This window comes from Gossypium hirsutum, chromosome A04, assembly GCF_007990345.1.
Source record: "Gossypium hirsutum isolate 1008001.06 chromosome A04, Gossypium_hirsutum_v2.1, whole genome shotgun sequence".
Classification (NCBI taxonomy): domain Eukaryota; kingdom Viridiplantae; phylum Streptophyta; class Magnoliopsida; order Malvales; family Malvaceae; genus Gossypium; species Gossypium hirsutum.
Window position 1 is genome coordinate 75408966 of NC_053427.1, and position 144179 is coordinate 75553144.

At 33.8% G+C, this 144179-nt stretch overlaps 12 protein-coding genes, 1 long non-coding RNA gene, 3 other non-coding genes and 1 pseudogene across 22 annotated transcripts in view; 7 read left to right on the plus strand and 10 right to left on the minus strand.

The window, feature by feature from the left end:
* Positions 1–2168, minus strand: part of LOC107948853 (uncharacterized) — a 2837-nt gene extending 669 nt beyond the window's left edge. Inside the window, exons 1-4 of the mRNA XM_016883501.2 lie at positions 1879–2168; positions 1526–1787; positions 857–1057; positions 92–779 (exon numbers count right to left, since the gene is read on the minus strand). Coding sequence (XP_016738990.1) covers positions 92–779; positions 857–1057; positions 1526–1787; positions 1879–2052 — 1325 coding nt within the window. The 5' untranslated portion in view covers positions 2053–2168. The remainder of the gene's footprint in view (positions 1–91; positions 780–856; positions 1058–1525; positions 1788–1878) is intronic.
* A 19143-nt stretch (positions 2169–21311) lies between these two features.
* Positions 21312–24284, plus strand: LOC107948855 (uncharacterized; annotated as a pseudogene).
* A 3679-nt stretch (positions 24285–27963) lies between these two features.
* Positions 27964–29601, plus strand: LOC107948856 (L-type lectin-domain containing receptor kinase VIII.2). The gene has a single exon (XM_016883503.2). The coding sequence runs from the start codon at positions 28313–28315 to the stop codon at positions 29390–29392; it is 1080 nt and encodes a 359-aa protein (XP_016738992.1). The 5' UTR covers positions 27964–28312; the 3' UTR covers positions 29393–29601.
* A 2899-nt stretch (positions 29602–32500) lies between these two features.
* On the minus strand, positions 32501–32592 carry LOC121228319 (small nucleolar RNA snoR27). The gene has a single exon (XR_005925895.1). It is a non-coding gene; the product is annotated as a small nucleolar RNA snoR27 (small nucleolar RNA).
* Positions 32593–32695: 103 nt separating this feature from the next.
* LOC121228320 (small nucleolar RNA snoR27) lies at positions 32696–32795 on the minus strand. Its single transcript, XR_005925896.1, has one exon. It is a non-coding gene; the product is annotated as a small nucleolar RNA snoR27 (small nucleolar RNA).
* Positions 32796–32830: 35 nt separating this feature from the next.
* Positions 32831–32924, minus strand: LOC121228821 (small nucleolar RNA snoR26). Its single transcript, XR_005926397.1, has one exon. It is a non-coding gene; the product is annotated as a small nucleolar RNA snoR26 (small nucleolar RNA).
* A 1287-nt stretch (positions 32925–34211) lies between these two features.
* LOC107948857 (heme-binding-like protein At3g10130, chloroplastic) lies at positions 34212–35045 on the plus strand. The gene has a single exon (XM_016883504.2). It carries the CDS (start codon positions 34212–34214, stop codon positions 34815–34817), a length of 606 nt encoding a protein of 201 aa, XP_016738993.1. The 3' UTR covers positions 34818–35045.
* On the minus strand, positions 34815–36057 carry LOC107948858 (protein transport protein yos1). Its single transcript, XM_016883505.2, has 2 exons — positions 35687–36057; positions 34815–35267 (listed from the first exon to the last, which is right to left on the minus strand). Exon 2 carries the CDS (start codon positions 35262–35264, stop codon positions 35031–35033), a length of 234 nt encoding a protein of 77 aa, XP_016738994.1. The 5' UTR covers positions 35265–35267; positions 35687–36057; the 3' UTR covers positions 34815–35030.
* An 830-nt stretch (positions 36058–36887) lies between these two features.
* On the minus strand, positions 36888–40425 carry LOC107948859 (O-fucosyltransferase 19). The gene is made up of 8 exons (XM_016883506.2): positions 39598–40425; positions 39098–39170; positions 38941–39011; positions 38758–38846; positions 38537–38669; positions 38209–38441; positions 37655–38131; positions 36888–37572 (listed from the first exon to the last, which is right to left on the minus strand). Exons 1-8 carry the CDS (start codon positions 40171–40173, stop codon positions 37323–37325), a joined length of 1902 nt encoding a protein of 633 aa, XP_016738995.1. The 5' UTR covers positions 40174–40425; the 3' UTR covers positions 36888–37322.
* A 5095-nt stretch (positions 40426–45520) lies between these two features.
* Positions 45521–48371, plus strand: LOC107948860 (uncharacterized). Of its 2 annotated transcripts, XR_005925680.1 has the most exons (4): positions 45521–45796; positions 46030–47272; positions 47450–47515; positions 48034–48371. It is a non-coding gene; the product is annotated as an uncharacterized lncRNA (long non-coding RNA). The 2 variants fall into 2 exon arrangements; XR_001697578.2 differs by lacking the exon at positions 45521–45796 and having other exon boundaries at positions 45835–47272.
* Positions 48372–51189: 2818 nt separating this feature from the next.
* On the minus strand, positions 51190–54212 carry LOC107948861 (protein SSUH2 homolog). 4 transcript variants are annotated; one of them, XM_016883508.2, is made up of 7 exons: positions 54005–54212; positions 53700–53903; positions 53389–53455; positions 52773–53104; positions 52396–52537; positions 51931–52056; positions 51190–51721 (listed from the first exon to the last, which is right to left on the minus strand). In XM_016883508.2, the coding sequence occupies exons 1-7, from the start codon at positions 54024–54026 to the stop codon at positions 51337–51339; spliced, it is 1278 nt and encodes a 425-aa protein (XP_016738997.1). In that variant the 5' UTR covers positions 54027–54212; the 3' UTR covers positions 51190–51336. The 4 variants fall into 4 exon arrangements, with proteins under 4 accessions (XP_016738997.1, XP_016738999.1, XP_040967316.1 ...); XM_016883510.2 differs by having other exon boundaries at positions 52396–52528; positions 54005–54159; XM_041111382.1 differs by having other exon boundaries at positions 52396–52528; positions 53700–53900; positions 54005–54156.
* Positions 54213–60813: 6601 nt separating this feature from the next.
* Positions 60814–63938, plus strand: LOC107948862 (mitochondrial uncoupling protein 1). Its single transcript, XM_016883511.2, has 10 exons — positions 60814–60897; positions 60982–61103; positions 61615–61833; positions 61936–62014; positions 62106–62239; positions 62335–62433; positions 62521–62625; positions 63098–63172; positions 63381–63467; positions 63611–63938. Exons 2-10 carry the CDS (start codon positions 61020–61022, stop codon positions 63644–63646), a joined length of 918 nt encoding a protein of 305 aa, XP_016739000.1. The 5' UTR covers positions 60814–60897; positions 60982–61019; the 3' UTR covers positions 63647–63938.
* Positions 63939–90495: 26557 nt separating this feature from the next.
* LOC107948863 (E3 ubiquitin-protein ligase HAKAI homolog) lies at positions 90496–92864 on the plus strand. Its single transcript, XM_016883512.2, has 3 exons — positions 90496–90939; positions 91322–91380; positions 91719–92864. The coding sequence occupies exons 1-3, from the start codon at positions 90685–90687 to the stop codon at positions 92497–92499; spliced, it is 1095 nt and encodes a 364-aa protein (XP_016739001.1). The 5' UTR covers positions 90496–90684; the 3' UTR covers positions 92500–92864.
* A 266-nt stretch (positions 92865–93130) lies between these two features.
* On the minus strand, positions 93131–95370 carry LOC107948864 (reticulon-like protein B12). Of its 2 annotated transcripts, none has more exons than XM_016883513.2 (4): positions 95086–95349; positions 94484–94664; positions 93705–93916; positions 93131–93603 (listed from the first exon to the last, which is right to left on the minus strand). In XM_016883513.2, exons 1-4 carry the CDS (start codon positions 95177–95179, stop codon positions 93434–93436), a joined length of 657 nt encoding a protein of 218 aa, XP_016739002.1. In that variant the 5' UTR covers positions 95180–95349; the 3' UTR covers positions 93131–93433. The 2 variants fall into 2 exon arrangements, with proteins under 2 accessions (XP_016739002.1, XP_016739003.1); XM_016883514.2 differs by having other exon boundaries at positions 93193–93603; positions 94885–95370.
* Positions 95371–113019: 17649 nt separating this feature from the next.
* Positions 113020–117195, minus strand: LOC107948865 (ataxin-3 homolog). 2 transcript variants are annotated; one of them, XM_041111383.1, is made up of 3 exons: positions 116393–117195; positions 115717–115768; positions 113020–114535 (listed from the first exon to the last, which is right to left on the minus strand). In XM_041111383.1, exons 1-3 carry the CDS (start codon positions 116613–116615, stop codon positions 114517–114519), a joined length of 294 nt encoding a protein of 97 aa, XP_040967317.1. In that variant the 5' UTR covers positions 116616–117195; the 3' UTR covers positions 113020–114516. The 2 variants fall into 2 exon arrangements, with proteins under 2 accessions (XP_040967317.1, XP_016739005.1); XM_016883516.2 differs by having other exon boundaries at positions 116342–117194.
* Positions 117196–118621: 1426 nt separating this feature from the next.
* LOC107948866 (acetyl-coenzyme A carboxylase carboxyl transferase subunit alpha, chloroplastic-like) lies at positions 118622–123980 on the plus strand. The gene is made up of 12 exons (NM_001327550.2): positions 118622–118694; positions 119174–119529; positions 119616–119690; positions 120239–120346; positions 120473–120633; positions 120723–120837; positions 120922–121076; positions 121291–121342; positions 121433–121501; positions 121823–121900; positions 121971–123114; positions 123492–123980. Coding segments are annotated over exons 2-12 (2286 nt in total). The 5' UTR covers positions 118622–118694; positions 119174–119202; the 3' UTR covers positions 123494–123980.
* Positions 123981–125003: 1023 nt separating this feature from the next.
* Positions 125004–125991, minus strand: LOC107948867 (steroid 5-alpha-reductase DET2). Its single transcript, NM_001327551.2, has one exon. The coding sequence runs from the start codon at positions 125879–125881 to the stop codon at positions 125105–125107; it is 777 nt and encodes a 258-aa protein (NP_001314480.1). The 5' UTR covers positions 125882–125991; the 3' UTR covers positions 125004–125104.
* Positions 125992–144179: the final 18188 nt, after the last annotated feature.

Here is a 144179-nt window from a genome sequence, read left to right on the forward strand (position 1 = left end):
AGAGAAAAATGACTACACGGAAATTAATGAAGAAATGAGTAGAGAAACTAATGGTCAAAAAATGTAATTTGATTGAAGTTAGAATCAATACCCTGAAAGAGCAGATCCAGAAGTACCCAACGTTGGTTGGGAAGGGTAGCCAATTGCATCAGGTCCAAGATCAAGATCCACTAATAGTTCCGAGAAGGAGAAATTTTCACCAAAAGCATCTAAATTTGGCAAATCCAGGTCAAAGAGATCTGCATCTATTTCAGACTCAGACGTGGAGGTCTCGTTCATTATTGGCTTGTACACATCAACTGTTGCATCAGAACCATCAAAGTCCAGCCTGCTCTTTACATGATCCCTCTTGCCAAGCCTCGTTAAGCCTGTCTTAACTGGTGAACAAGAAGAAATGCAACGATTCCTCTCAATGGTGTAGCACGTCATTTGTTTTAATGGACTAACCGTGACTCTCTCGGTTGAAATTATAGTGCAGTTAGCAGGAGTGATCTCTTGAGGAGTATTGCTGTGACCGCGGTTAGCAGTTGAAGAACCACCAAAAGGAGTCATTAATTTATCACTCTGAGGAGAAACTGCTTGCGGGGGTGTCTTAGGACCTGAAGAATTAGTTGGAGGGGACAGCTGTGGCCGATTGAACAAACACTTTGCAACACCAGATGCGTGCATTGTCGATTCATTGAGTGTGCAGCTGGCGGGTGTTGATTGATTTAAAGAACGTAACGGACCATCTACTTGTCTATTCATTACATTATCAGACTCTGGCAGCTTCTCTTTTCCTGCAACAAACATGTCAGGGATGTTATGGATGTATCAAGCCATGAAATGATGGGGCATAAGAATGAAGAAAGCATACCTTGGGTTGCTAACTTCGTAGAAGTTGATCTGCTACGAGTTTTCTTTGCAGGTGTTGAGGCTTCAGCAACAACTTCCGAGCTCCTTTTATTTCTTGTTAATGGCTGCCTTGGAACTGGCGAAGAGTAATTGTTTCTCTCCATTCTGGAATTAAAAGGACCAGATACTGGAATAACAGTTGGTGTACTATACACAGGAGGGCCTATAAAGCAAGAGCATCGACAAAATACAGGAATTGCTTAGCAAAAAGAACACAAGAAATACGCATATCAATTTTTTGATCATATACCATGATTTGAAATTATTATCATGAAATAATTCTCAAATAGAAATAGAACAACTTAGACATCTCCAGAGTACTCTAAAACCCAATTGCATCAATTGAAAACTCAAAATACTTATCAAAAACAAATTGCCACTAGTCATCAATTCCAAATATTCCATTTAGCACAACAAAATATTCAGAATTTATTACTACCATACTAACTATACAAACATCTAATCAAACAATAATTTTGAGCTAAAACGATGACACATATATTTGATAAACGTTTCAGTCTTCAAAGGCTCAAAATCTTCCAATGCTATCATCAACAGCTCAACCTAAAGTAAGATCTACATGGCCAATTCTAATACAACTAAGTAACCACCCAAAGCTCAGCATTTGTACCTGGAGGAGATCCGGCACGTGGATCTGATTGAGGAACCACGGCTACTGTTTTAGTTGCATCAGCATGAGGAATCATAGGCACTGATGCAGTGGCACTTGCATTGTAAGCGTTCATTACGCTTTGCATTCCCTGCAAAAGGGACTGAACCCTGCATTTTTCTTGCTCCAAACGAGCTTTTTCCTGCTCTACTATCACCTTTTGCTCTTTCAAACAAATATACTCGTCCAACATCGCCCCTAAACTCAGCAAACTCTTCGGCGCCTATAGCAGAAAACAAGAAATAATTCAAAATAATAATAATAATAAAGAATGGAGATAACAGATTAACGAATCCAGTCAATTAGGGACCTACCTCTCGAACAGGGGATTTTGAAATGAGAGAAGAAGCTTCGTTTCTGAAAATGGAACGAGTTTCGGTGTAGTTGTTATCGGAAAGGTAACGATCGACGATGAATGCAACTTGGACCGGAGTGACTTTTCCTTTGCCCAGATTCTCCGGTTTCTTAGACCTGCTTTGCTTCCCCATTTTCCTTTGGAAAGTGAAAAGAAAGATAGAGGGAAAGGAATAGTGAGGGAATTCCAGATTGGACTAAAGATATATGATTGTGAGTTAAGAGAGGGAAAGTGTGAAATGGCGCCATGGCTGAGGTGAAATGAAAAACGCGGCAGAGTTTGAAAATTTTTGGAGGAAAATAGAACGGGAAAACCCCCTTTTTTCTAATCTTCTTTCCGCTTCCCGGGAAAATCACATGCCAATGGCTTTTGGAATAATAAACTTAATCAATATGGGTAAAATATATTTGTGGGTATCTATATCTTGACTTTTTTTTCAAATTGGTTCCTATGTTTGGTTTCCATTTACACAAAAGGATACTTACTACAAATAATGTTAACTTTTTTATATGGCCCAATGAGCATGGTGATAATGACATAATTGTGATGTTAATATTTGAAATTTTAAAATTATTATTTTTTATATAATTTATATTTTTTTTATTTTTTATGAAAATTATAACAAAATTACATGACCCAAAGAGAATATTTCGTGTTTTTTATTTATTTTTAGAAATTTATAAAAAAATCTATTTGATTTTTATTATAATTTATATAATGTTAAATTTAACTCTCAATATTTAATTTTCTGACAATTGGCTTTTGTTCTTTTTATTTTAGCTATATTTAGCTATTAACCTTTCAAAATGAGTCATTTGCTTTTCTTTAATAGCATATTGACTAAAACATTAATTTTTTAATGATATTGGTGTGGCAACCCACGTGGTAGTTCACGTGCATTTCATACTAACATGGCACTATTGTCTTATATGCTATATCGACAAATAATTTAAAATTTATAAATAAATTTAAATAAACTCAAATTCAATATATATATATATAAATTTCATAAAAGTTAAAAAAAAAAAGGAGCATTAGATATATGTGGATTGTCATGAAAACTTTCATGTTTAAAAGCTTAGCATTTTAGTTGTTATTTTCATTGAAAAAATATTAATTTGACTTTTTTTTAAAAGGTTGATGATCAAATTTGACTTTTTTAAAAAAGTTAAAAATTAAATTTAACTTCAAAAAGAAAATAAGGGTCAGTTTAACAAAAAATATAAACTTTAAACATTAAATTTGATTTTATGCCGTTGTAATTTTTATATATAAAAATTATCATTTTTATAATACATTATGGAATTTATAAAGAAAATTATTCTTTTTATTTTTACAAAACATTATATATATGTATTGTTAATGAATTTTGTTATACTTTTACTTTTTAAAAATTTTCATAATTTTAAATGATTACACCATCGTGACATCCTCATTGCCACATGAGAAATATTCTTTATCCCAGGCAAGTGTGAAATTGTACAACATAAACCAAGCATAAGTACCATGTTGAATTAAAAGAAAACATAAGCACCAAAATCAACATCAAAACCAAAAACATATAAATGGTAAGATAAATTATTCATTCCAAGACAGTGAAACTTTTAATTTCATAACTGCATTACTGTAATGATAGTGTTTATTAAAATATAAATGGCAAAGTTTTATATTTTATGATGAAGCTTCTCTTTATTTTCAAATAGCTCCTTAAATTGTATATTTTGTCACCATATTCTATTCCTTGTTTGAACAATTATCTTGACATATCTTTGGGATAGATAAATACATAATAAAGTTGACATTTTTTACTTTGATCTTCATGGTGTATTACACTATTAGCAAATGATCCTCAGAGCATATAGAACGAGAGAAGATCGGCAAGTCCATGTTAAGCCTTATGATTATCCCTTACTTGGAAACCAAACTAACTATTTTACTTGGATGATGAATGAATTTATGGGATAGTTATTGAAGATATTTCAAGAGATATATTCAACCTTTTACTAAAAAGTTTTATGCTTGTCAAAAGCTGTTGAAGAAACTCTTGTATCAGCGTATAAATAGGTTATTGATTGACTTCTTCTTTAATCATTCAGGGGTGTATTTAGACACTCATTGTTTAAGGATTTTTATGGAGATGTATCTAATTTGAGGTATTCGGGGAGAGCGATTTGTAACAATTTGATTTGACTTTGGAGCTACAACTATCCATTGGGAAAGGCTAGATTGGGCTTTAGCCAATAGTTGTATTGGATGAATTTTAATTAAAATCATTCTCTGAGCAAGACTCCACAAAATAGGATTAGGGAATCTAAACTGCATTAAGAAATATTGTGTCTTGATTCTCTCTCTACTTATCTTTTTTACTCGTGTTATGGATTTATGTTTATTTCTATCATTGATTTGCTTCTTGCACTAATATACTGCTTGCATTCTACTAAAACATCTGTCTAAACACCTGTCTGAACGTTGAATTGAACTGAGAGTAAATTGAGGTTCTTACATTTATTAAAATGATTTTATCTCATGTAAGTATTTTAAATATTTAGATTAAACTCCACTTTCCTGAGTTTGGGTTTCTCGAATTTGTTGAAGGTAATAACATTTTGTTTATTTAGAAAAGTGTTCATGCTACCAAGACTTTGGAATTTATCAGAGTCTTGGCACAAGGCATAATATTAGAGTATTCATGGATCCATGGATTCCAAATGAAACAAATTTCCATGTGGATTCTATTCCTTTAATAGACATGAAGGATTTGCTAGTGAGTGATCTTTTTAGTCCCAATGGTGACCTATGAAACGTTTAACTAGTAGAGGGCGTATTGGCTCTATTAGAATTAAGTGACCCGAATCCTTATTTAAATAAAATACAGTGGTAAAATAAAATAAAAGTAAAATCCATATAGAACTACACTTCTTTTATTTTATTTTAGAATAAGGTTTTTAAACCTTATTAAACTCCATCTATTTTATATTAATTAGAATAAGGTGTTTCAATCTTACTACACTCCTATTAGAATATGGCTTTACAAGCCTATAAATAGACAGTTTATTCTTCTTGTATTTATTCAAATTCGACATAGTGAATTTTCTTCTCTTCTGCCATTGTTTTTTCCCGAAAGGGTTTCCACATAAAAAAATCTGTGTTCTTTATTTTTATTTCTCTTTTCTTTATGATATATTGTCATTACCGACATTCTATTTATTTTACAAATTGGTATTAGAGCTTCCAGATTTTTCATCTCAATCACAGTAATGGCGTATTTGAAGTATGAAATTTCGTTGTTGGATCGCAACACCAGATTTGCATTGTGGCAGATAAAGATGCATACAATTCTTACACAGATGGACTCAGAGAAATCCCTGCTACAGGTAGATAAGATGCATTCGACATTGACAGAGGAAGAGAAGAAGCGTAAGGATCGAAAGGCGTTAACACAGTTACAACTGCATTTGTTTAACAAAATTTTACAGGATGTGATAAAGGAGAAGACCGCTGCTGGATTATGGAAGAGGCTGGAACAAATATGTATGTCGAAAACTCTAACAAGCAAGCTACATATAATACAGTGTCTTTATCTCATCGTTTGAAGGAAGATGCATCTGTGAATGAACATTTAACAATGTTTAAAGAAATTCTCTCAAACTTGGAGGACATGGAGGTTTAGTATGATAAGGAAGATTTAGGGTTGATTCTATTTTGTTCGTTGCCCCCTTCTTATTCAACCTTTAGAGACACAATTTTATATAGCTGCAAGTCTCTCATAGTTGATGAGGTTTATGATTCTTTGACCGCGTATGATAAGATGAAACATCTTATGGTTAAAATTTACTTTCAGGGTGATGGTCTCATTGTTCGTGAGAGACAAGATCGAAATACTGATGATGATCGTGGAAAGACACAAGAACGGAATCCTCACGGTAAATATAAGGGTAGATCGAAGTCTTCAAACAAAGGTAAAACTTGTAACTTCTGCAAAAAGAAAGGGAACATTAAATCTAAGTGCTATAAGCTACAGGATAAAATCAAAAGGGAGGCTGCAAATCAAAAGGAAAAACAACCAGAAAATTCTGGTAAAGCTGATGTTGTAGAAGACTACAGCAACGGTGAACTTCTAGTCTCTTCTGTCAACAATTCTAAAGTGAGCGTTGAATAGATCCTTGATTGAGGCTGTACCTTCCACATGAGTCCCAATCGGGATTGGTTTACAGCTTATGAAATAGTGCCTGAAGGTGTTGTTTTGATGGGAAATAATGCTTCATGTAAAATTGCAGGTGTTGGAACGATTAAAATTAAGATGTTTGATGGAGTTGCCAGAATACTCAGTGACGTGCGACATGTTCTAGAATTGAAGAGAAATTTAATTTCATTGAGTACTCTTGATTCAAAAGGGTATAGATACACAGCTGAAAGTGGGGTTTTGAAGATTTCCAAAAGTTTCCTCGTTGTGATGAAAGGGCAGAGAAAGACTGCCAAGTTATATGTTTTGCAGGGTTCTACTGTTATTAGTGATGCAGCTGCCGCTTCCTCTTCATTGTCAGATGATGATATTATTAAACTTTGACATATGTACCTAATGTTACGGGTCAGAGTTCAAAACCCGTGACCATCAAACCAAATGCATCAGATGGAGGTCTATTGTTTAAATGATGATCATTTGGCCCACGAGAGCTGGCCCGATTCAAAGAACTGTTGGAGAAGCCTGTCAGATTGAAACCTGGTTGGCCCGATAGCGAAGATATCACAACTTAGGCAATTATGGTAACTAATCTTAACAGATAGAAGGAATCATATCTTGTAAAGATTAGATATGATTTGATATGGCATATCTTGTAAATCCCTTAAATCATGGGATATGGTTAATCTCATTCGTCGATGTAAATATATCTTGTCCGTCGATTTTGGGGAGCTCAACTATAAATAGAGAGCTTTCCCCTCATTTGTACTCACTCTATTACATTGTTTTATTATTCTTTGTGAATAAGAGAATAGAGAGCATTTAATCAAACACTTTACGAGCGTCCTTTTCTGTTGTTCTTTTGGTTACTTCTTTTGGCATAAATCGCTTCCGTTATACAATTGGTGCTTTGAAGGAGTTCTTAAGGAATTCTTACTTGAGTAAAGGCTGACTTAGGCGAGTTTGGACGAACGAATCACCTAAGACCGTACGGATTGTAAGATAAAAAGTCTAGCCCGTGACAGGTGGTATCAGAGCTATTGGTTCAAAGGCACTGGTGATATATCGAGAGAAGAGTTTGAATAAAAGTGGGCGAGAAAGTCTTTGAGGGAGATGCTGTCGGCAGTAGAGGTACGTGTCGGTAAACTTGAAGAGTCCGTGGAGGACGCAAGAGAGTCAAACAATGCACTTGGGGAAATCATTGAAGACTTGAAGGAGCAGTCCAGGGACTTTGTGACCATGTGTCTCACTTTCCAAAGGGATAGCATGCAAGATCTTCTAGATTCCCAAAAGAAGAAGCTGACAGAGAGGAACAATGCTCTCAAAGTCATGGTGAAGGCTTTGAACGAGGAAACAATGGCCACGACGTTGGCTTTGAGCACAAGAATAAAGGAGCTCGAGGGAGATTTGGCCTTGTGTCGAGTAGCGGTGGGGGAAGGAGTGTCAAGTGCAGCACTCAATAACGAGTATGTCCTGAAGCTAAAAGAGTTTGTGGGGACAAGGTTTACATGCGATGTGGACAATTTCTTATAGAGGATGGAAAACTACTTCCGTGCCAAAGGCATCATGGATAATGCGGGTAAGGTAAATACTGCTTCATTATTTCTTACTGATATTGCGCTTTTATGGTGGCGAGGTAGGACCACAGATAAAACGCAATGTGAGATTAGAACGTGGCAAGAGTTCCAATATGAGTTGAAGGGACAGTTTTACCCAGAGTTTAACGAGAAAGAAGCTCAGGCAAAGTTACAAGGGATAACGCAACAGGGCACAGTGGGGGAGTATGTTCGAGAGTTCAAGGAACTCATACTCCAAGTTTCAGATATCACCGAGAAAGAAGCATTTCTTACTTTTCAAGAGGGATTGAAGTCGTGGGTCAGATAAGAAGTAGAACAAATAGGTGTCCAAAAGTTTTCGAAAGCCATGGCGGTAGCGAAATCCGTAGTTAAGCTTGGTCTAGAGAAAGACAAGCTTGGATCTTCCAAGTCCGAGGAAAGGGGCGTATGTGAAGGGAATCACAATGAAGACAAAGATGATGACAATGGCAATGGTAAAAATGGTGGTAATGGGAAACCACGAATTGGGAAGAAGAAACCCAAGAGGAAAAGGGACAAGCTGAAATACTTTCTCTGCTACGGTCCACACATGTTGAAGAAATGTCCGAAGACATTTGCACTTAAGAAGAAGCCAGTGGATAAGGCCTTGGGACTTAGTTCAAGCGTAAGGATGTCGAAGCCAAGGAGGCTGAAAGAGATAAGAAGCTAGTGAAGTGCTTCTTGTGTCATGGTCTGTACAGGTTGCGGAAGTGTCCAAGAAAATCTATCATCGAAAGGAATGATGGAGTAGACAATGAGCTCAAGAAGCTTGGTTCGAGCAAGGGAAAAGCCGAAGCTAAGAGGGTAAAGAGGAAGAAGTCTGTCATCGAAGGGAACGATAGAATAGACAAAGAGCCTAAGAAGCTTAGTTCGAGCAAGGGAAAAGCCGAAGCCAAGAGGGCAAAAAGGAGCAAAAAAAGTGAGTAAAGTGCTTCTTGTGTCGTGGTCCGCATGAGTTACAGAACTGTCCAAAGCAAATCGTAATCAAAGGAAATGCAACATACGAGCTTGATGAGTCGTCGAAGGGGATTCCACCAAAGGAAGATGAGAGTTTGTCATCAAACTCAAAGGAAGAAGTTGTGATGAAAACAGTGAAGTTGAGACCAATGAGGCTCAAGTCGAGTGAAACGTCGGAGTTGGCCGTGTCATCGACAAGGCTTTCATCTATGGGAGAGGTGGGTGGTGCATTGGACTTCAAGGAAAAAAAGTGATGCATGTGGGACAGTTGACCCGAGTAAATGTAAAGGTACATTCCGAACACTCTTATAGTGTGTTACATTCTAACTTGTTGACTTCGCAAGAACGTAAGGGCCTTTTTGAAGTTCTTAAGCAATGAGGCCGAGAGACTGTGGGCAAACGAAGCCAAGTATTGTAAATCACGAGAATTTTGTTCGAGGAGAGTTAGAATGTGGGCAAGGGAGTGACATAACTCCTTGTCATCAATATGTACAAACGAGTAAGACAGCTTGAGTTAAGAAGTGATAGAAGCCGATGCAGAAGTCCCGAAAGAAGAGAAAAGCTAAGGTGTCAAGATGAGATTAAGACGAATCAAGTCAGTGCCATTCGAAAGTCGTAACGAGGGCATTGCAAGAATGGATGGGGGAAAATGTCACTGGTTAAAGTTCAAAGCCCGTGACCATCAAACCAAATGCATCTGATGGAGGTCTATTGTTTAGACGAGGATCATTTGGCCCACGAAAGCTGGCCCGATTCAAATAACTGTTGGAGAAGCCTGATTGGCCCGATAGCGAAGATATGACAACTTAGGCAATTATGGTAACTAATCTTAAAAGATAGATGGAATCATATTTTGTAAAGATTAGATAGGATTTGATATGGCATATCTTGTAAATCCCTTAAATCATGGGATATGGCTAATCTCTTCCATCGATGTAAATGTATCTTGTCCATTATGTTTTTGGGGAGCTTAACTATAAATAGAGAGCCTCCCCCTCATTTGTACTCACTCCATTATATTGTTTCATTATTCTTTGTGAATAAAAGAATAAAGAGCATTTACTCAAACACTTTACGAGCGTCCATTTCTGTTGTTCTTTTGGTTACTTCTTTTGGCATAAATCACTTCCGCTATACAATTGGTGCCTTGGAGGAGTTCTTAAGGAATCCTCACTTGATTAAAGGCTGACTTAGGCTAGTTTAGAAGAGCGAATCACCTAAGGCCTCACGGATTGCGAGACGAAAGGTCTAGCCCCATGACACTAGGGCATATAAGTGAGAATGATATAGAAAAATTGAGCAAAAGAGAACTTTTTAATGGGTAAGGAATTTGCAAACTAAATTTTTATGACCACTGTATTTTTGGAAAGTAAAAGAGAGTTTGATTCACTAGAAGAATCCATAACACGAAAGGAATGTTGGAGTATATTCATTCTGATCTGTGGAGGCCATCCAGAGTGCCTTCGAGAGGTGGAGCTAATTATATGCTAACTTTTATTGATGATTTTTCCAGAAAAGTTTATGCGTTCTTCCTGAAGCAAAAAAGTGATGTGTTTTCAGAATTTAAGTATTAGAAAACTATGATTGAAAAATAGACGGGAAAACAAATAAAATACCTCTGCACAAATAATGTCTTAGAGTTTTGTTCTAATAAGTTTAATAAACTGTGCAAGTCAGAAGAGATTGTGAGACACTTGACAGTTCATCATACTCCACAGCAAAATGGCATTGCAGAACAAATAAACAGAACGATCATGGAGAATGTTCGATGTATATTGTCAAATGCCAATTTACCAAAATCATTTTGGGCCAAAGCAGCCTCTACTGCATGTTTTTTGATCAATCAATCTCTATCTGTTGCCATTAAGAAAAAGGCTCCACAAGAGGTATGGTCTGGTAATCCTATTAATTATTCTGATTTAAAGATCATTGGGTGTCTTGTGTATGCTAATGTTGATAATGGAAAATTAGAATCGAGATCCATTAAATGTGTTTTTCTTAGTTATAAAGCTAGTGTAAAAGGGTATAAGTTATGGTATCCTGAAAATAGAAAAGTTATGATTAACAGAAATATTGTTTTTTATGAAACTGCTATGCTACCTTATCTCTTAAAGATTCTTCCAATAAAGAAAATCAAAAGTAGGTGGAGCATCAGTTTAATACATAATCTACAACAGAGTCGACTCCTCAAGTCAGTACAAAAATTGAGAATAGAGTTGCTTTTTCACCACAATACTCTATCGCCAAAAACAGAACTAAAAAAGAAATTAAACCTCGAAAGAAGTATGATAAGGCTAATTTAGTTGCTTATGCTTTAAATGTGGCTGAAGATATAGATGCGAACCAAGAGCCATCTAATTATTCTGAGGCAGTTAGTTGTGAATATTCAGAAAAGTGGATGTTTGCTATACAAGAGGAGATGAGATCACTCCACAAAAATAGAACATGGGATCTTATGAAACTTCGTAAAGGTAAAAAAGGTTGTTCATTGTAAATGTGTGTTTAAAAAGAAATAAATGAATTCAGGAGTTAAATAACCCAGATATAAAGTAAGGCTTGTTGTAAAGGGTTACAGTTAAATTCCAAAAGTAGACTTCACAGATGTGTTCTCCCTAGTTGTGAAGCATAGTTTGATTCAAGATTTGCTTGGTATTGTGGCCACGCATGATTTGGAGCTTGAGCAATTAGATGTAAAAACTGTATTTTTGCATGGAGAACTTGAGGAGGATATTTACATGCAACAACCAGAGGGTTTTACAATCTCAAAAAAAGAAAACTATGTTTGCTTGCTGAAAAAGTCTCTTTACGATTTGAAACAGTTACCAAAACAGTGGTACAAGAAGTTTGATTCCTTTATAACTTCTCATGATTTCAAAAGAAGTAGTTTTAACAGTTATGTTTACTTTAAGAAAAACAGTGATGACTCTTTTGTGTATCTACTTTTTTATATTGATGACATGTTGATAGTAACAAAAGATAAATGAGAGATAAGAAAGGTCAAAACCCAACTAAGAGAAGAATTTGAGATGAAAGATTTGGGACTAGCAAAGAATATACTTGGTATGGAGATTTTCAAAGATAGAAAAGCAAGTAAATTGTACCTAAGTCAGAAGGGGTACATTGAGAAAGTTCTTTACAGGTTTAATATGCAGAGTACTAAGCCTGTTGTACTCTTTTAGCAGTCCATTTTAGACTTTCTTCGGCTTTGTCTCCATGATCAGATGATGAGATTGAGTACATGTCATTTGTTCCACACTCTAGTGCAGTGGGATCTCTCATACATACTATGGTTTGTTCACGTCCAGATTTATCATATGCAGTCAGTGCAGTTAGCAGATACATGGCGAATCTCAGTAAAAAACATTAAAAAGTAGTTCAGTGGATTTTAAGACACTTACGAGGTACTACTGATGTTTGCTTACAGTTTGTAAGAATTAGAGATGGAGTCATTGAGTATGTTGCTGCTGATTTTGCTGGAGACCTTGATAGAAGAAAATCTCCACAGGTTATTTATTTACAATCGGAGGTTGTGCAATCAGTTGGAAAGCCACTTTGCAAACTACAGTCGCTTTGTCTACCACTGAAATTGAGTACATGGCGATTACTGAAGCTTGTAAAGAAGCTATTTGGTTGAAGTGACTATTTAGTGAACTCAGTGAATACCTTAAAATCAATACAGTATTTTGAGACAATCAGAGTGCAATCTTCCTTACAAAAGATCAAATGTTTCATGAGAGAACAAAACACATTGATGTTCGGTATCATTTTGTTCATGATATTATTGCCGTGGTGATATTGTTGTGAGCAAAATTAGTACTCATGAAAATCCTGCAGATATGATGACTAAGTCATTTCCTATAGCCAAGTTTGAGCGTTGCTTAGACTTGGTTGGTGTTCATTGTTAAAGTTAAACCCTTAAGGGGTTTTATGGAATAGGTGGAGAACTTGTTCGTTAAGAGTTCGCATTGAATAACTTGTTCATTGAGAATTCGTGTCAAGGTGAAGATTGTTAGAATTAAGTGACCCGAATCCTTATTTAAATAAAATACAGTGGTAAAATAAAATAAAAGTAAAATCCATATAAAACTACACTATTTTATTTTATTTTAGAATAAGGTTTTTTAAACCTTATTAAACTCCATCTATTTTATATTGATTAGAATAAGGTGTTTCAATCTTACTACACTCCTATTAAAATATGGCTTTACAAGCCTATAAACAGACATAGCCTATTTCTCTTGTATTTATTCAAATTCGACATAGTGAATTTTTTTCTCTGCCATTGGTTTTTTCCTAAAAGAGTTTCCACGTAAAAAAATATGTGTGTTCTTTATTTTTATTTATCTTTTCTTTGAAATATATTATCATTACCGACATTCTATTTATTTTACAAGCTCCATATGGCGCTGAATGTATTTTGAAGATATCTATTGCACGTACTAAGCCAAATGCTAGAGTTATTTGGCATTTCACTTGTACAATGGTGTATGAAGCTAAACTAGGTTATGCACTAGCAATAAACTATTTGTCCAACATTATGAACTTGGTAGTAAATAGTCATTGGTCTTCTCTATGGAATTTGGATGTCCCTCTAAAGTTAAGGACTTCTTGTGGTGTTGTGTGCATCGTTTTCTTTCTTATAAGGGATGATTGGCTAAAAGGGGTTACCCCATAAACCCTACACGCTCTCAACATGGCTTGGTTGATAGCAGAGAACATATTTTGCTTGAACATCCTATAGCATTAGATGTATGGTGAAACTTTAGGCTTGTTGTGGATTCTTTATCTATTATGCTTTTCTTCATTTTATACTATCAATGAACAATGCCTTTACTAAGCATTATGTGATTGCAACTGCTTGAATCTTATGGTAACATAGAAATCTTTTTGTTTGGAAAAGTATTAATTAATGCCTTGTATCTCACTATCATTTTTGTGGAAGATAGGTTTTTGCAATATTGGATGGAAGCTCGCTGCATCATTGACTATGTGCAAATAGCCCACTACTATAAGAACGACTAGTAATGGTCATTAGAGTAGACCAGATCAGAACTGCTTCAAATGCAATGTTGATACAGTGGTGCACGCTTCACAAGATGCTTCCTAATTTGTTGTTGTTATTGGGGATCACTCAATAGCTTTCATTCGAGGTTTTTTTTTAATGCACAAAGAGTGTCTCATGGAGGTCAATCGATTAAACGAGGCTCATTCGACCCACTTGAACTAGCACAATCTGTGGAACATGTGGAGAAGCTCTTCTACTTGAAGCCTTGGTGGCCAAGTGAAGCACTTATGGAAAATTAGGACTACATTGGTAAATATGGAAAGTAATATTAGAAGATTTGATTTTGTAATCTTAAAGGATTGAGTCAATCCCTTAAGATTCTCAATTGTAGACAGGCTTTAATATCGATCATTGATGTAATTAAATCTGTACAGTTGGTTGTGGGCGAGCTCAACTATAAATAGAGGTATTTCCTCTCATTTCTAATATCTCATTCTTTGTAATCTTTCTAAAGGAATAGAATATTTTGATAGCATTTACTCAAATACTTAGCTTGCTTTGCTTTGCTTTATTGTGGCATTTTTTGTTTTTCGTTGCTTTTTTGCTTTGAGTTGCTTCCACTTTATTTTTTGTGCATTGGAGAATTTCTATCGAGAATTTGAACCTCAAAAAATCACCTAATGCCTCACAGATTACGAGATGAAAGTTCTAGTCCCATAATATTTTACTAAGCATCATATGGTGACAGCTGCTTGAAGCTTATGGTTACATAGAAATTTTTTTGTTTGGAAAAGTATTAATGCCTCGTATCACACTATCATTTTGGTCGAGGATAGGTTCTTGCAAGATTGGACAGAGGCTCGTTGTATCATTGATTATGTTCAACAGTCCACTACTGTAAGAATGACCAGTAATGGTCGTTGGATTAGACCAAATCAAGATTGCTTCAAATGCAATGTTGATGCAATGATGCACGCTACGTAAGATGGTTTCTCATTTGTTTCTATTCTTTAGGATCATTCAAGGGCCTTCATCCAAGGCTTTTCATATTTGTTTCCTTTTACTTTAGATCCATGTATGGCCGAACTTCTAGCTATTCAAGAGATTCTTTTGTGGCTTAAGGATGAACATTTTGATAATGTGCTTATCGAATTGTATTGTAAGTATGCAATTGCAGCTCTTTGTTTGTCAACATTGAATTTTTCTGAGTTTGGTGTGATTCTACAAGATTGCGTTATGTTAAAATCATTCTTTCAACTTTTGCCTTACACTGGACATGACGAACTGCTAATAAGGCAAATCACGAGTTTGCTCGAGTAGCCTTATTTTATACTGATTGTTGACATTGGACGATCTTCCCTATCCTCTTTTCTCTATCTTAGATATGGATCGCTCTTTGTCTTTTTCCAATAACATTGAGAGACATAGGTTCGGGTGTACGGAGTAAGCTTAGCAACTTGAGATTTAGGTGTTCATCGGTTTTTGGTTTGCTCTTGTATTGTTCACTCAATTTTACTTAGAAAAACTATTACTTTTTAAATTTAATGCTAAAATATTAATATTTAGTCCGATTTAAATAATTATCGTTAAAAGAAATCATAATTATATTTAAAACACAGTCGGTTAAACGTTGAGAATATGTACGAATGTTTAAAAAATGTAATAAATTAAATGCAAATTAAAAAAATTAAATTCCTAAAAATAATTAAAAATATATTAAAATAAAATAAAAATATTAAATTTTTTTAAAATAAGTTAAATAAAATTCAATTTAAAAGTATGTAATAACAAAATTACAAAAAATATTTAAATTTCCTCAATATTAATATTCTTCTTTTAAGCTATCATACTTGTCACTATCTTCTATCCTCATTTGTCAACTTATTTAACTTTTAATACAATTAATTATCTTTTGATGCCCATTCTTTCATTTCACTTTACATAAAAAATATTTATTGCCGTCTAATCAAACTCTTTATATAACAAGCATTAACAATTAAATTGCATTATCAATTAAAATAATCTTTCGTCTCTTTTCGAATGCTATTTTCATGACTTAATATTTCATTTTCAAATAATATTGACTTTATTCTTTTTTAGATATATCTAACTTATCAATGTTGTTGGATGTTAATGTATTTATTTATAGTGTTAAATCTTAATTTTGATTGATATATATTAGTAGTACTAAGAGTGAATGTTCGATCAAATTGAGTAAAAAAAATTCTATTTTATTATTCTAACTCAATCTGAAATTTTTTTGAATTGAATCGAGTAAAATTGTTCGAGTTAAATTGAAAAAAATTAAACATGTCAAATAAAAATATTGTTACAGTGTGACTAATTCTATGTTAGAGCACTTAAATTTGAAAACCCTATATATATTTTTAAAAACTCAAAGCAAAATAATAAAAAAGTAATATACTTGAGTATGATAAATTTGAATAATTAATTAGATCCCAAAATTATTATTTTAGAAAATTTTTAAAATTTTTATTTTTTCTATATATATTTTTAGAATTTTTATACTTTTTTAAAATATAAAATATAAAATATTTATAAATATTTTGAATTTTAAAAATTATTTTGACCTTTTTTTGAAATTTTTGTTGAGGGAAACCAATTTGCTTATTCTCAAAGTTGACAGGGACCAGAAGGGTATCTATACCAATCTGTTATTTGAGTTTTTCGAGTTATATGATTTGTAAAATTCAACTCGCCTCAAACTTGAAACTCAATTCGAGTTGACTTGAAAAATTCGAATAACTCAATTTGATTAACTCGAAATTTAAATTTTTATTTTATTTTATTGAATTAAATCGAGTTTTGCTCATTCATAAGTAGCGCTGAATAAATGATAAATAATATAAAATAGTAATTGTAAATAAATATGAATACAAAATATTACTTTAATATTAGTATTATTTCATATTGATTAATTAATTTAAAATAGTAAGTAATTCTACAAAGTTTAATTCAATATTATTATGACTTCATTTAAAAAAATAATATGATCAAACTGCGATGGGGGGACAAATGAAGTTGCATTTGTGCAACTGGAACAAATTACATACACCTATCCAAGAAGGGAGGCATTAGATAGACTAAACTTATGAATGAAGCTTTGCTCGCAAACAAGCACGAATAATTATGACAAACCCAAATGAACTGATAACATAATTATTGAAAGCCATATAATGTAGATTGTCCTTTCAAATATGTCAAAGCCAAACCATCCCATTTTTGGATGTGAAAAGGCATTTTGGAAGGAAGAGATGTTTGCAATACAGGCAAAGATGTTCAAATATGTTGCGGGAAGAATTGTTGAATTGCCACTTCTTACCATGTTTTAGACCGTTTGGTAATGCAAAGTAAGAAATCCCAGATTAGTTGAAGAAAGACTTTTAAGAAGGTTTAAATACAGTATTGTCTTTCATTTTTATTGAGAAATTAGAGGCTAAAGGCTTAACATATGTGTGTCATCATTGTTGATTGATTAAATTTATGTTCGTGACACTTATTTTTTTGTTTTTAGACTATTTTTTCAGTTTCAGGAAATCGTAGTTATTTTTAAAAACTAACACTGCTATTTTATTATTTTGTCCCTTCAAAAAAAAGTATTCTCAATTTTCATAACAACACGCAAACAACAATCTCTTCTTTGCCTTTTCTTAGCTCATCTGTTTTTTGTTCAGAAAATGTTTCGACCAAGTTTTCATTTTTAATTTCTAGTCTACTTTTTTGAATACTTTTGATAAAAGCAATATCAATTGTATTTCACTTTCTTTATTCGGATGTACGATTATTGAAGTATTGTGTTAACTTTGAGAGATAACGTTCACTACACAATTACACCGATCAAGGCGGATTTGCTTCTAAAGCAGTGATTATTTCACGACACAATGATTATTTTATTTATTTATACTCAATTTATATATCGTGTCAGTGCTAACTATTTCGTTTTGCAATAATATATTTTTAACATAGACTGTATATGGTGAGGTTTAATAACTCACTTACCCTGGTTAACAATTAGAGAGTCAACTATAGTAAGTGTTGGGATGTGAATAGAGTTACTAATCAACCTGGTCATCAAGAGAGCTTGAGGGATCTCTTTAGTAGATCCTTATATTTGTATGGAAAAAAGATGACACGGGCAATGTCTTTTCAATTAAGGAGCTTTCAATATTCTTTGGAAAACTTATAATGGTTGTAAGAGGCCAATTCTACTCAACCCACTAAAAAAAAACCAACAAAAAAAAATCCGTTAAAATCCAAAGTCCATTTACAAGACCTGAAAGCCCAAAATTTACAAACTCAAATAATACAAAACTTTAAAGCCCAAATGGCCCGCAACTTAAACTATTTTCAGTAAAACTAAAAATTTTAGCCGCCGTTCCTCTCGCGCCGCCCGAGGCACTTCGTCCCGAGGCCTGACGCCACTGGCGCCATTGCACCAAAACGACAAAGGCAACCCTTCTCTCATCTCTGTTGACCACGCACGGTACCTGATAAAAGAACGAAAAAGGACAAAACAACAAAGAAATAACGCAACAGAAACAATAGAAACATTGAAAATATATAGAAAAATCAAGATCTAATGTATTATTCGGCTATAAAAGCCAGGTCCACCATGTATTCTTTTACACACACGAAAAGCAATAAAAAACAACAGAATAGAAAATTTTAAAGGTGATTTTTTTTCTATTTTCTTAAGAATTTATTTTTATAAATAAAACATAAAATAAAAAGGAAAAGTTTAAAAACCGCACCTGACGGTTTGCATTCCGTTGTCGTGAATGGCCGAGGTTGTCGTCTCTGATGAAAGGTGACTCCCTTCCAAAGACCCTAAAATCGAAGGGTTCTTCTTTTCTTTTTTTTTGCGATTTTAACGTTTAAAAAAAATAACTCCAAATCGGGGTTTGGAGAGTCAAAAAGCAAAAAAAAATGGGCCCTTTTGCTTTTTTGGCCACCATGGACGGCGGCGCTGTCATCGGTGATCGGTGGCCGCCACGGTGTCTGATGGGCGGAGCCAAGGCCGGACCTAGGGACTGAGAGAGAAAAAGGAGAGCTTTTTGAGAGTTTTTTTTGTGTGAATAATTTGGTTTAAATAGACCCTTAAAACGACGTAGTTTTAGGGCTGGCTTTAGTAGCCCTAAAACGACGTCGTTTTGTCCCTTGACCTGAGATCCAACCCAAGACTCCCCAGGATCCGCGTGTTTTCAACAAAAGGTATATTTGAGAGATTAGTCCTTTGCGCGTTTCAATTTAATCCTATTTCGTTTTTTTCTTTTCTTTTTTAATTTTACCGTACAATTTTATTTTACTTCATTTTAGTCCCCTGGGGAACGATGTCGTTTTGAGGACAGGGAATAATTTTCCAGTTAGTCCTTCCTCTTTTACATGCATTTTATTTCAGCCTTTCATTCTCCCCTTTCCTTTTTTTAGTTTTTACAATCTATCCCTTAATTTTGTCTAAATTACATTTTAACCGTTATTTATTTATCTTCAACCCTTTATAGATTTCATATATATTATTTTATTTATTCATTTATCTATTAATTATTTTTTATCCTTTTTATACATTTAAAGATTATAATGTTTACATTTTCTTTATTTATGCACTTGTTGCCCGTATTATTTTTATTCTTATCATCATTCTTATTACTATTATTTATTTGTTTATCCATTTATTTATTTACTTGCTTATTTTTTATATATTTAAAAACAAGATTATTACATTTTTCTATTTGTACATTTTTATTCATTTATTATTATGATTGTTATGATATTATTTTTATCTTATTTTTACTATTTTGTCATTTCTTTTATTATTCTCACATTATTTATGTTTGTAATCGTCATAAGGCATCTTGCATTTTTTTATTTTTATTACTTTATTTATTTTATATCATGGATTAATATTCTTACTATTGCTATAGTTATATTGATATTATCATAGCATTTCCTTATTCACTTTTTATATATCATTCTAATATTCTACCCGTATAGCCATTTTATAATCACTACATCATGCATTATGTTTAAATGTAATTGGCCGCTTTTATATTATACCCCAAAATAAGATAAATACCCATCGTTTTAAATATTACACTTGTTGTTATTCAAAATTTTTTTTTTGTAAAAATAAGGCAATGTTCCGTATTTAGAGATTTGAGAAGTCGTGCCCTAACTTAAGGGGTTCCGACTTTCTTGTTGAACCTAGATGACCGAATATCCTTTTAAAATTAAAATATGTGAGATTTAATATAAAAAAGTAAAAGGCAAACTATTTTCGAGACGACATCGTGTCCTAACTTACGGGATACGACTTTTTGTTACCTTGAGATAAGAAAGCCTTTTACATACGTTTCGATCTATTTAAGGGATTTAACTAAAAATATATACATTAATACAAAGAGAGATCGTGCTTTAACTCCTTTCAAATTTTTAATTTTCGACACTAAAGACATCAAATAATTAATTAGGTACCAATTTTGGGCGTAACGAGGGTGCTAACTCTTTCTCGTGCGTAACCGACTCCTGAACCCGTTTTCTAAACTTTGTAGACCAAAAATCGTTGTTTTAAATCAAACATCTCATTAAAACGATCAAATTACGAGGTGATCTGATCACACTTCATAAAAATGATTGATAGCGACTCTATTTTTGTTTTTTTTTAACTAAAAAGTTGGTTTTGAGAAAAAAATGATTTCAACAATGGTAATAGAGAAAACCAACCAAGATCCAACTGTAGTTGAAAGGTATTTTGAAACATGCAACAACTGTTTGCCAACAAAGGAGTAATTAGTAAAGAGAAACATAACTTCAAATGGTACCTCCACTTTGTGTGGAATGAAGCTCGAAACCCTTAAACATCTGTTTGTGCAATGTCAGTTTGCAAGAGCTGCATGGTTTGAAAGCTCACTTACAATAACGATTAATTGATTTTGCCTCAACTCAATTTTAGATTTGATCCATCAATGGACATTGAGAGTTTAAAGGCGAGGAGCTTTTAAAAGGTTTCTACGTGTATGCTTTGGGCAACATGGAAGGCTAGGAATGATGTTTATTTTAACAAGTCCACCCCAACCCCGTAAGGTGTTTAACAAATGGTAGGCCTAAATCATGTCTTTCTTTTATTCTTTAATGATGGAATCGATAAAGATATATAAGTTAATTGCAGTCCATTCAAGTGATTAAAAATAATATTGATTGGAATCTCTCTCTCTCTCTATATATATATGCAATCAAAAGAGATTTCGAAGGAGTAGAAATTGTTTAAGAAAAACTGTGATGGAATTTTTTTATCATTTATAAAATTATAAACTATAATTCAGATTCTTTAAATTGTTAAAAAATAAGAGATTAAATTTTACATATTGATAAATTTAAAAAAATATCACGTCATTGAATTGAAAATCATTTTTGACATGTGATAGACAAATATTAATACATCCTTTTACTTATCTTTGATCTCGTACTCCAAACATTTTTTTTTCAATTCTCGTCATTATTGTTAATGTAAAATACATTGATACATATTGCTTAATTAAAGTGCAAAAGAATAAAATTTTACATAGAAAGGATTGGACCATGTCGGCCCATCTCGAGGCAATACAAAATGGCCCAAAAACAACAATTTCTGCGCCAACGCTATCGAGTTCGAGTAAGCACCAACTTCCACATTATCCCGGGGTCGAAGAAATCTTCAAGAGAAAAAAAATGAAGCAGGGCCTTCTTCTATGGAGTCCTTGCTATCTATCTCCACCATCTTTCCACTCAATTTCCCTCAAAATTCCATCAACCAAACACACTCCGCGACTCGCACCAATCTCTGCTTCTCTTGATTCGACTGACACCCAAGTCCAACTGCAGCAGCAGCTATCAGCCAGGGAGAGAAGGCAGCTAAGAAACGAAAGAAGAGAGAGCAAATCAGGGTACAACTGGAGAGAAGAAGTTGAAGAGAGGCTCATTAAAAAACCCAAGAAGAGATACACTTCTTGGACTGAGGAACTGAATCTTGATAACTTGGCTCACTTGGGTCCTCAATGGTGGGTGGTTCGAGTCCCGGGTTAGAGGTCTCGAGACAGCTGAGGTCACGGCTCGCGTGCTGGCTAGGAACTTCCCGAACATCGAATTTAAGGTAAACAGAGCCAGTATAGTTTGTTGCTATTTCTATTTATTGGCTGGTAGAACATAAGATGCATTTTGTTGTTCGTGTAGCCTTTTATATTTATGCTGGGACTTATTTGAGGGTTGAACTGAAACGTTATTGAGATTTGAGAGAAAAATATGAAAATGTTTGTTTGTGCTAACTGTTGCTAAGAGGGCTAGACATAGCGGCTAGCCTTGGAATTGGTGTAACCATTGTTATCTCCTCCATTAAGCTTCTTTATATGTACAATCGAAAAGTTGTCTAGGCATTTTAGGCGTTATTGTTTAAGATAGAGAAAAAGGTTAAGAATTTGATGCATATATAATATGATTACAGTTACTAGTTCCTTTTTTTTCCTTCAGATATATACTCCAGCTGTTCAGGAGAAGAAGAGATTAAAAAATGGTTCCATATCAGTTAAACCGAAGCCCTTATTTCCTGGTTGTGTTTTCTTAAGATGTGTATTGAACAAAGAGATTCATGACTTCATAAGGGAGTGTGACGGAGTTGGAGGTTTCGTTGGTTCAAAGGTTGGGAATACGTGAGTGTTGCTTTTTTCCTGATTGAAAATTTCTAAATTCTCTAGAACCATGGCTTTCAATCATAAGTTAATTTGTTATCTGTTTGCAGTATGAAGATGGCATTGTTTCATACGTCATTTTGAGTTTCGAAAAATATAAGATTTCTAATGAACCTTTGGAGAGAGCTTTACTATATGATGTTGTTGATTTAAAAATTACCCAATCTAAATAAAACTGTTGGTTTCATGATTCTTTCGTATCTTGTTTCAAGTTATGTTAGGATTTCGAAGATGTTTAAACTATAAAGACAACGCACTAAGACCTGAACAAACCCAAGGACACTTGTATACATTTTTTATGAAAATAATGCTGAATTCAGAGTATTTTTATGTTTTTCAGTTTTTTGGGTCAGTATAGTTAAGTGCTCGTGCATGGTTTGCAGAAAAAGACAAATAAACAAACCTAGGCCTCTTTTCGTTGATGACATGGAGGCAATCTTCAGGCAGGCAAAGGTGGAACAAGAAAAAGCTGATCAAGCATTTCAGGAGGAACAGCAAGGAGAAAATGCTCTCATGTCTGATAAGATGAATATAGAATATAATGTAGATTCCAATGGTGTAACAAGCTCCGTTTTGGACACCAAGCCAAAACGAAAAACTAAAAAGAAGTCTGATACTGTAGCAAATGGAGCAAAGTATTCTAAGCAACTAGTCCCAGGTTCAAAGGTTCGCGTATTGTCTGGGAACTTTGCTGAATTTATTGGCAGCCTTAAGAAATTGAACCGAAAAACTGGAAAGGTATGACATTTACAGTGTGAACAAGTGAAGTTACTAAATCAAACATAGGCCTGTGCTTGCATACTTTTTGGTGTGAAACGAGAAACATTTATAGCCCTTAATAACCTAAAACATCCTTTCTTGTAATGACGGTGGATACTTGTGCATTTAAGTATCAAGTTAAAATGACTTTTTAAAATGAAAACATGTTTCTTGCAGGCAACTGTGGGATTTACGCTATTCGGGAAAGAAACCTTAGTAGATCTAGATGTCAAGGATGTTGTACTGGAAACAAAGTGACATGAATATGCTCTCCTGATATATCATTACAATTGAAGGGTAAGATCATTGAGCTAATGTCCTTTTGCTGTGAGCATCTTTTCGCCCACATTGTATGTATATCATGGCACGGAAGTCGTAACATACACCTCATCATTGCTTGCAAACTTTTGTAGATGATTCTCTTAGTTGCTTCCTGTGTCAATTGTATCTTACCATCAGGTAATAGGAAATTTTCTGAATTTGTCTAATCTGTTTCAAGTCATTACCTTTGATATATCACATTCATATTTACCCTGCAGGATGTATACATTTTTGTGTACATACAATCCTAATTTGCCTAGTCATTTTAAGAACATTTTTCGCTTTATAAATATGCTTTACAAAGTTTACATTGCAGCTGTATCAAACACTTTGTAGATTAATAGAACATATTTCTTGAAGAGGCATCTGGATAAAACTTGAGATTCATGATGTTACTTGTCTGTTTTATATAAAACCATGTGCTTTCATATGCATGTGTCTGAAGGTGATGCTCTGCCTATTTTTGTTTCCTTTCTGATAGTGGATTTGCTCAGGCTGATGCTTGGCTACTGTAAGCTTTCGTTCAGATGGAGTTATGATATTCACTCGTTAATCCTCAGAAAACTGGTTTACATTCCAAGTTGTCCCCTTGCTCCTTTTGTTGACGATATCCTAATTTGGGATATGCCAATTAAGTAGTTAAGGCTTAATGGACAGGCACCTTCGGAAGTTGGAGCTTGCAGTTATTATGGAGTTAATTGATTACTATCATTGAATATGAATTGCATAATAGCAATAATGACGTCTCATCATTTTTGTTAAAGTCAGTTGATTACTTCTTTTTTAAATATCAAAGCCCGGGGTTTAATATTTGGTTGTGGATAGCCTCTTTTCTGTTTCTTAGATTGGGTCTTGAGCTGCAACCGAAGGGTAGCTGTACTCCACCTCTTAACTGTTCCTTCCATTATATCTTCCATGGTTCTGGTTTGCTGGGTACGGCACTGTGTTGTACTGTTAAGTGGAACTTGCTTCTTCTTGTTTCCTTCTATTTATTTATATACTTCTTGGGAGAGCTAAGAGGAACTTCCTTTAAAAGAAAACAATATATATATTTAACTTGTGGAGCAGTTTGGTTTACATCTAGTGCCCCGTGATATTAAAGCTTGGTTAACCAAAGGTACATTGATAGTAGTTGCATTAATTATTTAGTTTGTAGTCTAGTGTTTATTAAGATATTGATTACCTTACATCCTCATGGTTTTAGCTTTTAGCTTCTTTCTTCCTCTCGTTATCATAGTTTCTTAAAATTGATAGTATATACCCAATTTATACATTATTCTTGAACTGGCAATCACATGAACCCTATAAATAAGAGAAAGTTTTAATGGGATCCAATTGTAGAAGCCATCAATGTCGTAAATAGCTAAGAGCCCAACCTTGGAATTAGCTTTTGCTTCTTCACTATTTTCAAGAGTTACTTTAGGGCTTTGGAGACTTGGCTTTAGCTACCTCACGAAATAATCTAATCCCACTAAGACTAAATTGTCTGGATTTAGGTTATGTCATGACCCGTCTAACTAGTTGAGCTTTGCTGTGAATGCATAATCCAGCATTGTCCTCTTTGGGTACCCACAAGTCCTCAAGGTTTTTCCACCAACACCATAGATTTGAACTTGGAACATAACACACAAATGTGTGTCCACAAGTCCTCAAGGCTTTTGCACCCTAATGTGCAATTCATTAGATTTGAACTTGGAACATAACACACATACGAGTTTACTTTACAGAATGGATACCAATTGATCAAATCGGGTTCGAATATGTGGAGGCACACTTAAGACCTTGAAGGTCCTATGGGTGCCCAAAGAAGACGGTTCCGGATTATGCTGAGCGACATGGTCCAAAGGACTGGGTTAGGTCATGACACAGATTACATGGTCTGTCTTGGGCTTAATAGTGGTCCTCCGGTGCTCCACATTTAGAAATGTGAAGGTTTTAACCAAACTAGATATGCCAGCTTCTTCGAAATAATCTGTCCTCCTATCTAGACAAGGAAACAATGCTACCTTTTTACACAGTAGTTGTTATGCTATTTATGTCCATCTTTAATTACTTTAGCTGATAAGTAGCTATCTTCATTCAGCCTGCTTCTTTGTCTCTCTCTATCTCTCTGGTGGATTGCCAGACCACTATCAAGCCCCACTGCAACCTCAATTAACTACTATCCTCTCAGCAGTGATAAAACCTAAGCTCTTTCTTGGAGATGTTATTACTATTAGGTTGTCACTGTTTTCATGCATAAACTATGCATATTACTGCGGATGATAACCCTTTTTTTTTGCTTAATCTAGGAAACAGGTGTTGGCTTGAAAGATGGTAACTAGGTCCATGTGGGTGTTGTGTCTTTAATCCATTTGTTGATTTCTTGATCCTATTGCCAACCCAAGAAAGAGGGTAAAGATCTCAGCATAACCAACCAAACCTGATAGGGTTTGAGGCTTTAGAAAAAAATCAATCAAAGAGGCCAAAAGGCAGTGGTCACAAGAATCGCACCTCAAAAGCTAGTGGTCCCCCTCCCTACCCATGTTTCAAATTTAATGCACAAAACAAGTGCCAGTGCTTTGTGGTTCTAAACTTTGTTCCGAAAGGGTTTTGTTCCACCCAAAGTTCATATCCTACCCGGCACCTGTCTTTGTAACCTTAAGCATTATATGCCATGTGCTTTGTAAATAATAGAATAGACCATTAAACCAAACATTTTCTATTGGTAAGTTAGGCAATGTTATTCGGATTCAAAGTTTGGTCCACATGAATATATTTAGTGTAGGTAATGAATGCAAAGGTCTGTTGTCACTCAGATTTAACTACGCCTGACGGCCTTAACCTACTAAAAAAAATTCGGTAGATTCATTCTTCCTTTGCAACCTCACGAATCATGGCAAGCTGAAGTAAATAGGTATAAAAAGAAAAAGCAGGGTTCGTTGTTGCAACAACTGACTACATTTAAGATAACCAACTCTTGCTCATACACTCAACGGTTAGTTGAGTCAATTTCAAGTTTCAATACTTAAAACCTTACTTGTGTGTTATTTTGCCGTTCAAGTTGTACGGTTAGAATTTTTGTGGCCAGTATTTCCAGAGGTGAATATAAGATTACGTTGCCTTAAAAGTCTTTCCTCGCCGCAAAGAAAAAAAATAAAATAAAATAAAATAAACACTCAATTTCAAAAGAATTACAAAATAATCATTAAATTATTTAAAATTTTTTTCACTTCCCTTTCTCTTCATATTTCATTTTTTTTCTATAAAACAACTTTGAACGTTATAAATTTGTAAATCAAAATTTAAATAGCTTTTTTTTCTTATCTTTGACATTTATTGTCAAATTAATTTGGTTAGAAGGTATGTTCTACTTGTCAATGAGTACTGATCCATTATATTGATCGTCAAATTATCACTTGGAATTTGCTAGCTAGACTTAAAAAAAATTTAACAACTCAGTCACTTAAATAAAAATATTCGAATAGTTCGATGAATCAATTATTTTTTCTTTCTTTCTTCTTTTTACTTTTATATTTTAATATTTTTCACGAAAATCTTTTAAGGGTAACTAATTAATTTACATAAATATAGTTTAATGAATTCAATGTGAAATATAAATTTAAATACTTATATATATATTTTACTAAAAAAAGTCAAATATATTTAATTTTATGGTAGTTTAATATGTAATTAAATTTTTATTAGTTTGTAATTAAAAATAAATAAGTAATTATTTTTAATTTAAAATTTATTTAGTAAATACAAATGAAAGAATGGTTAAAGATGAAGATAAGGAGTGGGTGTTTTAATAAGTTGGCAAGAGAAAATAGTGTAGTAATTTATGAGGAATTATACGTTGGGTGAGCGTGAAGATAAGAGCACGCTTACATTAGGTTTTAGGTGAAGTTGGCTGTAAAGTGAGGCAGGCACGTTGCACAACCATCTTAGCTTTGCTTGGGTTGGGTGAGTTTATCGACGACCGATCCTGCAAGTAAAAAATTGAAAAGGATCTCATCCCTTTCTTCAATGCAATTTAATCCCTTTTTCCTTTTTCTTTTTTATGCATTTCCTCTTTCTTATAAAACTAAAGGCAAATTAAAAAGGGAAGAGATGGTGGGAATCATACACTCGCATCCGTCGTAGACTCAAATATACAAACATGCTATAACTACGTCCGTCCAGCCTGAGATCACATTTATTTACCCAACGCATCTCCTAGCTTTTTCTCTTTTCTCCTAGCTAACAAGTTTGCTTTCATAACTGTAAGTCTTGTTCCAATAATTTCCAAACAGCCATTAAAAAAAATTACTTATCTAGTTGTTAATGAGCCCTTAACAACTCACATTACTAAGTACCAATTTGGTTCATATATTTGTACTTAAATAAATTTGACATTTTTATTACAAGTAATTTTTCCAGGCTCAAAGTCACAAACCTTTTCTTCCCTTTATTGGGAGTTTAATTAATGAAACAAATTAAGAGAAAGTACTATGGATGGAAATGGAAATACACAAAGATATTGAGTAGACTTGAGAGATTAGAAAAAAGTACAAGGGTGCAAAATTGAAAATTCTCCATTATAATATTCCCTCAGCCAGCAACCACCGAGATAGAGAGAGAGAGAGAGAGTCATAAAGACATTGCAGAAACGAGTATACGTATTTAATTTTCACACGCTCCAACCCAACCTTCATATTCTTTACTTTCTTTCCTCTGGTTCTTCACCCACAAGCCTTAAAAAATTAAGGGAAAGGCAACCAGCTTGTGTTGTAAAATGGAATCATCACCTGGCACATCTTTGTAGACCAACAAAAAAGAACCAAACTCAGATTTCAGCTCTCTAACACACAGCTGCGATGGCCATTTTCTTCTTTTCCAACTACCTCACAGCCCTCATTTGTCTTGTTTTCTTCTCCAAAATCTTAGCTGCAGAGCACAGTTCTTCCTTTTCTTTCAAAAGTTTTGGTAAAGATCCAAAATTTGAGTCCAATATTGCTTTATATGGGGATGCACATGTTGGTAATGATGGGTCTTGGGTTCAACTTACTAACTCAGTGAGTTGGAGTGCTGGGGCAGTTATGTACAAGAAACCCATCAAGCTTGTTCAAGGTAAAGTAAGGAAACTTGCTTCTTTTTCAACCTACTTTTCCTTCTCCATGTCTCATAAAAATGGTGATGGTTTGGCTTTTATTATGGTTCCTAGTAGTTTTAAAGTTGATGTATTGGGAAATAGTACGTTTGGGATTTCTCTTGGATTGGAAAAAAACAACAAAAGCGGTATTGTTGCTGTAGAATTTGATACCTTCAGAGATGCCAAGCATGGTGATCTGAATGAAAACCATGTGGCCATTGATGTGGGTAGCCTTGCATCAGTTAAAGCTAGAAATTTATCCTCTCTCAATTTGGTACTAAGCAATGGAGAAAAATTACATTCGTGGATTGATTATGAAGCAAGTTCTAAGAGACTAGAGATTAGGTTGAGTCAATCTAGTAGTACCAGGCCAGATGATCCCTTGCTTTCATACTCAATCGACTTGTCAAAACTATGGAATGATGAACAAGTGTTTGTGGGTTTAAGTTCTTCAAATGGAAACTCTTCGCAGACATGCTGTATTCACTTATGGAGTTTTAAGCTAAGGCAGGTTCCCAATTGGATGCATTCCCAACCACTTGATCCTGAAGCTATTACAAAAAACCCCAAACCTCTTACAACACCGCACAAGAGTAGCAAATGTTTTTGGAAAGTGCTTGTTGTGTTTGTCTTCGGCGGTGCTTGTGGAGCCTTGACAGCTTCTTGCGTGCTATACCTATGGAACATGTTTGGTGATAGGCGACCTGTGGTGCCTGAAGAGTGTGGTGCAGAAGGTGTGGATTTCGAGTACAAGAAGGTCAAAGTAGTAGTAGTAGACAACGCTGTCAAAGATGGCAAGGAGTAAATCTTAGAGTTGGTTTTTTTTTTTTTGGTCTGATTGATGTTTTATTATGTTGTAAATTGATGATCTTTTGTAATTGTAGTTGCAGGTTTTGTGTGTGCTTGTAGTTAATGACCAATTGTGAAAAATGTATGCTCTTGGTTACACAGTGTTTTAACGATGGAATCATTGAGGTTTTACCTTATAATATAAACTGAATGTTGCTTGCCTTATTCCTGAGCAAGCTCTTTAGTGTTTTATTTGAAATTTTTTTCGTTTCCCCTAAGTTTCCATGATGAACATATGCGTTCAACATAAATTCGGACTTTGTATTAGATATGATGTTCCAGATATATGAAAGAATCGAGTATATTAGTATTAGAAATGCATCTGAAGTCCAAATAATGGATGCTTTAATTTCACGTTAGATATATGCTGTGAAGTTGCTTGTCTAACATCAATTAAAAATGCAGAAACTCCTGAACAACTTCTTTATCTAAGAAATCCATTTTGTGACCTGAATATCGTTTGCCGGGAACCGGTAACAGCCCCACTCCGTAAATATGTAGTATAGGCCATTGCCCTTGCTGTATTAGGCTGCCTCAGGTTTCATGCTGTGACTCGGTGTAATTAACGGAACTAAAGATTTTTATAGCTTTTTTGCACTAAAAATCGATAAAGACTTATGACAGTGAATTTGTCAGGCTTAACAGTGACAGTGATTTGAGGGGTAAATTTGATATATATATATAGTTTTTAGGAAATAATTAGAGTTTTAGATTGATTTTTTTTAGTTATACAGGGAAATAGATCGATTTTGGAGAGAGAAATAGAGAACAGCCCATAGTAATAACAAAGAATGTGTGAAACTATTAGCAGGGGTAGAAACTGCGGCGGTTAAGAAATTGCAGCCTTCCAAATAGGAGCTGGCCAATCCATGAGTATACCACGAAGTCACAAAGGTTGTACCTATAAACCAGCCCCCTAGAGCGAAATAGGCACAAGAAAAGAGCAATAGGCTGGACCAACCTACAAAAACGAAACGGTCGTGTCCTATTGAACGTGCTTTCCTGCCAAGTTAGATAAAACGCATCTTGTTGGTTCAACCAAGGTAAAAAAAATCCAACGACAATTTTTTCCGACAACTAAAATGGCTAATTTATTTGTTATATAAATCTAAGTCATTTTCTTTCTTTTGCATTCAAATTTCATCCTCCTAGTTCTCTCAGTTCTCTCAACTTTTTAATTCTCAAATTTTCATTCAATTTCTCTCAAAATCTTGTTGTTTTAATTTTATATTTCTTATTTCTTATTTTTTTTGTTTTTAATTGATTTTTATTTGTTTTAATGATAAGCACATTTCTAACATCCAATTGTAAATGGTAAGAAATATTATTTTTTAAAAATTTTAATTAAGTTTATTTTGAGTTGTTAACACTATTAATTTTATAAATTTTTTTTATGTTTATATAATCAAACCGAAGATCGAATTTTAAATATGTTAAGTGTGAGATTCACTTATTAGCGCTTTGGTGAAAATATGAAGACCTGAAACCCACACATTCCATCTTTCATACGATGAGTGTACAATTACACTTAAGGACGTAGCTTTACAACTTGATTTACCGGTGGATGGGTCAGCCGTTACGGGGGCAATGATCATTGATGATTAGAGCGCAATTTTAGAGCAACTATTAGCCAACGTGCCAGAAAAGTTTTTTGGTAGCCAAATAGAGATGAAGTGGTTGGAAGAAAATTTCAATTATAACGACAACTCCGTAAGTGCTGTTGAAAGAGAACAATACGTCCAACATTCATCTTGAAGTTAGTTGGAGTTCTTCTACTACCTGATAAATGTCAAATTTTAGTACAGTTAAGGTGGCTACTACAACTTGTCGACTTAAAAGAAATGAGACGACTCAATTGGAGATCAACTATGTTGGTGACATTGTATCGAGAGATGTACAGTACAACGCAACCACAAAAAAATAAAATCGATAATTGCATACTCCTTCAACAATTATGGTTATAGTACCGACTACTAACTTTACGCTCCCAATATCAATAACACTAAACAATTTGATCTCCAATTGTTAATAAAAGCTATCTCTGAACTTTACCGAGAGATAACAGTCGCTGGATTTTGTGACCACATTCAACGCCGAGAGATACCATTTGCTGGATTTTGTGGCTACATTCAACAATGACAATATGCATGGAAGGCTGGAAAAATATAGCATTTCAAGCTCGAAGGTATAAAGAATTGAAATTGAATTATCAATATATTTAACATTCATACAGGCATACAAGCTTTCCAGATTAATTCTTTCTGGAATTTGTACTCTTCTAGCATTGTTTTACATTCTATAATAACATCCTAGAATCAAAGCATTGATTACGCAGTTGTTCAGAATCCATTCCACGATGTAGGATGAATTCTTGTCCGGGACGGATCACCTTCCTTTGTGCTCATTTAGCCTCTGAACATAGCATACACCATAAGCTACCTTCAACCACGCATAACAGCAACACACATCTTGCTCTTGGCATCCAAATTTGGTTGGGTGAGCTCAAGCACAGTTAAGACTCAATATTTGCTTGGATCCACGAGAGGTAAAAAGCAGGAAACTGATCACTAAGAAGTGAAGCCTTAGGGAAAAGAATGTCACTCACAGCCAACTTCCTAAGAAGAAAGTTTAACCGACCAGGAAACCTCAAAACAAAATGTTACTAAAGACATTGTAGCAGATTTTACAAGGCTCGAATCTTAAACAGGATAGCATTCAGACACATTACATCCTATTAAATCAACTGGAGTTCTAGGTTCAACAGAATAAGCCCTAAACACATCCCCCCTAAGTTAAATTCTCAAAATCTTGTCATCTAATGAAGGTATCTATGAACGACCAACAGTTCAAGATTGATGTAATTGTAAGCAAAAACAAAAACAAAAAGGGTAAATTCATGTGAAAACCAAAGGAGTAAACTACTCAATCCTAAGTTATCCATTAAGATTATAGATATGTTAACCCTATTCTTGTAAATGTATTAAGAACCATAGGTGTTAAATTCCAACGATAAGACACCTGAATGAACCAACACAGGCAATGAACATGTTACTAAAACAGCAGCAGTGGATCTCAGCATGGAAAAATGTCTTCAATCCTTATAAAAGGAAGTTCAGAGAGATAACGCAGTTTGTAAAGTAGCATCATAGACCCAATGAAAGCATATCCACAAACTCATTCAGCATCGATTAACAACTCAAGCAAGGGATTCAATTTAACCAAACAATGTAGTAACATAGAAAAAAAAATTCAAGGTTAAACAGGATCTCAGTATGTGATTAGTGTTATCTTCATTTCCTTTTAAAGAAAGGGCTATCAGATAGATAACGCAGAATAAAATTTAACATCTTTGATCCATAAAACCAAAACCCAGAAAGGGAAAGGGTTGAAAACGAAGCATCTCAGATACAAAAAATTGCCCACTTTGTTTCTTCACTGACAATCGAAGTGCAAGGATAACAATTTAATTATCTCCTCATCGATATGAAAAAAATAGGTGCAGCAAATAAAAACATATAAACCATCTGGAAACAGAAATTCAGATTGTTGTGTTAAAAAGACCAGTTTTGTTTCAGAAAAAGTACCTTGAAACACTGGTAACCCTAGGTATGCCCCTTATATATTGATTAGAATTTAGAGCAAAACCCTAAGATATTGAACCAAGGTGGCCTTAATAGTGAATGAAAGCCTTTTCTATAAAAGCCCCATATATTTTATGGGTTTCTGGACCTATTTTCTATGTTATTTGAAACGTATTATGGAACTCAACAATTCCGAAGTTTTCGGGTCTTGGGCTATTGGCTGTAATCCAGTACTGATGCTGCTCTTGTATTGTTTTCAAGAATAAAAAATGCTTTGATTTAGCAGATTATTGGGTGTAATTTATGTCATTCTGAGCCCATCCATGGCTGAAGGCAATTCTGCAGTACAGTGCAAGTTTATACAACATTGAAATCAAACCTGTCACTACTTTCGTTTATGTATTTTTGGATAAACTACTCTAATTTTAAATTTTAGTCACTTAATTTTAAAAAGTTACGAAATGATCATTAAATAATTTAGAAATTTTTATTTAAGTCATTGAGTTATTAAAATTATTGTATATGGCATTCTCTGTTTGCATTATCTGCATTAATTGAAAGCTCTCATTACTCTTCTATTTTACAATTCAATTTTTTTTATAAGACAATTTTGAACATCATAAATCTACGAATCAAAATCTAATTAGCTTTTCCAATTTTCGACATTGATTGTTAGATCGATTTGGGTCTAAGATATGTTATTCTAGTTGTTGATGGATTTTACCATATCAATCATTAAATCGTCGCTTAAAGCTTGTTAACTGGACTTTTAAAAAAATCTCAGTAACTTAAATAAAAATTTTAAATAGTTTAATGATTATTTTATAAATTTTTGAAGTTAAGTAATTAAAACTTAAATTTATTAATAATTTGGTGAATTTTTTTACATGAGATGAAGATTGATGGTATACTCTATAATTTTTATCAAGGCTTAGCTTGAGAAACCGTAAGCCCATAGTCTCTCCACTGATTGAGGTCGTGGATAAAAGAAGTCCACTAGTTCATCTCCAAATTCGTACCACAAAATCAAGGACAACTGTATATGGAGTCTTTACCCCTTCCCCTAGTAATGGCATTATTTGGATTGAACAATCTAGATTTCAGTGGCCTTCGTCTGGTTATAAAAGATTGTGGCTTGAATCCTCAAGTTCAATCCAAAAAAAGTCTTTTCTAAATCCAACTTGTTTCACCAACATGGGTATGGTTTTTGGTAAGATCACAGTGGAAACACCAAAGTATGAAGTGGTTCAATCCTCGGCTGACTATGAAATCCGAAAATACCCACCAGCAGTTGCAGCTGAAGTCACATACGATCCATCTCAGTTCAAGGGGAATAAAGATGGTGGCTTTTCGTTGTTGGCAAATTACATCGGTGCTTTAGGCAATCCCCAAAACGCAAAACCTGAAAAGATAGCAATGACAGCTCCAGTGATAACTAGATCACCTGGAAATGAAAGTGAAAAGATTCCCATGACTGCTACTGTGGTGACAAAGGGTGACAACAATAACATGGTGACCATGCAATTCCTATTGCCGGCGACGTATAAGACAGCGGAGGAAGCACCGAAGCCTTTGGATGAGAGGGTGGTGATAAAGGAAGAAGGGGAGAGGAAATATGGGGTGGTGAAGTTTGGAGGAGTGGCGACGGATAAGGTGGTGGAAGAGAAGGTGGAGAATCTGAAGAAAAGCTTGGAGAGAGATGGGTACAAGGTGATTGGCCAGTTCTTGTTGGCTAGGTATAATCCTCCATGGACTTTACCTGCTTTCAGGACTAATGAAGTCATGTTACCAGTCGAGTGAATGCAAAACTGTATGTTTGTTTAGCTCTTCTTTTCTCCCAAGTTTGGATTGCACAGGCTACAAAAAGAAATGGTCTTACCAGCATATGAGCCATTCTCTTATTCTATCATTTCGAGTATTGTACACACACAGGTGGGCAAAAACAGCTTATTAACATATCATCAGAGTATGTATGGATTAATTCATTCATGTCCCAAGCCATGAATTTATTCTTCATGTTGATCTCAACCAGAGACTAACTTTGATGATATTGAAAAGGATAAGTGGTAGTCTGAGGAATTGACATGCATGTATGAGCCCAACTATCTGCCCCTTGAGAGTGTTTCTTCTTCCTCCTCGAAATTCTGCTAAAGTCCATCTTCTTGGACCAAGGAACCTATCTTCATTCAGTATTGCTAATGCATTGGCAAATAGCAGCAATCCTTCTACCAATGTCCAGAACCCCATTTTCTGCACAAAATTCAGGCACGCAAGTTCAGGCCATGTAATAAACCAAGAAATTCATCTCAAAATTTACCGTAAAGTGTCAACAACAACCAAGGCTGCTCAATAACTCTCAATACATATAAAATATAGCCTCAAAATCCAATCTTAGCATGTACAACAAAAGTTGATCCTTTGATTAAAAAACTAATGATTCTGATGAACAAGCAACATGATTGATTTTACAATTAAAAAAAAAAGATTTAGTTGATATGAGGTTTATGATCATGGAATTCAAGTAAAACATACTATTCGCATAAAAAAATCTAGAATTTATTCCTGAAATTAGCTCTCTTGCTGAGAAATTCAGATTTGAGAACACAATCAGTCAAAACAGAGCATTTCCATGGAAACAGAGAAGAGAAAAAGATTGGAATTTTTCTCACTTGTGACAGGAAGCAACCCAGGAAGAAATTTTTTCAACTAGAATGCCGTACTCTTTCGTGAGATTACTAATTGATTTCATCGACCAGAAGCAGAAGATCAAAGGAGGATGGAACCAAAGCCATTTTGAAGAACAAGAGACGACTAGTAGTAAAAACAACAGGCGGTCTCAGCTTGTTGGGCCACGTATGATTCAGGGAAGCTTTTCATCTAACGGATAAGATCATCCTTGCTCACGTATTCTTTGAGCTGCTAGGCGTTGGATTTCTCCTTTCTTTTCTTACCTGACCCGAAAATTAAGGCCCATAAAACACGACCCGACAAAATTTATCAGACAGCTCAAAGGACAAGCGAAAAATGGAAGCAGTCTCCAACAACATTTGACATAGAATAATAGCATCGTGTTTAACTGTCCGCATCAATCTATAAGGCATTATTATCCACTTTTAACTGAGTACTGAGAATTAGATTGTGATTTTCCCCTTTACTCAATAAATAGATAAGTTAATCATTATATATTAGATTAAAAAGTAAATTGATTTTTTTTATTAAAAATTTTATTCTTTTTTACCATTAAAAACTTGCATTAAAGATAAAATAATCAAACAGTTACTCGTGGCAGCGTGTCACATGCATCTTACTCTGACATACAATGTTTTAATAGTAAAAATAAATGAAATTTTAAGTAATAACTAGTTTGCTGTTTGATTTAATATATAAGAACTAATTTATTCAATTTTTTTTATATAAAGAGGGGAAAAGACAATTATAGACTTCCACTATACTTGATTTTGTTCAATCACAACAAGAACCTGACAATAGTGTGAATCCTTATATCTCAAGATTCGTGAGGAAATCTCTTCATTATGGCAATGATGGACTAATTTCTGTTTGTAACCGATGGAACACGGTGTGGTAGTTGGAAGAGGTTTATGTACCGTACCTTCAATGTAGTAATTGGAATCCAGAAAGCATGGTATCTGAATTTGTTTCTGATGAATATAGATAAGAATTTATGGAGGAGGAAACGTCTGGGATTAAATGTACATATGTCTGAATATTGCTTAATTTCTGTTCATTTCATCTGGAGTGATTCTCAGTAGGCAAAGCAAGTTTCCAAATTGGGACAGCTCAAATGCATTTTAACAATAATCTTTTAAGAGAAAACGTATGGAAACGAAACTAAGAAGAAACAATAAAATCTGCTGCGGACAATTGGGAAACGATTTCCATTATGTTTTAAGATATTACATTCAAGTCTGTAAGAGGCTAATTTGGCAAACATCCCTTTTTACAACCAAGTTATTGAAAGAATAATGAATAAATCAATGCTGTGATTCCCCACTGTGACATATACATATATGCGTGTGTGTTTTATATAACTAACTTGATTTGCCTCAGAATCCTCAGAATAACACATTTTCTCTGTGGTTTTTTTTACCTATGTTACTGGTTTGGTCTTTCTAACAAAACTGAAACCAGAACCATATAATTCAGCTGACATCTGTAGGAGGCTGCTTGCATGTCTCCCTCCCAGCGGAAAGCACCTTACCTTAATTCAAAAATCCCCCCTATCAGCCTTCCTCCTGCATAGGGCAGTGTATATAATTCAACCAACTTAACCCACTAACAAAAATCCTATCTTTGAACTGAACTCAAGGTCTGGTCGAACTTCGGGCCGCTGATTTTCTGCACTTGACTTGTTTTACAGATGCACCCAGGAAGGGGATTTGCATAAAAGTTCTCCTCTAATCTTGGTGACTCTCCTGTCTGTCTCATGTATGGAGCTCCCAGCCTGTCAGAGTGTAAACTCTTTACTTCTGAAGAAAACATTTCCCACGTTATTACACCTTCATCCAGCTGATCAATGAGTTTCACAAAATTTTGTCTGAAAATCAAACAGGTTATGTCATTACAATACTCTTTAATAATCATGCTTCATGAAAGCAAAATTCTGCATGTATACAGACCTGTCAGGGTTGATGGTCTTTCGAAATCCTTCGAACCTTCGATGGCCCTGTACTGCTTTAGCCATATTCCCATCATGAGTATAAACAAACACATCACTTTCAAGCGCAACAATATAATCCAACGCAGCGAGGCGGTTTTGATATGGCTTGAACAATTCCAACTCTTCTTCAGTTGCCAAGGTCGAATGAGAGTAGACATTTGGGAACTCAGAACGGAAGGCAGCCATGCTATTGCTGCCATAAATCTCTCCTGCAACAATGTAGATAGGTGTACTGGAAGGGTAACCCATTGCCTTGAGGAACACGGCTGCTTCTCTAGGGGTCATTGGACAACCCCCCTGCCTTCGCCGTTCTTCGCTATCTATCTCTTTCTCCTTCCAATGCCTAACATTGTATCTCATAACCGTGAGTTCATTGCCCTCTTCTACAGTCAGATTATGGATGCAGCCTGTGAATGCAAGCATATCTTTCTCATACCTGAAGCAATCAAGATTATTAGGCTCAGAGACTTTGTTGAGAGAAATACTACCAGAAACCAAAGAATGACCGTGTACCTCAAGTGTAAAGCAATATATGGGTCATTATTGCTCTTTAGTCTATCAACTAAAGTCCTTCCGAGATCCTCTATCTCTTTCGCATACCGGAGAGCTTCGTAATTTGCTCGGCACCTTAGTCTTTGAATGGAGTTTGGAAGGTTATTATTAGCAAGCCTTGAATCTGTATGTGTGAACTTGATCACCTTGTGTCGCTTTAGTAAAGGGAGCACTTCCCTCCTGTAGTAATTAGCCTGCAAATGAAGCCATCTAAGACACCTTTCCAAAAACAATAAACCAAATGGTACATCACCATACATTTAACACCAAATTTCGATCCTTTCAATACCTTAGACCAGGAAACAGGTGCCTTTACCAGGGGTTTTATTGTTGAGTACTTAACGGGAAGATACTCAACAATATCAATATCATCTTTCAGTACATTAATGAAGTGCCTCCAGTCAAAAATATCCTTGAAATCACTGTGCACAACGTATTGAAAACGTTAACAATTTGAGGCTTTACAAAGACAAAAGTGATATCAAATGAGGAATAGCGATTAATTTTTACCTTGGGTCAGTCCAAAACGACTCATGGTCAAGAGAAGGAAGAACCAAGGTGGCATTCATTATCTTAGCAACAGCGACCATATCACATATCTAAAAATCAATAGAGCCAAGCCAATAGATTAGCTTGTGAAAAAGAAATAAGAAAATGAGAGGTCCAGTCCAAGTCTAGGGAAAACTAACTTACTCCTGTCCTCATCTGATTCAATCCACCATTGGCATGAACAATAATATAGCCATTAGACTTCGATCTTGTCCCTAGAGTCGGTTCAGATTATTTAATAATAAAAATCAGATAAAAGAAAACCCTTTTTTAAATAAGTTGAGAAAGGAACATGACATACTTATTTGATTCTGAGGTCGGGATATACATTGATGATAATTGTCGCTGTTTGGTTTCATCCAAATTTCTGGGGTCTGCAGGAAAGTAAGATTTATACGTCTCATTGTAAGGAGGGAAAAACATGAACCAATAAATAAAAAAGGCAACGTTGTTAACTTTTAAATTTACTATTACACCAACCAACAAAAAAAGGTAAGATATGGAATTGTGGAATTCCATATATGAAAAGTCATGTGAATGGAAAAGGAAAACTGGAAAGCCATTAAAGAACATAACAGGCCATCGGCCAACTTTAATGACTCGTGATAAATGGAACCCTGAAAATAGTTGAAATTCGGTGTTTGGTCAGAGCCACCACCCTCGAAATCATTTTCAATGAAAAATAAAAGGAAACACCCATTTTCGTCAACCGTTCAAAAATTCATAAATAAAAAGAAGAAAAATTTCTTTTTCTTGACCAGAACTGAAGAATTAGAAGAGGAAGAAGAAGACGAAACTTACGGAGATCCTCTCGAGAACGCGCTTGGGCATGGAGCGTTCAGTCTCGCTGACAACGCGTTGCGCCATGGCCCAATCCTCTTTGAACGTCTGCAAGATGAGCAGTCCGTTTTCTTTCTTCCATTTACCGTTAACATCAACGTGGGTACTAAAAAGCGAGACTTTGATGAAAACGGAAACGACCGCCATTAACAAGAGGAGCCCGAGGATCTTACGGCCCATGTTCCGGCCGGATCTCAAACTATGACCCATATTAACCGTCCAATGACACAGGTTGTCAATCCAAATGAACCACCTATCGGGCACCCACGAGAACAAAAGCTTCCTGCGAAGTTGCAGGTACCTCATCACGTGGTGGTGGTGCAAACAATGGGACCCGCAAACCGAAGAAGAGACGGAAAGAATGTAACCGTTGGGGTTGTCGGATTCTTCGTCGTTAGATGCATCCGTAATGGAAGATGGATTATTGCTGTCGGACTCAGCTGTTATCGGAGAGTCCGCCACGCGTCGTCTTGTAGTGGTGGGCCCACCTTGCATAGGGCTCCCGTTTGCCGAGCTGTTCGCAGCCCCCGACGACATTGTATCGCCGGATAAACACCAAACAAGACGAAAAAAAACAGTTGACAGGAAAGGAAAAGGAAAAAGGGGAAAAAAAAAGAAGGGAAGAAATAAATGGAAGGAGAGCGGGTTCCCGCAATGCAAGGCAAAAGCAAAGGTCCGAAATTTGTTACGCTCTCTTTATAAAGCACGACAATTGACTATCAGAGAATGTGGACCTGTTTTTTATGGTTTTTACTTTTATTTTTTTCATCCAAGGCATGGCATGGCATTACAAGGCCAGCTCTGTTGTTCGTTTTTATTTATTTATTATTTTTTCAATGATTGTTTCATATTTAAATTTAATATTAAAGTTGAACTTACCGAAATGTCCTCCTTTTTTTTATTTTTAGAAATATCATGTCGTTTTAATGTCCGAAATTTAAGAAGAAAAAAAAGTTAAAATATTTCAAAATTAAGGCGCAAACTATTCTCTAAAAAGAAAAACTCTGAAAAATAATAGATTCTTCAAAAGTCATGAAAATTGCTTTCACAACAAATTAAGCATCATCACTTTTGTAAAGGTAGATTGTAGTGAACTTTGAGTTTGTGAAACAAAGTGTAATATTTTACCTTCATAATTAAATGAATAAAAATGTTTGCATATTCATCTTTTATCTTTTCGAAAATAGGAAACATTCAAAATCCTTTTTTTTTCTGAAAATATGGGAAGCAAAAAAATTATTTTGAAAAGTTAAAAATAAATTATTTTAAAAAAATAAATTTAATTGACAATTTGGCTCTGATGCAAAAGTATTTATTTTTAACAATTTTAAAATAATAAATCCTCAGATCGATATAAATTTAGTAGCTTTTTTTTTATTTTATTACAGGAGAATAAGCATCATGCATATTTCCCTATTTTTTTAAAATCCAAAATAAAATAATATAAATCAAACATTATATAGCTTTAAAAAATGAAAATATATTGATGCTTGTTTTTCACACCATGTGCTTGATATCATTTATTACTGTCACAACCTTGTTATAAATCATAGAAATGCACTTTACCTGTCAAATTATCATCACAGAATCAATTAAAAATGTATATTCTTGTAAGATTAAAACCTTTCTAATTTGATTCTCATTTGTATTAAAATAAAATTATTTACATTATCTATTTCATTTTTTTTTTCCTTTTTTTGCAATTCAATAAACTAAAGGTATGTTTAGTATTACTTTTAAAAAGTATTTCTTAAACAAAAGTATTCCTAAACAATCTACTTTGTAAGGGAAAAAATGTTTCTCCACAGTCAAAATTTAGCCCAAAAATATTTTTTTTAGAAGCTAAAAATTTTAATTTCTCCCCCAAAATATTTTTTTGAGAATTATTATCAAACTAAGCCTAAATTTGAGAAACCTCAATTCCTGCACGCCCAGGCTACCCATTTTAGGTCCCTAATCAAATAAACTTTTAATTGTAACCCTTATTAAAAGAATTTTTTCATAAAATATTTCGATATTCAATAATTATATTATATATAATTAAATTTAAAGTTGAACTAGTTAAATATTTAATTAAAAATAAAATTTTTATTTTTCATTCATAATACTTGAATTCGAAACTTATTTAAATAATTGATCGATAATTTAAAGAAATAATCTTGATCAACAAGAATCAATATACATTTTCCGTTCGAAAACAGGAAAAAAAAAAGAAAAAAGAAAAGAAAAGAAAGATGGTGAGAGGGGATTTGGTTGGTAACTTTATTGGGTTTTAACAAATCAAGCCAAGAGTTTACCATATCAATGGGGATTTTTTTTGGTTAATTCCCCCATTTAGAACATATAATTCTGGTTTAGTAAGTGTTATGATTCAAATAGAAATTGGGAAAATAAAATACCTTTTAAAGTATTTTGGGATATTTGAAAGTTTAATTTTGTTGATGTTAGATTTTTTCAAAATTTGAGTTGTTTGCAATGCCAATATTTATAGTAAACTATCTCTTAATTTAAAATTATATATACTTACAACTTTTATTGTAATATTGTTATAATATGATGACATGGCACTAATAGTTAATAATATGATAACATGTATAAATTTCATACTATGGCACATGATGTATAAAGATATTTCATATTTATAATGAATTTGAACAAATGTTTGTCTATATATTTAAAAAAACCTAGACAATCATTCTAAATGTAATTCTTTTAGTAATTTTATTTTTTAATTTTAATTTTATAATAAACACTTGTAGAAAAATTCTTAGAAAATTCTTGTTTATATGTTTTTCTTATTTGTTTTTCTTCATTAATTGTGGAGCTTGTTTGAGGAAAAAAATTCGTTCCAACATGTTTTCATCTTTCTTTTTAAGGTTTTAGTGATTTTTATTGAAAGAATTTATTGATTTTAATCCATCATAATGAGATTTGGGAGAAATATTCAAGAAAATCCTTTTATTCGTAATTACTTATATATTATTATGTCATGATTTCTTTAATTCATTGAAATTTTGTAAACTATTATCTATTAGTATTTGATTTTATATATATATAATTATTTTTAAAAAAAATTAAAATATATAAAATTATTAAAAAAACACCTTCAAAATGAATATGAATAAATTAACATCCGAATTTATCTAAATCTAGACATTCCATATTCATTTTAGACATGAGATAATTTTTATAATTTTTTTATACATTTATATATTTTAAATTTATTTATTTATTTTTATTAATGTTTGCTTTGTGTCCTATTAGTTGCAAATGCCACATTATGACATTCGAACAATATTACCATAAAAATATTAAAGTGTGTGACCAAATTTAGATACTAATTAGATAAAAAAAAGTACTAACTAAATAAAAGTGACCTTTAAAATCTTATACCTAAATCTAATTAAGAGGTGGCTTTCTAAAATAATTGTTAACTGAAGATTTATTTTTAGTTTATATAAAATTAAATTATATTTTAATTCAAGTAAAAATCAAAATATTTTAAATTTATATTTAATTAAATTATATTTTAATTCAAGTAAAACTCAAAATATTTTAAATTTATATTTAATTTATTTATATATTATATCTTTGTTATGAATATATCACATTATTTATATTTAAAATAAATCATATATATTATATTATAAGGTTTAAGGTCCTAGGTGATATGAAAGTTTAATTTATTGACACGTGGCATACGTTTTATGATGACGGATGACAATTTTGCTATTTACCTCTATTTTTTTGTTATTTTTAAATATAGAATAATAATTTTAAATTTACAATACATTAATTGACTAATATAAATAATTTATAAATTTAAATATTTAAAATACTTTAATGACGTTCTATAAAATTGATAAATTTTTAATAATTAAAAAAATCAAAAATTAATTTTATAAAACTATTAAATATTTGAATTTTTTAAAATTAATATTATTTCAAAGATATATATAGTATTTATAAATTTAAAATAATTAATTTTATTATTAATTGAAATTATGTAGCTGAAGATATGAATAACAAAAATTGTTACTTAAGTATAAAATTAAAACTAAATTTTAAATAAAAATTAAAATCAAATTGTAATTAATGCATATTCTCATCGTTACATGATTGTTTTCTTAATTTAATGGTTATATATAAATTATTTATTTTAATCACAATCATTGCATTTACTTATTTAAGTGAACAAATTCGTTTCTAACTTTTAGTCAATTTAAATTAATAATTTAAAAAAAAGAAAAAAAAGTATTCCTCAATTCAATTAGAATAATAAATAGTATATAAAATGAACTTTTAAGGTAATAAAATAGAGATTTATAGCTTTCGGGAATGGTTAAATTCCTTTTTAAACCTATCTATGTTTTGCTAAATTATTTAAAGGTGTTCAACATTCTTAAATCACAATTTGAGTCCTTATTGTTTCCAACCTTTTAAAAATTAAGAAATTCTTTTATTAAAATTACAAAATTAGACCTATCATTTTTTATTTGTTCTAAAAAATCACCTTTCAAATCAAATGAATTATGTAAGTAATTATAAATTTTATTCTGTTGAAAATAACTATCAAAGAAAAGTAAATTTATTATTTTTATGTTCTAAGATCCGATTTTATAAATAAATATGATTGCATAAAATATAATTTTAATTTTTACAATATTAGCAAAAAGTTTTATATACATTATAATTTTTTATAAAAATTAGAGAATACACACAAAAAATCCATGTACCAAACGAGAAAGAAAACTAGTTAATTATTATTTAAATGGTTTTACTGATAAGTAAATCAATTGAAAATTAGAAGCATAGGAAAAAAAAATATAATTATTATCTTATTGGAATTAAACTTGCATGGTTTTATCTCTTTGGATAAATACTAACGTTAAATTTTACTTTAATTATTAAAATAATTTATTTTATTTATTCAATTTTCATTATATTTAATTAAATTTTTATATATTTTAGTTTAACTATTTTAAATGATTTATTTAATTAACTAAATATAACTTTAAAATAGTTAACGTGTAACATTGATTAAAAATATTTAAAATATATTTACATTAGAATATAATATAATATAATATAATATAATATAATATAATATAATTTAAAACAAATTATCTTTTCATTATTTTGTAAGTAGAAAAGAATTTTGGATAAAAAATAATAAAATCAACAAAAAAAATTGTTAGCTTTGATTAATCAAATTTTTTATATAAAAATATTTAAGATTAATTTTTTATTTTTTCTTTTAAGTCATTTATTCACATAAAAATATTTGAAATTTTTTTATATCAAATGTGTATGTATATACCATTTTTAAGTAATGAAATTCTTGACAAAAGAAATTGTCACCGGTTTTTTTTTATACTTTTTTAGAGATATTTAAAATTAAAAGAAAAAAGATATTGAAAAGATCTGAATTGATTTATTTAAAAAAATCGAAAAATAATATTCAGAGGACAATTTTGGAATTGAAATTTCGAAGTATAAAAAATTTCAACAAAAACAAAAGGGAAATTGGAACGATTCTCGATAGTTGCGTTGTGAATTTTCTAAAATTTATTTATTTATACTAAAATCTAAAAAGCCCATCACTTTTTTTCGTCTCGGAGTCTGACCTCCTTCTTGGTTTTACACTGCATTTTATTCTACAAAATCCACTTTTCAAACTGGAAAATGACACGTGTCGCCTTTTTTTCCAATTCTTTACGTCTCTCATGATACAATCTCGTCGCCTCACTCATTGCTTTTTTTCCAACCGTTGGATTTTTCTAATAAAGAGCTATGATTAGATGCTTTAAGCCAATCCCACAAATGACGGCTTTTCTTTCCTTATAATGCAATAATCAAGACGTTGATTTTGAAGGTACCAACGGTTGCTTGGCAAAACAGTATAATAGGTTGTAATGTAGGTGATATCAGCCCTATAGCGGGTGGCAATTGGTAATCGAGCGCGAGAAAGACCAAGGCTCCCTTTGGATGCAACTGCATCTCAGTGCGTTGGCTGTTTTAGGCTAAAAAAAAATTGCAACTGAAACGTTAGTAAACGTAAGGCTGTTTGGAAAGCATTCTTCAGTGCGTTGAGAATGCATTTCACCTCTCACCGGAGGCTTAATTTCAGACTGGAGCCTTTTGTTCCAGTGAAAATTGGGTAACTTCAATTGCTTTTTTTTCCTCTTTTACCCATATATTCTTCCGTTGCATTCTTCTTCAGGCTTTTCTGATGTTTGGTTACCCTTCTTCTCCCATTTCCCCTTCCCCTTGGGTTGCAAATCAGTGTTCTTGGATTTTCTGTGTTTCTCCTTTTTTCTAATTGAAATTTTCATTTTTTTTCCTTATTTGGTTTTGCATTTTTTTTAAAACTCTGTGTTCTTGGATTGACAGGAGCAAAAGTTCTTGATCGGAAGTTCAATAATAAAACTGTCTTGCTTCATTTCCATTATTTATTGCTTGGTTAACATTCTGTAAGGCCTTTGTAATTATGCTTCAATATCGTGTTTCAATTTTTTTTTTGTTGATTATTTTCTAATCTTGAGTTTCCCCTGTTCTGCATCAGATATGCATGTACTATGAGTCCATAATCCATATTATTTCAGTGATAACATGGGGGGTGTACTGAGGACATTGTTATTTGATCCCTCTTTTTTCTTTTTCTCTTATTTAAGGGACTTACATTTGTTATGCTCAGGTGTAAACCTTGATGGAATCTGTTTTCACTTTTCTTTCTCAGAGAGTTTTTACATAGCTTTATGGCTCTGTAATGATGGTCATTGGAGTATATCCGTCCTGTGGATTTTTGATCTAGCATTCTCGTCTCCCAAAAATATTTTAAGTTTTACATTTTTCCTTTTATTTTCACTGGGCTTTGGGAGAGGTTGTTAAAACTTTTGCAAAACCAGTGAACTTTTGTGGTATCTACCAGATTGGTTCAATGCCATTTGCTTATTTTCTTGGCATATGGTGGAAGTCGTGACTCGTGAAAAGCATTAAAAATAGCTCGTTTTAGTATGTATAACCTAAGTTGTCGGATTTTGGATCAATTAATATCCAGAATCAAAGAATCACTGCAAACGTGATATATTGTTCTTATAGTTCCTTGCTATTCTGTAGAATCGGTGAGTTTATTTGCTATTCTATAGAATCGGAGTTGTTCTTATGATCAATGTTGCAAACTTTTGCTTCTAAAGATGCTTGCAGTGAGAATTTTTATTGTTAGACTCCTGTGACTTCTTTTATGACTCTTCAATAGTCTGATCAATAAAGTCTTTGTTTTGAATGGTTTTCTTTTGTTGCAAAGGATGGTGCGCAGGATGAATTCAGTTTTATGCTGTATTTTAAAATGCTATGCTGTCTGTATGCTGATCTGCATTTTATTCTCTTGTGTTCTTTGTCTGGTGATGTTCAAATTGTTAGGGAGCTTGTTACAAATTTGTTAACGGTTTTGTTTATTAATGTTTTCTCTGTTCATTATCTTGGCTTTTCTAATCTATTCATCCTTATTCTGCAGCATATTGAAGACTTGACTTAGGAAAAGTTTTCACTGCAACGAGCTCTTGAGGCCTCACGTACATTAGCAGAATCTTTGGCTGCTGAAAATTCATCTTTGACTGATAGTTATAACCAACAGGTTTGTTTCCAAATATTAGATTAGCAGCATTACCGGCTGTCATGGTCATGATATGTTTTTTTATCAGTTCATCGTGCTTCTCCATTGCAGCACTTTCTGTCATTTCATTATCCTAATTTGTATTCTCAATCCTTCTTAAAAATCTCTTAATTATCTTACATTTACTTTTCTCCCCAGAGAAGCATTGTCAACCGGCTAAAATCTGACATGAAGAGCTTACAAGAAGAAATCAAGGCCCAACTGGTTAGTATTTACTATATTTAGGTACTGGTAGTCACTTCAAATTGTTAGAAATAATTGAATCTCATATAACTACATACCACTTTATGTCATATGGTTAATGCAATGGTGTTTGTATGGCATGTGTCATGTGTGCACATATGCACATTGGTTTAGACTTGTTTGCGCTTAGATAAAGTTCTATCTAAAAATTGAGATACCTACTGCTGTCTATTGCATCTCTGGTGGTACCCATTAACCAAAAAATGCAGTACAAGGAACCCTCTTGAGGTTGTCCATGTCTATGCCCTTTGATCTACACTTGAAGGGGCCTTAAGTAGTGCTATCCCAAAGTTATTAAATATTGGGTTTGTTTCGGTTTTATATTCAGGTTGGGCCTCTCAACCTATTGCCTATTGGTTTTAGGTTAGATGCTTAATAACTTTTTATCTATAAAAATGATCCTAAGGCTGGAGCTTGTCCATTTTTCCTGGATTCAATCAATAAGTCTTTGTTTTGAATGGTTTTCTTTTGTTGCAAAGGATGGTGCACAGGATGTTCTTGAACTTTGGCCTGCAATGCAATAGGAAACCAACAGCAAACCAGCGTGCAGACCGGCATCCAAGCTGAACCAGATAAGCAGCAGCATTTTGTTTATTTTGTTCATTTGTAACTTGATTTAGTTGCAATGTAATTTATACTTAAAGTTAGTAGGAGTAGTTGTTGATTTATGTTTGATGTTATAGCTGGTATGTCAGCTACATTTTGTTTGTAATTCTATCTAGGCTTTAGTCATGTATCTTATACTTGACTCGTTCAAGCTTTTGATGGTTTTTGAACCATGAACAATAAGAAATGAATCAGATATGTTGATGAAGAATTGAACATGTGGTTTCTATTGGATTCTTCTGAAATTAAGAAATGAATCATTTTTCATTCATCATTGCATTGCTTCATCTTTAGCTCAAATGTGAATCATTTTGCATTTTCTCTTCTGATGAATATTCCAATCTATTGGACAAATACACTAGTGAGATGTTGGAAACAACATGGATCTAGATTTGAATTGTATGCCTTGGGTTTCAATATAAATGAAGCAGAAATTATATATTTAAATTTGATTTATTATATAAATAGTAAGAATGAAATGAAAAGTATAAAAATATTTTGAAAATATGAATGTTACATTTTTAAAAATATTTTATCCAATTTCTGTTGAAATAATGTTTTGATTGATTGTAGGCTAAACAGGGATTTAACAATGCTAATGTTATAAAGTCATATTTTGACGTCTTTAATCTTATATTATAACTCCAATGTTAAACTAAATCAAACTTAAAGTTTAAGTTAATTTTTATCACCCCCAATGTCTTATAATATTGTATTAGTAAAACATTTTAAAGGATTTGGTACGTAGGCAAAATTTCATACAAACATAGATAACGAAATTAGTTCAATTGAGTAACACTGTTAAACCTTCTTGTTAAACTGAGCTGTTCAGTAACTTATGTGCTAGGAATTAGTAAAAACCAGCAGTAGCATATTTATGTAATTGTAATAATTCATTTTTAATTATTTATTATTGAAAATAAATATAATTGTAATAATTTTTAATCATTTATTAATTTTATAATTGTTAAATAATTTTAAAAATTTCTATTATATACCATTTTTAATCTAATGTCCTTAAAAGTCATTTTCTATTTTCACCTCACCGCTACAGCTGCGTTTGAATCCAAACACACACTCCACTGCTGTTTCTAATCTCATTGCTACAATACCCAATCTCACCGCTACAGTAACTAATCTCACCGTCACCGCTATTTTTAACCTCACCGGAATTAAACACACCGCCCATCCAAACTAAGCCCAAAACTCCAAATAATTTTCAACGCGGCGAGAATCCACTGGCTGCTTGGGAATGCTCGCACGTTGTCTCAAATCATGCCTGTCCATTTTAGAGTTTAAATATAAATTTATGAGATTTAATTTATGGTATTTAAGTTTATTTATTTAATAAAATAAATAAATTCTCATACTTAAACCCAAAAAATTGGGTTAAAAATCCCTAAACCCAGCAAAGAAGTATTTAGTTAGGCTGGCATTATAAAATTCAAAAGTAAACACTTAAAAATCTGAAGGAAACTAAAATCTTACTAAGATAAGTCATATCTCGTAGCATGAGTTAAAAAAAGAATACGTCAATGGTCCTTTCAAAAGGAGTTGGGTTGAGCTTTGATCCGAGGCAGAATGCTTCTCCGCCATTAAAAGTCATTGAGTCCACTGGAAAATGAAAATTGAAAATAGGCATTTTAATTGGCTAATCAAACAATTCCAGAGTGATGTTGTAGCGGTGACGAAGAAATGTTGGAAGGCAGTGAAGGGTCCACACGCATTTCAACAACTGTTAAAAAGCGAGGGTCAGTCTCAGATGTAAAGTTGTCTAAAGCAACCCTTTTTAATTGGAAATCCTTTCCAAAAGGAATCCCAGTTCCTCCTTTGACCATAAATGTACCTAAATACACCCACCATTCTTGATGATGATGGAGATAAAAGGGAGTCTTAAATAATGTACATACATTTTTGTTTCTACTGATAGAGTTATGATACAATTGCAAGATAAATATATATAAAAAGACTTCAAATTATTAACAAATAAGATTCAAAAGGAAGGGTTTGAAGAACACTCTTCGTTTATGGTAAATCTAAACCACAAACTATACACTGAAAGTTTGGGGTAGTGTCTGTGTGATCGTGCGTTCCGCCTCATTTCACTATCTAATCCATGAATTTGAATGAGGTTAAAAACATACACTGTTTTAAATAAATGCATTTTGGCTCAATTTCATTCAACTTATTTCATAAAAATGTATTATTTTAATTATAATCTACAAATCCTAATATAAAATTTTAATATATTGTTATTTTTAATTAGTAAAATGAATTACCAAAATAATTTATGAGATAATTTTATTATTTAAGATATGAGATGATTTTTTTTTGTTTTTTTTACGATAAATTTTGTTTGTAAAGTTTATTTATTATATTGAACTCTTATTTTAGAGTTCAAATAATGTTCAAATTCGTTAATATTATGATATTTTAGTAAAAATATAAAATAAATTAATTTATTGTAACTAATTATACTAAACATAAATTTAAATATTTTTGAGCAATTAATAATAATTATTTATAAAATTTAATTTGAATATATAAACTAAATTATAAGTATATTTTTGTGCAATGATATTCAAACCTGTCCAAAGGACCTCAACTTAGATTAATTAAATATTAAAATATAAGCCTCATAAATATAATGCTGTATATATCAAATAAAGAAACCCAAACAAAATATTACATAAAAGATATTATATTATAAAGAAGGGCCTTTTTAAATTATAATATTTACGTTTAAACTCAAAAGCCCTTTATTTATGCAAAGAAAAGAAACAGAAAGAAATTATGGAATTAGGTATAGATTCAAAATTGATCAATGCATGTGTACCGGCTAAAGGGCAATGGGAGGGGGCCACGCCATTTATGAATGTCTGGTTTTATTTCATTTCCACCGACCACCGTCTTCCCCACCCAAATCTTAACGTATCAAACATTCTGCTTTCTCATTCTAACTAATATTTTTATAATAAGTCCTAATAAAGGAATTAAGAAATTAATAAACTTATATCAACAACACCAACTGTCATAATGCAAAAATAATTATGATGATCACATGGAAATTACACTCTATGGTGTCTTTCAAACGCAAGAAATGAAGTTAATTATTTTAAGTCACACCCAAAATTCATACAAGTATAGGCAGCATAAATAGTTTGAGACGTGATGTTTTACACCTTCAACCATTCCAGGCAAGGGCACAATCCCCAGCAAAACCTAGCCGGATAGTAATCCTTCAGGTACACCTCCCGGCTGTATCCAACTATGTAGAAGCTGAAAGATTGATGACGATGACGCATGGTGACACGGGTCACTGGGACCACTGAGATTGTATGTCTCTCACATATGACCCTGGCAGTTGGAGGTACAGATGCCCTGTCTGCAATAACATCCGAAGAAAATGTGTTGAGGAAGAAAGAGTCGGCAAAATAGGCAGGGGTGCACTGGTATGCCTGAGTGTTGCATAACTGAACCCCTTTGGCCCTATGGAAAATCTCATCCGGAACCGATGCTGCTCCACTCGTCGCACTCACTTTTCGAGTTGAAAGTGTCTTCCTATCAAACAATTCAAGGGTCTATTTATAGAAAGAAAATGCAATTCATCTACATACATCCTGGTTTCACAGATCATAACACTAAAATTTCCCTCCAGATTGAGTCTCACTGATCATCTAAATCAGACTCAGTTGACAGAAAATATTTCCAACAATAGTATCTTAGAAGTAGTGCCGGAGTATAAACTATACTGCCAACAGCATGCTTACCATTTAACAACGGCAATTTTGCGAGTCAAAAGAGAACCGCTTCCATTGCATGTCTTGCATTTAAGTAAGCCACGAGATCCACAAGTTGCACAAGGTATCTTTCCCTTTCCATCACATTTTGTACATCTGCAGAGATATAATCAATCATCGGTGAAAAAAATGGATCATGTAAAGAACTCATACCTCAACAATATATGTTCGGAAGAAAAGAAATTAACAAGAAACCAAATATCAAACTAATGTTTACAAAGTTCCATATGGGGATCATTAGGCAAAAGTTTCAAACTTAGAACACCCAGATAGCAAATTAGGAAGGATAATTACACGCAAATATGGTTCCTTGAAAGAATGCATAGTTGTGAAGTACTAGCTCAACCATATTAGTCATATGGTGGAACCAGTAACCAACTATCTTGGATAATAAATATAGGTTTTGTAGAATTAAATAAAGTAGAAACTGCTCACATGGTGTCTGATCCGTCTCTGTGAGCAATTAATCCCCTTCCATAGCAAGCAGGGCACTGGGACATCTGATTTTCCTTGTAAAATCCAGGTTCTTGGTCTGCATTGCATGTAGGACATGGAATATCTCCTCGTCCTGCACAATCTGCAGATTTTTCTTAATACATTATATCAAAGCTAAGCACTACTGACCGTGAAGGCAGGAATCATATAGGAAATGTGTCACTAATAAAGCACAAAGCATTAATATAACAGGAAAGAGACATATGAAGGAACTAAAGGATCATCAAAGTGGCAAATAACTTTGTGTTTATAAAAATTTAAGATTTTAAATCCTTCAGTTTTAACCCCATAGACACCAAATGTTTAAGCAGTATTACCTGAACATTTCTCAGTGGTCTCACTATTAGGAATCTTGACTCGGGTTTCTTTGTATGGCACAAAGAGAACAGGGAATTGTGATCTTAAATCCAATTCCCAAATGCCAAGTTCAGGAGTATTATCCTTTCCATCAATTTTACCACCAAGGTAAGGTTCTGTTTCTCTTATCACTTCCCTTTCTTCTAAGAAAGTTTCAAGAGTTCCCACATAAACATTGCAATCCTCAACAGCATGAATCTTCCAGGTACGAGCAGGGCGACTCCCCCAACAACATCGATGACCGATATGATCAATGAGCAACTCTCTTATCTCTACCTCATCCAATAATTGCCTACACTTAGATGACACATTTTAATCAATACACGCTAATACCTGATTCTTAATAATTCACATTGATAATTCACACTTAGAGGACACATTCTAATCTGTTCGAAAATAGGTCAGACCGAGATTTAGAGATACTTTATATTACTAGTATAAAATGCTGCTGCTATATATTTGTCCTAGTGTCATGGGTTCCGCAAATCTAAGTCCGTGACACTAGCTCCTAATTCAAGCACATATGACAACACCGCAAATTAACGCAAGGGAGTCCCGACTTTCATCGAGCCATACCTCTGAAAGTCATTGGAGTATGGGCCATAATCTGCTGCGTAAGGACTTTGGTTAGGAATAGCTGGCTCTGAGACATACAATAGAACCGGTCAACAGTAAGAGTTCATAACTTAAAATCTACATTGGAAACTCAATTTCAATGCTTAATTATGGAATTAATTTTCTTGCATCCACTAAAAAGACCAATATTGACAATTTAAAGCCACTCAAAAAACTCCCAACTATAAACCTAAAAAGTTAAACCATTTAACGAAGGAGACTGAGACACTAAATAACCATGTACCAAAAGAAGTGGCTTGTATTGGAGATACCATTAGGAAGGGGCTCAGGGGAGCTGATCAAAGGAGCATGAATGGATGGCGGGTAAGGAGTAGAAAAAGAAGTGGCTGATCGAATCTCTTCGATGCTAACATCCATACCCGCCAACGAAGCAGTTGGAATCACCGACCCTGTTCTGCCAACATACTGATACGAGCTCAGCCTCTCGTTCTCATCAATTTCACTTCTTTTCTCTTCTAAAACCCAAGATTAATTCAAGACGACTCGGTTACGATCATCATTGAAAATATCTAAAAATATGAAAATGGAAATAAAAGGGAAGTGGGAAATGGGGTACCTGAGAGAAGAGGCTGTTCCATAGTTTTTCTTTGGCAATTGCAAAGCGGGAATGGTGTGGATAAGTGGAGATAAATTGGAGCAATTTCCTTAGCAAGGAAGGAAGTTGAAGAAGACCATCGGACTAAAGTCAAAATGTGTACTTGTCATCGAAGAGTATTTGTTTGCTTCCGATTTTGATGGGTTTGGGTCCAAAACTACTAGTGAATGAATTTTGAGTAAGGTTTGTGCCCAATAATACGGTAGCCCAATTTTGTTTTATCTTTTCAGGGTTAATTCACTAAACATCTCCAGAGTATCGTCAAGATTTTAATTTGGTCTTTAAATTTCAAAATATTTTAATTGAGTCCCCAAAGTATCAACATTATATTAGTCTATTCCTTTCATTAGCCAAAAATGTCAATTTAGGCATTAAATACAAATGCAGATTTGACATGAAGCATATTTAAAGCATATGTATAAAATTGTAAACATGTATATCTACCGCATAGATAATTTAGATCTCATGTGTTTGAAAAAAATATACATTGTCAATAAAATTTAGGGGACTATTTTTTTAACATACTAGATCTAAGCTATCTATTTAGTAGTTATGTAACTGTTTATAATTTCATCCACATATTTTACATATGCTTTATGTTGGATAGGCTCATGGGACCTGATTACTATGATACAACTATTTTAAGGACTCAATTAGAAGTCTCTAAAGTTTAAGGATCAATTTAAAATTTAAGTTATAGTTTGAGGTTATCTTGTGAAGTTAACCTTTTTTACTAGAATTTTCTTTTTGAAATTTTTTTATTGGAAAGTTCATTAATTATAAATGAGATACAAAGTCAAGTTAAACAATGACAACTATTTAAAAAAAAAGTATTTTGAAAAGTTTAGTTTAAAATTTAAGTATTTTATATTATTGTAAAAAAATTATTTTGAGAAATAAAATATTTATTTTAAATATGTTACTATAAAGAAAGTATAAATTTAAATTAGGTTAAAGTTGATTAATATTATGATATTTCAATAAAATAGAAGAAAATAATATTATTAATATTTTGATACATGAAATATAATTATTAAAAAGATTTAAGTAATTAATATGAATTGTTTAAAAATTTTAATTTGAATATATAAATTATATACTAAATATTAAAAATATTTTTTATAAAATAAATTTCAACATAAAAATAATTGTATACTTAATATAAATATTAAATAAGATACAGTGGAGTATAAATGATGGTTAAAAATATCATTTGACTTTAACAGTGCTTTTCCCAAATTCTAACTTTTGCGTTTGCATTGAAAAAACACTTTTTTAAAAGCATTTAGTTCTTTATTGTTTATAGTGCCAAAAATGTTTTTGGTTTTAAAAGTTCTTTTAAAATTGTCCCCTCACCGAGATAGTCATAGTTAATGGTTCTTGGAACCTTGATTTCTTTCACATTTATTGTTCTAATGATATCATTGTAAAGATTGTAGGAATACCACCACCACACCCATTTGTCGGGCTCGATAGAATCACTTGGGGGTGTACTGCGATGGGCTCTTTCTTTCTGAAAAGTGCATATAGTAAGTTAAGAGAGGAAACATGGAATTCGAAAGAGGTTGTTTGGAAACTGTCTTGGAAGTTTCAAAGACCACAATGAGTCTGAACCTTCATTTGGCTTGTTTTTAAACACCGATTACTCATGAAAGTGGAAAGGGTAAGAAGGGGCATGGGAAGCGATAGCTCTTGTAAGCTCTATGGTCATGAGTGTAACACCCTTAACCCGTATCCGACGCTGAAACAGGGTTATGGAGCATTTCCGGACTTATAACTTATACCATCAAACATTTCATAATCAATTACCATTCAAATCAAAAACAATTCATAAACATTCATATGGTCCATAATACGAGCCCTTGAGGCCCAAAATAAACATTTAAAGTGGTTCGGGACCAAATCGAGTACTTAAAGAATTTTTAGGAAAACATGGAAAATTTTCAAACTGCAGGGGGCACACGCCTGTGTGGCCAGGCCGTGTGAGACAAGGGACACGCCCATGTCTCAGGCCTTGTGGGCATTCAAAATGGGATCACATGGCCAGACCACACACCGGTGTGCCAGGCTATGTACCCCTCGAAATGGCCTCACATGCCCGTGTGCCAGACCGTGTGAAAACTGGAATGAATACTAACTTGCACCACATGGCCAAGCCACATGCCCATGTGTTACGCCGTGTGAAGCTATTGACTTGTAACCATTAGAAAATTTAGGGGACACACGATCGTGTCACCTGGCCATGGGTCACACACGGCTGAGACACACATCCGTGCCTTTGCCCGTGTGGACAAAAATAGGTAATTTCCAAGCCATATTTCTCACCCAAAATGATGCCAAACTAAGCTCAACAATGCACATACAACCATGGCATAAATAGGCATAAGCACTTAAAACCAACCAATATCAAGCCTATATCATGTACTATCCACACATACAACATGATATACATAAGCACATACCAATGATCACTTTACAACATACCAAATATACCTCCAAAGTATACCTAAATGGTCAAACTCACTTATTAGACTTTGTGCCTAATTCAACATGCATACCACATCTCAAATTCAATCATTTGGTACTCAAACTACCAATACACAACCAAGGCATTCACCAAACAACTATACACCACATACCAAAAGATCATTTATACATATTTACATAACTAAGTATACCAAAATAAGCCAAATCACATGGCTAAATACATAACCAAAACAACATGAGACAAATAAGCCACATTAGCCAACACATTTATACATGGCATTTAACCCAAAATGTAAAGTCCAAAGTACCAAAATATAGTTTAATAGTGAGACGCAAATCTTTAATGACTTTCGAACCGAGCGAGCTTCTGAACCACTATAAACACGGAAATTAAAACTGAGTAAGCAATTAAGCTTAGTAAGGTCGTATAGCTAATAAATACAACTTACCAAATCATCACAATTTAGATAAGCATAATTTAAAACATAGGTAAATTCTCATTTGGCCCAAAGCCTAACACATAATCACAATTATGTTAGTTATGTATAAATACATAAACTATGAATTTCTTCTCGTATTTCACATGAATACTTGTATTGATTCGTATCAGTTCGTATAACCTTGTATCATCATTTGTGCCCGTTGAACCATTTGGAATACTATTGGATACTCGGGTATCTCGCACACTAAGTGCCAATACGTGGTCAAAACCACCTCTATCTCATATCTCATATATATGCTTACTCTCGAGCCATCACTGGGTTTGCTCACACAAGCTGTCAGTTAAGACGTAGTTACACGGTGCTGCTTACACAAGCTGTAAAGTAACCGCAACACATGTCGAAAACTCAGCCACCGGTAAGACATATGAGACTAGCACCCAAAACACGGTAACCCCTAATGACATGTCATTTGTATCCTATCTATTCCTAAGGTTCAACCGGGATCCATACATCGTCGAAACTTCGTCAAATATTTCCTTGGAGTTGTATCATCACAATTACAATAATAAAACATTTAAAACACATTTAATTTAATGCTTATCAACATACGAACTTACCTCGTATTTATATGGAGATAATTGACCGATCAATCCACTATTTTATCTTTGCTTCAATCTAATTTCGAACATGGCTTTTCTTAATATGCAAAGGGTTTAAGTTGCTAAAATTTTAAGCTCTCAAATGGCCAAACCGTTGCTGAAATTTTCAGATGCATGAATGGGGAAAAAAGATACACTTTTGTTTTATTAAATTTTAACCTTTAATTGTCTAATTACTTAACTACCCTTACCTAACTTTAAAATTTTCATAAATACCATGCCATGCACATCCACTAACTCTATTAGTAGTCTAATTATCACATAAGGACCTCCACTTTAAAGTTCTATAGCTATTTAACACCTTTAGCTAATAGAACACAACTTTCGCACTTTATGATATTTAGTCATTTTTCACAAATTGAGCACACAAACAGTAAAATTTCTTAACGAAATTTTTATTATATAATACTATCATGCTGTAGACTACAAAATAATATTAAAATAAATTTTACAACATCGGATTTGTGGTCCCAAAACCAATGTTTCAATTTCACTAAAAACGGGCCATTACAATGAGTTTGAATATTTGTTGTATGTGCTTAGAGATTGCTTAGGGGCTAGACCTATTTGGAATAAAATTCTTCCAGTTGAAAAGAGAACTCGTTTTTACTCTGGGTCCATTCATAAGTGGATGGTAGATAATCTCCAAAATAACTACTTTCTTGGTTTGGGTGGAATTGACTGGTCTTGCATCTTTGGGATGATATCTTGGTGCATCTGGAAGAACTATAACAGCTTTGTGTTTTAGGATAATGCTCGGAGTACAGAGGATATTATCAAGACCCCTTTTCAAAATCACCTTCTCACAAATCTCATCCTTTCTTTGCTACTTCACCTTTGGCTCGTGATTCGGTTTACTTGAACACTGTTGGATCGATCAAAATTAAGGAATATATCGCTTCAGTTGAGGGACTAGTACGAGATTCTAACGGTGTTTGGATGTTTGGGTTCTGCAGATATTTGGGCTGTTGTTCTGTTTTGGACGTGGAACTGTGGGCCATTTTGGATGGGTTACATCTTGCATTGGATCAAGGAGTTAAGTGTATTTTGATTCAAATAGATAGTCTCAAAGCTGTAATCGCCATTCAACAACTCTTGACAAAAGTGCATCATTGGTGCATTCAACACATCCTTAGGGAATAAAACAAGATCGCGAATGCTTTAGCTAAGATGGTTCGTGATAGAAGACCCGGTGTGCGCATTTTGAATAACCCCCCATTAGTGGGGTTAGTTTAATTGCTTTTGTTTAATCTTATTTGTATCACAAAAAAAAAAGGCAATGAAGAACAAGGCCTAACACGGTAAACAACCCCTTCCCCCTCCCAAAAAAATGCTTAATTTATGAATTAGTACTTAAACTAAACTATTTTTCTCATCTTGGTATCTAATTTTTTTTTTGGAACAACAAAGAAACTCAAGTTCTAAGCATTTAAGAATATTGGATTGTCGAGCATGCATATTGAATAAGGATGCAAAAGAGTTGGAGCCATGATCGAAATTGTGCATGTTTCTAGATTATTCAAAAGGAATTAGGGGTGGACTATTTATAAATCAAAGGACTAAATGGTCATAGTGTCCACTTGTGCAACATTCTTTGGAGAAAGTTAAATGAGCAAATTTAAGTCTTAAAAAGTATAGTTGAGGATCTCTTTGGAAATAATATAACCATAGGGGTTTTAATCTTATATCTCACTTCAAGTGAAAGACTTGTAAACAATAAAAATTATAAGGAGCTTCGACATAGTGCATGAGTTTAACTAAATAAGGAACCGAAAGCGGGTGCGTTAGATATACGATTTTGTTGGCACTACTAAGTATAGTATATTCGTTTGTACACTTGTTGAATCGATAATTTTAAATTTTTCATAAATTTTTAATTAAATAATTAAATCAATCAGATTAAGAAATCAATAATTTTACTGATTCGACCATTAATCCAATGTAAAAAAAATTGTGTTCAACTATAAAAGATTAAACAAGCTAGCGTGACGAGACTGATGTGGTATCGAATGCGGAGTAGTGGATGTGGAAAACCATATTCTTGGATAGGGATTTTTAACTAGACACCCTTTATTCTTTTACTGTAGCCGTTGTGGATGACAAAGGCATGTGTCCTTTATTGCTGACAAAATCAGTAGGTATTCATTCTCACCATAATTACACATTGTTGTTGATTCCCCTTTCTCACCACCATATGCTTCTAAAATTATTTAAATTTGACTACAATTAGATGATATTTGGTATCATCATAAAATTATATATCAGTAACGGATGGATTTATTACTAAAAATCTTTAGCAAATGAGTCAACTTTAAATACAAGATTTTTCTATAAATTTAAATTATATCTTAAAATTTTTACTTCAAAATTAAACTATGAAGTGTATTTAATTAATGTTGACCCAAGAATATTTTAAAATTTGTTTTCCGCTAACAAAAAAAAAAGGATTTTAAATATTTTTGTTTAATTAAAATATTTAATGACTATAGATCTAGCTGTCACTCAAATCAGATAATAAAGTCTAATTAAATTTCCAAGAATATAAAATAAACAGGATTTGAAAGCCAAAGTATCGCGGCCATACGTACAAAATAAAATTTATTTACTCCTACTACTTGTATTCTTTGATTTTTTTTTGAATTACTCCTACAGTTTTATTAAAATTACATCTTAATCACTTGTTTGATTTAAAGTTTAAAGTTGAATCATTTCTGTATTTCTTGTAAATTTAGACTCTACTTTTCAGATTTTAAAATTTAAGTCTAATTGTTAACACTCTTAAAATTATTTATTAAATTTAAAGTTCGTTACAACGTCATTTAGCTATATTGCTACCAAATGAGTATTTTTATTATTTCAAATTGTCACACCAATCAATTTAACAAAAAACTAATTTTAATAATGTAACACTTGACCTGAATTTTAGAACCTAAAAAGTAAAGAGGCTAAATTCTAAATTTGTGAAGAGATAAAAAGACCTATAACATATTTTAACCATTTGAATTAATGACATTATTGGAAATTAAAACCCAATTTGGTAATAAGAATTCAACTTTAATGCGAATTAATGGACAATGTTATCAACATTTTAACTTTTAAATCAGACCAGTAAAAAAATTAGTAGGATTAAATTGCAAAAATATAAAATATATAGAGACTGACAGAAGAACTAAACCTAGGAAATAAAAGCAAGCAAAGCCGTGAAGCAATAAGGCAGCACACCCAGTTGGCAAATTGAGCAATCCTACTCATCACTTTTTACGAGGTACCTTATTTTCATTTTCTTTTTGCTCTTTACCCTCCTTTATCTATATATATAATGATATTTGATTTCAAGTTCTTCGTTTAGTGCTTGCCATTTCTTCTGAAAAGAGATAGAGATTGAAAATGGAGGCTGATCAAAAGGGTAAATCCGATATCTCCTTCGCTGGAACCTTTGCCAGCAGCGCTTTCGCTGCTTGCTTTGCTGAGGTAACTTATTCTAGACTGTTTTTTTTTTTTGTTTTGATCCCCATTTTTCTGTATTCTCAGTCTCTGAATTTTTTTGCATCTTGTTCTGAGCTTTGGCGAATGAAATGTGAAAAAAAAAGAAGAAGAGGTTAATATGTTGATTGGTGATTTGATTGTAAATTTGTATGCAAGAAACTTTTATTTTCTGTCCTGAGATTTGACGGATCAATTGAAGATTATTGTTTGTGAAACAAACGCTGGATTAATAAAGTTGTTGATTTGGAGATGTTTCATGTAAAGTTTCATATTCTTTCAGCATTTCCAACAATTGGGTTAATTTTATGATAATTTCGACTGAGGGATTTGAAATATTTTATATGTGATATTTGTAATGTTTGACTTCTGTATAATAAAATTGCAAAAAGGGTGTAAAATGTTATACGATCTGGCCACTGCCAATTCAATTGTGGAAATGTTGTTGTGTTATTATGAAGTTCGAATTATATTATTTATGTGCACTTCAATTGTGCAGATATGTACAATTCCTTTGGACACTGCTAAAGTTAGGCTCCAGCTTCAGAAGAAAGCTCTTGGTGGAGATGCTGCAGCCTTACCGAAATACAGGGGTTTGTTAGGTACAGTTGGTACTATTGCTAGAGAAGAAGGTTTAGCTGCACTATGGAAAGGTGTTATTCCTGGATTACATCGCCAATGTCTTTTTGGTGGCTTGAGAATTGGGATGTATGAGCCTGTGGGTGTTGAATCTTCGTCCCTCAAATGAATGCATTTGTATTTGTTGCTGTTTTCTTGTCAACATGATCACAATTCACAAATGAACTTACAACTTTGACAGGTTAAGAATTTTTATGTTGGAAAAGATCACGTTGGAGACGTTCCTTTGACCAAGAAGATACTTGCTGCCCTTACAACTGGTAAGGAATAAGGAAAATTTGGCTGGAATTATTTGTTATGTCTGAAAATTTTACGAAAGATAGGTGCTCTACTTGAGTTTTCTTTGAACAGGTGCTCTAGGAATTACAGTGGCAAATCCAACCGATCTTGTGAAAGTTCGACTTCAAGCTGAAGGGCGATTACCTCCTGGAGTTCCTAGGCGCTATTCTGGGGCACTTAATGCTTATTCAACTATTGCTAGACAGGTTAGGTATCTTTCTGGAAGTAAAGAGATACCAAAGCGTCCAGTTTGTTACTAGCTTTTGACTCTTCTATTTGTATCTTGATCTTCCAACTCTAGGAAGGAGTTAAGGCTCTTTGGACTGGGATTGGACCCAATATAGCACGAAATGCTATTATAAATGCTGCTGAACTTGCAAGCTACGATCAAGTAAAGCAGGTATAGTAATAAAAGCTCATGGTTATTTAGCTTCCTGTTTCAAAGTGCTCCTTTTTTGTTTTCTCTAATGTCCATCTTCCTATGCAGACGATTTTGAAAATCCCTGGATTCACTGATAATGTTGTCACTCATCTCCTTTCTGGTCTTGGGGCTGGATTTTTTGCCGTCTGTATTGGTTCTCCAGTTGATGTGGTAAGCCATCAAAGTTCACGTTTTGCCTGTCCTTTCTAATCTTTTGGTAGTATATTTACTGATATCTTCTGGTCAGAATGGACTTAGTATGATAGTATGATATTCTACGAAGATGAGTTCATGTAGCATGTTAGTGATAACCTAGCCATTTCACCTTTTCTCCGTTGATTATGTTTAACTTTATATATTGTCATTGCTCCGGCTGTATTGTGAGGAGATTTTAATATGTTTTGCCCTCTATGTAAATGTAGTTATAGATAACCGTATTCGAAGTTCTATTGTAATGTTTGTCTAGATCATAGCATATTCGAATTGAGGTTTGTTTTCCATTTCACCAAGTGAACTAGAGGAATCTGTATCGTTTGCTTTATAAGATGGTTGAATGTGCTGTGATCCCATCTTCTTCAATGGATGTAGTCAAGTAATTTGTTGGTTTTTTTTTTTTTTTTAATTTACTTTTTCTCCCCTGCAGGTTAAGTCAAGAATGATGGGAGATTCAGCTTACAAGAGCACGCTCGATTGTTTTATCAAAACTTTGAAATATGATGTATGCCTGCTTTCTTTGATCTTGTTTCTCCTTTTCGAGGCATCTTGTAGTTAGTAATATAATTATGAATTGAAATTTCAAAGCTGATTATTTGGCCAATGGTTTCATTTCTCTAATCATAGTAATTGCTAGTTAATAGCTAATAGCTGCAGGTGAGTGTCTAAATGTGGACAAGTATTGAACTTAAAGCACCCCTTATCATTTGCAGGGACCTATGGCTTTTTACAAGGGTTTTATCCCGAATTTTGGACGGCTAGGATCATGGAATGTGATCATGTTTCTTACCTTAGAACAGGTGAAGTTGCAAACTTTTCTCCCCCATTGTGTTTTGTATTTGCTTTCAGAATGTGAGGTTCATATTTAGATTGTTTATAAATGCAAAATTATACGTTTATTGCTTAGCTAAAAAGCATTACTTTCTTCATCCCTCCTCCACAGGCAAAGAAAATTGTGAGAGATCTAGAGTCATCTTAAGGGACTTAAAAAGAACCAAAATCCCACAAAGCAAGGAATTGAAGGTGGGACTGCCATTGAAATTGAAGATTTACAGATAATAAATTTAATCCAATTCCCCCTCTTAATATTGATGTCATAAAGACGAGTTATGATATGCCCTGGGGGAAATCTTTAGACTTTGAAACTTTAAAATCATATTCTTTTCTTTTTAACGCTCAGAACTGCTGTTATCCATTCGATTTATCATTTCATTGATAATTCCCTGATCGAGGGCAAGTAATACCATGGAAGAGCGAATGGAGTTCGGTCTTTTCTTTTTCTTTTTTCAAATAAATTTCTATTTTTTAATTAACCAGTTTATAGTTAATTTTAAATCATTATTCTGATAAGAGTGTTGGTTAGTTAATTTTCTTTTATCCACGGGGAATCCAACGGTGTCTAATCACTTCTCATTTAGAAATTTAATAAGGTTGTTTTCATGGAAAGAATTTTTTTTTAAATATCAATTTTTTTATTAAAAGCAAATGACAAATGATAATGTTAAATATAGATTAAATTATAGTTACTATATTTAAATTTAGAAAATATTTTTATTTTTTTGTACAATGAAAATTAGAATTAAGGTTAATGCTGAGAAAAGTGAATACTTGGTTAATAGGCCATAACTTTGGGGATCTAGTTGAAATATTAAATAGCAAACATTCATAATTATTTTGGTTAAAATATTAATGAAGTTTTTTTTATTTAAAAAAACACACATTCTAACTTTTTTTTTAACACACATTCCAACTTATCATGTTGAAATTAGGGTTTTTTTTTTTTAGCATTAGATACTTTTAAGAAAATTTGATATCCTTGTTTTAGTTAAGGATGCTAACTATTTGGATTGACTAATATTATTGTAAAAGTAAAGTGCCAACTTATGTTAAATTAAAATGTAAAGATTAAATTCCAAATGTGAACATAATAGAGGAATCAAATTTGTAATTTTATCATTATCATATAATGACTAGAAAAAGAGAAAAAAGAGTTGTGTCATTAGTTCATCCAAATAAATAGTACCTTTAATGGTTCCAATAATTGACGCAGATTTTTTTAGAACACTTATTACAACTTAACATATCAAAATAAAATTATTTTTGTTAGAACAATATATGTATATTTTAAAAATCTACATCAACAATTTAATTGAAATAGTTAATAATATTAACCACGGGATTAACTAATAACATTAAAAAATATAGGGACCAAATTATAAGACTAAAGTGTAGAGATTAAGAATAAAATTTAAGCTTAATAGAAAGATCAAAACTGAAATCTGATCATTTTTCCTATATTAAAAAAGGACACTAATGGACATGTTTCAACAAAAGAATCTCTTGGGTGTTTTTTTTTTTGGATTTAGTGAGTAAAATTTTTCTTTTGATTTCAATAAAAGTTTGTGTTGTTAATAGATACTTTTTTTTTAAAAAAAATTAATAAATGAGACACTTATTTAATACATTAGTGATAGAATATCCTTTCAAGAGGTGTATTTCTTTAATTGACACTTTAAAACTAAAATAAAGTAACAAATGGCAAATTCTAGACTTGGATTTTATGTAAATTAATGTTAACGGTGCCATTAAGTATATTGGTTTATTGGGTTGCCTAAGAAAGGTCATCAAAGATTTAAAGGCATTGGCATCAAGTGCTCTAAATAAGTAGGTAAGGTGAAAGAGGAAAGATAAGCTCATTGAAATATAACTGGATGCTTTACACATCCTATTAGACAAGTTTTTGGGAAAAAGGGTAATGGCTCTGTGAAAAGTGGTATCAAAGCAAACCTTAATTGTTCGATTTTATGTCAAGCATCCCAATGAGTGGGGTAGTGTAACACCCCTAACTGTCTCTATCGCCGAATTAGGGTTACAGAGTGTTACAAGGAAAAGCAAGACATTTCACTTTATTTCAGAACAATTAAACAAATAATTTACAATGCAATGTGGACTACCTATGACGAAGGCACCCCAAGTTTGGGTGGGAAAAAATGTCATGCCGAGCTCTTTAAAGTAGATAAATGCTTTCATGTTGAGTTGCATGTTGCAATCAAAGGCCTTTAATTAACACAAGACTTAGGTTTTCGATAAATTATGTTAGGAAGCGACAATTGTATATTTAAAACCTTACTTTTTGCTTCACCGTCTTTGTAACACCTTCTACCTGTATCTGTTGCCAGAATAGGGTACGAGGCATTACCAGAGTTTACTGAGCATTTTTAGATAATTTTGAATCATTTATTATTCATATTCTAAAAATAATCATAATGTCCCTCTATTGGGCCCTTAAAGCCCAAAACATACATTTAAACATTCAATTCACATTCATGTCACATAAATGTATAATTTAAACATTCAATAACTCAATTCAAGTTGCACGAACTTACTTCGTTGCTTATTCGTATTTATAGTTTTACTAATCCGAAAACTTTTTCTTTTTCACGTTCAAGTCTCATATTTGAGCCACTCGGATCTTTATAAATAATTTTGATCATCATTTTTATTTATTTCATATTCTAATACATTCAATTAATCTCTAGGCAAAATTACCATTTTACCCCTAAACTTTTGATTAATGACGATTTCATCCTTAGACAAAAAAAATAAATTTCTTGTAATTAAATCCTTGTTTCGAACCTAATTATTCTTATATATATTGATAAAAACCCATAAATTCTATAAAATAACAAAATTTTCCACAATTTTAAAACTTTTTAATTTAATCCCTAAAACATGTTTTCACCCGATCTTGATCTAAATTAATAGTTTCTTTCAATTTTATAATTTAAATAATAAAACAATTCATTTCCTTCATTTTGGTCATTTTTGACATTTTTATAAAATTGCCCCTACAGTTTTTCTTTTATTCAATTTAGTCCCTGAGTCTAAAACATACAAATTATCCATTTTAAATGTAAACCTATTAGGGGTGGCAACAAACAACAGTATGTATGTTACCCGGATGAAATACTTCTCTAAATTTTTCATCCCATTTGCTTTTGTTCGTTTGGTTACAACTTCTAAGTCTTTGAATCTCAAACTTACTTCATACTTCATCCGATACTATTACCTTGTTGCTCTAACTTCAACAAGAGCTTCATATTTCATCTGGAATAATTACTTTGTTGCTCTAGCTTCAACAAGAGCTTCATATTTTATCCGGATAACTTAGTTCTGTTTTTCTTCCTGTTTGAAAAACCCAACAAAACCCTTGCTAGCTGAAAATTCATATATTTATTTTCCTCCTCCTCCTCTCCATTCCAGATCCTTAATTTATATAATATGCTTATAAGTAACATTATCAATAATTTCACTATTTACTTATATGTATATTCAAAACTGTCCATTTAAGTTATATTCACTAAATTATTTATATCTTGATTTACAAAACTCCAAATTAATATCCGTAAATTTTACCTGAAACTAGACTCACATGTATTCTTACCATAAAATTTTAAGAGTTTTTGTTTTAGCCTATTAGTACAGTTTATTAATTAAAGTCTCCCCTGTTTTTCTATTTGACAGTTCTGACCACTTTTCACTAAAGTTTAATTATCTCTTTAAACAGAATTCAAATGATGTTATCATTTGTTTCTTATAAAAATAGACTCATTTAGGAATCTAACCATAAATTATGTCCCAAAATTATTTTTATATAATTTTTAATGATTTTTCCAAGTTAGAACAAGGGATCTCGAAATCATTCTGAACCAGTCTCACAAAAATACAAATATCTCAGAATACAGAATTCCTTTACTTTCTCTATTTCTTTTATATGAAAATAGACTCAATAAGCTTTAATTTCATATCTCATTCAGCTTCTAATTCAATTTCTACCATTTTTGGTGATTTTTCAAAATTAGCCTATTGTTGTTGTCCAAAACTACTTTAGTGCAACATATTGATTACCAAGTTTATAACACTCTTATTTCCATTCTCTACCATATTTCCCATTATTTTCTCTCATTTCCCTTCACTAATATATAATAAAACTCTACCTTAACATCATTTTCATGCTTTTGATATTACCTTATATGAGAAACTCTACTTAAAATATATTGAAATCTTAAAATTCTTACTTTGTTTCATTGACTTCAATCTTTAACTTGATTTTCTCTCTCCTCCAGCTTCTATTTCTTGAATCTAACTTAATATTCTAGCTCCCCATAGTCTCCTTGTGATCTTTCTCTCTTGATGGCTATGGAAATTCTTTTGATTTCTAGGTGAAAATTGTGGATTTTTGGTGAAATGACCAAATTGTAAAGAAAGCAAAACTTTCTTTCTTTCTCTCTTCTTCTCACGTTGGTTTGCATGGAAAAAATGATGAAAATTCTTCATCTTTCCTTCTTTTATACTTAATAAATAATAAAATAATAAAATATCTTATTAAAATATTAACAAAATAATATTTATCTAATTAATAATTATAAAATATCATCAACATCATCATTACTTTCTAGATTTCTCTCTCTACCAATTGACCATTTTGCCGTTTGTGATCTTTTAAAATTCCATGAATGAATCATCACATAATTTGGTAAAATTATGATTTAGTCCCTAATAATTCTTTTCCTATTCAATTTAGTCCTAATTTATCCATTTTCCTTAGTTTCTATATCATTCCACCCTTAAAATATTTGCACTATTAGTCCTTCAACTTTTTCTCACTTTTACAATTTAGTCCTTTCTTGAATTAATATATCATAATACACTTCCCAATGTTGACATAACTCAAAATTTGTTTTTTCTTTTTTTGTCACTTTATTTCCTTATTTTACTATATCAAGGATAGTATTTTACTGTAAAAATTTTCGGGATATTACAATCTTGGATAGAGCTAGATGGTTTGATTAATTATATTTGTTACACCCCTAACTAGAATCTGTTGCCGAAACAAGGTTTCGGAGTATTACCAAAGTTTGCAAATCAAACAGACAGAAAATGCAAACATTTCATATCATATAGCATTCGTGTCAAAAACCATTTAAAATCATACATATGGTCCCTTATATGAGCCATCGAGGTCGAAATTAAGCATTAGAAACAGATCGAGACTATATCGAAAACTCAAAAAATTTTCGAAAAAATTTAAAATTATCAACACTGCAGGGGTTGCACGGCTGTGTGGCCAGGCCATGTGACTCACACAGTCAAGAGACATGCCCGCGTCTCAGGTCGTATGGATATTTAAACTAGGGACACACGGTTGTGTCCCAGCCCGTGTCTATGTCCGTGTAACTCACTGACTTGTGCCACACGGCCAAGCCACATGCTCATGTGCTAGGAAGTGTGAGTATGCTGACTTGCACTCTTTAAAAGATACATGGGACACACGACCGTGTCACTTGGCTATGTCACACACACGACTGAGACACACGCCTGTGTCTTTACCTGTGTGAATGATAAACATATTAATTTACATGATTCTTGTGTTTAATTTGGTTTATTTCTGAATTAATCCCTGCTTAATTGGTGTTTTTTATGATTTAATCTTGTCAAGGATGTAACTGGTCAAAAATGAGCAAAAAGGGGTCAAATTGAAAAACAAATCGTTGAATTGGGGCTAAATGAAAAGGATGGAGAAAGCCAAGGATTTATCATATATTTCGACTTTGGAAAAAACTAAAAATAGGGAGATATTATTTTATTTTATTTTATTAATTTAGGTTAAGCTATTTTTAGTAAACCCTATGTATATAAATAGGGGCTTTTAGTTCTTAGAAAATCATCCATTGTCTTTACATTTCTATTTCATTTTGGAATTGAGTTACTCTCTCTTGTATTTCTTTTTTCAATTTGGAGTTGGAATATCATTTTTTTCCTCTTCAATTTTACGTTGCATTTTGTAGCTTTGTCTCCAATTTTTGCTTCTTTTCCATAATTGGGCCAATTGCTCTCCAAGTCCTTACCATTCATTTTTTCACCATAACCATCAAACTTCTTTCCAAGCTCACAAAGCATGAACAATTTCATGCTTAACTAAATTTCATCTTAGCTTTAGGCCGGTGTTCTTTCCGATCGGGAATTGGGAGATACGAATTTGTGCTAAAAATTCATCCCATCGGTATTTATTTTTTTCCTAAGTATCAGGATAGACCAATCATTCCTTAAAGTTAAATTCGGTTTCAAGTCAAAGTGCACGTTGGGTTGGAGTCGTGTTTGCTTATAGTTGGAGATTCGAGTCGGCCGTGTTGTATTCGGGTTTCCAAGAACAAATCGACGAAGAGGTGATCGGGTTTAAACGACCCACGTGGTTGAGGCTGTTAATTCGAGTTGGTTCTTCAGAATACAAGGCTAGTGTGATCTCGAATCGGGAACACATGTATCTCGATTAGATAATCGGTAAGGGTTGGTTTGCAGGTCGTACCGAAACCAGCTGCTACAGGAAGAGTTGGTGGTTAGGACGTTCTTAACTGCTATAACCAGCTTATTGATTGGAAGAGAAGATTAATTTTCGAGGATCGATTCTCAACACGGAATTTATCGAGTCTAAGGCTAAGGCTTATTACATTTGATTGCAAATCCTGGTTTAATTTATGATTCATTTAATTATTTAACTTAGCAGTTTAAATTATTTAGTTTCTAATCAATTTCAAAATCCCCACTTTACTTATTTATTTGCTTATCTTTCAGCTGGTACGTTTTGAGTCGTAGGCACGACTCTAACCACAACCCTTGACACGACATTTTGTTCATAAGTAAAATGCGAAAGTCGATGTAAAGTACCAATCCCTGTGGATTCGACGCCCATCAAATTTTGGCGCCGTTTCCGGGGATTGGAGATACTTTCTAACTTTTGTTTATCTAACCGAAAAATCTAGAGTTCGAGCCAAAAATTGAGAAATTGGCCTGACAACTACGAAGAGAAGCCATACGACGTGGCAAACGGCCAAATCCCGAATTTGAAGCTATATCTTACCCCGAAGAAATTTTTGACGAATTAGACGAGATGCCTAAACAGACGATACGCTAGCTTGCAGTGGCACCGGATGAACAACAACCTTTATGTATAACCTATCCGATAGGAGGAATGCCGTTCGAGCTAAAGTCAGGTTTGATCTACCTACTATCTACTTTTCGCGGACTACAAAACGAAAATCCGCACACCCACCTTAAGGAGTTCCATATGGTGTGTACAAGCATGAAGCCTCAAGGAGTAACAGAAGACCAAATCAAACTTCGTGCTTTTCTTTTCTCACTAGCCGATTCTGCTAGAGAGTGGCTATTTTATTTGCCTCCGGAATCTGTCAACATACGGTCTGACATGTCTCATTTGTTTCTTGACAGGTTCTCCTCTGCTTCCTGGGTTGCCGAACTAAGGAGGGACATCGTAGGAATCCGTTAGAAGGATACTGAATTACTCTACGATTACTGGGAGCGATACAAAAAGTTGTGCGCAAGCTGCCCATAGTATGGACTTACTGAATAGTCATTCTTACAGTATTTCTATGAAGGATTACTCCCAATGGAAATGAAAATGATAGATGCTGCAAGTGGAGGGGCACTAGTCAACATGACGCCTCAAAGAGTGAAAGAGTTGATTTCAACCATAGTCGCAACTCTCAACAATTTCGACCGGTTACAGAACCCACGAGACGGGTTCATGGGTTAAGTTCTTTATCTCTAGAAGATAAGATTGATAAGCTGACTAATGTTGTCCAAACTTTGCTTTCAGATAAAACAGGCCCAACACGGTTATACGGAATTTGTGCCAAGCCAGACCACCCAATGGACTCATGTCCGATTTTATAGGAGGATTCAGTGGAACAAGCGAATGCTGTCGGAAGCTTTCCAGGACTGCCCCAAAGACAGTATGACCCCTACTCGAACTCGTATAATGTGGGGTGAAAGAATCACTCGAATCTCAGTTATAGGACGAATCCGTCGTTCAATCAACCGTTCCAACAGAGGCCACCGTAGAATCAACAGATACCACCCCCAAAGTCAACTTTGAAAGCCATAGTGGAAAGGCTAGCCAATAGCACTGAAAAGTTCCAACAAAAAACTGACATGCATTTGCAAGAGCTGGACAAGCACGTGAGTAAACTCACGCTCACGGTTAGCCGTTTGGAGTCCCAAGGTAAGCTGTCATCCCAGACTGAGTCAAATCCTTGACGCAATGCAAGCGCTATGATGCTAAGGAGTGGGAAGGTTTTGGAGCCCGTACCTGACACAAGTTGCGGTCACGAAACTAGTCATGCCCACAACACTAATCAAGATAGGGAGAAACTTGACATGGAGGCTTCAGTAGAGTCGGTACCACAAAAGTCATTTGCAGTACCATCTCTGTTTTTCGGAAGACTTATTCAATGCAGAAAGAAGCAAGACGAGAAGGAGATCCTCGACACCTTCCGAAAGGTGGAAATCAACATACCCCTTCTCGATGCGATTAAGCAGATCCCACGATACGCAAAATTTCTAAAAGAATTATGCATAAGTAAAAGGAAACTTCTGGGCAATGAAAAGGTAAGTGTCAGAGAAAATGTCTCAGCCGTTTTGCAATGAAAAATACTGCCCAAATGTAAGGACCAAGGTATGTTTTTCATATCTTGTAAAATAGGTAGCGTTGGTATTAAAAAAATAATGTGTGACTTAGGCGCATCAATTAATGTTATGCCTTTGTCAATTTATAAACTACTTAACGCGGGTCCTTTAAAGGAAACAGATGTGATTATCAAATAGATCTGTGGTACATCCAGAGGGAGAATTAGAGGATATTCTTGTCAAGGTAAACAAGCTAATATTTCCTGCAGACTTATACATTATCGACATGGAGGATGACAATTCAGCCAATTCATCTGACATACTTCTCGAGAGACTATTTTTTAGTACCGCTCAAACAAATATTAATGTACGAAGTGGGATACTCACTATAGAATTAGATGGAGAGGTGGTGAAGTTCAATGTCTATGAGGCCATGAACCGTCCTAGCTTGATTTCTAATGTTTCTAACATTGATATAATTGATCCCTTAATTGAATTATGTTTAGAATATCACGACGAGGATGAATTACGAACCGTTTTATGCAGAAGTCTGGACTTTGATACCATTAAGGAAATGGAGGAATGGATAAACTTTGAAGATTCGGCTCATATGGAGGCGCAACAACAATGGAGGAACCTAGGTAAATTTCTTAAATTAACTCCTTCACAGACTAAGCTTGTACCATCTATTTTGCAGGCTCCGGAGTTGGAACTCAAACCACTTTCAGACCACTTGAAGTATGCTTTTCTCGGTGAGGGAAATACACTACCGGTGATAATCTCGAGCAAACTCTCGAGGGTAGAAGAGGAAAACTTGGTGCGAGTTCTTAGGGGCTACAAAGAGGTAATTGGATTGACGATAACCGACATTAAGGGATTGAGTCCCTCGACTTGTATGCAAAAGGGAGGCTCAAAGGCGTCTCAACCCACCTATGATTGAGGTAGGGAGAAAACAAGTCCAAAAGCTACTTGATGCCTGGATGATCTATCCCATATCTGAAAATAATTGGGTTAGCCCAGTCTACGTAGTACCAAAAAAGATCAGTGTAACCGTAATTGAGAATTTGGCAGGTGAGAAGGTTCCCACTCGGGTTCAAAACTGGTGGAGAGCCTGCATTAATTACAGGAAGTTAAATTTAATAACTCGAAAAGATCACTTTCCACATCATTTTATTGACCAAATGTTAGAACGTTTAGCTGGAAAGTCTCACTATTGTTGTCTTGATGTTTACTCATGATTTTTCCAGATGCTAGTGGCACTGGAAGATTAGGAGAAGACGATGTTTATGTGCCCATTGGCATATTCGTTTACAGACGGATGCCGTTCAGACTCTGCAATGCACCATCCACCTTTCAGAGGTGCATGGTAAGTATATTCTTGGACTACATTGAGAAAATAATCGAGGTGTTTATGGATGACTTTACTGTATATGGTGAGTCCTTCGAGATATGTCTGATAAATCTTACAAAAATTTTGGAAAGATGCTTAGAATTTAATCTTGTTCTAAATTATGAGAAATGTCATTTTATGGTAGACAAAGGATTAGTTCTACGTCATATTATTTTTACTGAAGGAATTTCTGTCGATAAAGCAAAAATTGACATCATTAACTCACTACCATACGCCACAACAGAAATTGCGTAACCTCTCTGCAACCTATTAAAGAAGGATAAAAATTCGAGTTTGACAAATCATGTAGAGAAGCGTTTGACACACTCAAACATAAGCTCGTTTCGGCACCTATTGTTCAACCACCGAATTGGAGTTATCCTTTTGAGATAATGTGTGATGCTAGTAACCACAGCGTGGGAGCAGTCCTTGGACAAAAGATCGAGAAAGAACCACACGTCATCTCTTATGCCTCTAAAACTTTGGACGCTACCCAAAGCAACTATTCAACCATTGAAAAAGAGTTTCTAGTTATAGTCTTTGCCTTAGAAAAATTTTGTTCATATTTATTAGAAACTAAGATTGTGGTTTTTTCTGATCATGCAGCCCTCAAATATCTGATCGGGAAGAAAGAAGAAAAACCGAGACTTATAAGGTGGATACTACTTCTGCAAGAATTCGATCTCGAAATAATATATAAAAAAAGACGTGAAAATTTGGTGGCTGACCATCTGAGCCAAATTCCTCCATCAAAGGATGTAACACCACTTAAAGATGATTTTCCGGACGAAAACTTACTTGCTGCCCAGACAATTTTTCTTTGGTATGTAGACATGGTGAATTATCTTGCTACAGGAATGGCTCTCCTAACCTATCGCGATTTGAAAAAGACAAGATCAAATGTGAGTCTCGATACTGAATTTGGGACGGCCCCTATCTTTGGAAGTACTGTTCCTACTAGGTAATTCGTCGATGCGTTCCTGAAATTGAGGTAAAATCAATTCTATCTTTTTGTCATTCTTATGCATGTAGTGGGCATTTTGGCCCCAAACGAACTGCGCATAAAGTGCTTGAATATGGACTATATTGGCCAAATATTTTTCGTGACGCATATCTGTTTTGTAAAACTTGCAAAAAATGTCAAAGGGTAGGAAACTTGAGCAGAAAAAATGAAATACCTCTAACCCTTGTGCATGTCTGTGAAATTTTCGATATATAGGGAATTGATTTTATAGGCCCTTTCATCTCATCATTCGCGAACGTTTATATTTTATTTACTGTTGACTATGTGTCAAAGTGGGTGGAAGCAAAAGCCACTCGTCGTGCTGATGCCAAAACAGTAGTCGATTTTCTAAAAAGTTCTATTTTTTCCAAGTTTGGCACACCGTAAGCTTTGATCAGCCATCGGATAACACATTTTTGCAATAAAGTAATTGATACGCTTTTGAAAAAATACGGAGTGGTGCAACGAGTCACTACAGCTTATCACCCACAATCGAACGGTCAGGCGGAAGTGTCGAATCAAGAAATCAAGTTGATTTTGGAGAAGACCGTTAAGCCAGATAGGAAAGACTGGAGTTTGCGACTTAACGATGCATTGTAGGCATATCGAACAACTTATAAAGGACCTATAGGTATGTCTCCTTATCGACTAATTTTTGGTAAACCGTGCCATCTCCCTGTTGAGCTAGAACATAAGGCGTTTTGGGTGGTCAAGCAATGCAACATGGAGTTGGAAGCTGCAGGTAAGCATCGCAAGTTACATATCCAAGAACTCGAGGAAATTCAACGAGAGGCGTATGAGAGTGGCCAAATTTACAAAGACAATGTCAAAGCGTACCATGACCGAAAGATAAACCGCAAACAATTTCTGGTAGGATAGAAAATATTACTTTATGACCCTATATTGAGAATTTTTGCAAGTAAGCTTTGGACTAAGTAGTTAGGTCTTTTTATTGTTACTCACGTATTTTCACATGCTGCAGTCGAGGTTAAAAGCGAAGAATTTGAAAAAAATTTCAAAGTCAACGGACAGCGATTAAAGCCTTTTTACGAAAATTTTCAAGTCCACTTGATTGAGGAATTAGTCTTCGAAGAGCCCACTGAATAAATTTCCACGTCGTCGAGCTAACGATATTAAAAAAAGAGCTTTTTGGGAGGCAACCCAAACTTATTTATTCTCATTTATTAAATTTTTAGTTTAAGTAAATTTAGGGTATAAATAAATAAATAAATTAATTCCTATTTAACTCAGTCAATTTGATGTTTTCAGGAACAATATGGAGGTCATGAATTCCTAAGAAGACGAATGATGATGGTGGCGTGGGCATGATTTGCTAATTTGGTGACAGTGAAAATATATATATATACCCAGATTTCCTAACCTTCATGAAATCCCAAAAAAACCAGAATCCACTAAATTCCTACCCAAACCTATATACCCACATACTAAAATACACAAAACCCAAGTCCAATAAATATCCACCTCACTTAACCCAAAAACCAAATTACCCACCAAAGCCCAAATCTAACACCCATCCACTAAACACCCACCCCAAGTCTACTTACCCAAATTCTATATAACCCCCCCAAAAAAAACCCAAATCCATTTAATCCACCTTACCTACCAAAGCCCAATTACCACATCCAACCCAATTAACATTCCTACCCAAACTAACAAAATTACCCACAATTAACCCATTACCCAATAATCCAACAAAAAAACTAAACAAAAATAAATTTTAAACACCCAAATCCCTAATCCCCCAACATCTTCTCTTTCTTCTTCATCTTCTCAACCTTCTTCAAAAACAAAACCCCAACCTCCAAACCACCATACGCCACCGTCATAGCCCATCGCTGACATCACCTATCTTCGCCAACTTCACGGTGCCGTCGCCAGCCGTCACCCACCCCACCGCCGCTGTCTGCAAAATCGAAACTAAACAAACCCCCATATTTGTTTCTTTTCTTTTTCCCTTTTCCCTACACCTTTCGACATCGTTCTCCACCATCGAGCTACTGCCAACGGAGACCTCGCACCATTGTCATCGAACGGAGCCTTCCACAGTGCGTCGCCGCTCTTCTCCTCCCTAAACCCTATTTTTTTCATCTTCTTCCTCAAAAAAATAAAAAAACCCAACTCCCATCACCTAAACCCCTTCCAAAACTGAAACCACCAAAATACCCTATAAAAAATTAGCCCAACAAAAAAGTTACCGCTATCGCCACCGCCGCCATATGTAGCTATCGCTGCCGTCATCATCGCCACAGTCACTAGTACCGACTATTCGTGTCATCTACACGGACACAATGGTTTGAACTCGAAACCAAACGGCAAACAATATCTCGGTTTCACTCAATTGAAATCAACATTGGTTTTCGGCACCTCCAGTCATCGATATAGCTGATTATGAACCTTCTTCACCTCCTCCTAGACGAACGGCCCCACCAACGAGAGCACGTCACCAACAACGTTCGAATCCGGTCGAACCAAAAAACTCAGATAGCAGCTCCGCTATTTCCGAAAGGTCTACCTTTAACCCTCAATCTACATGTAGGTAATTCGGACGAGGCTCGAACATCTAGCGACCATGTCGACCCCTCTGCGAATAAACGTGTTGCCCAACGCCGAACACTATCGTCCGCTACTCGAAGTCATTGACAATAGACACGTGAACCAGCGACACCACCGCGCAGCAGTACTGACGCTGCTAAAAATTCAAGTCCACCCCCTCGCCTGACGAATATGTTCAACCAACACGAAATAGTCAACGTAATAGACGAGGTCATGCCAACACCATTCCCACCGAAGGAGATTGCGAGGGTTTTTGGATTTTTCGACCCCGGAGCATTGCACACAATACAACGACATTCGACAACGCCCACTCCCGGTCTGCAAGCAAATCGATTCCACCACTCTTAATATGTTAGATATTCATGATGCTGTGACTACTTATTTTGATGCTATTGGTTGGAGCTCTTTTGCAAACATATCCTGTGATGCATATTATGAGTTAATATATGAGTTTTACACCACATTTTGCTTCAATACTACTGCATTAGAGACTGTAGAAACACAAAACATTATCTGTTTTCGTCTGCTTGGAAAGGACTTTCGGATGTCGATATCTGATTTTAATATTGCAATGGGTTTCGTTGACCCTGACAATATTCAGTCTGATTCCTATCATACTACTCTGTTAGACATTCCGAGCGACTTTAATGCTCAAGATGCCTATCGTGTTTTAACCCATTCTGATCAACTTTATAATCCGAAAATCACAAAAGACTTATTGGTGCATGAACCTGCTTTAAGATATATTCACCGATTTTTTGCATTCATAATTAAATATTAATGAAGTCTTTTTTTTTAAAAAAAACACACATTCTAACTTTTTTTTAACACACATTCCAACTTATCATGTTGAAATTAGGGTTTTTTTTTAGCATTAGATACTTTTAAGAAAATTTGATATCCTTGTTTTAGTTAAGGATGCTAACTATTTGGATTGACTAATATTATTGTAAAAGTAAAGTGCCAACTTATGTTAAATTAAAATGTAAAGATTAAATTCCAAATGTGAACATAATAGAGGAATCAAATTTGTAATTTTATCATTATCATATAATGACTAGAAAAAGAGAAAAAAGAGTTGTGTCATTAGTTCATCCAAATAAATAGTACCTTTAATGGTTCCAATAATAGACGCAGATTTTTTTAAAACACTTATTACAACTTAACATATCAAAATAAAATTATTTTTGTTAGAACAATATATGTATATTTTAAAAATCTACATCAACAATTTAATTGAAATAGTTAATAATATTAACCACGGGATTAACTAATAACATTAAAAAATATAGGGACCAAATTATAAGACTAAAGTGTAGAGATTAAGAATAAAATTTAAGCTTAATAGAAAGATCAAAACTGAAATCTGATCATTTTTCCTATATTAAAAAAGGACACTAATGGACATGTTTCAACAAAAGAATCTCTTGGGTGTTTTTTTTTTTTTTGGATTTAGTGAGTAAAATTTTTCTTTTGATTGCAATAAAAGTTTGTGTTGTTAATAGATACTTTTTTTTAAAAAAAAATTAATAAATGAGACAGTTATTTAATACATTAGTGATAGAATATCCTTTCAAGAGGTGCATTTCTTTAATTGACACTTTAAAACTAAAATAAAGTAGCAAATGACAAATTCTAGACTTGGATTCTATGTAAATTAATGTTAATGGTGCCATTAAGTATATTGGTTTATTGGGTTGCCTAAGAAACGTCATTAAAGATTTGAAGGCATTGGCGTCAAGTGCTCTAAATAAGTAGGTAAGGTGAAAGAGGAAAGAGAAACTCATTGAAATATAACTGAATGCCTTACACATCTTATTAGACATGTTTTTTGGAAAAAAGGGTAATGGCTCTGTGAAAAGTGGTATCAAAGCAAACCTTAATTGTTCGATTTTACGTCAAGCATCCCAATGAGTGGGGTAGTGTAACACCTTTAACTTGTCTCTATCATTAGATTTAGGGTTACAGAGTGTTACAAGGCAAAATAAGACATTTCACTTCATTTCAGAACAATTAAACAAATAATTTACAAGGCAATGTGTACTACCCATGACGAAGGCACCACAAGTTTGGGTGGGGAAAAATTCATGTCGAGCTCTTTAAAGTAGATAAATGCTATCATGTTGAGTTGCATGTTGCAATCGAAGACCTTTAATTAACACAAGACTTAGGTTTTCGATAAATTATGTTAGGAAGCGACAATTGTAGATTTAAAACTTTACTTTTTGCTTCACCGTCTTGGATAGAGCTAGATGGTCTGATTAATTATACTCGTTACACCCCTAACCAGAATCTGTTGCTGGAACAAGGTTTCGGAGTATTACCAAAGTTTGCAAATCAAACAGACAGAAAATGCAAACATTTCTTACCATATAGCATTCATGTCAAAAACCAATTAAAATCATACATATTGTCCCTTATACGAGCCATCGAGGCTGAAATTATACATTAGAAACAAATCAGGACTATATCAAAAACTCAAAAAAATTTTGGAGACATTTAAAATTATCAATACTGCAGGGGTCACACGGCTGTGTGGCCAGGCCGTGTGACTCACACGGTCAAGAGACATGGCCGTGTCTCAGGCCGTGTGGACATTCAAATTAGGGACACATGGCCGTGTCCCAGCCCGTGTCTATGTCCGTGTAACTCACTGACTTGTGCCACCGACCAAGCCACATGCCCATGTGCTAGGCCGTGTGAGTATGTTGATTTGCACTCTTTAAAAGATATAGGGGACACACGACCGTGTCACCTGGCTATGTCACACACACGGCTGAGACACACGCCTGTGTCTTTACCTGTGTGAATGATAAACATATTAGTTTACATGATTCTTGTGTTTAATTTGGTTTATTTCTGAATTAATTCCTGCTTAATTGGCGTTTTTTATGATTTAATCTTGTCAGGGATGCAATTGGTTAAAAACAAGCGAAAAGGGGCCAAATTGAAAAACAAATCATTGAATTGGGGCTAAATGAAAAGGATGGAGAAAGCCAAAGATTTATCATATATTTTGACTTTGTAAAAAGCTAAAAATAGGAAGATATTATTTTGTTTTATTTTATTTTATTAATTTAGGTTAAGCTATTTTTAGTAAAGCCCATGTATATAAATAGGGGCTTTTAGTTCTTAAAAAATCATCCACTGTCTTTACATTCCTATTTCATTTTGGAATTAAATTACTCTCTCTTGTATTTCCTTTTTCAATTTAGAGTTGGAATATCATTTTTTTTCTCTTCAATTTGACGTTGCATTTTGTAGCTTTGTTTCCAATTTTTGCTTCTTTTCCATAATTGGGCCAATTGCTCTCCAAGTCCTTACCATTCATTTCTTCACCATAACCATCAAACTTCTTTCCAAGCTCACAAAGCATGAACAATTTCATGCTTAACTAAATTCCATCTTAGCTTTAGGCCGGTGTTCTTTCCGGTTGGGAATCGGGAGATACGAATTTGTGCTAAAAATTCGTCCCATCGATATTCATTTTTTTCCTAAGTATCAGGATAGACCAATCATCCCTTAAAGTTAAATTCAGTTTTAATTCAAAGTGCACGTTGGGTTGGAGTCGTGTTTGCTTATAGTTGGAGATTCGAGTCGGCTGTGCTGTATTCGAGTTTCCAAGAACAAATCGAGGAAGAGGTGATCGGGTTTAAACGACCCACGCAGTTGAGGCCGTTAATTCGAGTTGGGTTCTTCAGAATGCAAGGCTGCCGGGATCTTGAATCGGGAACACATGTATCTCGTTAGATAATCAATAAGGGTTGGTTTGCAGGTCGTACCGGAACCAGCTGCTAAAGGAAGAATTGGTGGTTAGGACGTTCTTAACTGCTATAACCAGCTTATTGATTGGAAGAGAATATTAATTTTTGAGGATCGATTCTCAACACGAAATTTATCGAGTCTAAGGCTAAGGCTTATTACATTTGATTGCAAATCCCAATTTAATTTCTGATTTATTTAATTATTTATCTTAGCAGTTTAAATTATTTAGTTTCTAATCAATTTCAAAATCCCCACTTTACTTATTTATTTGCTTATTTTTCAGCTGGTACGTTTTGAGTTGTGGGCACGAGTCTAGCCACGACCCTTGACAAGACATTCTATTCATAAGTAAAACGCAAAAGTCGATTAGAGTACCAATCCCTGTGGATTCGACCCTACTACCACTCTACTACTATTTAGGGTATTTAGTAGGAATTATATTTGGTGGATTCGACGCCCATTAGTGAACAAAAATAGGCTATTTTATAAGCCATTTTTCTCATCCAACGAAGCATGTACCAAATCACACCAAGTTATAAATCATACCTCATATGCATATTCAACTACTATTTTACCATTCATCATTCAACCATAATTCATTCCACACATCAACATTATAAGGCACAAAATACCAAAACACAAGCCAAATAAATGGCTAATCTCAATAAAACACATATAGGCCAACATTTATCCAAAATAACCTATACATGTCATTATAACCAAAATCAAAACAACCAAAAGTATCGATAGAACCAATGGATAGTATGATATAGCTCTGACAAGCTTCTAACCCGATCGAGCTTCCGATAATCTACAAAGTAATGGAAAAATAACTACATAAGCAATGAATGCTTAGTAAGCTCGTATAAACTTTAAACGTAACCATCAACTTATAATTGAGTAAGTCTATTAGCATCATATATATATTTTTCATTCCTAACTTAATAGGATTTTATAAACATTACACGTCATCATTAATCTTTTCATAGAATTACGAATGTAACAACCCCTAACCCTAAACTGTCGCCGGAACGAGGTTATGAGGCATTACCGGACATATTAGACAACTTACGAATAATTTACAATTAATATAACTTTCATAGTATAATATAATAATTAAGTCCCTATATTGGACTCTTGAAGTTCAAACACGTATTAAAAGTAGAACGGGACTTGTTCGAGTATTCTGGGAATTTTTTTTTATAAAAAATTTCGGCAGCTTTTCTGCTTATTTTTACCTAAAACCCCCTGCAAATTCAAATCAAAACAACCAACACCAATGTTTCACATTCATATAACTAATATTTATATCATTAACATAATTTTTAACTTAATAACTATCATAGCATCATTCTAAATTGATTAAAAACTTCATTCATTTAACCATCTAAATCTTATAATTCATCCTTCACTACCCAAAGTAATATATATATTCAAGTGACTAAACAACACCTATGTACATGCCACCTTTACCCAAAAGAAAAATATACATCACCAAATTTGTGTTGGAGTCGGGATTGTTCTGGATGCTGAGCCGGGACACTTGACTTCTACTAACCTACGCACGGAAACAACCGTACGCTGAGTATGGATATACTCAGTGGTATTACCATAATTCAAAATATATCATCAATAATAAAAATAAAAATATTAAAATACATAACAATTAATTTCTTAAATACTAATTCATACTTTATTTTTATTTTTATTTTTCATCATTTCATAATAACAATTCAATTTAATTATTCGTCAATCAATGTATTTTTCACAAACTTGAATTTAAACCACTTATGAACATTTAGCTCATACTTTTCTCTTTCTATCACAATTCCAATTTCTATTCATAATTCAATTTTTTTTTATTTCAATGCCTTAAATTCACATTTCAATTTTTCACCCTATTAACGTAACTCGGACTTTGACGGATACACGGATCCAACCAAACACACCAATATGGCACCCAGTGCCTCATCGAATAGTTCGAAGTAATAGTTGACACCCAGTGTCTCATCGGCCTAGCCGAAGTAAAGTTAGTACCCATTACCTCATCGAATCTATCCGAAGAAATTTAGTGACACCCCGTGTCTCATCGACTCGAGGTCGAAGCATCCCTGAACACTTCTAATCCTATGGCATGCCAACTATATCCGACTCAGCCCGACTAGTTAATAGGGTATCCAATTCACTTTCTCAATTCTATATCACTTTCAATTCACAATTCAAATCACCATTCATTTTTCAATCAATACACTTTTCAAATAATCACATATTCCATAATTCACTTATTCTATTCAATTTAATTCAATTTGCATCACTTTCATTTTCACTCAATATTCATATCAATTTCACATACTTACCTCAAGTCTTACTTACCATACATAACAATTAAAAATTCAGCAATTAATAATAATTAAAATTAGAATTATAGTAATACACACCGTAATTCTCCCGTTTTAGTCCTCGATGACTTTCTCCTTTCCTTTTGAAGCTGATGCTTCAGGTTCTTTGTTGGCTACGAAAATAATAGTAATTTACATTATTATTTACAGCATTAATTATAATAAATAATTAAATTTCTAAACAATTCCTACCTTATTCCCAATTTAATCCTAACTAAACTTAATTATTTTTTTAATCCAATTCACTCTCTTTTTCTATTCAAATTTTGTCTAAACTTATATTTAAATATAAAATTTCCTGCATATTTCCCTAATTTTGAAATTTCTTCAATTTAGTCCCTACAACATAAAACTTATAGCTTAGTTTACAATTTAATCCCTTAATCAATTCTAACTTATAATTCATTCAATTAAATCCCTAATTCCATAACTTGTCCAACATGAACTATATTTGGAAACATATGAACTCTTGAACTATCAACTTAATTTTATCAAAATCTTGTTTCAAAGCTTCTAAAACATCAAGATTAACTAAAAAAGACTTAATTGACTTACCAAATTAACTCCAAGCTTCAAATCCTTAGTTTTCTCTTTTTCTTTCTCTTTTTCTCCCCTGCTTCCTGTTTTCAATTCTGTTTCTATTCTCTTTTGTTTCTTTATTTCTCATTTATATTTATTTGCTTTACTTATTTAATTAACATATATTATAATATATTTATTTTAAATATCTATTTTAACATCATTTACATATTTTACAATTGTACACATATTTAATTCTACATTTGTACCAATAATTTTATTACATTTGTCATTATTTAATTTGTTTCTCAAACAAAAATCTCATAATTTAAAATTTTAATTATTTAATTAAAAAATATTTTTTTACTTAAATTATAAGTAATTTAGTATTTAAATTACAAATGTACCAATATAATTTTTACACATGTATATTTTATTACCATATATTTATCAACTATTTAATTTATTTAAAATATAATATTCATTAAATAATCATAATAATTATAAAACCATAATAATAATTTTAATATATATAATACATACATTTGATTTTTCTTCCATTTGCCGCCTCAATTTATGTAAATAGCTTAATTGCCATTTTGATCCTTTTTATTTTCTATTACTTTAGAATTAAACTTTTACCCCTTTTTCAATTTAGTTCTTTTTGCTAATTATTCTAAATTAAGCTAATTTCACCTAATTAAATCCTAATTAGACACACCACTAGGCTCATAAATATTTTTAATAATTATTTTCGAACTTATTTCACTAAGACGGAGGCCCTATAACTCACTTTTCCGGTGCCCGTGGATTTTGGGTCATTACAACGAATTGCTTCCTTTACTTACTTTCCATTCCACTTAGTAAGCATAAAGTTAAATAACAACATCAACTCACTGATTAATATATTTATTCACATCATAGGTAAGTTTATCCATAACATACGTAATTTCTCATAAATAAGTACATCATTCAATTCATCAATCCCTTTTTGTCATTTTATTTCCTTATTTTACTATATCAAGGACAATATATCACTTTCTTACTATAGCAACTTTCAGGGTATTACAATATTTAAAAAATAAAAGAAAATTAAAAAAGGACAAGTAATAACGTCAGAACACTAGTTGTGATTTTTTTAGTTCTAATGTTAGTTCATAGAATAATTATCTTAATATTTTTTAGTTTCTTTTGGTTCTCCCATCTTTCTTCGATTTTTATCTGTTTTTGCGGTAGTTTCTACGATGGTTGAGTTCCGCTAAATGTTACCGAGCAAAAATATATGTATAAATAAAGTTTGTTCTGCTTTCTCCAAAAGCGGTGATAGTGACATTAATCCTCTCTATTTTTTTAGGAAGCAGTGGTACTGTTAGTAATTGTAGTTTTTAGTATTTTTCTTAGTCGTTTTTTAAAGTTTTGTTTCCTAGAAGTTTCTAAGGAGGTTGGGTTGATCTAACTCTATCAATTCAGTTTTGAGTCTACTTTTGTGTATCACTAATGTTGAAAGAGCCTTTTGAGGACATTCATTGTCGTTGTTAATAGAGCTTATTATCGATGCAGTCTGATAATAGGGAAGCTAGAATGCTATTTTTAACGATTATTATGATGGTATATCTCTGGTAATTCTCTGGTATTACTAGTTGAGTGGTCTTTACTACGTATATCTCTATTCACTAGGCTTTTATGACGACCATGGCATGCAACTATTAGAATGATGGTAATGGTTCTGAATGTCATTTTCGTTTTTAATTTCTTTTATCTGCTACCTTCTCCTATTTGTACTTTGTTTAGTGAATTATGTTTTCATTCTAGTTTGTTACTCCCTATTAACTTTTATGTTGTAATGTTGTCTTGGATTAATTGGTTAAAAATTAATTATCTGTTATAAAATAAAAGGAAATAGGGAGAATAAAGAACAAAGGAAATATGAAAGCAATATAGAATGTACGTTATTAATCAAAGGGATGATTACAATACTTCATTATAGTCTCTATTTATAGGCATAATAAGTATAAAAGAAGTAGAGATCTAATTCTAATAACTATTAGAATTTAAAGTACATCAAAAATTTATCTTGATCATGATGGACATCCACTTAATAAGATATTCATAATACTTTCCATTGGATGTCCATTTGTAGATAATGTGCCTCGTTAAAACCTTATTAGAAAAAGCCTTGTGGGATAAAATCCTAATAAATGAAAAAGAGTACATAATCTATTATATGCATAATATGGTGCCTCATTAAAAAACTTACCAGAAAAACCCAATGGGACAAAAGCTCGATTAAAGGAAAAAGAGTGCAACGCGTATTTATTCCCCCTCATGAAAACATCACATGTTTTCTCATATTCTATGTATTCAATCTTGAATATTAGTTTTTCAAATGACTATTTGAATGTATTTGCTAAGCATTTATATTACCATTATTTTAAAATTCATAAGTGAGGGAAATTTGGGGAAATATATTTTGATCTCTTCAACATTTAACAATAATCATAAGAAACTTTAATTGTAATAGCCTAATTTTCACTGGTGTCAGAAATAGTGATTCGAGATCAATAAATCCGACGAGTGAGTTAAAAATTTTTATTATTTATTATTTAGGAGTTAAATGTGATTTTAGAAAGACTTTATAATTAGTGATTTGTATTTTAAAAGGAATCATTAGATTAATTAGTATAAAAAATGATGAATCGAGACCTCGAATTTATAAACCGAGCCGTAAATATTTTTATAAATATATACGGAGTGTCATTGGTTAGTGTTAAAGTTTAATTAGAAAATTTAACGTTTTGTTAGTTAATTAATTAAAAAGGAATAAATTGAAAAAGGTGCAAAATTTGCTAATTAAAAGAATAGTGATTAAATAGTTTAACAAATAAATAAGGAGAGACTTAAGGCAGAAATATGCCAAAAGTAAGTGGCTGGGGCGGCATGTGTCTTAAAAAGATGATAAAATGGTGTGAACTAAGGCCAAAATTGAAAATTTTGTCAAATTTAATGAAATAAATGAGAAATTAAAGAATTCTAGAGAAATCATCATCATTTTCAGCTCTAAAAACAAACATTGAAGAGGGTTTAAGCTAGTTTTTCAATTCTTGCTTTATATCAAAAGCCCGAAGAAAATCGTGAAAAAGGGAAATTAGCTGAATAGTCCCTAAATTACAACAAATTCTATAAATTAGCCCAGGTAAGTTCATATGGTTGAACTTTCATGATTCATTGTTAATTTAGGAATGATATAATATATTATTTCATATTTTTGTTATTGAATTATGATTATTGTAAAAATATGGAAATCGAATTGAAAGTTCAAATTAAGTGGAACTCAGGATTGAGTACGATCGTTCCGTGACACAAGATGAATTAACAGATAAAACCATGATTGGACCATGGCAATGTTTAAATGTAAGACCATAGCTGGGCTATGGCATTTTAGTGAAAAGACCATAACTGGGTTATGGCACCATGAACATAAGACCATGGTTGGACTATGGCAGTATATCTATGTGTGTAAGACCATAGCTAGGCTATGGCATCCTGATGATAAGACCATAACTGGGTTATGGCATTACAAGTGTAAGACCATGGTAGGACCATGGCAATTGTGTAAGACCATAGTTGGACTATGGCATCAAGAAAATGATGTACTCAAATCCGTAAGATGTTCTCTAATTGGATAGAGATTGGTAAGTGTTACATAGATTAATGTGGAAGAAATTAAATAATTATTGATATTGAGCTCAATTATGTGAATTCATCAATCGAAGTTATGATTGGCAGGAAATGCTTGTGAAATGCTTAAACTAAATGAAATATTTAGTATGTTCAGTAAGATTTATTTTTTAAAGCCAATGAACTTACTAAGCTTCATCAAGCTTACTTGTGTTATTGAATATTCTTTGTAGATTTTCAAGAAGTTCAGAGGATCGAATCAACACATCGAGACACACTATCCAGATTGCTCTGGTAGACGTTGTTATAAATATTGTGGTTTATATGGCATGTATAGGGTTTAATTAGAAAAGAGTTAAACTTGAAATATAGTTGTGGATGATACATATATATATATTTATATGCATGTAGTTAGTAGTAGATTTTAGTAAATCAATTAATGAAGTTGTTTTGGTAAGTTTATGCAAATGAGTTTTGTGATGATATATTATGTTTATAATATGAGTTTTGGCTTGTATTAAGTTTCTTGGTTGTGATATATTAGTGTATTTCAATGTTGTGTGCAGGTTGAAGATGAAAAGGGTGAGAAAAATGGCCTTGAAATGACCTATTTTCATCCACACGGGCAGAGACACTGACATGTGTCTTAGCCGTGTGTGACACAGCCTGGCACATGGGCATATGGTCTGGCCGTGTGGCCCTTGCACTTTGAAATTTCAAAATAGAATGCCCAGGTTTTTGCACACGGGCGTGTGGCTTGCCTGTGTGACCGCTGTACTTTACACATAACTTAGTACACGGGCGTGTGGTTGGTCGTGTGGCATAAGTCAGAGAGTTACACGGGTGAGGACACGGACTAGGACACGACCGTGTGTCTCACATTGAATGCCCACACAGCCTAAGACACGGGTGTGTCTCCTAGCTGTGTGAGCCACACGGTCTAGCCACACGGGCGTGTGTCCCTATTTCTAAGAAATTTTTGACATTTTATGAAAAATTCTTGAAGTCTCCGGTCAAGTCTCGATTTACTTCTGATGTCTATTTTGGGCTTCGAGGGCCCATATAAGGGACCATATGAGTGTTATAAGAATGAGTTATGATATATATATTAAAGATTATAAAGTGTTCATAATTAATCCGTAAAGTTCAGTAATGCTCCATAACCCTGTTCTGACAACGAATATGGGATAGGGGTGTTACATTAATCATAATTCTTTTATAAAAACACAAATATGTATTTTGGATCATTTTATAATCTTCCTTCAACTACTATTCACTAAGTCAAATTTGTAAATATGTTCAAATCATTTCAATTCATATAAATGAGCAATTTCTCGAGAATTTTAATATGCTTCTAGCATCCTAAATCCTTCAAGGATTTTAATATAAACTTTACCACATACTGATTCATAAAAGGTTGTAACAATAATCATTAGACGTAAGTTAAATCTTTTATGAATTGTCAACTCAATAATATATCTAAAGGTTATTCCATCCACCACAAAAAAATATTATATCTTTTCATAATCATTGCCAGGACTTAGCGAAAAATTTCATATTTTTATTCTGCTTTTGCAAAACTACTTCAATTGCACCCTCACTGGCTTTATACCTTTAGATATTTGGACTACTAGTCAAAAACTCCACGAACTTAATTGTACTTGAGTTGTGTCTTTCTATTTTGATCAATTTATTCAATATCTATATTTCCCAATAGATTTATTCAAGATCTTCCTTTTATTTCATTATTTCAATAATAATATTGCATGCAAAATCATTGTTGACCACTTTTATTATTCAGTTCCACATTTTATTGAATTGACATAACTTATTGAGATCTCTTATTTTCATTATTTTAAAATTCAGTTTCAGTTACCTGAATCTCTTCTGGAGTTTTATTTATTAGTTATGTCTTGGGTCTCTTCTGGAGCACCCGCCTCAACTATATAACCATTTAGAAGAATTTTCATATTTGGAACCGATCAATCTATTATTTATTCTAACTGATTGTCCTACTTGGACTTTGATTCAAATTAAAATATTAGATGGTATATAACACTTGGTTATTCTCATTAAGTTTATAAATATATCTAACACTTAATTTGTATTAGTAAACTTCTGGTTTACTTTAGCATGTGTTTCAATTGTACTAAATTGTAACAAATTGATAATTTTATTATCATTCATTTTAATTTGTATCCACATATAAGTACTATTGTGACATTTACTACTAGAAATGTCTAAATCAATGTGAATATTATAATGTCACTAAGTCAACAAAATAAATATAATTTCTAAACAATTATATGCAGTATTCGCTTCAGGAAATATGCCAAAATCTTCAAATGCCCAAAAATATATTAATAGCAAACTTTGAGAATGAATCTTATTTTCCAGGTGTATAATAGGTACATAACCAATAACTTTTTATACATAAGTTTCCTCTCTTACAAGTTCTCATCTATAATTTTTTACCATATAATTTTAATTAAAAACTTATTCTGAATACTTTAGAGTTATAGTCACAGTTTTTAAAAAAATTTGCAACTCTAGGTGCATCTAACCATAATAAACTTTAGATAGAATTATTATATTCTATTGCTCATAAGTAGATATTTTATAGTCAAATATTTTGTTTTCAACCTTTTAATGAGGATAATGACAAAAGAAGATCACAAACATTATAAAATAAATATAAATTAATAACTCAATTCTCTCTTTTTCATCCTTTCAAAATATACTACATTCTCGCATTCTTCCTTAAAAAAATATTAACAAAAACAAAATATTTGGGCATATGCCACATGTGGCAAATAATCTTTCATACTACATTGTTAACATAAGTTATCTTTACCCTTTGAAGAGTTATATTGAGAAGTCTCATTTAAATTACATCAAAAGTTTATATTAATAATGATGGGCATCCATTTAATAAGATATTCATAACATTATCTTATATATAAACTCATTTTAAAAAATAAATAAATATAATCTCATTCAGATACAGGGAGAGACGTGCTCATACCCGACTGCAAGTCCAAATTACAAACGGCCCAATGTATTAAAGTATAAGAGCCCAATGAAGAAAACAGAGCCGTTCTACGAATTATACTGGCAGAGACACGCGATTATACGGAACTCGATTGATATAAGAGCGTCGAAATTTGATTCGATTTTAATTTGGTGGAAGAGCAGAAGGAACAAAGATGCTTCAAATCCGACTAAGCAAGACCCCGTCCTCGGACGCCGCCGGTCCCGTGAAGCCATTGCCTGTGGAAACGGTGACGGTGGCTTGCCCCGATCACCTTGTTATCGCTGACCTTCCCGTTGCCAAGAGCATTGGCGCCGCTATCTCGTTCTCGCTCGTCAAGACCGTCGGTCGTAAGTCACGCCGCCAGCTTGGCGAGCGAGTTCACTTCTGCGTTGGCTGCGATTTTCCTATAGCCATCTACGGCCGCTTGGTACTATTTTCTTATTACCATTCTTAATTTCATTTAGCTTTAAATTACAATTGATTAGTGAACATGTTGAGTAAGTATTGAACAGAATAGATAAGTTATGCTATTCCTGATATTTGAATTTAAGATACTATTTGTAAGTTGAAGAAAAATTCAAAGTGGAATTCACTCTTAAATTGAATTTTTTCGTTGTAAAATAATGGTTCGTCGCTAGGTATTCAATGTTAGGTTCGCTCTAAAGTTGAAATGTTGAAAAAATTTAGTAACGAGGTTTTGATGGATGGCTAAGGGTTCCATTTGTTCAACATTTATAGTTAGGAATTCCTTTGTGTATTGGACTTTGTTTTCTGTATCTGAAAATGTATATGTTTTCTTCTGGTTGCAGAGTCCTTGTGAGCATGCCTTCTGCCTCGATTGTGCAAGGAGTGATTCGATTTGCTATCTGTAAGTGATCAAATCTTATTTCCTTATAGCAAAATGGTGTCTAAAGAACGTAGATTTTAGTAGCTAGTTTATCCGTGTGGACTTTTGAATGGTTCACGAGTATTAACTACCAAGATCAAATAATTTATGCAGTTTTGTCTAATAAAAAGTATTAGGATTGGCAATTCTCATGTCTTTTCCCTTGTTTCCCATGACCCGCTTGTGTTTGTTCTTGTGGTTGAATTCTGGTGTTTATAGAATCATAAGGATTTTGGCTGAATGGTGAATAGTGTCTTCATTCAGTTCAAACTCAAGTAACTTGACACTGACAAAATTATTGTTTCTTTGTTTCTGCACAGTTGTGATGAACGTATACAGAAGATTCAGACAATCAAGATAATGGAGGGGATCTTCATCTGTGCAGCTCCTCACTGTCTTAAATCTTTCTTGAAGAAGACTGAATTTGAATCTCATATCCATGAGAGCCATGCTGCCCTTATACAGCCTAATGCAGAGAAGGAAGATGGTAAAGGCTCGGAGGTTCATAGTGCTAAACAACCTACAGGTTCTGATGCTGCTGTTCGAGGTCTTCCAAGGCCTGTCATTTCTCCTGGTTCAAACCCCCTGCTCCATGATACTGAAGACAAAGGTCGTTGGCAGCAGCCCAGAGAACAACTGCCTTCAAGGCCTATAATGCAGCCAAAGGGACCACTAGTATTTGGTCAAGTTCCGAATTATCCATTGGAGCCCCAATTAGATGATAACCACTTCCAACAAGGCTTTGACCTGCAGGGCACCCCGCAACCAGATTCTAGTCAGTTTTCAGACAAGCTGCAGGGACTTTTATCTGAGAATCAGTATTCTGAATACCCACCTATACATTCCATGCAACCACCTAATTTTGCTATGCCAATGAATTCAAACCGAATGTTAACTCCATATGGTGTTCCTCCTTTTCCAACTGATGGATCTCAACCATTTTATGGTGCTCCTTATGAAATGGCTAGGCAAAGTTCAGCGTCAGATGTCGGTTCCGAGCAGGGGTCATTGTTGAGTTTCCCACCAGGTCCAGTTGGGGGTGTGAATTACCCAACAGCTTATCCGCCTTGGAATGGAGGGCAACCTGGTGTCCACTTTTAAGTCACTCCATGCACATTCGTCCACCAACTCCACCGCTCTCACATGATATGTCATAACTTAAACCTGGCAAGTTCAACTCTGGTGATATGAGTCTTGAAGGACAAGGGCAGCAAGAACCTGAATGGCAAGGCAGGTAGCCAGGGGTAGAGATTGCTCCTCCCTTTTGTGGTCAATGTGTGATATTTTCTCCATTTTTAGTGTTTGATTAAGTTTTGTAATGTTCTTTCCATTTCTTAATTTATTAAGAGCATCGTGCTCTCTTTTATAGGATTTCGATTAGTTTGCAAATTCAAAATTTGGCCCAAGTTCTTCAATGGAAACATTCTATATAGTTTTTAAGTGATGATAAAAGTTACGTTTCTCTACCACCATTTATTTGTTTCAGATCAGATTACTCCTCAAGTTTTGAGTGCCATTTGAATATCAGGAGGAGCTAGCTTGCCTACTATACATTAATTAGTCCATTGTTAACGAGAAAAGAACAATCTTTTGCTCATAGCTTCAACATTAACATGAAGTTTTGAAGTTCAAGGGTTTTAGTTGTTTTTTTGTTAGGAGATAGTTACATCGGGGGTAAAGTTCTTCCTGCATAAATGAACCAGTGATGTACTAACCAAGTTAAACTTCTGAGTTTGTTTTGGAATTACATTTTACTAACATAAAAACCTTGTACAAATGTTGCTCAACTATTCATTTCAATAAAGATGATTTTCATTGAGCTGTGGCTTCAATAACATCTCTCTCCTCAATAGCCTAACTCACATGCCGGGAAACAATAATACAGATAGGGAAAGCATCAGCTTAAGACAAGGAAACTCCATTTTTTTTCCACATCTCCACTGCTCAAAACACCAAACTTTGTGCCTGTGTTTGTCACACTCAAATCCGAAAACCGAAAAAAGAAAAGAAACCAGAAGAAGAAACAAAAGATAAATCAACTTAACTTCTGCTTCTCCAAAATCCATTTCCGGAATCTGTTCACAAACTTAGAATCAAATTTCACATACAACTGCTGCATTTTCCTGTATCCGAGTATAGTATACGAATCGATATAGTCTTCGTATCTCTCGTAAAGTGCAGGAACTGTGAGAACAACAACAAGGCCTGCCACAAAGGAATAAACGAACAGTTGTATTACTCGAAAATAGTCTGAGAAAGGTCAATCCCATAAATGATGGTAATAAGAAGTTGGAATTAGGACTTACTGGTGTAACCCAAAGTAAGGAAATCAGTAAGGCCACCAACAAGTGAAATCAGCAACAAGTATCCAGCAACTTTGAAGAACAGCCTTGCATCTTTACCTAACGCTATATCTTTAGAAGCTGAGAGAATATCATTTACCTGGGCTCGAATGAAAGCTCCCATTTCATTTACCGTTTCTTCTGATAGATACAATTCTGGAAGAGGTGGTGCAGGTCTATTTTAAGACAAGAAATTAAAGTAGAATTCAGTTTGCTAGTTCCTAATAGTCACAAACAGGGGAAATTCATATGTCATCTTATTGTGATGCTAGTGGTTACATATCAACATTACACATCTTTATCGGCTCATAAAGCCTTAATGTGATGCAATATGCAAACAACTATATATGTCTAATATTAGACATTCCAAGGTGAAAGTAACATGGAGCCCCTTGTACTAAGAGTCGGATTGTATTTTACCCCCTCTACTAAAAAAAATGAGCAAATTAGTCTATGTATTTTAGATCAAAGAGCAAACTGATCTTTTTGTTAAAAATTCCATTCAATTTTGCATGTCAGTATGAGGTACAAATGGCATGCTACATGTCACTGGTTATTCCGTGAGCCACGATAGTTTTTAACACAACAAATGGTTGGAAATTTGCTCATTTTTTTTAGTAGAGTGCAAAATACAATCTGATTCATGGTGCATGAATCTTCATAATACTTTTACCAACATTCCGAGCAGAAACTGATAATATGTTAAAAATTCTGAGTTAATGTAGCACATCTGCATTGATTACCTGTTAAGAATTGCAGCAGATTTGGCCCAAAGAAATAGAATGCCAATAAGGAGGAGGAGGACATTAGAGACAAGTGATAGCAGAGTGTAACCGGATTTCTCAAACACCACCCAAGCAGCTAGTGTCACTAACAGGATCCCCATTGTCAAGTTCCCTCGCCTCCACAACATCACATCTGCAACTGTTCAAACCAATACACAAATCATCATCTACCTCGAACTCTTAACCAACTGACTAATACAGTAGATCAACGATTGCTAAATCCTCAAGCAAATAGGGATCAAAGAAGATCCATTCTAAAACCGATGGAAATTCTATTTGGGGGGGGTTCAATCAAGTTTAAAATTTGATCAAAATGAATTCAAATGAAAACCCAGTACTAAAAAAGTCAGATACTTTACCTAAACCTCCACCAAGGATCTCATGAACAGTTCTCTGTCTGTTGAACAGTCGATTAGATGAACCCATTCACAAGAAAAATAAAATAAAATAGACCCTTCAATAGAATGAAATATCAGATCTTTAAAACCCAAATTTTTTATGGCACCAAGACTTGAGAGGATAAAAGAAAAAAAGAAGATCAAAGTAAGAGGTTTCTTAACCTTTTAGCAATGTGCTTTGTATTGCATAAGGATGACTGTAGAAAGGCAAGGTTGGTGGCCACAGATTCCAGCCTAAAAGCGACATCCTCCTCATGCCTTTTCCAACTTTTCTTCTCCTTTGTTTTTTTCTTTCAAATTCCAAATATTATTTATTAAATTTAAAGTCTGAGGATTTTTATAAATTCCCTTCACTTACTGCTTATTTCATGTTCGTTGTTTGCTACGGTGCTCTTAACTTGTGTCCTAATATTACATAGTAAATGAACTAACTATACTGCTACTAAAAATCTAATGTTCTGTATCTCGGTTTCGGGTTTGGATAGAAGGCCTTAGTTTTGGCAGTCAGCAACGTCATCATCGTAGCATTACGTTTAACGATCAGACAGACAATGGTAAAAAAGGACAGCATTTTCGGGGGGAAAACCAAGTTATGGATTTTGTCTCAACCCCAAACACTCTAGGTGGGTTTTTTACTAAACTAGGGATTTTTACTAAAATAATATGAAAAAAAAATTTAAAATGGGATGTCATTAACATTATACACGAAAATGGGTCATTGCAAGTGATGGAGGGTGGTGCACCACCCTCAAATCCAAATATAACTAACAGTTTTGTAGGTAAAAAAAAAAGAGATTAGGATGAAAAAAATAAAATAAAATAGGGGTGAAGGGTACCCCACAGGCGGCACCGGTGGTGCCTTTCTCACAACCTTGACCCCCTCTAGTATATATTCACCCTCCCCCTCCATTCGACTACCAGATTGGAAAAGAAAATTTACAGAAGAAGAAGATAGAAAGAAAGAAAGGAGAAGAAGAAAAAAAAGAAAAGGTAATTTATTTGTTGTTATTTTTTAAATAAAATAGATTATGATAAGAAAAAATTTATTTTGTTAGTATTATATAGTTTGTTTAGTGTTACTTTTATGTTTTGTTTTAAAATTTATTTTGTTTATTGTGAAATGTTAATAAGTTTTGTGTTTAGCAATGGTACTTTAGTATGGGAAAGCCATATTTACTTGGTGCCCAGTCGACTGTAGTCCCCCCGCACGTGCAGCGACCTGGGGCATACGAGCCAGTGGCTGATATAGAGCCCGATCCACAGCCAAATCTAAAGCCCGAGCCAGAGGTGGAGCCCGAGGCATAGCCTGAGGCCGAGTCTGAGCAATCGCATTCACATTCGGCTGATACTTCTTATTATCCGGATTTTCCAGACAACGACTATTTCCCGGACTCGTCAGGGGGTGGATAACATTACGGGTTTGATATCTTTGGGTCGTCTCCATCGCAGCACAGCACTTCTCTCGGCCTGTATTGTAACACCCCGAACCCGAGACCGTCACCGGAGTCGAACACGAGGTGTTAACAGACTTTTAAAAAAAATTTTCCAGACACTGCTAATCTGCATACTAGTCGCTTTAAAAATCATATCTTGAGTTCAGAAACTCGGAATCCAGTTCCGTAAATTTTCCCTGAAACTAGACTCATATGTCCATCTACATATTTTTTTCTAGAATTTTTGGTTGGGCTAATTAGTACAGTTTATTAGTCAAAGTCTCCCATATTACAGGGATCGACTACATTGACCTTTGCGCATTACAACTTGGATATCTCCCTGTACAGGGCTTCAATACTGATGCCATTTGTTTCTATAGAAACTAGACTCAGAGAGGAATCTATACATATATGGCTTGACTCCTAATTGTCTCTGGTTAATTTATAATGAATTTCCAAAGTCGGAACAGGAAATCCAGAAACCGTTCTGGCCCTGTCTCACGAGAACCTGAATATCTCTTAACATACTGTCCGTATGATTGTTTCGTTACTTTCCTATGAAAATAGATTCATCAAGGTTCGTTTACATAATTTATTCACTATTTAATTCCATTCCTACTATTTTTAGTGATTTTCCAAATCTACATCACTGCTGCTGTCAGCATCTGCCTTTAAGGTAGACTTTACCTATTTTATAGTTTCCATGATTCAACTAGCCCTTTTTGCATAAATAGCACAATTTATGATAGTGATTAACCATTCCCATGGCCAATCCTTGTCAAGCATATCCACACCAAATGATTATAACATTATACTCAAACATATATAAGCCATTTTCACATGGCTATCCAAAATTATACAAGTCCAAAGGGTCCATGACCCACAACAAACGGGTAGTCCTATACATGCCATTTCGAAGTTCAACCAAAATTGTACCAAAAAGGGGGGGGCTTTGATAGTGTGGGCGACTTCGACTTCAAAATCCCGAGTCCGATAGCTGGAGAACCAAAATCTATAAAATAGAGGATCAAAGAAACGGAGTAAGCAATTTATGCTTAGTAAGTTTTGAGCAAGGAATTCCAGCACAACAAAAGTATAGCATTCATATAGCTAAACGGATAATTTCATATGCACAATTTTTCAATATCTTACTTGCTTCACATTACCAACCCTTATGTACATACACAAAAGATCAACTTAACCAAAGGCCGGTAGCTCGTTTATCAACTGAGCGAATACTTATTTGTAAGGGCTCAACTAAATTCAAGCACATACGAAACATACCTCAATGTTGGGATGTTTCTAGAGTATTTACTGAAATTTTTACAGCAAGATCATTCATTCCCAAATCACGTACCTTCGGAATTTAACCGGATATAGCTACTCGTTCAAATGCCTTCGGGACATAGCCCGGTTATAGTAACTCGCACAATTGCCTTCGGGACTTAACCCGAATTTAGTAACTCGCACAAATGCCTTCGGGCTTAGCCCGGAATTAGTATCTCGCACAAATGCCTTCGGATCTTAGTCCGGATATGGTCACTTAGCACAAAGCCTTCGGGACTTAGCCCGGACATCATTCAAATAACCATGCACATTTAACAATAAATCATGGCACATTCGTATTTCATTTTCGTTAGCAAAACTCGAACACAAGACACTTATCATTCTTGCAATTTCGGCTCAATAGCCACACAGAGAGCATGATTTTAATTTGCTTAAAACATGATCTAATCAAATCATAATTTAAGCTCTTTTACTCAAGAACTTACCTCGGGTGTTGTCGAACGATTCCGATAGCTATTCGACCACTTTTTCCTTCCCTTTATCGGATTTAGTTCCCCTTTGCTCTTGAGCTTAATTAAACAAATAAATTGATTTAATCATTTGAGCATCGAAAAGAGGAACACAAGGCACTTAGCCCATATTTATACATTAGACATTAAAGTCACATATGTACAGAATCATGAATCAAACTCAACATTTTAGCTAATTTTTCCCCCTTGGCCGAATTTTCTAAGCCAAGACAAAAGCATCAATATGCTTGCCTCTAACCGAATACATGCAACACCAATCTCCTTCCTATGGCCGAATATGCATGTCTATGTTGGGGCCGATTTCAACACTTAATACATTCTACAAGTATGGTCACTTGTATTGACTAAACACCCTTTTGTTTCAAGTTCAAAACTTGGCTAATACACACATATATACACTAGTAAAGCATCCTCTCCCTTTCCATCAATTTAACACATGCATTACTCATTAATATACAAAAATTATATTCGGCCTTAGCACACAACTTGCTAGCCGATTCTTCTCCATCTAGCAACCAATGCACATATGTGCTCACTCAAAAATGCTAAAAAGAAGATTCAAGAATCATCAATCCACCATCACATGCATCATTAACAAGCTTCATATTTAGCATGCAATGGCATTAACACAAAATCTACCTAGGCCGAATATCATCCCCATGACATAGCAAGGATTTGAACCATGGGCTAATTAGAACTCAAGCTAGCAACTAAAAACACGCATGAATCTCATGACACAACCTCAAACATACCTTGATCTAGATACAAGTATGGCCAAACCTCCTCCTAATCCTCTTCCAAACCAAACATGAAGCAAGAACTCCTTCCTCCTTCCTTTGAATTTTTGGCCAAATGAAGATGAAAAAGGATGAACAAAATTTTCTCTTTTCTTTTCTTTAACTCACGGCAATGGGGGGGGGGAAACAACCACACATTTTTTTTCATCATATTCCCTTTCATTATTTTATGCCCATGCTCCTTATTTTATTTTTTTCCACCCATGATGCACCAACACAACATGTCTATGACATGTCTTGCCCATCACACTTGGTCTACCATGCTTGTCATGGCCGGCCACTACTAATTAGGGGGGAATTTGACATGCAAGTCCCCCCTTTTTTTTCATGCACTAATAGGTCCTTATGCTTTGACCTATCACATTTCAAAATTTTCTCACATAAGTCCTATTTACTAAAATTCACCTACAATTAAACAAAATTCAAACACGAAATTTTCACACATGCACATGTACATATAATGACCATCAATTATGACGGTTAATTATTTTTATGACTCGGTTTAGCGGTCCAGAAACCACTTCCCGACTAGGGTCAATTTTGGGCTGTCACATGTATCCCCCTCAGTACAGCACTAGCCTCGGCCCATATCCACCGCAGTACTCCATTCCTCTTGGGATGTATCCGCTGCAGCATGGCACTCCTCCCGGCTCAAGTTCATCGATGCCATTCGAGCCATATGCCAAACTTTCAAATATATTTAAAAAATTTAAAACATAAAATTCATAATAAACACATAATTAATGCTAAACACAAAACTTATTAACATTTCACAATAAACAAAATAAATTTTAAAACAAAACATAAAAGTAACACTAAACAAACTATATAATACTAATAAAATAAATTTTTTCTTATCATAATCTATTTTATTTAAAAATAACAACAAATAAATTACCTTTTCTTTTTTTTCTTCTTCTCCTTTCTTTCTTTCTATCTTCTTCTTCTGTAAATTTTTTTTTCCAATCTGGTAGTCGAATGGAGGGGGAGGGTGAATATATACTAGAGGGGGTCAAGGCTGTGAGAAAGGCACCACCGGTGCCGCCTGTGGGGTACCCTCCACTGGTGCCGCCTGTGGGGTACCCTTCACCCCTATTTTATTATTATTTTTTTCATCCTATTCTTTTTTTTTTACCTGCAAAACTGTCAGTTATATTTGGATTTGAGGGTGGTGCCGCCTATGCACCACCCTCCATCACTTGCAATGACCCATTTTCGTATATAATGTTAAAGACATCCCATTTTGGTTTTTTTTTCATATTATTTTAGTAAAAATCCCACTAAACTAAGACAAAAAAAATTCAAAATAATACAAATGAAAAATTATGTACCAAAATGGTACTTTTGGGGTGATACCGCCTATGGCAGAGGCATAACCACCCCATGTCCAATAAAAAATTACTGTTGTTGTCTGTTAAATTGCGGCACAGAATTGAAATGTACTAATATAATGTATTCATGGATTTGTTATGCAATTGTTCCATTTAAAATGCAGCTGAAAAAAAAAAGAGGGTAAGGGTGCCACCTGGTGGCGGCACCAAACTTAAAATATGACTAATTGTTTTGTTAGCCCTCATTATTTATTATTTTCTTTTTATTCCCCTTCAACTGACTATATTATTTTTAAACAAGCCCTTAACCTATTTTTGTAGTTAAATAACCCCTTAAATTATAGTTTTTACTCATAAAAACCCTTCATTTTAATATTAAAGTAAATATATTTTAAATTTCAAGTTTTTATCTTAATTTTTTGTTGATGCAATAAAAATTATATACACTTTAACATCAACATAAAATCTAAAAAAGTAGTCAAAATTTTCGAAAAAATAGTTAAGAATATCATGTATATAAGCACTCTCAAGAAATTTTAAAATTTTATTTTTTATTTAATAAACTATTCACATCAACATAAAATGTGAATTAGTTTATATTTTTTTTAAATAGCTTTACTTTGAGTAAAATATATTTACTTTAATATTAAAATGAAGGGCTTTTATGAGTAAAAACCATAAGTTAAGGGGTTATTTAACTACAAAAATAGGTTAAGGGCTTGTTTAAAAATAATATATTGAGTTGAAGGGAAATAAAAAGAAAATAATAAATAATGAGGGCTAACAAAGAAATTAACCATATTTTAAGTTTGGTGCCGCCACACTGGTAGACGGCACATTTATCTCTTTTTTTCAGCTATCATTCTAAATGGAACAATTCCATAATAGGTCCCTGAATATATTATATTATTACATTTCAGTCCTGTGCCGCAATTTAACAGATAGCAACAGTAATTTTTGATTGGACATGGGGTGGTCATGCCTCTGCCATAGGCGGCGCCACCCCAAATGTACCATTTTGGTACATAGTTTTTCATTTGTATTATTTTGAATTTTTTTTATTTTTTTGTCCTAGTTTAGTAAAAAAAACCCACCCTACGTTTATATTTCACTAGATTAAATTAATTCTGGATTAATTTTTATCTTTGTATCATTAAAAAAATCAAATAAAATTAAATTTCAGTTGAGTTAATATTTATGGTTTAAAAAAATATTATTTTCTGTTTAATAGAGTTATATTTTGAAGTTTTTTCTAATGATTTTGTAGATGAAATATTTTGTTTTGAATTGTGAGTGAAAAAATAATTTTTAATTTTAAAATAATAAATGTTGACTCTTTATTTGATTTTCCTTTTTAATAGTACCGAAATTAAGTTGATATAGAAAGATTAATTTAATTCAGTCCCTAGAGGGACTTCACACGTAATTTCACCCTTCAAAAACAGTTAGGTGAGAGATTTCTATCAGAACCAATTTGAAAATTTTTATATTTTCTGCCTCTTAGTGTTATATAACGTTTTGGCAAGGCACGGCTAGAATTGAAAATGTTAAGGAATTTTAAATTCTGATTTGAAAATGTGTAAGGAATGTATATGGGTTTTTTACCTCAATATTATAAAAAAAATTTATACACCAAAATAGGTTGTCAGCCAGATTAATTACGAAAATGATATGTTTTTTTAGGTCGTGCCTATCTGACAGGCACAACCGATTTTTTTAATATTAATTTTTTTTCGTTTAAAAATTATTATTATATATATTTTTTAATATTTATATTAATATATATGTAAAAATACGAGTTTTATATGGGTAAAAATACCCGAAACGGGTCGAGCCTGTCAGGTAGGCACGACTAGTCGTGCCTGACAGGTAGGCACAACACCCCCTGCTGCTGCTGCTTTTCCCCTGGATACTGCCCATTTTTTCTCATGCATGAGTCTTATCACTCATGGGAAAAAAAAATTTTATGGGGGACCTTATAAGCATGGTCCCCCCCCTCCCCCCGTATTGAAGCATCTACGGGTGACAAAGAAAGGAGAGAAAGGAGAAGGAGAAGAAGAAGAAGAAGGAAGAAGAAGAAAAAAAAGGTAATGTATTATTTTAGTAATTTATTATAAAATTATGGTGTTTTGTGAGTTTTTAGTATGTAAATTTTTTTAAAAAATTGTATAATTATTTGTTAGTAGTTTATGATTAGGTTATAAATTATTAGTTTTTTTTGTATTTTGTTATAGTTATTTGTTTTGTTAATAATTTATGGGATTAGGTTACAAATTGTTAGTGTTTAGTGTATTAGTGTATTGTGATTTTTTTAGTAATAATATATTTTTTAAAAAAAATTATAGTTGATTTGGTTATATAAATTGTTAGTGTTTAGTAGTTTAGTGTATTAGTGTATTGTGATTTTTTTAGTAATAAATTTTTAAAAAAATAATTTTATAGCTATTTTATTAGTAATTTAAGATTAGGTTATATAAATTATTAGTGTTTAGTGGTTTAGTATTAGCGTATTATAATTTTTTTAATAATATATTTTAAAAAAATATTTTTATAGCTATTTTATTAGTAATTTAAGATTAGGTTATATAAATTATTAGTGTTTAGTGGTTTAGTGTATTAGTGTATTGTGATTTTTTTAGTAATATATTTTAAAAAAATATTTTTATAGCTATTTTATTAGTAATTTAAGATTAGGTTATATATATTGTTAGTGTTTAGTGGTTTAGTGTGTATTAATGTATTGTGATTTTTTTTAGTAATGTATTTAAAAAATAATTTTATAGTTATTTTGTGTTAGTATATGATTATAAATTGTTAGTGTTTATAGTTTAGTGTTTTGTGATTTTTTAATGTAATTTTTATATAATGTAATTTTATATTATTATATATTTATTTGATAATTTTTATTGATTTATTAAAATGTTGATTAAATTTGTTGTTACATAATTTTATTGGTTATTTGGAAGTTCTTCTAATTAGGTATGTTTCTAGTTCTTTTTTTTAATTCGTATGTTTTTTATATTTAGATAGTTTATTTGTTTTTAATTATATTATTATTGTTATCTAACATAAAAAATTGTAGGTAAAAAATGAGAAATTATGAGATATTTACTGTGTTTATTTCTAAAATTTGAAAAATTTTATTGTATCTTTTGAAATAAGAAAAACTGAATTTAATTTTTTTAATTGCAGATTTGTAGCAAATGGGTTCTTTGATTGATAATACAAATCACATATCAAGTACCATTAAGGAGATGGTAATAAAATTTTATTTCATAGTCATGTTATTTGTTGAATTAAATTATATTGTATTAATTATTTCGCTAATATAATAATGTCAGGAGTTGTACCGCATATTGAGAGGCCGTGTTAATAGTATAGGGTTTCAGCCAGATGAACGCCTAATACCGTTCTTGGAGTTAGCCGAGTTCGGATCAGCAGCATTGATCCGGACTTTTGATCTGCGATATGACCTGATTTCCGCTTTAGTCCAGCGATGGCGTCCGGAGACCCACACATTTCATTTGCCGTGCGGGGAGTGCACCATCACTCTAGAAGATGTTGCAGTACAGCTCGGGCTCCCCATCGACGGGAATGCGGTCACAGGCGTAAGCTCGATCTCCAGGCCGGCAACCCATTGCTATGAATTACTTGGACGCTTGCCAAGTGAGGGGAAATTTGCCAGTTTGAGGTTGTCATGGCTAAAGGCTAATTTTGAGTATTTACCAAGTACTGCCAATGAACGGGAGGTGGTGCAGGTCGTTCGAGCTTACATTATGCACCTTATAGGGGGTGTACTTATGACGGAATCAAACGGTAGTACTGTTCACTTGATGTACTTACCCCTATTATCTAATTTGCATAACACCCGTTCATACAGTTGGGGGTCCGCAATGTTAGCCATGTTGTATCGAGAACTTTGTCAGACGACAGATCCTTTTGCGGTGGACATAGGCGGATGCCTCATACTGCTGCAGTCGTGGGCACTTTACCGGATGCCATTCTTGGCATCAATTAGTCACCAATCATATATATTTTCACTCATTAATAGGTGATGAATTTTTATGCATTGTAACAATTAGTTGACTTTTTTTTCGGATTATGTAGTTCTAACAATTTTTTTCTTAGATGGAGCACAAATTCGGGTATCGGAAGATCATACACGGTTCTGATATACCGCCTGATGATCAAGAATCATTCTGGAGAGGGGGTAAGTTTTTTCAATATCAATTTTATTTTATTATTTTATTTCACTCGACCTACGTTAATACAAAAAATGTGATTAACTGTGCAGTTCATTTGGATGTCGTATTCTGTTCTAGAAATTATGGCAGTTATTCCCTCGTCTGCCCGTGTCCACTCAAACTTATGGTGCATTAGCGCACCCGTTATTAATTTTCAGATAGTGGAGTGGTATCATGGCGATCGAGTACTTCGGCAGTTCGGTTGCATTCAATATATCCTGAGTCCACCAGTACGATTTGGGGATATCCATGGGATGACCAGGAGGGGAAGGCATGGCCTTGATTGGGGAGATGAGCACGAAGAATATGTTACGATGTGGAACAATTGGTTTGAGAGGGTACCTCAGATGGATCGTGGCTTGGATCTTCAGCCCTCGTTACAGTACTTACAGTGGTACTGTGAGATAGGGAAACCATTTTTGTTTGGTGGGCGGTCGATGGTAGTCCCCCCACATACGACACGAATTGGGCAACATCTTCCAGATCCGAATCATGCACCAGAGCCGGAGCCACAGCAGGAGCCAGAGCCGGAACTACACTCTGGAGGTAGTTCTTATCATCCAGATTTAGGGGGCGATGACTATTTCTCAGGCTCCTCAGGCCACGGATATCATTCAGAGTTTGATATCTTCAGCCCACTACCACCTCAGTACTCCAGTCATCCCGGCTCATATTTATCTCAGTACTTTACTCCTTTCGGCCCGTATCCACTTATGTACTCAACTCCTCCAGAGCCGTATCCACCGCCGTACTCTACTCCTCCCGGGCCATATCCACCTCCATATTCTACTCCTCTCAGCTCAAGTTCATCGATGGCATTTGAGACATATGATTTTTCGTCTATGTTTCACACACCCCCACATACAGATGAAGAGAACGTTGATCGTCGTAGTCATCCGCAACGTGAACGTCGGGCTCCACAAAAATATACCCCTAGAACCACACCATCAAACCATCAATTTTAGGGGGTTTTATAATATAAATAACTTCCTTTTTTATGTAATAATTTTTTTGGCAAATTATGTAATGACTATTTATGTAATGAGTTTTTTATCATTAATTACAAAGGATAGTTATCATTTCCCCGGTTGAAGAACGTTATTATAATAGTAAATGAAATACATAATAAATCTGAGTTAAGTATGCATGAACACAAATAGTCATAGTCATGCTTCACCCGGAGTAAGTATGTAAATTGTATATAAACATGTGCTTCGAAGGCGAATTTTGGATTTGCTTGGGTTGAAGTGCATAATTGCAAAAAAAGAGGAGTATTAAAAACAATCAATTTTAAAATGCTTAAAAATCCATTTAATACTACTTGGTGGGACTTTTTCTTCCAACATGTAATTAACAAAATCTTAATTTCTATCTGATCGTGACGATTGTCCAATATGGTAGTTTCGGAGCGGGCATTTATTCCGATTATGACCTGGTAATGAGCAAACTCCACACAACTTCCCATCGGATTTCTCTCTAATGTCCATTTCATTACGGATTCTAGATGATTGCGGACGACCTTTTGGGTTCCTACGCAATCTTTTGTCTGGGACAAGCTCGAATGTCATCGGATGAACCTCCCAAGTAGATAGGTCAGGAAGTACGGGAAATTCATTCTCCCATACACGCAACGTGCGTTTGAGGGTATACACTTCATCGATAAATTGATCCACATTGAGTGAGACTTTAACACAAGCTGCTACAACATGTGCACAAGGATAATGAAGTGTCTGGAACCTGCTACAATCGCACCGTCTATTTCGGAGATCAACTCCGTAGGACCTAGGTGGTGTAGCGCCCCAAACTCGGCCCAGATGTTATGACCGGATCCGACATGCCACATCGAAGCGTTCAAAACATTTTATATTGTTGATCCAGAAAAAACTTACTTAGTGTTTTAAAAGATAATTTCATTATAGGTTAAAGTGAATGGAAGCTGTGCACCAGGTAGGAAACCGGAAAAGAGGTGGTCAGTCTATCGGACTGCTTAAGTACCAAGCTCCCTTCGGATCCAATCCTAGACATGCATACCGTCATTGCCACACCTTAACGTCATGGATATTTCTAGGAAACCGATTTTGATTAAGTCATTTTTAGGAAAAGTGATTAAATTTGGAAAATACTTTCATTGCGGAAGCTTTGCTTGTTGTCGTATTATTTTGAAATCAATTGTTATTTTGAAAACGCGCCCTAAAGCTATCCAATTTCAACAGTTAAAATAAGTAATACCTATCTTAGTAACACATATTAAAACCATCAAAAATAATTAAGCGGCCTTATTACATTTAAAAACCCAAACCTCAACGTAAATAATAGGATGTCCAGTTCACCAGAAGAAAACCAAACTTTCAGAACGGGTGGCCACTCCGAATTCCCTCACAGCTCCAAGCCCACTATGGTTGGGGATTTCCTGCGTGGATGAAAATAAAAGGGGTTAGTTTGGGGAAACTCAGTGTGTAAGGAAAACCCATTCAATGCCTAAGTCAGCTCAAGCCTATTGGGCCTAAGCCCATTCAGGTAACAGTGGTACTGGACCAGAGCCCTTTTCAGATTATAATAAACTGGGCCTTAGCCCCTTATTCAGATAACAGTATGGGCCATAGGCCCATTTCAAAATACATGCAACATCAATAAACATATGCAAGCCCATTTGGGGAGACTACTCAACCCACCAACCACTACACTCCACCCGTACCAACCATACACTCCATGTGGGGAATAGCTCAACCCACCCAGCCCAACACTCCACAGTTGCAGCCTTGCTGCTCAGTTAACAGTAAATTGAGGCAAAGCCTCCAGTACGTGGACAAGCCACTTTCAGTACTTCCTCCGTCAATATCCCAATCCCATGCATCAGATAATAACAACATGACATGCAATAAATAACAACAGTCAAACATGCATTTAGGTCAATTTAACCCTAGAGGTATTTCGGTAATTTTGCACCTAGGGGTATAACAGTAATTTTCCATACATAGGGGTATTATAGTAATTTAGCTACTTTTAGGGTTTTTCATGCATATTCCTACTTTTCACGTACTAACAGAATCACGTACCGAGGGTTCTTACCGAATTGGGCCTGTTGGCCCATCATTCAAATTTGGGCCCATTAAGCCCAAAAATATCGAGGGCACAGAAATCATGCACTTTACAGTCCAAATTTTGCAGCTTACCAAAAACATTAATCGATTTACCTCACGAGCATTCGCACACTCGCAAATCTACAAAATACCGGTTTTCGACATTTCGGCTTTTCGACTTTTGCCGATCCAGACTAAGAAAGAGGGTGTTAGTTACACACCTATTTGCGACGATATGCTGACGAGATCCACACACGAACCGCCTACAATTGGATTACTAACACGTTAATCTAACTATTCAAATACAAACTACGTATTAACCCCTTACAATATTCGGCCAACCACACCTACAGATCATAGTAAGCTTATAAGAAATCAATAAGCAACTCATTAACAAATTTTTGTCAATGTTTACCACATAATCATAATTTCACTGCAAGCTATCTTCCTGAGAAACAGTCACTAAATTATTTATAACTGGAGCTACGAAACTCCAAATCAAGTGCCGTTAATTTTCCCTGAAAATAGACTCATATATCTTCTATCCGTAAAATTTTCAGAATTTTTAGTATGACCAATCAATACCAGATTTTTCTTAAAGTTTCCCATGTTTCACTGTTTGACTAATCTGACCATTCTTCATTACGAATCAAATTTCTCATTGTACAGAATTCAAAATATGCTCTCGTTTATTCCATTTGAAACTAGACTCATTAAGCTTTAATTACATAATTTATGCAGCTTCTAACTCATCTCCCACAATTTATGGTGATTTTCCAAAGTCACGTTACTGCTGCTGTCCCAAGCAGATTTATTACCAAATCACTCTTTCACACCTAACTTGCATGCTTGTTATTTAAACATGTATATCACTAATCAATCATCACATATCTATAATTTTATTTAAGTATAATCTCCATTTCATCATTTTAAAGCACAACATGTTAGTCGATTTTTCCCCTTAGCATCTAAGGCACATGCATGCTCATTTGTTTGGCTCAACTTCACTTATCTTCCATTTTTCATCAAAAGAACATGAAACAACAACCATTTCCTTCATTTTAATTCATGACTAAATGCTCATAACACAACTAAAAACCAAAATATGCTTCAAGAGTTAAGGTAGAATCAAGAAGAACTCATGAACATCAAGATAGAAGCAAACTACCATGAACTTACCTTCAATTTTCTTCCCTAAGTGACCGAACATTTAAGAGCTTTCTCCTCCTTTCTCTTCTCTAACTTTAGGCTATGATAAACAAAGATGGACAAAACTTTGTTTTTTTCACCCCTTTTTCTTTTAATAAAATTTCATATTTCATCCATTTAATTCTTTAATACAAAAGACATGAAATTCCCATCATGGAACATTTACTTAAACCATTATCACGGAACATTTACCTAACCCATTATCATGGAATATTTACCTAATCCATTATCATGGAATATTTACCTAACTCATTATCAATTTGTATCAATTTGTACCATAAATTATGGATATCAAGTGCTCATATTGTCTACAACAACATGATGGCTGGCCACTTCATGTAAAATGGGAGGTTTGTCATGCAAATCCTCCTATTTTGCACTCCTATTTATTTGGCCACTTCAATTTAGCCTATAGCATTTTCAAACATTTTCACATAGGTTCTATTTCATAATTTCACCCCTTTTTTATGGAACAAAAATTAACTAAAATTGTCGGGTTCTATCTTAAGCTTGGGCCTTCTAGAGGCCCACTAACATAATTAAACCTATGCCAACATTCACAGAATTCCCGAAAATTGAGGTGTTATAGGTGGTATACCGGGTCGACGACCGATGGTCTCTGTAACGCGAAACGTTTCATTATGTCGTGAATATACTTCTACATTCATCGACCTCGCCATCCGACGGTTTGCAACCATTGCATCCCTGACATATTCGACAAACACGTGTCCTACCTCTATCTGGTTGACTTGTTGCTGACCCATTCTTGGCATCAAGGTAGCCAACCTGTAGAATGTAGCCGAAAAGACAGATGAAATCGAAAGATGTCATCTTTTTAATAACACAGCATTGATGCCCTCCACCAAGTTTGTAGTCATTTGATCGTAACGGAAGCCCTCGTCAAAACTTTGAGCCCATTGCCATGGCTCCATGGTACCCAACCATTGTCGGAAAGATGTGTTCGTTTGACCTTCCATGTCATTCTCAAGTCGAGTCATCCTTTGCCGAAAAATGTGTGGCTCAAGCTCGTACGCTGTGTATGTATTAAGAAAATATAAGTTACAGTCTCATCACAAAACATTAGGTTATATATTGAAAGGATAAGGTTATTCTTTACCCATTTTCACAACTTGTCTCTTCCAGTCTGCATTCTTATAATCTCGATGAAAGTTAGACGCAATGTGCCGTATGCAGTAAATAGATCTCCATGGCACACCAGAACGCCTAATGGCAGCAATTAATCATTTCCCTCTATCGGAGATGATGCAAATACTATCATTACTAACAACATACCTCAGCAGGTTTGTAAGGAAGAATTCCCACGACTCCATATTCTCTTTATCTACGATGGCAAACGCAATCGGAAGCACGTAAAATCTGTGTATATTTACCGTATAGCCATGTCTCATCTACTTGCACAAACGGCTTGCAGTGGGGAAATGCACGTACACATGGATCAAACGTCCAGAACATCCGTTGAAAAATTCTTTTTCTCAGTTGTAGTTGCTCATCCGGGCCATAATAAGGTCGTGTCTGCAACTCAATGGCAGTCCCTGGTACGTATTCCCTCATAGCAGCAATCCATCACTGCAACTCATTATATGATGCATCGAAATCTCCGTACAATTGCTCTATTGCCATTTGTTTAGCTATCCATGCCTTCCGGTATGACACTCGATACTGGAATCGTGCCTGTATTTCGGCAATCAGTATCGAAACCTTAATGGTCGGCATGTCTTCAACCATTGGAATGATGCACGTACAGATAGTTTTGGAATCAAGTTTTCGATGATCTTCTGTCATACGTGATGAAGTGCATGTGTGAGGCCCAACAAATTTTCGTATCTCTTGCATCTGCGACTTTTAGATAAATGCAGCTCGTATCCGCCAATTACAGCCTTCCGCTGACTTCTAACACTCTCCAATATATAATGTCGGTTTAGACACGACGACTTTATAGTCTACTGATATATTCATACTATACCGTTTAATGGCAAATACGCATTCTTCCTTATTTTCGAGTCTCTGGCCCACGAACAACTCCTCAGGATCAGAATATACGGCCATCTGATGAGCAGATTGTATTTCAGGGTACTCTGGGAACTCGGCTACATGCGCCGCATCGGGGTCTATCTAAGACATGTGTACCCCAGGATTATTATGTATCACAATACGACGAATCTGGTTCCCGACTGAAGAAGCATTAATATTTACTTCCTCATTCACGCCTTCATCGTCAATATCATCCGGGACCTCATCCACATCGGGATCACTTTCACTATCGACTTCATGATCAGAAGGATCACTACTATGGTATACATCATCACCAACCACAGCAGTCTCGGGTGCAGCATTAAGATAAATGTCGATCCCATGTATAGTTGATTGACTACCAACGTATGATACCGGAACCACCATACACGGTTCTTGAGCTCCATCTTCTTCACCTAATGGAGTGGCATCTTCAGTTTCCTCCACACCAGCTAACTCAGCAAATAACTGAATCGGTGCATTTTGGTTGCTCCAAGTCCCACAATAAAGAGCGATCATTGTCTCCACGTCTTCATCGTCTACAAGTTCCATTTCGGTGAATTTTATGGGATCCGTCGAAACTGGAAACTTGTAGAAAAGTTTCGAGATCCTTCTCCCACAAGGTTTATAAATTTTTTCACTAATTTTTTCCTTCATATCATCAAAAGAGATATTTCTATTGAATCTCATTGCTACTTGTTTGCGACATTCAAATATACATCCTACGCTTGTTGTCAAAATTTCTCCATAAAAATAGACGCATACGAAAAACTGATTCTCCATATTCAATACTAGATCTGTTAAAAAAATTTCAAAATTCTCAAAATAGTTTCGAATAGAAAAAAGTTACATAAAATTTTTAATGCAAAATTTTTTATTCAGAAGCTAACAAAATTATTAATCTAACAAAATTTTAAATAATAAAATTTCTAAAAAATTCTACATCCTATTTAAAAATAAATAAATTAAAATACCTTATCCTTCTTATTGCTTTCCTTTCTTTCCTTCTTCTCACTCTCTTCTTACTTCTATTTTGCTGCTAAATTTTCTGTATATTCTTCATCTGATTTTCGGGGGAATATATAGGGAAAAATTAAGCATGTGGGCTCTACCAGTTGTGCCTACCAAGAAGGCACAACTAGTCGTGCCTGTTAGATAGGCTCAACTAGTTGAGCCTGTCAGGTAGGCACAACATGTATGTATGCTTCCATATACACGGGTTGTATACTAACTCGAAAAAAATATATAATAATAATTTTTTAAACGAAAAAAAATTAATATTAAAAAAATCAGTTGTGCTTGTCAGATAGGCACGACCTAAAAAAACATACCATTTTCGTAATTAATCTGGCTGACAACCTATTTTGGTGTATAAATTTTTTTTTATAATATTGAGGTAAAAAACCCAATGTATATACATTACAAAGCAAACAACCTCGAGCCAAATATGTTTGCTCAAACCATCTAAAACGTCGCATGAACCATTGTCACTTGCCCAATATGTCAGAAAATTTTCTTCTTTTGCAGTTTTTTCCGGGCTTTGTTTTCAGATTTAGGATTGCTAGCCTCAGTCATGGCTGCGGCAGGGGAAGAATCCATCAGACTGGCAGCGATTGCAGCCTTCAAGTTCTCATCTTCCATATCCAAAAGCATTTGCCTATCTGTTTCATCCAACTGATCTGGATGCTGTTGAGTATTGTTTCTTTCTGGAGGAGCTTGTATTAAGTTGGATGATCACGTGATCCGGCTTGGTTGAATGAGTCGAGTCTACGTTAGTTGCCCGATCGTCGACGAGAAGTTTCGTTCGATTTCGTAAATGGATGAATTTTGGTTAAGTATAGAAATATATGACGAAATAGGTTCGAAGAGGGTGAATGATAGACGGAGTTTAGATGGGTGAATGGGTCGATTTAACAAGAAAGAAAGATAGCTTAATAGTTGATGAAGATGGACGTTAGAACTTAAGTGTCAAGATTGATTCGATACTATATCAAGTATCGCCCCGAGTCTTATATGGCTTAAGGTGAAAGATGGTTGGTAGATGGATAGGAGAACGACACACCAAGAAATGGTGATAAGTTCAGTTCGGTTGACGCCACTTGCACACTAGATAAGTAGCTCGAGACTCGTACGAAATTTGAAAGGAAGTTAACCTCACAGAAACAAAGTTTCATATATTAATTTGACAAAAGTCCTTTACAAGCTGAAATGAGCCGAAATTTATAGGCAATACATAGGCTAGCCGAATAGGCTCTTAAGGTAACTAAATAGTTAGCTGAAAATTCCAGAATTCCTTAAGAAGTTTCCTTGAAGTTTCTTGTGCATGGAGAACCGCAATGGACAGCTTCTAGATGCCTTAATTCAGCTGGAAAATAAAATGGAATAATTTGGAGCTGAAATGCATTGAATCGGATCGGCCAAGTTGCTTGAATGACCTTAATTGTGCTGCTTCGTTCAGCCGAATGTTCTTGGGAGTTTATGAGCTGCTTAGGGCACATCACGGGTCATGAAGTATGAACAAGCTAAGTAGAATGGTCACTTGAGTGTGAACAAGCAAAACCGAATAGCCTTTGGTGTGAAAGGAATAATCGGCTGGTGTGAAACCTTTTAATTTGCCTTGGGCAGCTAATTGGCCATCTTGGAGAGTTGAAGAGCTCGGCTGAATAGTTACTTGGGAGACACCAAGGATCAGCACACCTTCATTAATCCTTCCATGCACCTATACCGTCCTGGGGAGAGTGTACCTGCTCCAATTAAATCAGCAAATTAAATTCCTTTTGGACATATTAATTCGGCTGCACAAACACATTAAACCCACACCATAAATTCGGCCAAACATATTTAAGCCTTGTAATAGATTAAGTCACATTAAAAACTCACAGTTAATTAAGTACTTAATTAGACATAATTAAAACACTTAATTAATTATATTGTCCAGATTATGACAAATTAATTACTAAAACTATATAACTAATTTAACTAAAGACACATTAAGTATTTTATTCCAGCATAATAAACGCAAGAATTAAAAGTAGAAATGAGCTCAATCGAGCTAAGTTGAGCTGAACGCAGCTCTTGGAGCTGGATATGAGCTGAGGTTGACTTGCAAGAGATTGCAAGGAGCCTTTAATGAGCTGGCCCAATCTTTTCCTTTGGCATGGAGCTCGTTTTCATTCCAAAGTTGAGCAAACAAAGCTGAAACAGCTTCTTGAAGGCGCTTAGCCCAGGCTCGAGTCATGGGTCTTTTAGGTAACTCAATGGCATCAGGGTTAGAACTTGTTGAGCCTCGGGGCGTGGTCACGTCAGATGATTTAGTTATCCTTTCAGCATCCTCAGGGGACAGCCACTGCCCGTAACTATTAAAAGCTTCAGTGGAAGAAATGTGGAACTCTTTCGAGAAGTTTCCCCTCACCAGGAAAACGCTCCAGCCAGCTCCTTGTAATGAGTCCAGATAGGCTGAGAGATAAAACTTAGAGAAGTGCTCTGGGGCTGTATAAAGACTGTTGAAATTCTACCATTCTCCATTCACTTTCCTGATACAAAACCAATGGTCATGCAGATGACAAATGAAAGCATTTTCCAGCTCAGGGTCAATTTGGGCTGGCTCAGCAAGTGGGCAGTTGAGGGGATTATTATGGTAATCCCATACTTCTAAAGCCTTTTGCAAAACCTATGAACAAGAATTTTCAGAATAGTTATCATCAGGACAAAGCTACAAAACAAGCAAGTCATCTCAAAAATAGATCACACACGACACATTCACATTCACTTGTTTGAGCAGCCAACAGAAAAAAAAAGGACTCTTTTCAAAACTAAATGCCGGAAGAAGAAGAACATAGGAAAGTGCATAACTCGATTCTATGTGTCAAATCATGGACACCCTACAAGTAAGAATATTGACTTGATAAACGTGTTTGGGGATGCATGAATGGATACTGAAATGTCATTATTTTACGAAGGACGGTCTATCTTTTTCTTCTTATTATCGTGCCAAGTTGCTTCTAATACCCTAAACTCAGCAGTGGCCCATGTCAACTTCCTAGCCCACTGATTTGAAGAGAAACCAGCAGCGTTTTTAAATTTAACCTTCCTAATGATATCCTCCAGATTTCTATGAATTGCTCCTCAGACCTCACACTTGATATATTCACATAATAGGAAACATGTTTAAACTTAAGGTCTATGGAGGTGAATTTTTTTACCATATCTACTGTATTCTTTTGCTTTGTCTATAGGATGTATATAATACATTATATGTAAAAACCAACCGCAGATTCCAATAACCTACTAAGATTGAAGAATACCATAAACAGAATTTACCAATTTATCATAAATTTTTTTCATGGTGAATGCCTTATCCTACACAACTTCTTGATAAGCACCCAAATCACCAGCCAGATAACAACAGGATAGTAATAGGCCAGAAGTAATGTACATCTCTAGATTCTCTCTCTTTTTTTTTTTGGTTCAAATACATTTTGAGATTCTCATGTGTTTCACTACGATGAACAAAAGATGCTTCTCTTTTTTCATTTTTAATTTCCTGGATGAGAGTATTAAAGCATGAGATATTGAATATTCTGCCTCAGTTGACACGCATGCACACAGCCTTCTTTGGGAATGTACAAGTTTTTTCCATGTCAACAACAAGAACACTAAAAGAAAGTGTTTCACAGTACTAATCCGGCTTATCTTGAAAAGCCAGATAAGTGAGGCTAAAATTTTGATTAGAAGTAGTACCAATTACATCCACATAATGAATGCAATCTGTAATCCAGGAATAAAAGATGCATTTACATTTAGAATATACATGTAGATTTCAAACGTTCACACCACATGAATTGTACTCACCACATATGTGCATCCAAGGGCAAGTTGGCCAAGATGATATAATCGAAAACCACTGGATCAAACATAAAAATGCAATGGATTCAGTTCGCATGAAATGAAGATATAAATGGATTCCATGTTAAACACATAGTTGGGTAGTGCCATATAAATTGCATACTGTTCCCAACTTTTTGGGATGCTTCGTGCTTGTTTATCTAACAGGACACAAATAGAAAATTAATATGAAATTATCTACTTGAAACCATAAAGAAAATAAACAGGAGGTTCGAATTTTAACCTATGGAAACAATCATAACATTGAAGTCAACAGAAGTAAAACCCAATACCAGACGCAAACTGACTGAAACATTCAAATCATCCATGTATTCATCTAACAAATTCTGTCGCTGAATAGCTAATCCTAGTTGCTGAAATTTCAAAAGAACTAAACGTTCAACGCTTATGATATTATATGACCCCCCAAAAAAAAAAGAAAACTCTTTTTTCTTTTAATCTTAGATACAAAAAATGACCCGAAATTCCCAACTCTTTTCTTATTCGATCTTTCCACATTATGAGCAAGTAAATGTTCTAATATTTTCAACAAGGGAACCATTATTTTTCACACTTAATTATAGATTTTTACCATTATCTACACCTATTTGGGCAACGGAAAAGGATAAAGAGAAAGAAGAACCAGGATACTGAAATCGCCGCCGGGGAGACATTGTGGGAATCCTCAGAGAGGAAATCGCCACGGGAGGCGGCGGAGTGCCTTGGAACATCATTTGGCGCTCCTTGGTGTCAAGATAGGAAGCCAACGCCGCTAAAGTGAACTCGGAGAAGAAAGGTCCTTGCAACACCGTGTTGACGCAGTGGACAGCACAAAGCTTGTATTTTTGTACCATGAGGTACAACATCCCTCCATTGCCCACAAACCAGTCAATTAGATTCTCAAAGTAGTAAACACAGACCCTTAACTCGTTGGTAACTTTAATTATCAAACCCTAAAGCCCTTTTGACTTCAATTTTATTTGGCTCGACAGTCGGCTCGACGTCCGTTATGCGGGGTAACTCAGCACGTGCAAAGGATACTGAAATATATAACTTGCTAAAGATGACGATGATGATGTTTTCGGTTTCGCCTTTATTCATTGTTTAGCTTTATGAAGAAGATGAAAAAGAGAGAGGCATACTATCTCATGAGCATATGCTCTGTTCTCAAGTAACCAAGTATATTTCTTATTAGTTGTTGGTGTCGAAAGAAATCCCACACATTTCTCACCCTTTTCTGCAAAGCATTTGACGGTCTATATCAATTGTTAAGCTCAATCAGCTTACTTCCACATCCAAAGGACGTAAACAACTATAATGGTTAAGCGCAACGAATGGAGAAGATGTGGGAGAGACGGTTGGAGTCGAAATAGAAGAAACAAGCCGCAACTTTGCAATTCCGTCTCTTTCAAAATTTGTTCACTCTTTAGTTTGACAGAAAACAAAATAAGGGAAAAATAAATTCACTATACCCTTAAATGTCAACTCTGAGATTTCCATTAAAAAGCTTGTGGGCCAAAGATACTGAGTCAGAAAGGAAAATTTACAGCTCTCGTTAATTATTAATATTTTCTAAAATGGATCAACTAATCACTCTGCATTTTACCTACTCTAACAAACACAATTGACATTCCCAACCATGGCGTCTACGTCACTTTTTTAAAGCTTATTCCGCCTCTTATTTAATTTTAAATTTTAATCCCTAAACTGAAGAAATCATAATTGCTAAAAAGTGAATCCATGAACTCTTCCATGGTTTAGGCATCAAAATTGAATTCAATCAACTGGGTTGATAAGTAGACTCCAACTCATGATTCCCGCATTTTTAAAACTAAATTATTACTCATATGATTATCTTACATTCTATGAACTATTAAAATTTCTCCTCCAATAATTGCCATATTCTTCTTATTTTATAAATATATCCTCCTGGTTCTATTTATTATGTGATCCAACATCTTTCCCTATATTTTTATCAAGATTTTTAGAATGTGGGTTTTTGGTTTAATTTGTTTAGTTAAATAGAATAAATAATTAAAATATAAAAAAAAATTTTAATCTAGTCTAGTCGGTTCAATGAACTTGCAAGTCCTGATCCAATCAATCTGACTGGACGATTTAGTCTGATTATAGAAACAATAATTATTATGTTCAATTACAATATCTTTTATTAATTCAATAATAAATATTAGATTATGGCACACCTTAATATGTATAGAAAATTTACTAATAAATATATTTGTTAAAAATTAAAATAAAAACGGGATGATGTTTTAGTTGAAAGGGTAAAATTAAATATTTAAAATTAATTATCATGAATTTAAATTTTTATTAATTTCATATTAAAGTATTTCATATTATAATTATTTTATTTATTAATAATTTTTTTTAATAGGATTGATGTTAGTAAAGAATTTATCAACAATTTTTGGGAGAGAGCTATTTTTAAAAAATAATGTTTAAAATGATTGATTTTATTAATAAAAAAGGAATCTAATCTTAAAGCGGTGTCCGGACTCCGGAGGCGAGCCCAAGAAAAAGGGTCATCGAATCAATCGAGCCCATGGGCTGCGACACGTGCGAATTACAAGACCGAGTCACCTCTTTCTTTCAACGGCCTAACCGAAAATTGTTGGCTCTTTATATCCGTCCCTCTTTGTCACATAAGAAGTATCGACAATGAGCACATGAAAGAAAAATAATAATAAGTAAAGGTTAAAATTAAAATTAATTAGTAATTGGTAAAACAAGGCATTTTAATTGACGATCTCCACGAAGCTCTCTCTCTCTTTTTTTTTTTATTCTCTTTAAAAATTTAATACTCGCATTTCTCTTTCACCCTTTTCAAACTCATTTCTTTCGCCTCTTCTTTCTTTTTCTCGGATCTTCTTTCTCTCTCTCCAAAGATCTTCGATTCTTTCTGTCTCCTTTACGTTTGCTCTCTGGTAATTTCATCTTCTCTTTTTGTAATTTAATTTGTTCTATGCTGATTCATATATCGTTACTGTTACTTGTCTCGCTTTCTTTCTTTTATTTTCTGTTTTTTGAATGATTATCTGCTTGGTTGCTGAGAAAATGGAGGTAAAGAACGAAATGAGGCCTCAAGTTTGTGTTCTTTTCAGTTTAAAATGTGCTTTTCAGCTCAGACATGTGTTAAGTGTAAACTAAGTATTCAGAAGGATTGGTTAGGAGTTTTTTTTTTTTTGGTAAAAATCAGAGATCAAAATGTTACTTCGTGTAATCGTTGGAAAGCTAAATTAGGAGCTTCTTTATTATTATTATTTTTTTCTTTTTGCTACTTTTTCCTCGTTTATCTTACTTAGCAGTACTGTTTAAATTATTTTAAGAAAATTGACTTTTTTTTTATTTTTCTAATCATTAGACTGAAATTTGGACATTTGACTGTTTGAATTTTTTTTTATAGAGTTTGGAGAAATCGAAGTTTAGAGTGTGATGGCTTCGATAGCGTATTCTACAGCTGCATTTACTGGAACTTCAGCTTCGGATCTTCTTCGAAGCTCCAGTAACGGCGTGAGCGGCATCCCTCTTAAAACCCTAGGGAAGGCACCATTTTCCGTGAAAAAAAGGGATGCAACTGTAGTTGCAAAGCTAAAGAAAGGGAAGAAGCATGAATATCCATGGCCTGCAGATCCAGATCCAAATGTGAAAGGCGGGGTCCTAACTCATCTCTCCCATTTCAAGCCTTTGAAAGAAAAGCAAAAGCCCGTTACTTTGGATTTTGAGAAGCCCCTTGTTGAAATCGAGAAGAAGATGATTGACGTAATTTCTTACTTCCAGTGATTGCTGATTTTGTTGATAAAAACATGCCAGTATTGCTTTAACTTTTGTGCTTGTTTCATATGCAGGTGAGGAGAATGGCAAATGAAACTGGTTTGGATTTCAGTGATCAGATTATATTGTTGGAGAATAAGTATCAACAGGTATAAGCATTAAGTTTGTGACAATTGTGGGAATGCTTTGGTTGTTTCCATGCAGTAATAAAATTTCTAGTTATCTGTTTATATAACCGTCTGAACCAATACATTTTCAGCCTGTTAATGAGAGTGAAGTTGAGTAAGCGTGTGTTAAATTTAATTATGCGAAAACTGAATATTAGGCCAGGAAGTGCTACTCTGCATATTGGGCAATAAAAGTTTCCTGTTGCCTTTGCTACGGCATTCATTACTGGTTATGTAAAATTTTATTATTGTACTTGATTTTGGCTTTGGATTCATTTACTTATCGCAAAGGATGATCAATAATGGAACAATTATATACTTGCTTGAAATTCTATAGTGTTAAACTCCAAAATCTATGATTCTTCTTTACGTAAGCCTGATACCTTACGTAATAAAGGCAGAGCTTAATTCAATGTTTTGAAAAAGGCTTATCCACTGTTTCGTGTTGATGCCCTGTCAAAGATATTGATGTTTTGTCATGTTTGTGGTTTCCTGTTAACTCTTCTCATCCTTTCTGTTATTTATTTCAGGCTCTAAAGGACTTATACACACATCTGACCCCTATACAACGTGTACACATTGCCCGACACCCCAATAGACCTACATTCCTTGATCATATATTTAGCATTACCGATAAGGTTTGTTGGTTACATGCCCTTTAGCTTTAAATTCTGCAAATTTCCATCAAAATTATCTTTAATGTCCAGTGTGCAGAAGGTGAAGAATTGTTTTAATAAATGTCTTGTATATTCTCCTATGTCCAGTTTGTGGAACTTCATGGAGATCGATCAGGGTATGATGATCCAGCTATTGTTACTGGTATAGGAACCATCGATGATAGGCGATACATGTTTATCGGTCAGCAAAAGGGTAGAAACACTAAAGAGAATATTCACCGCAACTTTGGAATGCCAACGCCCCATGGGTAAGTTGAATGAAACTTTCATGTTGGATTTTACCTATGAAAGAGGTAGTCTATGTCACTCTTAACTGATATTTAAGAAATGCTTACAGTTACAGGAAGGCTTTACGCATGATGTATTATGCAGATCATCATGGTTTTCCTATAGTTACTTTTATCGACACTCCTGGGGCATATGCTGACCTTAAATCTGAGGAGCTGGGTCAAGTATGAGGACTATTGTTTTCTAAAGTGTACTGAATTGACTTTTAATGTTAGCTCAACTGGTTTTTATGCGTTACATTCATGTAGGGTGAAGCTATTGCCCACAATTTGAGGACCATGTTTGGTCTGAAGGTCCCAATTGTTTCTATTGTTATTGGGGAAGGTGGCTCTGGTGGTGCCTTGGCCATTGGCTGTGCTAATAAATTGTTAATGCTGGAAAATGCAGTCTTTTATGTTGCCAGGTATTTGAGTTTTCCAATATTGTTTTTATTGAATGCCAATTAAATCTATACAATCTGCCCTTCCATACCCACACAATATATGAAATTGCAATTTGTTAGAACTTTTGGGTAAGGTTGTATTTTATTCCTTGTATATATTGATCATCTTTAAATACCATTTCTACATGTGCTGGTATTTCTTTTTTCCTCTAATTTAATTTTTTTAATGGTATAGTCCAGAAGCTTGTGCTGCAATTTTGTGGAAGACTGCCAAAGCTTCGCCTAAGGTTTGAAAGCAGTTATTGCTTTTAGGTTTATCTTTTAGTACTGATTTTCCTTTTATAAAAAGAGTATTTAAGGTTTTCATCTATATGCAGGCAGCTGAGAAGCTAAGGATTACTGCCCCAGAGTTGTGCAGGCTGCAAATTTGTGATGGAATCATTCCTGTAATTAACATTGTTGCTATCATGCCTTCAATTAATTAGTTTTCTTCTTTTCCTTTTTTTTTGTTTCTCCATTCCTAGTTCTAGATAAAATATATGATAATGAAACCATATATTATCTCTGTTGCAGAGATGATTACTGAAACCATTTTATTACCATCCTTAGCATATTATCTCTGATGTTTGATGAAAATGCTGTATTTGGTTTTCAAAGTATTTGCCTTTCAACAGCTTTAATGGTTGAATATTGCTCCAGATTTGTTGTTTCCTTTTGGAAGTTCATGTTAATCTCTATGGCATCTGACAATAATTTACTTTTGACAGGAGCCACTGGGTGGTGCCCATGCAGATCCAGCTTGGACTTCACAACAAATAAAAGCCGCAATTAATGAAACAATGGATGTGAGTTCCACTAACAGTTGTTCTTCATCGAGAATCATGCTATAATATATTAACAAAATTCATTCTGCAGGAGCTCACTGCAATGGACACAGAAAAGCTACTAAAACATCGCACGCATAAATTCAGAAAACTGGGTGGCTTCGAAGAAAATGCCCAGGTAGATCCCAAGAAAAAGGTCAATATGAAAAAGGAGGAGGACCAAATTGTTCGTACAACCCCAAATGAGGAGTTGGAAGGTGAGGTTGAAAAGCTGAAACAGCAAATCTTGAAAGCCAAGGAATCATCCAGCAAGCCTCCTGAAATGGCTCTGAAGGACATGATAGAAAAATTGAAAAAGGAGGTTGATCATGAATACTCTGAGGCCATCAAAGCCACAGGCTTGAAGGACAGGCTTGATATGCTGAGAGAAGAAGTTTCAAAAGTAAACTCAAGGGACCAACTCATGAATCCTGTTATAAGGGATAAGATTGAGAAGCTTAAAGATGAATTCAACCAGAAGCTATCAGCAGCTCCAAATCACCCAACCCTACAATATAAGCTTGACATGCTGAAGGAGTTTTCTAAAGCCAAGAGTCTCTCAGATGCTGCTACACTGAAGCAAGAAGTTAATAAGAAATTCAATGAAATCATGAGTCGGCCTGAGATAAATGAGAAGCTTGAAGCATTGAAGGCTGAGGTTCAAAATTCAGGTTCATCCAGCTTTGCTGATTTAGATCAAGGGCTTAAGGACAAAGTTCTGAATACGAGGAAAGAAGTAGAACTGGAAATGATTAGCGCTCTCAAGTCCATTGGTTTGATTGTTGAGGGTGTAAAATCAAATGCAAAAGTCCTAAGCGAGAAAGATTCACCCTCAATCTTCAAAAATAAGGTGGATCATTTGAATGAAGAAATTAAAAAGAAAATTGAAAATGCTGTCGGTTCATCGGAATTGAAAAATATGATTGAGTTGTTGAAGCTGGAGATAGCAATGGCAGGAAACAAACCTGATACTGAGTCAAAAAGTAAGATTGAGGCTATACAAAAGCAGATAAAGCAAAGACTTTCTGAAGCTATCATCTCTTCAGAATTAAAAGAGAAGTATGAAGACTTGAAGGAAAAAAATTCTGAAGTCGAACAGTATTCTGCTGGGGCTGATGAAAGTTTGCAAAAGGAAACCAAGTATGAGGAACCTAGACTAGAGATCAATTTGGGTGCAAACAGCAGCTTCGCTCAGTGTATGTAGCTCCTTGCATTTTACATTATCTGGTTCCTTTCTTTGCTTTTAATTTCTGATGAACAATTGAGATTCCTGACATTATTTATTTGGATGCTAAAGGATATATACCATTTAGAACAAGGTTTGGAATAATTATAGCTAGTTGACACTCAAATGCCGTTTAGTATTTCTTGTCTATAACAATTAGGGAAAGAAATGCGTATCTCTAAAATTTGTCTATATACTTTGGCATTTTTGTTGTTCATTACAACTATAATCATAAATGAGCCTTTTTTTTTTTTTATAGATTGGCTAGCATAAAATCTTACGAACTTCACTATTTATGTGATTTGTACTATTGACTTGTATTCTTTTGTAATATATGTTGTACTACAGGATCTTGATTTCTGTCGGAATGTTACTGAGGTAGATGTTATAGAAAGAGATGGTGTTTGAAGTCTGATTGAAGAGCTAAAATTACATCTGAATTATTCAAAAAATCAAGCCTTGCAAGAGCCAACCAAGTCGACACTCTTCTGCAGGCCAGAGGACACAAGGTTTTGCATCTATTAAAACACTGATTGATTATGGCGAACAATTACTGCCCAGTCTCTTTTTCTTTTTCTTTTCTAAGCTGAATTTCTACGTTCTGAATTAGAGCTGATAAAAATTTTCCCTTTGGATGTTACTTTTTGTCCTGCTTATGGTAGAATGTGTTTGTTTCTCTTTACTCATAGACAAAGAACATTGTATAGTTGTGTGATCGCTAGGGGAAACTGAATAGCCAATGGCACACTTCCAAATGTCAGGAATAACACCTCTTGTTTTTTCCCCTGTTTTATCTGTGTTATTACATAATATTTTTCTGCGGGGTTTATGGCAGAATCATGTTTCCTTCAGTAGTCTATGGGAATGCAAGGTGTTGTGATGTTTGGTTCCGCTTTGTCCAAAATATGTTTCATGTAGTATTAAGTTTTGTTTTGTTGAGGAGTAAGATCTATGCTTTACTATTTTTAGGCGATCCCCATTCTTAGGATGATATTTGCCTGGGTATTCCCAAGGGGTTCAATGCTATTTGTTACAGATTTCTGAAGGTGCTTTAATTTTCATAACATGCTATGATGAGTAAAAAAGGTATTGCACTTTCAACCATTTTGTGCGAGTATGCCATCGCTTTTTCACATTGGCATTGCTAAAGAATAGAAACTCCATGAACAATTCTAGTGTAGACTTCTTTCTGATAAGGAAAAGGTGCATTCAAAAGTTAAAACACAGGTCTGACCCTCAGCTCTAACAACAACCAAAAAAAAAAAAAAATGAAAAAATGAAAACTCACACCCTCTGGTAGTTCATTACAAATGTTCATCAAATCGCAAACCAGAGGTATTCAACTGAGGCAGGAGCCGCATGCCACTACCTAGTCTTGCCAATCCATCGGCACTCCTATTCCCTAAACAAAACACATGTTCAATGACCCTCTCGAAACCTTTTAAGGAGCATCCTGCAGTCATTCACCAAATTCCACTTCAAGTTTCCTTGTGTCCATGCTCTAAATTCCTATAGTTTGGCAACCATGCTCATGACCCATTTGCTTATGTGATTCCTAATGACAGCTTTTGCACCTACTTTACCTGGATTACCGATCCATGGCATCCTATGCTCATGATACCGAATTTGCCATCCGTCTTAAACTGTGCCTAAGTAAATGGTTAACAATATCGTTGTCATGATCTCTACACACTGCCACAAAATCTGAATTTGCATTCCACGTCCAGCAAGGACAAATTATTTCGCCGATAGCATGTCATTTGATGATAATGGGCAATATTCTTTTACCTGTAAAATTTGCACTTAATTGCAGCCCAATGCTTAATTTTTTTGTTTATGGTTTGAACAAAGAACAAGATATAACAGAAAAGAAATCTGATTTTTTATTAATCAAACCATTAAAAAGATACAACTTGATCACCGAATCAATCATATGTGGGTTAAACACAAATATCAAATCTTCAATATATGAATGGGATCACAGCTTTTCTGTCTTTGGGATAATCGTCCTTGAACTTCTCCAAATACCAAAGGCGGGTGGCACGAGCTCTAGGCATCAAGTTGGCACAAGTGTAGAGAAAGAAGCCAAAACCCACCCAAGACCATGTCATCACCGCCCACCCAAACCACTCCATAATCTCCCCAAAATAGTTGGGGCAACTCACCAACTCAAACAGCCCTCCTCTTGGGATCTTATATCCACCATCACCTTGTTTCTTCAGTCCCACCAACACTTTATCAGCCCTAACATTCACCCACATACCAACTACAAAAATTAGCAATCCAGCAAGAAACCTCCACCAAAACAGCTCCTCATTTTCATAGTCGTCCTTATAGTGCGACACCCACCTGGCTTGCAAATAACCGTTCAAAAGATTAAACCCGAACGCCATAAAAGCTACACTCACTGGAAAACCCCTGGTTTGGGTGGTGTTCCTGGCGAGCCGAAGAGGGTAAAGGACAGTGCGGTTGAAGTAGTGAAAGAGAAAGGGCGAGATGAGAAGGAATGATTTAGGGTTGTAGAAATGTTGGCCGGAGGGAAAGAGGAAGAAAGTGAGCCAGAGGGTGGGACTTTCCATGAGGAACCAAGCCAAAGGTGGAGAGATGGTAGGACCCCAACCAGGGCGGTTGTGCTTGCCATAAGGGGCTTGGAGGAAGTAAAGGCTGATCCATGTTGGTAAAGCAATTATGTAAAGAGTGAGGAGGCAGTAGTGAAAAAGGGTCTGATCGGAGGCCATTTTCTTGTCTTCTCTTTTCTATGTTGAAGATGAGAAAGAAGGATCTGAATCCCAGGGAATGCTACTTAATAAGTGTGAGTACAACTTTGCGGTACTTCGGCTGTCTTACCTATTGTCCCTCTACCTGCAGCAATTACTATCACTTAAGGTTAGCTTTTCAATTTAATACTGTTTTTCGGTAATAATATTATCATTCTTTTTTATTTAAAAATTTAAGCAAATTAATTTCTCTAATATTTAAGATTAAAGAGTAAATTAATATTTTTGTTATTGTTAAAAATTTTATTTATCTAATTTTATTATTAAAAATTAATTTTTATATATTTATATAGTAATTAGTTATTTTGTCATTCACTTCAGTTTTAACAGTGCAAAAGAATAAAATTTTAACTAAAATAATTAATTTTTTTTTAATTTAATATAAAGTAGAGTAATTTACTTATTTTTTAATAAAAGGGTAAAATATGATTTTAATTTCTAATGCTTTTTCAAGAAAAAATATTTTTGAAAAATGTAATTTGTAAAATTTATTTTAGTATAATCTCAAATAAACCTCTTAACAATAACAATTATAAGATTCAAGCAAATTCGAATCCCATGCCTCGGAAAGTGCACTATAATTTCTTCTAACCACTAGTTAATAATGTAGCTTGATAATTTTGGGGTTTTACATTGCTCTAAAAAATTATTGTAAAAAATTAAAATATTTATTTTAAACATTAGATAAAAAATAATTTAACTTATATTATATTTAAATAATTTAATATATTAATAGATGAAATATAGAATTTAAATGTATTTTAAGCAATTAATATAAATTATTTATAAAATTTAATTTAAACATATAAACCATAATATTTGTAAGCTCACATATGAGTGGTAAGTTAAAACTTTAAAAAAAAAAAGAAAAAAGAAAAAAGTGGTTGCTACGAAATTAAATGAAATAGAAAAATGTTGTAATTACTTCCATTAAAGCCAAATAGAAAGTATTTGGGAAGAATAAATAGAGTGCTTTCATAATTTTATATCTAAAATGCAAAAATAATTTTTTTTTAAATTTTGGTGCTAAAATATTTTTGATTCCAAGTCTTAACCTTGATTAATATTATTGCAATATAAAAGTGGATTAATAAATTAAATATTTATTTACTTCCTTTCATATGAGTGTAATATTACTTGTAGTCTCTTCCAACCTTTAAAAAAGAGGACAACGTGTTTCAGCGCACTTGAATTTATGTACTTCTGTATTGACAATAATACCAATACCAATTGATAATAATATTTGATATTCTTGAATAAAAATTTTAAATTTAGTATTGCAAATGAAGAAAATTAATCAAAACCAAATAATAAAGATAAAAGAGGAAAAAAAATATAAATTATGAATTTTAAGGAGGCCGGCGGAAGGGTATTGAATTAAGTTTAGATAATGAATTTTGTGATTCAAACCCACATAATTGGAATTATTAAATTTAATATAAAAAAATATTAATATTTTAAACTATTGAAAAATCCAAAATATGGATGATGAAGAAAAATAACAAATTTCATGACGCTATGTTAATCTAATCCTTGGCTTAGTTATCTTCTTATTATTTCAAGGAATTTTATTTATTTATTAGATATAAAAATATAAGTATAATTATTAGAATGATATTTTTTTATTATATGATTATTAAGTAAGTCTTTGTTTAATTTCAAAATATCATAATAATAAATTTAATAAAATAATTTAATTATGTTAACAACTGCATTTAAATATTAAAATTTAAAAAAGATATAAATTTAATTTTTGAAAATAAAAATTAAATTCCAAATAAATAAATAAATAGTTGAAGGGCAAAATAGTTGCCTGAAGTAAGCAACTTTAAAAGCGATGTTGGCCGGCCGACATTCATGGAAAGAAAATCATCAGCTCGATTTTCTCTCTAGTCTTTGGAGAAACCAAAGTTTTTTTTTAATTATATATATAGTTTCTCCAATTTAATATTATATTTAAAATATCAAAATTAAAAGCTATTATAAAATTTTAAAATATTAAAATACAATTACTTTTAAAATATGAAAATATAAAAAAATTATTTTTAAAAAAATGTACCTTTAAAATTGGTATTTTTTTTTCATTAATAAAAAGAAGAATACAATTCCTAAATTTTAAATTTGAAAATATGGTTTTAACTATAAATATAGAATGATATCGAAAGTTTTGATAAACTTCAACAACCATTTATTCTATTTTCCAAGTTTTGACTGTAGCTTGAAGTGGATAACTTTGGTTTCGATGCCTACTTGAGAAAGTTGTAATCTTGAGATGGATAACCCCAAAAAGTTTTCTATGATGCAATTAAGTTTGTATTGCTTGTATATGTTGGTTGTGTAAACCTTTTTGGACATCTACTTTTTATTTTAAAAAACGAAAATAAAGTCCCCACGGATTATTTTTATTAAGTGTGATTGAATCATCTTAAATTTGGTCATTTTAATAAAATGTTAGATTTATTAAAATAATAATTTTTGGTTTACAAAATTCGAGAAGTGAGTTTGGGAGTCGGTTACATATGAGGAAGAATTAGCACCTTTATAATGCTTAAAATTGGTACCTAGTTGATTACTTAATGTCTTGATGTCAAAATTGAAAATCCGAAGAAAATTTAAAATACAATTCCTTTCGCGCAATGTTATTTGATTATATTGAAAAAGTCCCTATCTAGATTGAGTTTTTAACAAGGAGGTTTTCTCATTTCAGGTCGATCAAGACGAAAAATCATGTCCCGTAAGTTGGGGCACAAAATCTCGAATTCTCGAAAATAAAAATGCTCGCCGTTTAATAATTGCCCAAATCTTATATTTTTTAATTATTATTTAAAAAAAAGGGATGTTCAATTATTTCGGTTTAAAGAGAATATCATATCCTGTAAGTTAGGGGTACAATTTCTCGAATCCTCAAAATAAAGAATATTGCATTGGTTCAAATTGCTAAATATACAATGTATAAAATATAACATTTAATGCAATATGCGATTAATTTATTTGAGTGTTGGTATAGAAATGAACGAATATTCAAACGTGTTGTGTAGCATGGTAGTGGCAAAAAATAGAATAAAATAATTTATGTAGGTAAAAAAATGATAATAAAATAATAAAAAATGTAGTTGTGGGAATAATTTTTAGTCAATTAATAATACTATTTAATAATGGTAATAGTAGTAAAATAATAACTGGACAATGAAAAAATGTTAAACATAAAATATTAGTTAGCAATAATAATTATTTAACAATAACATCAACATTTAAAAAAATAAAAAATAAAAAAATGAACTAAAATGAAATGATCAAGAAACTTGAGGATAAAAATGCAAGTTACACAAATTAAAGGGTAAAAATATAAATAAGGAAATTAAAAATGCTGGAAATTAAATAATAGAAAGTAAAGGGGTGGGATTAAATAAACAAAGGATTAAAAACAATAAATAAAAGGTTAGATTAAAAATGAAATAAAGTGAATGGACCAAAAGGGCAAATAATCCAAATCCAATACACATCATTCCCCAAAGGATCGATAGTCTGGGGACTAAGATGAAATAATTCCAAAATTAAGTGGTATAATTTAAAAAGAAGATAAAATCAAAATTAGGATCATATTAAATAGTGCATAAAAAGGGAAGGACTTGGGCAACAATTAGACTCTTGTCCTTGAAAACACGCGGATCCCAGGGGATTTAGATCGGGTCAGCGGCTCGTGCCGAAAATGACATCGTTTTGGGGCTTCTGAAGTCAGGCCAAAACGACATAGTTTCACTAAACCTATATAAGTTAAAAATCTAAAAAAAAATCATTTTAAACCTATGTAAAAAAAAAACTGAAGTTTTTTTTTTCAAACTTTTCTCCCCCTTCAGCCACAAGGCCATCGCAACCATCAGTCATCAGTGACGGCAATCGCCGCCTCCAATGGCCAAAAAATTCCCAAAACACCCATTTTGACTCCTTTCCTCACCTAGGATACCAATCCGGGGTTTTTAACTCCAAAAATTCGGTCAAACTTCAACAAAAAAGCTGGAAACCTTTTGGTTTCCCGCTTTTTCGACGAGCCTCGACGGAAACCTAATGGGTTCAGAGACTTCTGGACTGAAGTTGGCCTTCCACGGCAGCGGAAAATGGAGCGTTGCAGGTAAAAAAAAATTAACCATTCTTATTTTTATATTTTTCAAAATAAAAAGTAAAAAAAAATTGACTACCTTTTTTTAAGCCTTGTTTTTTTTAAATGTTTTTTATGAAAATAAAATAAAATAAAAATGAAAAATAACAGAGTGAAATAAAAAGATACATTTTTAACTTGATTGTTTTTGGATTCTTTATTGAATTTCTTCGCAAAAGAGAAGAGAGAAAAAATACAAATGTTTCTTTGGCTTTTTATAGTCGAAATATAACATCTTATTTTTGTTTTGTTATTTTATTCTTTTTTGCTTCTTTGCTTCCTTTTCAATGTCTTCTGTAGATGATGGCGGCAAGGATGAAGCAGATGGTGTTAGGCCTCAGATGGCACGCCTGCTGACGTGGCGAAAGGAGTGGCGGCGCTGAAGACTTTAGGGTGGCTAGGGTTTTTAAAATTTTTTAACGTTTTGGGCTTTAAGGCTTAGGGTTTTTTTTTTGCTTGTAGGGTTTTTAAGTTTCTTTTGTATTTGGGCTTGTATTTTGTAAATGGACTCTTTTTTTGGACTTCTATTAATTTTCTGGTTTATTATATTTTTTGTTTGGTTTAGACTGGACGAATTTGGCCTATTATAGTTGCCCTTCTTTGCTCATTGTCGTGTAATAGGAAGAGAGCAAAAACTTTAAAAGATAACCAATTCTGTCCGGTTCTACTGCATCTCGACTTTTTTGATGCTTTTCTTTTTCCAAGTGACCCGCTCTTTCAGTTCCTTAGTTACTCTACTTTAATGTATCCATTTTGCTACAACTTTAGGAAGGTAGGATTTAGTGTCACAGTTTCATCTTGCTCCATTGCAACTTCAAGAAGATAAGATTTGCTAATATTGGACCTAGCGCCCAAGTGGTTTGACCAATAGTGGGCCAAGAAATCTTGAATAGCGATGTGGGTGGGGGTTTCTGAGGAATACAATCAAATTTGGCGAGCATCTAGAATAACTAGTGAATTACAACTCTATTGTACTGCAATCGGTGCATTGCTCTTTGCGACCTTAATGCCTACTTCAAAGAGATAAGATTTGTTATGGTAGCTTCTTTCCAACCCACTACAACTTTAGGAGTATAGGATTTGTAGTTTCATCTTACTCCACTACAACTTTAGGGAGATAAGATTCGTTATGGTAGCTTCAATCCGACTCACTGTAACTTAAAGGGTATATGATTTATAGCTTCATCTTGTTCCATTGCATTTTTAGGGAGATAAGATTTGATATATAACTTTGATCTGATCCACTACAACTCAGGGATATAGGATTTATAGCTTCATCTTGCTCCACTACATCTCCAAGGAGAGAAAATTAGATATTATAACTTTGATCGATCCACTGCAACTTCAGGGATATAGGATTTATCGCTTCATCTTGCTCTACTGCATCTTCAGGGAGATAAGATTTGATATTATAACTTTAATCTTATCCACTGCAATTTCAGGTAGATAAGATTCACCATTGTAGTTCCATTCCGACCCACTGCAACTTTAGAGGTATAGGACTTGTACTTTCATCTTGCTTTATTAAAACTTTAGAGAGATAAGATTCGTCATTGTAGTTTTAATCTGACCCACTACAACTTCACGGGTATAGAATTTGTTGCTTCATCTTACTCAACTATAACTTCAGAGAGATAAGATTCACCACTGTAGATTCAATTTGACCCACTGTAACTTTAGGGGTATAGGATTTGTAGTTTCAATTTGGTCCACTGTAACTTTAGAGAGATAAGATTCACTACGGTAACTTTAATCTGACCCAATATAACTTCAAGGGTATAGGATTTGAAGCTTCAATCTACTCCACTGTAACTTTAAGGCTATAGGATTTGTAGCTTCAATCTACTCCACTGCAATTTCAGGGAGATAAGATTAGCTATGGTAGATTCAATCGGACCCATTACAACTTCAGGGGTATAGGAGTTGTGGCTTTAATCTGCTCCACTGCAACTTCAAGGAGATAAGATTCGCTATGGTAGATTCAGTCTGACCCACTGCAACTTCAGGGGTATAGGATTTGTAGCTTCAATCCTACTCCACTGAAACTTCAGGAAGATAAGATTTGCTATGGTAGATTTATTCTGACCCACTGCAACTTCAGCGGTATAGGATTTGTAGCTTCAATATGCTCTATTGCAACTTCAGGGAGATAAGATTCGCTATGGAAGATTCAATACGACCCACTGCAACTTCAGGGGTATAGGATTTATAGCTTCAACCTACTCCACTGCAACTTCAGGGAGATAAGATTCGCTATAGTAGATTCAATTCGACCCATTAAAACTTCAAGGGTATATGATTTGTAGCTTCAATTTGCTCCACTACAATTTTAGAGAGATAAGATTCGCTATGGTAGATTCAATCTGACCTACTGCAACTTCAGGGGTATAGGATTTGTAGCTTCAATCTGCTCTACTACAACTTGAAGGAGATAAGATTCGCTATGGTAGATTTAATTTGACCCACTGCAACTTCAGGGTATAGGATTTGTAGCTTAAATATGCTCCACTGCAACTTCAAGGAGATAAGATCCATTATGGTAAATTCAATCGGACCCACTACAACTTTAGGGGTATAGGATTTGTGTTTCACTAATCTGTTACACCGTTCTCTATGGAACAGAACCTGTAGAATCCATTTCATATGCCTATATTTTATGCTAAGCGATTAGGATATTATGATCAAAATGAATCAAATGCTCCTAACTAGATGTATATGAATGATATTTGTATGAATGCAGAATGTCATTTTTGAGAATGATCCCCTTTTTAGTGTTTGGGTTGACATTGCTCATTATTCGTCAAGATTCTATCACTGATGCGTTACCACACCTTCCATTTAGGTATGATATTTTTAACAGGAAACCCGAAGAGGTAGTTGCAATCTGGACTATTTGTTTTAGGATCTTTCCAACTTTCAAATTTGGTTATTTCTAACTAGTGGTCCTATTTCAGGTCCTTGTACTATTTAAAATTTTCCAGAGTGGCATGCAAAAATCTTTTTATACTTTGACATTATTAGTCCATTAACCATTATTTCAATGCAAAAATTCTTGAGCAAGGTCGTAGAAAAAAATGAATAAGACTGAAATTTATTAGGAGCAAAACCCTTAATGAAAAGAGTAATCAAAGTGGCAAACATTGTCAAACATAAAGTGAGTGAAAATGAAATTAGGTGCCCAGGTATCACCAGTATGAGCTTTTTCGAGCAAACTTGATAAGGCCTGTTCCAATCCTGATATGTGTTTAGGAGGTTCAGAGTACTTTGTCGATGCACCAATATGTAAAATTTCTCCTCCTTGTTACTTTTGAGGAGAAACGAATATTACATGCCCATTCTTTGGTCAAAATTTGAGACGCCCTTTTCAGTTTTTTAACTCAAAACCCTTTGGTCTCAATATGCCATTTGCGAGTTTTCACCTTAGCCTCTTCTTTTTTTTTAGGCAAAGTATCTCTTGACAGAGTTTAAATTTACAAGATTGGGCAAATCTTTGTCATCTATCTCGGTTAGAATCAATGCTCCTCTAGAAAAGGATTTCTTCACCACAAAAGATCCTTCCCAATTTGACATCCATTTTCCTCTGAAGTCCTTTCGTATGGGAATGATTTTTTTCAACACCAGATCCTCCTCATGGAATTCTCGAGGGTGAACCTTTTTGTCATAAGCTTGTATAATTCGTTGTTGGTACATCTGACCATGATAGATGGCTTTTAGTCTCTTCTCTTCGATCAAGTTCAACTGATCATATGGAGATTTGATCTATTCTGCTTCATCTAATTTTAACTCTGATAAAACTCGGAGAGAAGAAATCTCAACTTCAATTGGTACAACCGCCTCCATTCCATAAACCAATGAGAAAGGTGTTGCTCTAATGGAGGTTCTAACGGACGTTCAATAAGCACAGAGGGAAAATGGTAGTTTCTTATACAAATCTTTATAAGTCTCTGTCATTTTCCCTACAATCTTCTTAATATTCTTATTAGCTACCTCTACTACACCATTCATTTTTAGCGATATGGTGGCGAGTTGTTATGTTTGATCTTGAATTGATTACAAACCTCCGCTATCGTGTTGTTGTTCAAATTTAATGCATTATCAGATATGATCCTTTCTAGCATTCCATATCGACATATGATTTCTTTTTTCAAGAATTTGCTAATTGTCGACTTTGTGACATTAGTATAAAAGCAGCTTCTACCTATTTAGTGAATTAATTGATGACCACAAAGATGAATCGGTGCCCATTGGAAGCTTTTGGCAAGATCGGCCCAATGATATCCATGCCTTACATAGAGAAAAGTCATGGAGAAGTCATAACATGAAGAGATGAATGAGGCACATGAATTTTATCTCCATAAATTTGGCACTTATGACAGCTCTTGTCATAATTGATACAATCCCCTTCCATGGTGGACCAATAATATCCGAATCTAATGATTTGCCTGGCCATTGTAAAACCATTAGTATGTGTTCTATAAACATCGTCATGGACTTCTTCTAGGATTTTCTTGGCCTTAAAAACATCTACACACCTTAGTAACGCTTGGTCCTTTATTCTTTTGTTTAGGATCTCCCTATCTAGGATGTACTCATTGGCCAGCCTTCTCAGCATCCTTTTATCATTCTTGGTTGCCTGCTTAGAGTATTCATGGTTATTTACATATTGCAATATGTTATGGTACCAAGGGTGATCATCTCTTTCTTCTTCTTCTTCGATGTCTCGGGGCCTAAAAAATGCTTATCTGGATAGTCTTTAAGTCTTCTTGTTTGTTCATTTTGATAATAGAGGCTAAGGTAGCTAGGGCATCAACCATCTGATTTTCATATTGCAGGAGGTAGCAGAATGTGATGTCATCAAACTCCTTAATTAATTCGAGAACTAACTTTCTATAATCAATCAGCTTGGAATCTCTTGTCTCCCATTCACCATTGAGTTGATAGATTATTAGTGCAAAGTCACTGTATACTTCCAACACTTTGATCTTGCATTCTATGGCCACGCGGATACCTATGATACACGCTTCGTATTCTACCATGTTATTTGTACAATCAAAATCGAGTTTACAGGTAAAAGGATGATGATTTCCGTTTGAAGATACCGGGACTGTCCTAATTTACCCATGACATTTGAGGCGTTATCAAAATTTAGTTTTCAGGGATATCGTCTTGGAGCACTGTCTTTCATGTTTGCAACATACATCAGATCCTCATTTGGAAAATTGAAATTTAAAGGCTCGTAATCCTCTAGAGCTTTACTAGCCAGAAAATTCACTATTGCATTTCTCTTTACCGCCTTCTGGTTTACATAAATTATGTCGAATTTGCAGAGCAGGATCAGTTATCGAGCCATTCTTCCATTCAAATGCGGTCGAATCCATCATGAACTTTAGAGTGTTCATTTTCAAAATAATCGAAGGCGCAACACAACTTCTCGATTGGTGAATATCTTGTCTCGCATTCGGTGGACTTCTTGCTGAGGTAATAGATTGCTCTTTCTTTCCTCCCTGACTCATCATATTGGCCAAGTATGAATCCCATAACATTTCCAAATACTTCCAAGTACAGTATCAATTATTTATCTTGGCTAGGTGGCAACAACACTGGGGCATTATACAAATGGAGTTTAGCCTTGTCGAAGGTCTTCTGGCATTCCTCATCCCATACACATAGATCTTGTTTCTTAAGGAGACGGAATTTGGGTTCATATTTCTCGGTCAGTTGTGAAATAAATCGAGTATTATAATTTAATCTTTCTAAGAAACCTTGAAATTCCTTTTTTGGTTCGTGGCGATGGTAATTCCTGTATCGCCTTGACTTTATCTGGGTCAATTTCAATCCCTTTCTTACTGACTATAAATCCCAACAATTTACTCGATGTGGCCCCGAAAGTGTATTTTGTTAGGTTCAGCTTTAACTAGAACTTTCTTAACCTCCAAAATAGTTTCCTTAAGATATCCACATGCTCTTTCTTTGTTTGGGATATTGCAATCATATCATCAACATAAACCTCAATTTCTTTGTGCATCATACCATGAAATAAAGTCACCATAGCTCTTTGATATGTTGCCCCTACATTTTCAGTCTGAATGACATTACTTTATAACAAAATGTTCCCCACATTGTTACGAATGTAGTCTTCTTCATTTCTTCTAGATGTATCCTTATCTGGTTATATCAGGAGAAACCATCCATGAAAGAAAACAAAGAACGACCTGTCATGTTGTCCACTAAAGTATCGATGTGGGGCAACGAGAAATTTTCCTTTAGGCTAGCCTTGTTTAAATCCCTGTAGTCTACACACATTCGTACTTTTCCATCTTTCTCAAGGACAGGGATTATATTGGCTACCCATTCCGAATATTTGACTACTTGTAGGAAACCAACGTAAAATTATTTCTTGACCACTTTTTTTTATTATTTTTAACAGTACGTTTTGCCTTATTTGTCGAAATTTCTGCTGAACTGGCTTGCATTCTTTCTTTATGGGAAGCCGATGTACCACGATATCAGTACTTAGACCAGGCATGTCTTGATACGACCATACAAAGACATCTTTAAGTTCTTGGAGTAATTCAACAAGGTCTCGCCTTGTTTTTGCAATGATGCAAGTCTCGATTTTCACTCTTTCTGTTCTTGTTCATCCTTTAGGCTCACAATTTCCACTGACTTTTTGTGAGGTATGATTTGTTTCTTATATTTCTCTACCATCCTTAACAAATTAGGAGACAAGTTACAATCTCGATTATCTTCAAAGTCTTGAGGTTCCTTTAGACATATATCCTGCTAAAAAGGAGACTCTGAGTTAGCAGTAGCGTCGCTCATATCATTGATATATGGGGACCTATTATATAAATAAAAGGAGACCCAAGGTACAAATAAATTTAAAAATGATTAAATGTATGGTATGAGTATGAGAAAAAAAGGAAAAATAAAAGAGTAGAGTATTTGTTAAGTGGGACATAAAAATGCATTGTTTTAATTGAAATGAAAATAATGGATATGTGCCTTTTCGTAAAAAAGATCCCTATTACTCCTAGGCTTAGAGTAATAGGTCAGTTCTGAACATTACTCTGAAATAGTCCTAAATACTACAGGGATCTCCTCCATAGTCCAGTTGTTTAAAACACTTTCAAGGATATAGGGACGAATTTTTTATAGGTTCCCTTCCTCAGTTCCCTCTTCAGAGTCACACACATATTCCTCTTCTGAATCCTCAATGTCTTCAAAGAATTCCAATTCTTTGTTGTCCATCAGGCTCTGTACTGGAGTTCTGAACTCGGTGCACTTTTGGATTGCATAAAATTTATTGCATGTAATGAAATGTAGTGTTAATGAATGGAAAAGATGCATGCAAAAAGGCGTTGCTTCTAGTTCAATTTCATTAGAACAGCTTTATTAGAAAACAAGTTTCTTTGCATAAAGCGGATACATATATGACCTCGCTTTAACACTCAAAACCTTAACTTTCCAAAAAGGCCAAGCTAATTCTCCGCCTCAATCTGACTCTGATTCATATTTTAGGCTTTGAATAATTAGGGTCTGCAAGTGGTCAGCCACCTCTCGTACTCAGGCCAAAGCTTCGCTCACAACGTGGTCCATATCTCTGACCTGCCCCTCTCACAGGCTATCACCTTTCTCTTATTGCCTTTTCTCGGATCATATTTGCACGACCGCATTATTTTCCACTTTATCAAGAAACCTCTTTTCCATGACAAGCTCTTTATTTAGCAACTGAACATGAATCAACACCCTTCTTTTAAGATGAAAATGTAATACAATCACAACTAAAACAAAATGAAACAAGTTAGTACATTTGACATAAAACTAGAATATAAAACAAAAAAATAATAAATAAAGCATCTATTCGAGAGACCGCTAAAGGTTTGACATGGTTCTCCCTAAGGCTGGCTCTTAGGATTCATTACATGCGGTTTGGTTCTAAAGTAAAGGTACCCAAACCGGCAGATTCTTCAATCCTCACCCATTATAGGCTCATATGGATCGAGTTCAGTTCAAGGGAATACATTTCCCTCTGGCTGCACGGAGGTGAAGACCTCACAAAAACATAGGTACAGATGTATCCCGAAAGCAATCCACTATCCTACACGGAGGTGAAGACCTCACGAAGTAATAGCTTCTCACTTCCACTTAAGAAGGGTGAAATGGAACGATTATATCACGCAGTATGTGGAAATATATGTAGAGAAACTCTTGAACCAATAAACTAGATGTATGTAACCCGAGATAATAAAGACATTATTTACCACCAAAATAAAACATGAAAGATGAAATGCAAGGAAGGGATCGTCCTATTTTAAATCAAATTCTCGATTTTCAACAAAAAGACCAAAAAGTAATTAAATCGCGGCTTGACTCTCTTATTTGTCCCTAGTGGAGTTGCCAAGCTATCGAAACCTTTTTGGTTATCGACTTTTTATTTTAAAAAACGAAAAGAGAGTCGCCACCAATCTTTTTTATTTAGGTGTGATTGGATCATATCAAAACTTGGTCATTTAAATAAAATGTTAGATTTACTAAAATGATGATTTTTGGTCTACAAAATCCAAGAAGTGGGTACGGGAGTGGTTACGTATGAGGAAGGATTAGCACTCTCATAATGCCCAAAATTGGTACCTAGTTGATTACTTAATGTCTTGATGTCAAAAATTGAGAATCCGAAGAAAATTCAAAATGCAATCCCTTGTGCGCGATGTTATTTGATGGTATTGAAAAAGTCCTTATCTAAATTGAATTTTCAACGAGGAGGTTTTCTCATTTTGGATTGATCAAGATGAAAAATCATGTCCCGTAAGTTGGGGCACAAAAATTCAAGTCTTGAAAATAAGAATGCTCGTCGTTTAATCATTGCTCATATCTTATATTTTTAATTATTATTATTATTTTTTTAAAAAAAGGGATGTTCAATTATTTCGGTTGAAGGAGAATATCGTACCCTGTAAGTTAGGGGTACAATTTCTCGAATCCTCAAAATAAAGAATATTGCCTTGATTCAAATTACTAAATATACAATGTACAAAAACAAATATAACATTTAATGCAATATGCGATTAATTTATTTGAGTGTTGGTATAGAAATGAACGAATATTCAAATGTTTTGTATAGCATGGTAGTGGCAAAAATGGAAAAAAAATAGTTTACATAGGTAAAAAAATGATAATAAAAAAATAAAAGAAGGTAGTAGTGGGAATATTTATTAGTCGATTAATAATAGTAAAATAATAAGTGGAATAATAGCAATGACAAAATGTTAAACATAAAATATTAGTTGGCAATAATAATTTAATAATAACATCAACATTTAAAAAACTAAAAAATGAACTAAAATGAAATGATCAAGAAACTTAAGGATAAAAATGTAAGTTACACAAATTAAAGGGTAAAAATATAAATAAGGAAATTAAAAATGTTGGAAATTAAATAATAGAAAGTAAAGGGGTGGAAGTAAATAAACATGGGATTAAATCAAAACTATAACAAAATTTTAGGGCATAAATAAATAAAACAGTAAATAAAGGGTCAAATTAAAAATGAAATAAAGTGAAGGGACCAAAAGGGAAAATAATCCAAACCCAGTACACGCCATTCCCCAAAAGGTCGATTGTCTGGGGACTAAGATGAAATAATTCCAAAATTAAGTGGTATAATTTAAAAAGAAGAGAAAATCGAAATTAGGGCCATATTAAATAGTGCCTAAAAGCGGAAGGACTTGGACAATAATTAAACCCCTTTGTTGAAAACACGCGGATCCTAGGGGATTCGGATCGAGTTAGAGAGTCGTGCCAAAAACGATGTTATTTTAGGGCTTCTAAAGACAGTCCAAAATGACGTAGTTTCATTAAACCTATATAAATTAAAAATCTAAATAAAATCATTTTAATCCTATGTAAAAAAAAACTCCCTTTGAGTTTTTTTTCTCTCAAACTTTTCTCCCCACCTGGCCACAAGGCAACCACAACCATCAATCATCAGCGATTGCAACCATCACCTCGAATGGCTGAAAAATGTCCAAAACACCCTTTTTGACTCATTTCCTCATCTAGGATACCAAATTGGGGGTTTTAACCCCAAAAATTCGGTCAAACTTCAACAAAAGGGTTGGAAACCTTTCGATTTCCCCCTTTTCTGATGAGCCTCGAAAGAATCCTAATGGGTTCAAAGACTTCTGGACCAAAGTCGGCCTTCCACGGTAGCGAAAAATGGAGCGTTGCGGGTAAAAAAAATTAACCTTTCTTATTTTTATATTTTTCAAAATAAAAAGTAAAAAATTTGACTACCCTCTTTTTTAAGCCTTGTTTTTTTAATGTTTTTTATGTAAATAAAATAAAATAAAAATGAAAAAATAGCAGATTGAAATAAAAAGTCACCTTTTTAACTTGATTGTTTTTGGATTCTCTATTGAATTTCTTCGTAAAAGAGAAGAGAGAAAAAGGTACAAATGTTCTTTGGCTTTTTATAACTGAAATACATCATCTTATTTTTGTTTTTTTGTTTTCTTCTTTTTTGCTTTTTTGCTTCCCTTTCTCTGTCTTCTGTAGGTGAAGGCGACAAGGACGAGGCGGCAATGTCAGGCCTCAAATGGCACGCCTGTTGACATGGCAAAGGGAGCGGCGGCGCTGAAGACTTTTGGGTGGCTAGGGTTTCTATTTTTTTTTTAATATTTTGGGCTTTAAGGCTTTGGTTTTTTTGGGTGGGCTTGTAAGGTTTTAATGTTTTTTTTTTGTTTGTTTTTTTTTTGTATTTGGCCATGTATTTTGTAAATGGACTCTTTTTTGGACTTTTATTAATTTTCTGGTTTATTATATTGTTTAATTTGGTTTGAGCCGGACGAATTTGGCCTATTACATTGGTAATGCAAAGGGTTATTGTTATTGGGTATATCCCATATTGCTTACTGCGCGTGTATCGGTTTTTATAACAATTTCATCATTTTTCAGAAAATCGTATCGTTAACAGTTTTATTTTTTTTTCCAATTTTACATATATTGTTTTGACTGTTGGGCGCAAAAATAGTGGGGCAGTTTCAAACTGTTCCTATATTTCTTTTTTTCTTTTGCCCCTTACCTATTTATTGTTTTGCCCTACCGTTACTAGTATAAATAGAGGGTTGATTTTCAACTTTGCTATAGGATGATTTCTTTCTCTTCACTACAAAGAATGTTCATAGTCATTACTTCTCATTCATAATGATCCAAGTTTAATCAACTTCTTTTAAAATTTGATCTAATTTCTATTAAGAAGTTCAATGCATATTATAATTCTTTATTTGCATCTCTATGAATTTATAAAACACTTGTGTTTAATTATTGGGCTTTCTATTTGGAGGTATATGTTTTTATTTTTTTTATTGGTTTATTTTTTATGTAATTGATTGATTAAATTTTTATTTTGATTAAGATATATAATTGATGTGGAATGTTAGTAAAAATATATATTTGTTATAAAATTTAGGATATCTACCTTATGAGTATAAATATCTATTTATCATAATTATGATTAATTTCATTGTTCATAATTAATGTCATTGTATAGCAAAAAATATCAACGGAGAGTTCAAATTTATACAAGCTTGAAAACTATATAATGGCACTAATCATGAACTTTTTGCTAAAGCCTTACAAAGAAAGAAAGTAAGTAAAAAATTCATTAAACTTATGGATCAATTTTGAAAGAAAATTATGATATGAAGGTTTGTCTCACTAGATCTATTTCATTCCCTGAAATGAGTACATCATTACATAATCAATTTTAAAAAGGATAAAGTTATAATTATGGACCATGGTCTTGGATGAACTACTACGGGCATATTGATAATTATAGTTTGAGTGATTATAATAATTCTTTTCTATCCTAAAAGCTAGAATTATAAAGATAAATAAAAGAACAGCTAAGGTACTCCAAATAAGCCTCCGAAGAGCACAAAAATGTTTATGTGATACTCAAAGATTATTTGACATTTGCATATTGGTTGAATATTTTGCAAAGGTTTAATTAAACAGGAAAGGGAACAATGCATAGGCACATTTGATCTATCACAATGATATTGAAGTAAATTTGCAAACAATGATAACTTTATTGGCCTTATTAACATTTATATTGTGTGTTCGTTCAAGTAAATGAAATATATTGTCATTATTTGGAAATAGATAAGAGGAAGATGGATAGTCCAAAATGTTGTTAAATGTTCATTCCTAAAATAGAATGAGAAATAGTTTATATTAATTAATCATTCCTTGGAGTGGACGATATCTATATGATCTTATTGGTAAGGAATATGAGATATGCTTACATTATTGTCCAAATTATTTTTTGCATATTCCTTGAAGTGAATGCCTTCAATAAATATAATAAATTTTATGATCACTTTTGAAAATTAAAGTCAACTTGAGCAATTGAAAATTTTGACATATTCCTTTAAGCAAATATTGTGTGCCATTATATGAAACATATATTCTTTTGTTAAGTTAATGTGTAGCAGCCTGATTTTCAGTGGTGTCAAAAAAATATCTTCAAAACCTATTTTCGTAAACCAGGTCTGTAAATATTAAAGATGAATATTTATGGAGTTGGTATAAAAATATTAATATTTGGTCCATCAATTTTGTCAATTAAATAGTTAATTTAAGTACAGGGGCTAAACTGTAAAAGTCCAATCGTTATATGTTTTTAATTGGCCAAAGACTTAGGGGCTTAAATTGCAACTAGCCAAAGGTCCCAAATGGTAATTAAACTATTTTGTAATATGAATTAGTGCTTGATGATGGAAGATTCCACTTATGTACTAATTAAAGATGGGTTAAGTTAATAAAGTATGATTAAATTAAGTTAATTATGTGATTAAGGATTTAATTAAAGTGTGTACATATATATATATATCAAATTTTAGTGGAGAATTTCATCTTTTTCATTTTCTCCTATTTCCATGCTTTGAAAACCTAAGAAAAACAATTTTTGAAGCTCTTAACCTTTGGTCCTTGATTGGTAAGTAATTCCGAGTCCTTTTATAGTAATTTTTATATTTTTGAGATCATAGGAATTTGATTTAGCTAGCCCATGTACCAATTTGTAAAAGTGTTAAAGTTTTTGAAAGTTATCATTGTCGATTTCTTGAGGAATTTGGAGTGAAATTGATAGATTTTAAGCTTAGGTTATGAAAAATGACTAGATTGTAATGTTTAATTGCTAATTTTGTATATAAGGATGAAAGTGAATAAAATGTAAAATTATTGTGAAATTTCGGTATAAATAGATATTAGATGATCCCTAATGAATGTAATTGAAGTATGATTTTAAACTGAGGCTAAAAATTGAAAGCTATGGCTATTTCAAATTCAAGGACTGAATTGAATAAAATGTAAAATTTTTTAAGTGTATTGAAAAATGAGATTATACATGTTCATTCATGTTATAGCATCATGTGTAAATGTTTGGTATTGATGGATTGCATATAATAATTGTATGGGTCAAGAACTGGATCAAATCGAGGTAATTATGGCGTGTAAAATAGTGTGCGATTTTTGTGCAAGTATATACGTCAGTTCAAGTAATAGAGAGGTAAGTGAGTATCATTCCTAGAGGATGGGATTGAGGCATAAAATTGGTCAAGTTATCTTAATAGGGTCAAGTTAATGCTATAGTAAAATGTTTGAAGGAAATGTTATGGAAATAACTTAACTAAATATGCGATAATAGGTAAATAATTGGAATTTCTATGGTAATGGTGATAACAGAAATGTAAATATGGGAATATTGCGTGAATAATATATAAATGAACAAATAATCAACTAAGAATGCTAAGGCGAAGATATTTCGGTTGAGAATCAAGTATAGTGTCTACGATATTTATGAGGAAGGATGAGAGATCAACCTTACTGGCAATAATGTCGTGGAAAAATCTTGATTAACTTACTGTGCCTGCCTTTTTTAGGGGCAAAACCTCAAGTCACTGTCTCTACTCAAACAGGGTCTTATTACAGTAACCTGTGTAATTCCTTATTTATAACACAAGCATAATTCGAATGTTGCTCATGTCATCCAATATTAGTTAAGTAATCTAGCCTATCCCGCATTAAATCAACTTAACA

What these genes read in the sequence shown, in the direction of transcription:
- LOC107948856 (XM_016883503.2), top strand. Translation starts at nt 28,313, where the DNA reads ATGGCCATTTTCTTCTTTTCCAACTACCTCACAGCCCTCATTTGTCTT.
- LOC107948857 (XM_016883504.2), top strand. Translation starts at nt 34,212, where the DNA reads ATGGGTATGGTTTTTGGTAAGATCACAGTGGAAACACCAAAGTATGAA.
- LOC107948858 (XM_016883505.2), bottom strand. Translation starts at nt 35,264, where the DNA reads ATGGGGTTCTGGACATTGGTAGAAGGATTGCTGCTATTTGCCAATGCA.
- LOC107948859 (XM_016883506.2), bottom strand. Translation starts at nt 40,173, where the DNA reads ATGTCGTCGGGGGCTGCGAACAGCTCGGCAAACGGGAGCCCTATGCAA. An exon ending in CACCTGTTTCCTGGTCTAAG is followed by an intron (nt 38,442 to 38,536) that starts GTATTGAAAGGA and finishes CTTCATTTGCAG; the next exon opens with GCTAATTACTACAGGAGGGA. An exon ending in AAGACCATCAACCCTGACAG is followed by an intron (nt 37,573 to 37,654) that starts GTCTGTATACAT and finishes TTTGATTTTCAG; the next exon opens with ACAAAATTTTGTGAAACTCA.
- LOC107948861 (XM_016883508.2), bottom strand. Translation starts at nt 54,026, where the DNA reads ATGGAACAGCCTCTTCTCTCAG. An exon ending in TACTCCAATGACTTTCAGAG is followed by an intron (nt 53,105 to 53,388) that starts GTATGGCTCGAT and finishes ATCTAAGTGTAG; the next exon opens with GCAATTATTGGATGAGGTAG. An exon ending in AAAATTGCCGTTGTTAAATG is followed by an intron (nt 51,722 to 51,930) that starts GTAAGCATGCTG and finishes ATTGTTTGATAG; the next exon opens with GAAGACACTTTCAACTCGAA.
- LOC107948862 (XM_016883511.2), top strand. Translation starts at nt 61,020, where the DNA reads ATGGAGGCTGATCAAAAGGGTAAATCCGATATCTCCTTCGCTGGAACC. An exon ending in TTGGTTCTCCAGTTGATGTG is followed by an intron (nt 62,626 to 63,097) that starts GTAAGCCATCAA and finishes TCTCCCCTGCAG; the next exon opens with GTTAAGTCAAGAATGATGGG. An exon ending in TGTTTCTTACCTTAGAACAG is followed by an intron (nt 63,468 to 63,610) that starts GTGAAGTTGCAA and finishes CCTCCTCCACAG; the next exon opens with GCAAAGAAAATTGTGAGAGA.
- LOC107948863 (XM_016883512.2), top strand. Translation starts at nt 90,685, where the DNA reads ATGCTTCAAATCCGACTAAGCAAGACCCCGTCCTCGGACGCCGCCGGT. An exon ending in TAGCCATCTACGGCCGCTTG is followed by an intron (nt 90,940 to 91,321) that starts GTACTATTTTCT and finishes TTCTGGTTGCAG; the next exon opens with AGTCCTTGTGAGCATGCCTT. An exon ending in AGTGATTCGATTTGCTATCT is followed by an intron (nt 91,381 to 91,718) that starts GTAAGTGATCAA and finishes GTTTCTGCACAG; the next exon opens with TTGTGATGAACGTATACAGA.
- LOC107948864 (XM_016883513.2), bottom strand. Translation starts at nt 95,179, where the DNA reads ATGAGGAGGATGTCGCTTTTAGGCTGGAATCTGTGGCCACCAACCTTG. An exon ending in ACAAAGCACATTGCTAAAAG is followed by an intron (nt 94,665 to 95,085) that starts GTTAAGAAACCT and finishes TGGTTTGAACAG; the next exon opens with TTGCAGATGTGATGTTGTGG. An exon ending in TCTGCTGCAATTCTTAACAG is followed by an intron (nt 93,917 to 94,483) that starts GTAATCAATGCA and finishes GTCTTAAAATAG; the next exon opens with ACCTGCACCACCTCTTCCAG.
- LOC107948865 (XM_016883516.2), bottom strand. Translation starts at nt 116,615, where the DNA reads ATGTTGTACCTCATGGTACAAAAATACAAGCTTTGTGCTGTCCACTGC. An exon ending in CCAAATAGGTGTAGATAATG is followed by an intron (nt 115,769 to 116,341) that starts GTAAAAATCTAT and finishes TGTTTGATCCAG; the next exon opens with TGGTTTTCGATTATATCATC.
- LOC107948866 (NM_001327550.2), top strand. Translation starts at nt 119,203, where the DNA reads ATGGCTTCGATAGCGTATTCTACAGCTGCATTTACTGGAACTTCAGCT. An exon ending in TATTTAGCATTACCGATAAG is followed by an intron (nt 120,347 to 120,472) that starts GTTTGTTGGTTA and finishes TCCTATGTCCAG; the next exon opens with TTTGTGGAACTTCATGGAGA. An exon ending in AATCTGAGGAGCTGGGTCAA is followed by an intron (nt 120,838 to 120,921) that starts GTATGAGGACTA and finishes ACATTCATGTAG; the next exon opens with GGTGAAGCTATTGCCCACAA.
- LOC107948867 (NM_001327551.2), bottom strand. Translation starts at nt 125,881, where the DNA reads ATGGCCTCCGATCAGACCCTTTTTCACTACTGCCTCCTCACTCTTTAC.